The sequence below is a fragment of the Rhinolophus ferrumequinum genome (assembly GCF_004115265.2).
Source record: "Rhinolophus ferrumequinum isolate MPI-CBG mRhiFer1 chromosome 13 unlocalized genomic scaffold, mRhiFer1_v1.p Super_scaffold_3, whole genome shotgun sequence".
Taxonomy (NCBI): Eukaryota; Metazoa; Chordata; class Mammalia; order Chiroptera; family Rhinolophidae; genus Rhinolophus; species Rhinolophus ferrumequinum.
In genome coordinates, this window is record NW_022680356.1 from 469481 (window position 1) to 581075 (window position 111595).

General features: G+C 46.9%; 1 protein-coding gene across 3 annotated transcripts; it reads right to left on the minus strand.

Annotated features, from left to right (window-relative positions):
- Positions 1 to 11124: 11124 nt before the first annotated feature.
- MERTK (MER proto-oncogene, tyrosine kinase) lies at positions 11125 to 100264 on the minus strand. Of its 3 annotated transcripts, none has more exons than XM_033100906.1 (19): positions 99829 to 100264; positions 81901 to 82276; positions 71737 to 71837; positions 69830 to 70003; positions 58506 to 58592; positions 55730 to 55845; positions 50582 to 50765; positions 45379 to 45530; positions 37450 to 37603; positions 35359 to 35512; positions 32850 to 32935; positions 31336 to 31431; positions 30580 to 30660; positions 28192 to 28284; positions 27027 to 27145; positions 24223 to 24332; positions 22699 to 22858; positions 21960 to 22096; positions 11125 to 17191 (listed from the first exon to the last, which is right to left on the minus strand). In XM_033100906.1, the coding sequence occupies exons 1-19, from the start codon at positions 99896 to 99898 to the stop codon at positions 16669 to 16671; spliced, it is 2973 nt and encodes a 990-aa protein (XP_032956797.1). In that variant the 5' UTR covers positions 99899 to 100264; the 3' UTR covers positions 11125 to 16668. The 3 variants fall into 3 exon arrangements, with proteins under 3 accessions (XP_032956797.1, XP_032956798.1, XP_032956799.1); XM_033100907.1 differs by lacking the exon at positions 99829 to 100264 and adding an exon at positions 99531 to 99608 and having other exon boundaries at positions 16669 to 17191; XM_033100908.1 differs by lacking the exon at positions 99829 to 100264 and adding an exon at positions 90782 to 90798 and having other exon boundaries at positions 16669 to 17191.
- Positions 100265 to 111595: the final 11331 nt, after the last annotated feature.

Consider the following 111595-nt stretch of genomic DNA (forward strand, 5'->3'; position numbering starts at 1 on the left):
ATGTGCAGCGGGAGAATAGAATCCTGGATTAACATTGTCATTAAGGTAAAACAAGATGGATTTATAGTCAAGCGCCCTCGCTGCCTTATCAGTCACCACGGATCGTCTGTGCCTCTGCCTTTCCCAATAGGCAGTGCGATCATTTGGATATGGCAAGGAGTAACAGTGTCCAAGTGTCAGAGGGCAGGCCTGGTGGGAGGACAGAACACAGATGGCACTTGAGTCCTGCAGGAGGAGTTAAGGGTGAGTTAGCTGTGGGGCCAGAGGTGGTTGGAAGGGGTTTTAGTTAAGACTAGCCTGTGCCATGCCTGGTGGACCATGAAGACCTTACAGATGACCAGCTATTGGTGTGAGATGGACAAAGGAAAGATATTTGAATAGTACCACAATGCACAGGTTCTCCTACACCATGTCAGGAAGACAGCACATTAGTCTAAGGACATCAGACAGGCAGTAGTGGTTTTTAAGCTTGGAGGACAAGGTGCCCAGAAAGGTCATTTGAGCTATTACACGAAAACTAAGATGGGTATGGGTGTGACCAGTTAAGAATATTTCAGTAATTTGTATGACCAATTAAGAATAAGTTACAGTAACCAGAGATAGTGGCCGCAACCGCAGCAGTAGCCATGAGGAGGGAGATTTGGATGGATTCCACAGATATGGGGGATGGAGATTTTAAATTAAAAAGCCTGGTGACTGATTAGATATTGGGGCTTACGAAGGAGAGGAGTTGAGGCTAGTACCAAGGCTTCTGGCTGGAATAGCTGAACTGTGGAACATCCATAGGAGGAAAAGATGTAAACACGATAGGTCCAAGCTCCCCCTCCCCTGGGGTGGCCAAGTGGAGCCATACACTGGATATGAGTCTGATGTCAGGAAAATCAATTGGGACTTTGTGGTCATCCTCATGTAGATAGCGTCTGAAGAGGATGAAACTGCCAAGGGAGACCAGGTCAGGGAGGAGAGGAGCACTGGAGGCTAAACCCTGAGGAATAAATGGTCATAAAAGGAGGAATCAGGGCCATTAGCTCAGTGGGTCTCAATCCTGGCTATGCAGAAGCGTCACTAAGGAGCTTTACAAAATACCAGCCACCATTGCCAGAAAGATGGTGGCAGTGGAGATGGTGTAGTTTTTTAATCTACTTGTATTTTCCCATAATCGACTGAACAATAATATCAACTAGCGATTCTGTCACCAAAAAGGATTTATTTGGGAAAAGGAAAAAGGGCTGCAACCCAGCACATGCAGACCCCACGAGCCACGTGTACATTTTGGCTTATGTGCTAAGATGGAGGGTATTTAAGGCAGGAAGACAGGAAGTGAGAAGCATAGAGTTTTATGAAAAGGAAGTTAGGACCATAGAGTTGGACTAGGTGGGCTCATAAACTTCCACGAGCTCAGCTCCTCTCATTGACCTCCCAACCTGATCAGTTTCCTTTAAGTCCCAGTTCATCTTTATCAGCCCAGACCCACAGGCAATATGCACAACACAGTCAGGACAAAGTATCCTGCAAAGCTTCAAATACAAGTAGGTGCTATCAGCATCTGGACAGGAAGAAGCAAGGGAAACAGTGGGATATCAGGCAGGACTGAGACAGGAGAACCCCACATCCCCAGCAGGTACTCACTGGAAATCAAAGAACAGCCAGAGTAGAGGGAGCTCCATAGGATCCAATTTGCAAGTGAGGGAAAAAGGACCTGGAGAGAAGGTTTAATTGTGTGCAGGAGCCCGGGCCTCCTACATTGTTGACTCTAGCAAATGGAAGCTTCCATCCAAAATGAAGTCTCATGAGAAAAGAAACTGTTAGAAGCAGAATTCAAATTCAGCAGGAGGGGGACAATACGAGAGAAAAGAAAGAGAAGGTTCAGATAAAAGTGGCTGAGGTGGACAGAGCCAAGGGATCTGAGCAAGCACAAGGCCATTTTCTTAAAGTAGTTCATAAAAACAAGAGGGAGCTGTTGAGAATGAAGTTAAAAATTATATTCAGTTCAGCACTTCCTAAAAGTTCAGGAAAATTAATTTCATGTAAGATGAGCAATAGCAAAGTTATATATATAAAGCTATTATAAGATAAAAAGAATATGGAGCAGAATACATCCCTTCAGAGAATGTAAGCATGCAAGAAAGAGTCCACAAAAGAGCTGAAAACTTCATCCTACTACCTCAAAATGAGTTAAAAGACATTAAGAAAATAATAGGAGATATGAATAATCAATAAAACGAAAGGCAACCTATGGCTGAAGAGCGAGAAAATATTTATAAACCACATATACAATAAGAGGTTAATATAAAAAATGTACAAGGAATTCGTACAGCTCAATAGCAAAAACAAATAACCTAATTAAAAAATTGGCCAAGGACTTGAATAGACATTTTTCCAAAGAAGACATACAAATGGCTAATATGTACATGAAAAGGTTTCAACGTCACTCATCATCAGGGAAATGCAAACCAGAACCATAATGAGGTTATCTCCTCATACCTATTAGGATGTCTATTATTAAAAAGACAAGAGATAATAAACACTGGTGAGGATGTGATGAAAAGGGAACGCTTGTGCTCTGTTGGTGGGAATATATACTGGTACAGCCACTGTGGAAAACAATATGCAGGTTCCTCAAGAAATTAAAAATAGAACTACCATAGGATCCAGTAGTCCCACTACTGAACATATATCCAAAGGTAATGAAATCATTACATCGAAGAGATATCTGCACCACCCCCCCACATTCATTGCAGCATTATTCACGATAGCCAAGATATGGAAACAACCTGTGTCCTTTGGTGGATGAATAAATAAAATGTGGTACATATGCAGAGGGTGCCAAAAAAATGTACACACATTTTAAGAAAGGAAAAAACTGTATTAATTACGCTGATGGTAACCACTTTGAGTACCTCTTGTAATTGCAGAAGTCATCTTTGTTATCTGTATATATTATTACAATTTTAATAGTTTTTTCCTTTCTTAAAATGTATATACATTTTTTTGCCATCCTCTGTATATACAATGGACTATTTGTTCAGCCTTTAAAAAGAAAGAAATTCTGGTATTTGTGACAACATGAATGAGCCTGGAAGGCATTATGCTAAGTGAAATAAACCTGAGAGGGAAAGACAAATACTGCGTGGAATCACTTGTATGTGGAAAAAAAAAAAAATCAAATTCATAGAAACAAGCTCCCCCTCCCCTGGGGTAGAATGGTAGCTGCCAGAGGCTGGGGTGGGGGAAATGGAGGGACGTTGGTGAAAGGGTACAAACTTTTAGTTATGAGTAAGGTCTGAGAATCTAATATATAGCATGGTGACTATGGTTGGTAATACTGTATTGTGAATACTGTATTTTATAATTAAAATTTGCTGAGGGTAGATGTGAAGCATTCTCATTGGGAAAAAATGAAAAATAGGTTAGGTATTAATTAACTGGATGAATGGACAGAATCCTTTCACAATGTACACATGTATCAAATCATCACTGTGTATACTTTAAATATATTACAATTTTATTGGCTAATTATATCTCAGTGAAGCTGAAAAAAGGAAAAAGATTTCTATGAACTAGTTTGGAGTGATTTTCAGGACATATTGTTAATTAAAAAATATCCAAGTGCAAAAGAGTATATGCGACACAGTGGTACCTCGGTTTTCTAACATAATCCGTTCCAGAAGACCGTCCGAGTTCTGAAACGTTCGAAAACAGCCGATAGCTAGGCCTCAGGATCTTGCACTCAGCGGACATGTTTGACTCCCAAGGCGTGTTTGAAAACTGAATCATTTACTTCTGGGTTTATGGCGTCCGTAAAATGAAATGTTCATCAACGGAGATGTTCGAAAACCGAGGTACTATTGTATTACCTTTTGTGTAAAAGGGAAGAAGTACAAGAAAATATATACGTATCTGCCTATTTTTGCAAAAATAAACAAAGGAGGAGTAAAACTGAAATGATGAAGTGGATTAGCTGTACATAGGGTAGAAGGGTTGGAAATACGGGAGTGATACTTCCCTCCAGTACACTTTTTTGTATGGTTTGACTTTTGAATCTTGTTAATGTTTCACATGCTCAAAAAATTAGAATACAATCCATGGAGAAGAGGTAAACAGAGTAAAATTAGAAACAAATGAACATACATAACTATTTCAAATGGATAACATAGCACACACAAAGGAGAAAACTATTTCAAGTAACTTTTTTAACACAATGTTTTGACTATAAAACTTCAGACTATAAAATGACAAAAAGACCTGGAAACAAATACTGAACTCTAGCTAGTGTATTTGTCTTTCACAGTGACATAGGATAGCAATTCTGAGACAGATTTCTGTGTTTTCCAGAAGTAAATATATTGAGGATAATACGGACCAGGTTTCCCACTGCCAAAGGAAAGAGTTCAAATGTGGACATGAGAAAGGTGAGAATAAAGCCGTAATGTTGTTTTGTAACTAAACATAGGAGTATGAATTCAGCTTTTAGAATTAGATATATGAATGGATTTAATGTGTGTGTACACTTATTTATATTTCCTTGCTCTGATCACTGATGGGACCTAGTGACACCTCAGTAGCAGTGAGCACATCTAACACTAGGTCTTGGTTTATAAACACTACTCGCCATTAAAATAAACCACGGCTCTTTGGAGAAGTGGCTAATTCCAGAGATGGGATAGGGGAGGTCATGATGAAGCATTGGAGCATCTTGTTTTGCCAGAAAGTTAAGGAAGTGGTCAAAGAATGGTGAGGACATGCCAGAAAAACACAGGCACCAGCTTGCAGAGGCTCCCTCCCACTGACCAGATCTGGGGCAAGTTGAGCACCAAAATAAATTATGATAGCGATGGATTATAACTCAATGAATCAAATAAGAACCCATGAGTCCATACTGACATAAATAAGTAAATGATTAAATAAATAAATAGGAAAGAAAGAAAACCTCTTCCTTACAGAACACCAATAAATAAGCATAGAAACAATGATAGTTACAAAATTGTCATTCGTAACTGATTCTGAAAGAATCATCAGTCTAAAATTAATAAAAGTTTGATGAGGAGGTATCTGCCACAAATTACTTATTAATTACAAAGAGAAAAATAGTAATTTTACAGTAGCGAAACCTGGCAGACTCCACCTTCGTGACCAAAGTACATATCACAAGGAGTGGGACGAATTGACATGATGTGTCTCATGATTTGATGCCCTGAAAAGCAGCAGCATCACTTGCGTGGTCCTTGTGCAGAAATGCATGACCTGAGTCTAATCAAGAGGAAAGGCAAACGGAGGAACATTCTCCAAAGGAACTAGGGGCTGCTCCTCAAAATTGTCACGGTCACAGAACAGACTCTGAGGAACACTTATAGATTAAAGGAGACCAAAGAGACGTGATCATTAAATGCGATTTGTGATCTGAGATTGGATCATGAACCAGAAAAACAGATTGTTTTTGCTATAAAGGAAATGATTAGGACAACTGGTGAAATTTGAATAAGGACTGTACAACAGAAAATAGTTTTGTATTGACTTCAATTTTTTGGATGTGAAAACTATAATGTTATCAGACTGTAAGAGATTGTCCTCATTTTTGGGAAATACAAACAGTAGTGTTTAGGGGCAAAGGGGCATCTTGTCTGAACTTATTGTCCAAGGTTCAGAAAGAAAAAATACACACAGAAAATGAGAAAGCAAGAAAACCACGAGGTAAGTGTTAACAGTTGGAAAATCTGGATCTTCTTCCCACCCTTGTTGCAACTTTTCTGTAAGTTCGAAGTCATTTCAAAATAAAAATTTCCAAAATTAAGAAAGAGGATGGACAGCTCACACCTGCCCAGTCCCACACGGAGATCTCTGACTTATTGTCCTCTGCAGTGGATAAAAGTGTTATGATCACTTGGTCCAAACATATTAATGATTGATTGATGGCCAGACTACTTTACTCATTCTCTTTTGAGTCTGATAGGATATTTTAAAAGCTACAATATAATTTTAACTTACAATCTTAAATTGTACCATCTGATCTCCAAGGGACAAGAACAAATCTGTGGCAAGCTGACCGTTGGCTGGAATGAAAAGCCTCTCCCCACTGGACACAAACGGGTCCTCCTCTCATGGGGGTTGGTTGCACCTGAGGTGGAACTGAGACTCGGCCAGGACGGGGCTGTGGGAGGATATGGCAAGGCAGCTGAGAACCCGAAATGCCACGTGTCCTGTTCACTGCAGGCCTCTGGGTGTGGTTAACAGCAAGATGGAATCAGTGCTATTTTGTATAACACTAAGTGGGACTTGTTACTTTTATTTAATATTTGCATTATAGGAGAGTTAGTGAAAGAGATACAAAGCAAAGCACCTTTGCACCCACTTGCAGTTGCCTTCGTTTAACTTTTTTTCTTAATTGATACTCTCCAATTTTTTTTTTTGTTTTTTGTTTTTTGTTTTTTATTGGGGAATGTTGGGGAACAGTGTGTTTTTCCAGGACTCATTAGCTCCAAGTAGTTGTCCTTCAATCTAGTTGTGGAGGGCGCAGCTCAGCTCCAAGTCCAGTCGCCGTTTTCAGTCTTTAGTTGCAGGGGGTGCAGCCCACCATCCCATACGGGAATTGAACTGGCAACCCTGTTGTTGAGAGCTCCCGCTCTAACCAGCTGAGCCATCTGGCCGCCCTCTGACTTTAGTTTTGAATTGAGGTTGAATGTATACCTAAACATGAAGACTGAAGTTTTGCTAGTTCCTCTTCACAAGAAGCTTATAATTATATATCATACAAATATTTTTTTATTGTGTCAAATTTTTATTGTTTACTAAATTCAAGAGCAGGAAGAAATAGAATTGTTTCTAGAACACCAGCCAATTCTCACCAGCAGGTGACACTAGCAAACTGAATATACCGTGTTTCCCTGAAAATGAGACCTAACCAGAAAATAAGCCCTAGCATGATTTTTCAGGATGACATTCCCTGAACATAAGCCCTAATGCATCTTTTGGGTCAAAAATTAATATAAGACCCAGTCTTATTTTCAGGGAAACACGGTAGTTTATGTAAAAGAGTGTTTACCCTAACTGTCTTTTTAACCCGCAGTTTATAACTTCTAGTTTCAATTGGTGATGCTAGACCTGTATATGCCTCTGATTTAAATTATTAAGATCTTCAGTCTACAAACACGTGTGCCTTACTCAGCGCTGGGTATCACACATTTGTGCCTACTGTCCCCAGTGGACTACAGGGGTGTGGCATTGTTCAGGAGCAATCACTTTCATTTGTCATTTAGATTTTTTTAGATCTACAGAAGGCTTCTTAAATTTGGACATAGGGCCTTTACAGAGGTAATTAAGGTAAAAATGAAAGCACACAGGTGGGCCCTACTCCTTCCAAGGAAAGAATCACAGCAAAGAATAAGAAGGGACAGTGCCACAAAGGGCTAGGAAGACGCTGTCCCCACCAGCTAACCTGGAACACCTCATCATTCATAGGGCATTGGGGACAGTGCTCAAAGCTTCTTGCCTCAATAGTGGGGACTATTAGCTGTAATTAAACAGGGCTTTGACCTCAATGAACAGATCTTAAAAGCGAGACCCAAAAGAATCAGTTTTCAAGTAACTGTGCCCGAGAACAAAGCTCTAGGCTATTTACAGGAAAATCTTTAGCACCCTATACCAGCTCAAATTGTAACGTCTGTCATCCGGTCAAAGATTCCCAGCCATGCAAAGAATCAGAAAACCATGAGACAGGAGGGGAAAAATCAATTGAAACTTACCTAGAACTGACACATATGTTAGAATGAGCAGAAAAGGACATTGAAATTTATTGTAACTTCATTCCATATGTTCAAAGGTGAAGTAGAGACATGGAAAACAGAAACAAGAGCAAATCAACTTTCTAGTAATGAAAAAAACATATATATATATATATAATCTCAAACACACACACACACACACACACACACACACACACTGGATGGGATTAATGGCAGGTTGGCTATTAAAGAAGGAAAGATTAGTAAACTTTGAGATACAGGAATAAAAACCAACCAGAATCTCAGGTAAAACAAGAATTAAAAACAGTAACAACAGCATGAGTATTCAAGTGGTCTGATATCTGTGTCATTGGAATCCCCAAAACAGGAAGAACAGAAAGAATATTTGAACAAATGATGGCTGAAAAATCCCCCAAACTTGATGAAAACTGTAAACCCACAGATCCAAGAGGTTTAATTAAAGCGGAACAAAAGAAATATAAAGATCACGTCAAAGCACATCATAAGTACATCAGTGATAAAGAAAAAACAGTGATAAAGAAAAATCTCAAAAGCAGACAGAGAAAAAAAGACATGTTATGTATGATACAGGCCAATGAGTAAGCCCCCCCACCACTGAAGAACTTGACGTTTTCTTTCCTATAGAGATTTTAAGTGTCCTTCTCCTTAAAGTTTCCTTTTCCCGTTTTTTAGTTCCTACCCCCTGCTTTAGATAATTACCCTAAAACTTGTGATTTATACTTGATTGTAATTATTGAAGTCTAATGTTCTTCCCAACCTGTTCTGGGCCCAACTCCTGCACAATTGATGTCACCTGAATAACCGGTTAAGTGGCAATAGGCTCCAAAGAGTGAATGGATTTTCTATCACATAGCCACCTCGCATGAGTAGCTTTGAGCACTGCTCTTTAAGAAATTTATTAAAGTCTACTTTTTCTTCATTCAGGGGCCTTGGGGATACAGATGATACCCAGCAAGATTATCAGTTGTCATGCAGGGTCCCTGGTCCCACTCCCTGCACAAGAACGCAGGATATGGTGAGGCCAAAAAGGAACACCAATGGAGCCATAGATTGGGGAGTCATACAACTATATTCTCGATAGCGGCTGGTCAAGACACAAAAGCAAACATCTGCCAGTACCCCAACGGGGGGGATCTTCCTGCACCCCTGTCTCGCTGGCAGCCGGGCGAGACACAGGAAGCAGGATCCACACGATCCACAATCCGCCATCCATGCTTGCTAACCCGACTTGCTAGCTTCAATCCACAGTCCGCTTCTCTGCCAACCAACCAACAACCAACCAACCCCCTAGCATAGCCATGGCAGTTATATTAGTGGCTAATGGCTAACCAGTAACAACTGATGGCTACCCAGCCACAGCGGATGGCCATCTGATTACAGCTGATGGCCATTTAATAACCGAGTCAGCACCTTTCCACGTGAGGCCAAGAGCCTGGAAACTGCTCTCTGGGACTCTGTCCCCACACCAGTCCCACCCAAAGAAGCCAACACGGTCTTCCAGGGGTCTTCCTGCACCCGTCAGCGGCCGGGCAAGACACAGGAAGTAGGATCAACACGATCTGCAATGTAATCGGCTTGCTAACCACACTTGCTAGCTGCAATCCGCCATCTGCATCTCTGCCAACCAACCAACCCTCTAGCGTAGCCACAGCAGTTATATTAGTGGCTAATAACAGCTGATAGCCACCCAGCCACAGCTGATGGCCTTCTACTACCCGAGCCAGCACCTTTCCACATGAGGCCGAGAGCTCTCTGGGACTCTGTCCCCACAGATAGACATTGGTCTCTGCATTCCTGCACGTCCAGCACAACCCTCAAAATGCAACCCCCCAAAAGACCTCCCTTCTCCGCCCAAAACTTCCCCTTTTCACTATAATTATCTACCCCTATGAGGAAACAAATGGGTACAAAATATCCAATTAGATTAAACTGTTCACTCACACCTGTGCAGTAAAGGCCACAATGACTTTCATTTCACCTGGGCCTCATAATATCATGCATTTGTCCGGAAGTTCATTAACATCATTACAACAGACTGAATTCTGGGAAGGAGTATGCACAGTCTAAAAAGATGAGGTAATGGCCCCTTGTCAATCACAGGTGTCAATCAAGTGGTCCCATGCCCAGAAAGGAACAGCCCATTTTAGAGAAAAAAGGGATTTAAAACTCCAAGTCCTCTCCAGTCAGGGCCTTTGAGCCTTTTGCCCCCCACCCTTCTTCCACCTCCACCCTCACTCTGATTCAAGCCGTTGTTTCTCAGTCTAGTTGTGTAGGACACAGCTCCCTGGCCGGTGCTGGTAGTATGAGTCTTGCTCAAGTCACTGGTCATCCGCAGGCCGCCGGCAGCTCACAGCTCACAGCTCACGTTGGTTGCTGGCAGCTCCAGCACACAGTAGCCGGTGGCAGCTCACGCAGACTTCCAGCTGCTCACGGCAGCCCGGCTCAGGGAGAGCTGTTGTTCACAATCTTAGCTGTAGAGGGCGCAGCTCACTGGCCCGTGTGGGAATGTGAAGGGACCTCGGCATTAGGAGCACCTGAGCCACCAGGCAAGCCCCCTTTGAGCCTTTTGAATCACACTTCTGCTCAGGCCCGCTCCAATCTCTTTGGAGTGTAGTTTCTCTTCTAACAATGCCCTTGAACCATTCTCTACTGCTTGGGTCTGCTCCTATTTCTTTGGAGTGTACTATCTTTTTTAATAAATTACTCTTTCACCATTTTATTTCTGTGTCTCATTCAATTCTTTGCTCGAGACGCTAAGAACCTGGAAACCGCACCAAGGAGGGCCCTCTCTCGTAACATAGAGGAAAAAAAGATGAGGATGACATCAATTTCTCGTCAGAAACAATGCAAGCAAGAAGACAATGGAGAGACATTTTCAAAAGAACTTGAAGAAAAAATAAATTATTTCAATCAAGAATCAATATTCAGCAGAATCATTTTTCACAAAGGAGAAATAGATTTCAGATCTATAAAAGCAAAAAGAATTTATCACGAAAATCCCAGCCTTATTTAGAAGACATGTTCAGAAGACGATTCCAGAATGAAAACTGGATTTACACAAAGGGCTGAGGAGCACGGCAAGGGTAGTGTGTGTATACCCTTGTTATTGAAATATATTTAAGATATTTAACTATTAAAAATTAATAACACTTTTGAGGTCTGTAGTACATATGTAAGTCATGTGGCAATAACATAAGGCCCAGGAAAGGAGAAATGAAAATGTACCCTTGTAAGGTTTTTTAATATTTATTTATTTATTTTGCAAGTCAAGTTGTTGTCCTTTCGGTCTTAGTTGTGGAGGGCGCAGCTCAGCTCCAGGTCCAGTTGCCGTTGGGAGTCGAACCGGCAACCTTGTGGTTGAGAAGATGCTCTCCAACCAACTGAGCCATTCAGGAGCTCAGCAGGAGCTCAGCTCAGGTGCCATGTTTAATCTTAGTTGCAGGGGGCGCTGCCCACTATTCTTTGCGGGACTCGAGGAATTGAACTGGTAACCTTGTGGTTGAGAGCCCACTGGCCCATGTGGGAATCGAACCGGCAGCCTTCAGAGTTAGGAGCATGGAGCTCTAACCGCCTGAGCCACCGGGCCAGCCCCCTTGTAAGGTTTTTATACTGTATTTGAAATGGTATATCACTTGACTGCAGACTGCAGTAAGCTGAGCATATACACAATAAATCTTAAAGCTACCACTAGAAGGACAGAAACAGAACCAACACTTGGTATCTGTCTCTCTGACTCTAACTCTTCCAGGTGGTTTCTCATTGTGGCTTAATTTGCATTTCCCTAATAGCTAATGATGTTGAGTGTTATGATGTCTTTTCGTTCTCTTAACAGTATATTTCGCAGAACAAAATTGTAGCATTTATCCTTTATGGATAACGTCATCTATGGATAAAGACAGTTTACTATTCTTTTTCCAGCCTGGGCACCTTTTTCCACCCCCTACAATTGTACATCCTGGGGGGCAGGGCTTTGGAGGCTACTTCGAGGGAGAGCACTGGTCTCCAGGTGTGAAGTTCCTCGTGTGTCAATAGCACTAATACCTTCACCGTGGAATTAACGTGGTATTAACGGACGTCAAGAAACAGGCAAGTCAGGGCTTCCTGGGGACATTCTTTAAAAGAGAGCCTTCATTAGAAGCCATCTGGTCCTTCTGGACTGTGGCCGAGGTCAACAGGGCCAAGGCCTCGAGTGCTGTGCAAACCCCATGTCCAGACAGCCCTTCTGCTCAGGGAATGCCAGCAGGTGGTGAGCGGCGGTGTGTCCTCTCCTGGCTGCTGTTCCAAGTAGAATTTTTAACTGTGCCGTCTCAACAAACCCAGTAATCAGTTTAAAGTTACTGCATCCGATAGAAGTGCGAAGGGTTACTACAAGTACTTAGAACTCTCAAGTTTCTCTTTCAAATCTCTCTTTCAAGTACATGGAATCCCATTTCAATAAAAGATATCATAGATGAATCTATCCTAATACAGTGGTCTTTGGGTTGAAGTTCATTTAAATGCAGTTCATTCCATTTAAATATAAATAAGTCATTTAGGCATGCTTTTTAAAGTAGAATGGCAGTTTTACTTCAGTTCTTAGAGCTTTAAGAGAGAGTAATAAAATCCACCTATAGAAATGTTGTGCATTACTGAAATGTTCATTAAAGAAAACAAACGTTCCCGTTTTCCATTTGTCACCCAAGGTTAACTAAACTTTGTCTTTGGAGAAGTTAAGTTGCTGCCATGGCTGGTTTATTTTGGGTCACTTATTTTCCCATCGACTCAGCAGAAGTTCCAACTTGCTTTTGCCGTTCACCAGAACTTACAAAGGTCTTGACTTTCTTGAGTCAGAACTAGTCTGGCCAGAATCAATCTGACTTATAAAATAAGAGACTGTGGTTTGGCCCGTTTCCTGAGCAGGGAACCTCTGCTTGGTCTGGGGGCGCATGGAGACACAGGGAGAATCTCGCCCTCCCCAGGGGGCTCTCTGACTCCCCTCAGGTGCCCAATCCTGTTGATAAAGCCACCACTGCTTGCCATCACCCACATCTGGGGAGGGATGGGCCCCGAGACCGCTAGGAGGGGCATCTTTGTGCATCAGTGTATCAGGAGTTGCCCACCTCTGAGCCCAGGAGCCCTCTGCAGTGACCTACAGCGGCCAGTCTCTTTCCCTCTGCTATCTGCCCCACTGCCAGCGTCACTGGCAATGATGAAATCCTTCCTTCCCTTCCCTTTCCTTTCGTTAGTTTGTATTATTTTGGAAGGAGTGGATAACATAATCAGAGAGAATATTTTTAATAGGATAAATAGTGAGTTTATACTCCATAAGGAATGAAACGGGCAGCAGCCATCAATCGGGAAATCCTCTAACAAGAACAAAGTACTCTCAAACAGTTTGTGTCCCCTGCTTCCCTCACCGCCACCCAGGGGCTGCAGGAGGTGGCTGTTGTCACTGTGCATGGAAACCTGGGCTCCAGGACAGCCAAGCAACCTGCCCAAGACTGCTGGAGGGGAGCGTGCAAACCGCTGGCGGCGTGGACCGCTCCTCACTTCTTGTTTCTCCTCAGTAAGAAAACCCAGGAAAAGGAAAAATGAAAAAAGGGAGGAAGGACTAAGGAAAGGAAGGATGGAAGGAAAGTGGGAAGGGAGGGAGGAAGAAAACCCCAGAGAGGCAGTGGTAGTTTCCACCTGCAGATCACGGGAATTTCTTCTTAACTTCTCTCACCCTGTGGTCTGAACTCCCCAGCCCTGACCCAGCCCAGCTGAAGGCAATGACCCGATTGGTTTGTCCCTATTTTCTCCCCACCACGTCTTGCCCATTAGAGCCACTTGCAAAAGTAATTTGAGTTAATACAAAAGAGAACCCGAGAGGCAATTTTCGGTCCCTGCTCAGAATTCAGTACCAGAGTTCGCCAAACACAGGAGACTCTGAAAGCTCATTCTTTCAGACGTGCAGACATTCAGGTGTGGCTGACAGAACACACATAGGGCCACAAGTTCTCAGTGAGGTGATTTCAAACGTCCTTGCCCTTGTGCTGTTGGGAGAAGCAAGGGGGTGGGAAGGGGCTGCTCCCAGCCCTGTAACCTGGCCCTGGAGTACGGCTGTGGGCTGGTGAGGTGCATTTCTCTTCCGTGTTTGCTGACGTCCCAAGAAAAGCCAGAAGACACTGTGGCTCACTTGTCTTCTCTTGGGCAGCCTTGGTCCTGGCCTCTTGCCCTCCTCCGGCCACAGGGCACATACGAGCAGAAGGGACAGGACTGTGGGGGGCCTGTGCCATCCCACGACTGTTCATTATGTATTTGTTTACATCAAATAATTAAAATTAGAAGCAAAAAAGCATGGAGGACAGCAAGTGCTCACTTCACGTCCTCCAGGGGCTCTTGGAAACTGTAACTTTAAGTGAAACAGTGTGAAAGGATCCACTGTTACTCGAGGCTGACGGAAACAACAGTTAGGTTCCCAGGCATATTTCTGGTTATAAAAGCCTCACCAAACTTCTAAATAAGACTCAAACACTCCTCATGTTAAATACTGAGCTCTACACACATTGAAGAAAAATAAAAACAAGTAAGAGAATTCTTTTCTAACCTGCTGATTTGTATCATGGGGCTGGGGCCCATCCTGGCAGCTCAGGGCGCAGGTGGGGCCCAACCTGGACTGGGCGGCCGTTCATTGCAGGGCCACTCGCAGCCACCCACACCCACTCAGACAGCAATAATGGAGACGTGCCCTCATGTGCATGTCTTTGGGACGCAGGAGTAACCAGCTCCCCAGAGAAAACCACGCAGACCTGGGGGACCATGCACACTCCACACAGGCAGAGGCGCCGCCGGGAACCAATTCTTTTTCTCATCAACATCTAATGAAGCGATGTTGAACTACATGATGTTATTCGAGGACCTGTTGTATTCATTTAGAGAGTTAACACTGAGTTTTTATGAAATTTCCAAATAGGTTTTTCCATTTGCTCACTTACCTTACAGACATGGACACACCGTTGTAAGCTGGGGTTTTGCACTTGAACTGCCACTCAGCTCCTGACCAAGACTTTAATGATGACCTAGTCATATTCTTGAAGGTCACCACTAGCAAGAAACTTTGCACAAAGAGATGATACACAATTTTTGTGTGTGATTTTTTTAAAACAACCATTCAAACATTTTCCACAATAGAAAGGATCTTTGTTTTTGTTCTTTTGTGGGTAAATGTGATGCTGGCACTTCTCATAACGATGCAGTTTTTTCAAACCCTAAGAATTTTCCTGCATGGAGCATTTCACAGTAACAGGGGAGCCCCTCAGCCTGGAGACCTGGGCATTGGGGCTGGCAGCCAGGCCCAGGACCCAGGGCCACACCGTGAACCCAGTGCAGATGCTGAGGTGGCCTCACAGAGGGGAGCAACAGGCCTGAGGATGAGGCTGGCCCTCGCCTGCATGATGGCCCCGAGGGCTGAGTGATCCAACACTTTAACTGAGCCCGTGCTAGCAGAGTAAGGCAGCCTTTTCCTGCCTCAGTGTGTCTGTCTGTGAAGTAGGGATAACAGCAGCACCTACCTGGTAGGGTTGTTATGAGGAATAAATGTGGGCCGTGCCTGGCACACAGGAAGTGCCATCTCTGTGCCTAGTAAATAAAATGAAAAGGCTGAGTCTCTGGAGCAGACCCCCAATCACATGCTTGGAACCAGCCAGAAGCAGGCACCTCGGTTCTGAATTCTCGCTCATGGGTTGTCTCGCTCTCTGCACATGCGCTGTCATTGGTCACTGAGCATCCAGCCTCGGTTCCTGGCCCACACAGGATGATGACACTGGCACCCATGGTCACAATGTACCGGTTCAATAGGACAGTTCACATAAAGGGCTTGAGGCACAGTAGGTGCTCCACAAACAACGGCCGCGGTCATAGCCTCATGCCTGCTCCCTGCCCACTGTTCCGCCTGCCACCCGCACAGGAAGCCCTTCACCAGCCGGTGCTCTTCTACTGTTCGTTTTAACTCCTTCTGCTCAGAGCGTAGTTTTCAACCCTTTCATATTTTTGTCCTTCCCCTTTGGCCTCCACAGGGTGGTTTTTCCTCATCTTTAAGAAATGTCTGAGAATAGCCGAGCCAGTGTCCGGAGGGCCAGGCACTGAGGGGATCCTTCTTCAGGGAGCAAGGCTGTCGGTGACCCCGTTTCCACAACTCAAGTAAGCACGACACATCCTTCCTCGTTCATATTTTATTAGCAAGTCATATGGAAAAACAGCTATAAAACTGTTAAGAGTTAAATATCAAATGAGTCACTCTTATCAACAGATGATTCATGTAGGAGCATCTGATTTTTCAGACTAGAAGAAGCAAAGTCAAAGATGGCATTTCATTTCAGAGATATATTTTTTAAAACTTTTATTTATTTAACTGTGTTTTTCCAGGACCCATGAGCTCCAAGTCACATAGTTGTTTCAATCTAGTTGTGGAGGGCGCAGCTCACAGGGGACCATGTGGGGATTGAACCGGCAACCTTGTTGTGAAGAGCGCTGTGCTCTAACCAACTGAGCTAACTGGCCACCCTCAGAGATATTTTTACATTTCATAGTCAGGAAAAAGAAAAGAACCTGAAAAAGACAGCTTCGACTGTTTGCACATGTTAACAGCAAGGGGTAGCTGCAGACAGCAGGCTGATAGAACCCAGCGTTTAGGGTCTGCAAGGTAAGTGAAAAGGAATAAGGCATCTTTCATTAAAATATAATATTTACGTCTCTTTCCATCATATACAAAGATTTTTCTCCTTAAATAAATATATACTCTGCATTTTTAATGACGGCAGCCTGGACAACACTCATCTGGGGCTTTCGGGCGTTTACTTGGTAAGGAAGACGGAACGCAGAACCTTGGAGCGAGCGTGGACGTTGGGGACACAGGTGTCCCTGGCTTGTGGGCATCTGTCCACTCTTGTCACACCAGGACTTCCGAGTCGTCTGAGTTGTCCGCAAACAAAAGTTCATCTGGTGGTGGGCCCCTCAAGGGCAGTGTGCTGGCCTGGGACCAGGAGACCCCAGTATTCACACATCTGTCCTCCAGTGGGAGCTCGCTCTCCTCCTCTATCCCCGTTACTGGGGTGGCAGGGGCCAGGTCTTTCCAGTCCCCACTGCCCCTCTCCAGGATGTACCTTTCCTCGTGTGATCTGTCCTTGTGCTGTGAACTTGCGTGAACTTGGGCTGTGATACTGACAGCAGTGCTGGGCATACAAGAAGCATACATGGGGTTGGGGTCCATGTCCCTATCCAGCTGTGCAGCTGGGGGGCTGTCTGCTGGGCCCTCACAGTCCCCGGGAGGCTGTGTGTTCATGTAAATGATGTCAGCCTTGTCCTGCTCTTGAGGCAAACTTTCCAAGAACTTCTCTAGCTGCAGCCTCAGCACAGAAAACGCAGGCCGGTCCAAGGGATCCGCCCTCCAGCAAGACTGCATTATTTCATACCTGCAAGGACAGAAGATGAGTGAGTCCCCAGTGCAGCACTCCCCTTGTTTCACCTCTTCGTGGACTTTATCCCATTTTAACTCATGCTAATTCTACCCTTTGGGAATTACTGAGGTTTTCTTAGTGGCTTAGTATTTGTTCAAGTTTTAGAAACTCTCTGTGGGCATGTAACAAGAGCTCCTCTGGCTCCAGGAATACAGGACACTTGTGGCAAATACACCTAACCTTGCAAAAAATGAGTATTTCAGGCCCTCTGCTGTATTCCAGAGGTTGGCAACCTATGACCCATGGGCGAAATCTGGCCCACCATTTGTTTTGTAAATAAAGTTTTATTGGAACACAGCTGCATTTAGTTGTTTACTATGGCTGCTTCTGCTGAAATGAGCAGTTGCTACAGAGACCGTATTGCCTCAAAACTGAAAATATTTGTAATTTGGCCCTTTACAGAAAAAGTGTACTGTCCCCTGTTCTAAGCCAACAAACTGGGCTTGTCACCAGGAGAGCAGAGTCAGAAGGGCCGAGGGGCAGGGAGAGTGTGCCTCATCGTGTTGGGTGCTTTGTGTGTGTGTCACTACACCGCATCTTCTCAGCAGCCCTGTCACTGTTATTTTGTAATAAACATGGGAGTGAGCAGCGGGTGGAAGCATGGGAACCTGCCTGCCGCTAGACAAGCCCTGTGCCCAGGGGTCCCTCTGCACGACCCCTCCTCTGTGTTCTGTAGGGAGGACTGCGTTCCGGGGGGACGTCCTCATCCCCAGGCCTGACATAATTAAAAATTAAAGTTGGAGGGACAGTGACGTGAGTGCAGTCAAACAGGGAGATGACTGACTCAGAAAGCGTGAGTTGTGCCCATCATTTCATGTGAATTCTTTCCTATTTTGAGAAATTGATATGTATATTGCTGAATAAGAAAACAACCCAAATATAAATCACCTGACACATGAAGTAGATTACTGACCTGTATGAACACAAACATGCAAATCCGTGTCCATATGCAATCACGCAGAACTTTCACACCCATTCATGCACAATAGACCTCGTTCATGCACAACAACCGACAGCTTGGCATGTGTTTACTTTTCAGCCTCTGTCAACATGTGCATGTACTTCTGGAAGGTGGGGACCTGCCGATGCTTTACCTGTGAGCACAGGACGTGGAGCTGACGAGCAGCGGGCACATTCTCACCTGGGCATCTGCTTATTCTGTCACTCTCCCTGAGAGGGTACTGAGAGGGTTACTGAGAGTTACAAACAGGTTTTGTTTCCTCCTTTGAGGATTTTACGGTACAAATGGATTTGCATGAGTTCCTTTCTTCCCAGAGCCTCGGCTCTGTGCAGTATGAGATGAGTTTTGAGGAATCCTGTCCTTAGAAACACGCTCTCCTTTTCTCCACGCCATCAGGGCGCTGTAGTATTTAATTTACTTACCTTTATTCCACGTCTCAGGAGAAAGCATTTAAATATTCTATGCTCTTCTTCATGTAACATGGCAATAACATCACTTTGAAAGCTATTTTACTTTCAATACTTCACGAAATATGTAAAAATACACATATGACTTGTAAAGACGCGGCGAGCAGGCACTGTCTGAGCTGCTCCCACAAAGTGCGACTCCAAGGTAGCAAACCAAGGAAAGCGGCAAGAGGGCTGGCCCTGGGCGGCAGGGGAGCGCCGTGAAGGTCAGCGACTTCAATCTCAGGGATGGAAAGAAACAAGCTTGGTCGCTGCCTTTGCAAACAGCCATTTTTGTTTTTCTGTTGAGATTTTATAAAAGATGTAATCATCTAGGTTGCTGGGGCTGGGGGAGGGAAGGGGAGGGTGTTGTTTCATGGGGATAAAGTGTCAGTTGGGAAGATGGGTGGTGGGGGTGGCTGAGCAACAATGTGGAAATACCCACATTACTGAACTGTGCACTTAAAAATGGTTATGGTGGGGGGGTGGCTCAGTTGGTTAGAGCACAAGCTCTGAACAACAGGGTTGTCGGTTCAATTCCCACACGGGCCAGTGAGCTGTGCAATTCCCACATGGGATGGTGGGCTGATCCCCCTGCAACTAATGGCGACTGGACTTGGAGCTGAGCTGCACCCTCCACAACTAGATTGAAGGACAACGACTTGGAGCTGATGGGCCCATCAGTTCCCCAATATTCCCCAATAAAATTAAAAAGAAAGGTTAAGGTGAAAAATGTTATGTTCTGTATATTTTACCACAATTTTAAAAAAAGGAGTTAAAAAAGGTGCGAATTTAACAAAATTTACAAATTTATCCATATTTGTCAAGCACCTGCTTTCTTCCTGCATCTGAGGATGGCTGAGTGCCTCACATCCGCTCAGAGAAATGGCCTCTGAGAGGCGGGCATCATGCCAGTAGGATGTGTCTACAGCGCTAAGCAGGGTTGGGTGTGCACTGCCACTCGGCCCATAGTGACCGCATCGCTGTCCTTCTTGGGGCCTGGGCTGCCGCAGGCACAAGTGGATGGACTGGTCGGTAAGTAGAGAAGGGTTTCTGAGAGGGGGAAGGCGGTGTGAGCTCAGGTCCTTTCTTACACAGTAGTGTCACTGTGTCACCATTTCCTCAGGTGTAATGAGGGGTGGGAGCAGATGACCCCAGGTCCCACCAACCTGGGCTTCTCTGGTTCTATGGCACTGATGGCATTTGGGGTGATCGGAGCTAAGGGGGACTCTGAAGAATATCTGCTGGCTGAGGGGAACCAATGGGATAAAGAAAGGACAGGATGGCTACCGAGTGTCACTGGAGGAGGACGATGGGAAGGGTGCCAGGGCAAGAAGCATAGTGGTCAGCTGGTGAGTGTCCAAGGGCTGCGGCTGGGAGACTAAGAGCTGGGTTGGGGAAGTGTGCCGCAGGGGGAACAGAGCGGACTCTGGGCAAGTGGAGTAGGCCTGCCACCTGGTCACTCGGAGACGGGTGACGCGGTGAGAAGAGGTGGCCTCAGAGGGCAGCAGGGGAGGGTAGGGCACGAAGCATGCTCCCTTCCGTCGTAACATGTACAGTTGACTTTAAAAAGATGGAGGGGCAACGAACACAGGCGTGAACTCATCTCAGAGGACGTGGGCGAGAAGCGCAGTGTGGCTCATTTTGAAAAGAGGTATGCCCCTGGTATGGAAACAGGGTTTTCTTTGGGGGTTGCTGTTGTTCAGCAGCATCCGGACGGGATAGGGGACCTGGGAAGGACGCCTGGTTCAAACTCACGGTGGCTCTGCACCACCTGGGCATGGGGACCACAGGGCCACCTGATCCTGACCTCCCGGCCACATGGCGTGTGCTGACTCTGGGACATTTTCCCCTCAAAATCCTCACAGGAAGCCGAGTCAGCATTCCTCACAGGGCTGTCAGACCCTAGACATGACCGCAAACACCATCGTGCTGTCACACACAAAGGGAGCCAAAGGGAAGTGGCAATAAAACTCTTCATTCAACACTGTTGGGCTGAAACGCCCTCCTCCTTTTCAGAAGCACACACTGCATTCACGTGGCCCTTTAAAAAAACTGCCATGAAACCTCAGATGTAATTGAATTAGGAGTTGAGGATGTTTTTCAAGGGCTTACATTTCTTGTCTGTGCTCTGAGAGTTATAATTCACAACCGCAGTGACAGCCGCCGCCACCATGCAGGCTGAGGCTCTGGTCCTTAAGGGTTCCTTCTGTTTGGTTTGCACAGGAACTGGGAGGCTTGCATGCCACCTGAGCTGTCCCTCCCCCATGTGAGGGTGTGTGGGGATACTGCTCATGTCTACCCGCCCCACCACCCACGCAGGTCCATGGTCCTGCCATCCTGCTGGATGTGGAGAATGTGTCCCCTGTCCAAGCCCATGAGCCCCACTATGTGGGGAGGAGACTGGCACTGGAGGGTCCACGTCACCAACTAAGGGCAGCGACGCAGAAATTATCTTAAGAAGGTCAGCAAGGCCTGGGCAGGGGGTCTGTCACTCATCGGCAGCATTGCGTGACACTTACTTTCTGCCTGCTGCAGGCCGGGCACGCCACACACCGTCTTTAACCATCCGAGTACCATTCTGAAGAGCAAGCGACTAGACTTTTCCTGTGGCTGATAACGGGCACCGGGAGATCAAGTCTGCTGCGGTGGCCCCACATATGGCGAGCTGGAGGCAGAGCCTGGCCTGTGTGATTCATTGGCCCGGGCCTCTCCCCAGACCGCCCACCCTAGAGAGGAGGAGCCTGGTGGGATGTGCACCATGGTCTGTGCGCTCGGAGCTGGGGCCCCACGCCAGGCTGGGCACCCATCTCCCAGAGAGAGTCTTAAAACACGCACCTCTAAGCCCACTTTGTCCCAACACTGTCACGGTCTCTAGGCACAGGGCCAAGGAACTGCGCTGTCAGAATATACCCCACGTGATTCTGATGACAGCCTGACCTCAGAGTCACGGGCTCAGATTTCAAAACTCCTTATTGAGGACATCATTGAGATGGGTTTTTTTGAAATGCTGTCCAGAAAGAGAAGGATGATGCAGCACAAGAGGGCAGGTGGCCATTTAGGTACCTCATGTGTGATAAAGTCACCTGCTTATCTAGGACACATTTCCTAGAGCTACCTGCAGACCTGGAGAAGGCACAGGCCTACTGTCCCCCGGAAGCACCGTCTCCTACGCCTGCCAACACTCTGGCCTATATGTCTGCACGTGCCCAACTGGCAGAGAGTGTCCCCTCCCCTGTGGCTGTATATCCCCAGATCTCTGCAGAGCCACCGGCGGTGAGGGCAGGTGCCCAGTGGCACGGAGGAGCTCACTCACAGTTCGTCTAGGCAGTCCTCTGGTGGCTTCAGCCTGTGGCCGTGGAGAAGGTAGTCATACATCTCATGGTTCTGGACTCCAGGGTAGGGCGTCATGCCCCGAGTTGCTATTTCCCACATGGTCACGCCGAAAGCCCACTGAGAACAAAGCAGTAAGAAGTCCGGACATGAGCCTTTTCAGGGGACTGAATAGCCTTTTCATCAGCAAAGGTCACTTCCTTAACGCCCCCATGACTGTGCACAGAGCTAACAATTATGTCTGAGACACGCTGCTCTCCCGTCACGGCAGTGACGTGAGGTCAGAGCATCTTGGTCCTCATCTACTCCTGCTGTGCCGGACAATGCGACAAAGGCAGATAGTCTCCTGTTACACCCATGCGCGGTTCCACTGCTGCTGCCTGCTTGAGGGTACAACTACACAGCCTCTTTCATGCTGTTGCCATTTGATGAACTCACTGAATTCAGTGTGAACGTGAAATCTCAGTTGTGGGAGAGAAGTCACCATATTGTGGCAAAGAACAATGGTACTAAATTAAGGGCCTGTGTGAAGACAGAGATTTGGGTGTCAGGAGACCCCACCAGCATCTAGGGGTCCAGCCAAATTAGAGTGTCTGGCACAAAGTAGGAGGTATAAGCGTGCCCTCCAACCTGCAGATTATCCGAGTAGCAACACCAGCTATATCACTTCCTTTGGCATGGGTCCCCTTGGCCACAAGGTGTCCCGAATGGAAACTACGTACCACGTCACTTTTACTAGTGTAGACACGGTCCGCGAGGCTCTCGATGGCAATCCATTTCACGGGCATCTTGGCGATACGGCCCTGGCGGTAGTAATCGCCGCTGTAAATTTTCTTGGAGAGGCCAAAGTCTGCGACACACACGGTCATGTCATCCCGCAACCTACGGAGAGTGAGTGTGTGTCCTTAGCAACGTCGGAGGCAAAGGCCCAAGTCGCAGGTATGTTCACACACTGCTGAGGACATCCACGGTAAGTGAGCACCTGGGACGGTCCTGCTTGGGGACCGACGGCAGGGGCGAGGGGGAGCGGGACAGTTACAACCTTGCACCAGCAAGGCCACCTGTGCACAAGGACGGGGACACATGGAGGCAAAAGAGGTGAGGCCCAGTGGAGGAGGAGCCCAGCTCAAACCTAGGGCCTGTGGTGACACATCAAGCGCTCCAGTGACATCAGCACTGGCTCTGGGAGCCTCCTGACAGCTTGGGGGACATAGGCCAGTACATGTCGGTAAAGGGGCCCATGGCCTGCTGTGAAGACAGCCAGGTGGTACTGGAGGAACGAATCGTTCAACTAAAGGGCTACAAATGCATTTATAGCCCAGGCTGTTAAAACAGGTACTAGACAAGAAGGAGACGGAAGAGGACAAATGGGTGGTCTGCAGGTAGGGTGACAAACTATCCCTGTTTCCCCAACACTGACGTTTAAAACTGGATGTCCACAGCCTGCAAAACCCCTCAGTTTCAGGGAGACCAACAGCTGGTTACCCTACCTGGTGGGAAAAAAATTGAAGGAAGTATTAAAGGGAAAGAATATTTTCATGATTCTTCCGTTGCGGTAGACAAATTATTCAAATAAACAAAAACAACACCCTCTGGACCCTCAAAACTGAGGTGAAAGAGGTGGGGGGCCAACGGGTGGGGCGGGTGGGAAGGCGTGAGGGGCAGGCACCACTGTCACGTCTCCAACCAAGGAAAACAGACGAGCAGCACATTTAAGGAACACTGCCTCTTCTGCGACAGTAAACTCAAAATCCAGACATAGCCGTTGTTGAAGATTTACAGCAGATTTACAGCCGGAACAGGGTGAGGAGATGGGCAGAACTTAAGCTCAAAGTGCTCTAAACGTCCTCATCCCTCTGCTGGCAAGTACAGTGTCCACAGAACAGAGGAGGCATCACGAGAACTTAGGGACAGACCTTTAGGATTTTCAAGCCTCTGTCTGTCACTAGAAGACTTACGTATAACTCTGGGCCCACTGCCAGCTGCTGCCGATGGGCAAGGAGCACAAAAGCCATACGTCACCCTCTTGGGATGTGAGAATGTGAAAATACAAACGTGGTTACTGGAGGCAGAGGGAGGGAGAACCCTCAAGCAAAAACCCAGTCACGCATTTGAGCCATAGGGATCCCACCTCCAGAACCCAGCTGGCCTCCTCTCATGACAGAGACAGGCCAGCGCCCTGCGTCCCCCCCAAAAAACACCAACAGGAGGAGGTGTGACCCCTGAGGACATGCCAGGACCCTTACATGCAGTTGCGAGCAGCTAAGTCGCGATGAAGGAAATTCCTGTTGCTCAGATACTCCATCCCCTGGGCTATGTCCAGCATGAACTTCACCAGCGTCTGCACGGGGATGTGCTGGGGGGGGAGGGGGGAGCAAGAAGAAATTATGTTTTTAACAGGAAAACCTGTAAGACATTTCCATCTGCAGGCGGAAACGGTGTTTTACTTCTTAAACGTGTGAAACAAGGAAACAAACCTTTCCTTTCCGTATCACTAATACCACAAGTAAGGGTTTAAAAAAAGGAATTAAAAGAAAAACGAAACCACAACAACAAACCCTAAAACTTTTTGGCAAATACCACATTCTCTTCTCCCTGTCTTTAAAAGCCCTGATGGTGAATAACATTCTTTTCCCAACTTATGAGGTCACATGCCATCCTCCGTGTCCTTAGTGGCCGTGGGACCGAGCACCCACACCATGCAAAGAGGGGACACGAGGGTGGTCTGGCTTTTGTAGGGGGGGTGTCTAATATTTTGAGGTAAAAAGCCCATTTAGAAGGAGCAGTTTCCAACTATGCAACCACAGCTGCTGTCACTTTACTTTGAAACACTTTGAAAGGTATGGTTTCTTCTTTCAGAGAGAAATGAGGATGGTCTCACCCCTTATGGCAGGAATATTCACTGTTTCCCGAAGGCCCTCCTGTAAGTTTCAGCAGTCACATTCGGCTGTCAGGTTAGGAACCTGCCAGGTGGGAAGCGATCCCGCAAATGGTGACAGGGGAAGCCGACCCCGCAGTAATTACATGTTTGAGGCCAGTCAGAGCCTACACAGGAAGGCTCAGCTCCTGCCACCACCAACAGGTCCGTACCCACACCCTGTCCCCAAGACCCTGGACTTGTCATGGCATATGGGCTATCGCACATGAGTTTTCTAAAGTGATACTCAGGAAAACACTGCATTTTTAATGATTTATATTCCTAGCCACGACCTGTGTCAATCACACACTGCATATATGACAACACGCTTTGATTCTCCTTCACCCTTCCATATGGAGTTGTTAGAAAATGAAAACAGACCAGGTAGGACAGGCTTATGCTCTGTACATCTGGGGCATCTGATTTTCTGGGTGCTAATTTTCAGGAAAGCATTGGGTGCTAAGAAATCTAAAATCTGCTGATGTTCCTGCAGGCAGAACGATTACGAGGTGCTACTCATTTGTGCTACTTTCTCTAGAACGACTGACGCTCTTCTTGCAGACTATGACCAAAAGTCATTTAAAAGTTGGTAGAACTAACACGAGTTCAACAAGCCTGCAGGATACTAGATACAAAAATCAACCGCATTTCTATGTGTGAGAGATGAACAATCTGAAAATGAAATTAAGAAAACAGTTTTACCACCACCATACTTTTGCCTGCGTCCATGAGTTTGTTCACTTATTGCTTTCTGTTTTGTATTCCACAGAGGAGTAAATCCTGTGGTTCTTGTCCTTTTCTGACTTATTTCGCTTAGCATAATACTTTCAAGATGGGGGAGAGGGGAGGTAAAAAAGGGTAAAGGGGGTCAAACATAGGTGATGGAAGGAGACCAGACTAAGGGTGGTGAACACACAGTGTGACAGATGATGTATTACAGAACTGCACACCTGAAACTTAGATATTATTAACCAATGTCACCCAATAAAATTAATGAAAAAAGAAAACAATTTTAACTATAAAAGAATCAAATGTAAAATATTTAGGAATAAATTTAACAAAACAAATGAGAAACTTATACTCTGACAACTACAACATGAAAGAAATTAAAGTAGACCGAAATAAACAGAAAGACGTCCTGTGCTCGCAGATCAGACTGGGCACAGAATGCCATAAAGGCCCTTCTGGGGACATTCCATAACTGAGACCTAGTCCTCGGCCACTCCTGCAGACACAATATACCTAAGGAACTGACTAAGCAGATAGCAAAGGAAAGTCTGAATAAAACCTTGATTTTCCAGCTTCTCTATGCATTTTGTAACTGCCAGCTTTACTTGTGCTGCAAAGTATCAAAATATGAAAACATTCTTTTTTCCTATTTATAACACCTGGGCGTTCCTTTCCATCATTGGAGATGTACTTGTATTTTTGTGAGTAGAATCTGTGCATTAGCCAGTAAAATGCTATGTGTTTGCCCTTCTTGTTATTTTGTTCGAAAGAATGTAAGATGGCAGCACTGTTTCCAGCTGACACAGACAAGCCATAAAATTTATATGGCAACAGAAGAAGACCTAAAACGATTCCAGAAAGTAGGATAAACCTGGAAGAATCACACTACCCAATTTTAAGATTTACAATACAGCTCCAGCAGCCAATGTGCTTTCTGATTCCAAGGACGGAGCGGCTCGTGATCAAGAGGAAGATGGATGGAGTAAATTCACACTCAGAAATTACTGCAAAACAGCTCAGGGCACCTTCCCTCTGGGAACTGAGACGTTCCTGCACGCGGGGATTTCAGAGCGCACAAGCTAAAAAGAGGCCACGTCTAAAGAAAGAGGCCACTCTGACAGCATGAGGGGCTCCCTGGCTCCACTGTGATGAGCTTGCACCCTGAGACTGCTCCCAGTGGGCTCCCTCCCCCGGTACAACAGGAACAATAAGACGGAGGAGCAGGCCTGTTGTGAAGACGGACACCAAATTTCAACCCCCAGGGCACACAGTGAGTCCTGCACAAGGGCCAATGTCTTCTCTTTCCCTCCGCTATTTCCAAGGCCAGACTTACTGTCCAGGCCCTGTCACGTAAGCCCCACGAGCCTGCAGGGGTGTCCAGAGGCAATGCAATGGGATAACTACCTTTGGTCCCGTATCCAGTCGGGAGTAGAGAAGGTAGGTGTGCAGGTCCCCATATTTCATGAAGGGTAAAATCACCATGGGCTTTGGCGTGCCTTGAGAGCCCATCTCTATACAAACACCTGAAATGAAGAACAGAGATTGTTACAAAGAGCCCTTGTCAGCAGTGACCAGGAAAGCGCTGTAGGGGCACTGGCCAAATTGAAACCACGTGCTCCCAAGAGGACACTTAAAATGACACACGCTCACAGCTCATGTACCGTGTTCAAGAACACGCACACAGTGGGTCCACTGCTTGCTCTGTTCTCTTTCAGATCCGCGCCCATCTTTGCAGGAGAGCTCTCAAAAATTAACCTACAACAAGCATAGCTCTCTGGAGACCGGTGGAGCTTTTGAGATACTGACTCTAAGGGAGGGGCAGTGACTGCACTAGAATTCAAGGGCAAACTGGTTTCACGTGAGAGTTAATACTTAGGCATCTGAGGGCATCCACTGAAACCAAATGCTTAAAACTACGAAAAGGATTTTGGGGGCCGTGAGGTAAAGTCCACATAACTAAATTTTAACGGTTACACAAAAGAAAAGCCCATTTAACGTGGAATTCAAGTACTAGAGACTGTGTGTCACCTGACACCAGGCTTGCAAAGCCCTTGCACATTTTGGTGCAGCGACAAAGCACGATTGTTCTCAGTCTGCTGAAGTCAGTAATCGCAAATGAGTCACAGTCGTCTCTTTGACATAATATTGTATCCAAACATATTTTCACATCTCCGTGTAGTGCCAAAGACACTTTGCAAGTTCCCCAGAGAATTTAGCATTTGTCAATTCACAGGACAGGAAAAAAAAAGTCAGCAGGATAATCAGTTATCTGTAGACTGTTCTTCCCTCTTGGAACAGTGTCACACAGCAACCTCTGAGACCTGAGCTCCCCCTCTTATATTTTTTAGCTAATGGAGCTAAAAGCCAAATTCTGGTGTTAAATTGCGTCCTATTTTTACCACTAGCCTCAGAAAATGTAACCGTAAGGAGAAATCTTTGAGGTGAAAACCCCATGTCATAAAGTATTTTGGGGTCACACCCAGTGTGCATGTCTCTTCCCTGGAGGTTTCCCAGTAGACAGAGTGGCTGAGCTCCCCTCTGGCCTCCAGTCCCACATTTCTTGGGGTACCTAGGAGTCGGATGACATTTGGGTGGCTGAAGTCTTTCATGCACGCAGCCTCACTGAGGAACTCTTCGATCTCTCGCTGGGAAAAGCTGTCCACTGAAAGGAGAGACGGAAAATGTCAGGCGTGAGTGACACACTAGGTGAAGGGGAGGGACGGCAGCAATTTTGTTCTCTAAGAGTAAAGTGAGGCACAGACAAAGCCGTGGTGACAGTACACAGATGAGTGGCTGTCAGGGGTTGGGGGGAGGGACATGAAGAGGTGACATTATAGAGGTTTGAGGGTGGCGGGACTTCTGTAGGACACTGTGATGGCAGACACATGACTGTGCATTTGCCAAAACCCACAGGATGAGTCTTAATGTAACCCGTGGATTTCAGTCAATAACGTGTCGATGTGGGCGTGTCACCTGTGCAAAACGCACCATAGCAATGCATGGTGCCAGCAACAGGGAGGCCATGTGACGGGAGGGCATACGAAACACTGTCCTTTCTGCTGACCTTTCTGTGAACCTAAAGCTGCTCTAAAAATTAAAGTACATTATTTAAAAAAAAAACAAAACAAACAACCACACCTCTAAAATCAAATGGAACTGGTCTGTTGCAATCAGCTTTGCCTTTAAAAAGAAAGAACACACGCCTTTGTCTGTCAGCGTGCCTTCAAGTCTGGTTGCTCAACCCTGCCTGTGAGCTAGATGCACTTTCATGCCAAGATGTTGGACTTAAACCTACTGAAAAGAGACATTTAAAATCCTATACTGTGCTAAGTGACATCAGCCAGTCCCGAGAGGACACATACTGTGTGACCCCGACTCATATGAGGTCCTTAGGAGGGACAAGCCCACAGGGACAGAAGCCTGGGTGGGGGGAGAGGCTTATTTAACAGAGTTTGCATTTTGTAGGAAGAGAACATTCTGGAGAGGACAGGGATGGTTGCATAACAGTGTGAATCCACTTAATGCCCCTGAACAGTTAGGGTGGTGTATTTTACCACAATTAAAACCGCACACACACACACACACACACACACACACACAATCAGGTGTGCCTTAGGGAATCTGCTCTCACAGGATGCAAGGACTGACTGACATCACACGAGAGTGTCTTGCACAGTGTCTGTACATCCTATGGGTTTAGGATATACTGATCTTCCTAGTAAAGCAAAGTTTTAAAAATGTAAGACATGATTCTATATACCCGAAACCACATGGGCCTCCCCTACAACCTTTGCCGAAACAAGTGGGTGGGTGGGTGGAGAAGGTGTAGGTCTGCCTGCAAACACTCCCCCGGAGACCAGTGGGCAGGAAGTGCACAGGAACCTGTGCTGGAGGCGGGACTTGCATCTCTCGGCCTTTGGTAGTTAGCACGGATCCAATCCCCATGCAGGTTATTTTAATTAAGTTGAATAGTCAGTTCCTCTGACCAGGTCTGCTGAACCTCCTGCTCAGGAAATGGGGACAATAGAAGGAGTCTTCCCACAGACACACTGCGAGTTTCCAAGGAAAGAATGTGGAGTCCTTGCAGGGCTTAGGCCCAGCAATTGCTCTGACGTGGGTGCCAAAACAGGGAGAGCAGCAGCGTCCTGGGCACATGTGAGCGGCCCGAAGGACTGGCCATCATCACACCCACGAAAAGCAGGAAGTACCAGCCCACGGACTGGCTGTTTATTATGGTTCCTTTTTATAAGTGAACTAAGACTTCAGCCTGTGGTTCTGGTTAGAGTCTCAATACATGCTTTTAATCCAGCATATGCTTCAATGCCCAGTAAACAGTGGACTTCAACTTTAGAAAGAAACTAATTTTACTTTACTCCCAGATTGAAAATCATATGGAATTTACCCAAGGGTTAATGAGGAAGTGATAGTAACACACTAAGCACCAATCCTGTCCTCCCAGCACACTGGCAAGACGGTTGCGGTGACATGCCACTCGAGCGTGCTCTACTGTACGGGCGTACGGGCGCCCAGCCTGACACCTGAAGAATCAGACTGAGACAGATGTGGGGTCACATGCCACCAAGGGATCAGCGCTGCCTGGGAATTCTTTAACTCTACTAGGTGACAGAGAGAGGAGAAGAGAGGAGAGGGAACGGGAGCCGGAGACGGAGAGGGAGAGGGAGAAGGGGAGAGAGATGGAGAGCAGGGGAGACAGACGGGGAGCAGGGGAGAGACAATGACACAGGTTGCTGCCTTGAGTGGGAAGACTATACAGCACAGGTCTAAAGAGCTCATCATTACAGCAACTGTCCCTCTGCGACCAGGCAGCACTCTGGATGGCCTTGGGACCTATCCGTGACTGACACCATGACATCTGAACCCCATCTTGGCCTAGGGAACACCAGCCACTGCAGCAGCTGCCCACACCTGAAGAATGGGTGTACTCGGTGACACTCACACTTCATGGTCTTCACGGCCACTTTCTGAGAGGTCCCATCTTGCTGACTCAGATTTCCTTCCATGACAGACCCGAACTCTCCTGTGAAGTAAAACAACACTGATGGGGACTCTGTGAAAAGTCCCTCCTGCCCAAGGAAACTGTCCGAGCTGCTGTTTTCACATGGCCTGAGAGTGACCCACACACGCAGCTGGGCAGAGCTGCCAGGCCACCCACACGCGCACGCCAGGCCCAGGCCAGGCAGCGGCCTCCTGCTTGTCACCAGCTTGGCTGGCTCGGACCTAGCTTAGTTCATCACTTTAGTCCAGGACAACGTGGAAAATGTTTTTAAAATTCATAAAGTAGGAGCTCTGAATGCCATTGTCGTTTGTCCTGAGATCAGTTTGACAGATTAAATATGTATTTTCACCCTTGTTCCCAGTTAAGTAGGAACAGGCCTGGAACAGTGAACTTGAGAACTAGATGAATAAATTTAAACAATATAGGAAACTGGCAGATGAACTGTGTGCTTTTCACTGAAGGGAATTCATATTTCCAAGGTCCACGGTGTGCTGGGCACTGTAAGCCCCCTTCATGTGCCACGTCTGCATTTCAAAAGTTGCTATTCACTTTTTCATTTTAAATGGTAAAACAAGCCTATGTGTACTTATCACTTAAAGTCACAAATATGGTATTTAATAAGTACATATTTTTTAAAAATGACTGGAAATGGCTTACTTTCATACCGCACATTTTTAAAAGAATTAAACTGCTTACCTTCGCCCAGAATTTTTCCAAGGCTTAGAAGATACCTGTCAATCACGACATCTTCCAGCTTATTTTGCAGCTCCTCGCTGACGCCCAAGCTGCGTACTATAAAGGGAGTGACGGGTTATGCGAGTTGTCAGGATGATTCCTTTCAGTGGAATATAATTAAAATTATGCATAAAGTCCCTTGAAATCGTTGTACATTTTCTTCATTTTATACGCATAGCTGTCTCCCCTCCCCCAAATGCCAGTAATAAAACATCACGCTTAATTCTGTGATTGAAGTGAGTGCAATGAAACCTTCAGGGCAAGATCAATTCTGAAGGGTTATAAACATCAGAATGTGCAGTGCGGCAGCCGGCAACCAGAGTCCTGTCGGGGAGGTTTGCCCTTGACCAGAAGGAGTGAGGAAGAGAAGTCAGTAGGCATTTCCTAGTGGAGTATTTACTGTTCTCACTCTAAGGACGAAGACAAAGAAGCCATCGGGCACCCACCCCATCCTCCCTGCCAGGGAAGGGGGTGCAGAAACCACAGGAAGCACAAGGCACTGTGCTCGAGTGGAATACGGAGCCTCGTGATGATGACATGGGCGGTGCTAAACCGGGTGCCTGGTGGGGGCTAGAGAATAAGGTTCTGTAATCAGGTTAGACATTCGGCCTGACCGTAAGTGCTATCAACAAGAACAACCGACCAGGAGAGGGAAACCAGTCAATGACCACTCAGCATGTGCCAGGTAGGGAGTGAGCAAGGCTTTGAAAGAAAAGAGTGTGGATAATTAGAAAGGACACGTTAGCTCTTAGTGAAAAACCTTCACCCCGAAAAAATACAGGCCTCCAGTAAAGGAAAGAAACTGGTGTGAATTAAGAAGTTTTTAAAATGCATGAACAAACATCTGAAAGTCAAACTTTTAGGTTAGAAAAGTAAGGAAACTAATAACATCCAACATTACCCAAGTTTTTATCTCAGAGCAGCATTCTTGCATTTGGCTTTTTGTTGTTGTTTTTGTTTTTTTGGCAAACCTTTAGAGCTTGCATCTGATAATATTTACATACACTTTCAACTTTGTTTCTGAAATTATTCAAGAACATAGCGATCTATTCCCATTGTTCAACTAGAAGCGTTCGCACACTGATTCACCAAAACTCAAACCATCACCGTTGCACAGTTCTCTGCAAACAATAGGAAATGAGCTCTGACATTGTTAGTTGTTTTGCTGTTTCCTTTAAACCCCTGACCTCTCCTTGCATCTTCTCCATCACCTCAGACTTCCTTTCCCCCAGTGTCTCATGGCACCAGGAGTCCTTCACCCTGGCTGTTTCACCTCAGATTCCCAGTAAACCGGCCAGTGGGGGAGCACAGGGCAGTGTTTGGCTATCCACCTGCTGCTAGCTGAAGACACCTTGCACATTAAAAACATCCATTCTTTGACTCTTTTGGCTTTTGTGAGAAACCTATCAATTCATTTGTTGTTCTTTCTTTGCTCATGAACATTTGCTGACAGAGGGAAAGGAGAGTCAACTTACAGGTGAGTTCAACGGCTCGCCGACAGAACGACTTCTTTGCTGTGTAGTTGACAACTGGTTCTAATTCCTCCCCCGTGAAGGCATTCCTGGGTGAAGGAGAACAAACACCTCACGTTACGACAACAGCTGAAAGACACGTGCTGACCGCACTGTCCTGCTCATTTACTCTTCGAGACACGTTTTCAAATCAACTTGCCAAGTTGTATCAACAACCCGCAGTAACTTACATGGTGATTGTATCAAATTTATGGTTAACTTGGGGGCAAATGATCTCACCATAAAATTGAGTCTTCCCATCCACGAACATGGTACACATTTCCCTGTTTATTTAAGTTTTTGTCCACAATGCTCCTGTACATCTATTGGGTTTATTCTCAGGAACATGATAGTTTTCACACTGTTGTGGGTGGGATCTCATTCTAGCACTTTGCCTTTCATGGATTTAAAACCAGAATTAAACTATTTTCACAACAATAATGTCCTAAAAAATATTACATTTCCTCCTAAGGAAAGCCAGAAAGGAGGGTGCCAAGGGGAGGCTTTGGAAGAAGCAAAAAGGTACTGAAATTCCAAAGACTGGGAAGGATGCCATTGCTCCACATTGTCCCTTGGCTAAGCCTCAGAAGGCAAAGCAGCATCCTTCTTCTGCACCCACCCCTCCAGATGCCCTCACCTGGCCCTGGGAGTCACGACCGCACCCTGATCTTTGGCCATCATTTTCTTGGTTCTGTCTTTACTGAGCCTATGTTGGAAGTGGTCTCAAGCACATATGTCTATGCATCCTTCTATAACAATGATTGTTTCCACAGTGATAACCAAGGACTGCTATTTGATGACACACATTTCATGCTGCCACTCGTTCTTGAGGACACCAGCCCCTTAGACTTAGTATGTCTCAATTACTGACTGAGTCTGAAAGTCTCCATTCAGAATCACGGCAATTAGAACTGGCAATGACCTTGGACACCATTTAGAAAGAGATAATACAAAGGAAGGCTGGAAAAGTTAAAAGACTTGTTTCAGTGACAGAATGAGTGCTGGACTCAGGTGTCACATCCTGTAGTCCGGGGCATCCCGTCTGTGGGCCAGACTGCCTACACCTCAGTGCCTTTGCATGTGCTGTGCTTTATTCAGCTCAGATGTCAGCTCTGTGGGGAGGGACTTCCTGCCTTTCTTAATGTGGTCAAATCTGTTATACATTCTTAAAGTCCTTTTACATGGAATTTCCCACAGTTGCCATTTTATATTCACTTGTGGGATTAGCCTGACTACCCACTAACTGTGAGCCCTATGACGGCAGGGGTGGTGCCCGCTTTGTTCACCACGTACCCCAGGTGACCACAATGCCCAGCACCTAGGCCTTCAATGTACACGGATTAACTACTCCTATGCCTTCTGCAGAGGCTCTCCGCAATGAGCCCTCAACCTATATCTCGACTCTGGGGAATGTTATAGTCAACTATGTGTTCAGGGTTTGGATGGCATTTTTGTCCACGTCTTTAAAATAGTCATTCGCAGAATTCACATACTGATGCATACAATGACAAGGACAGAGTTGTGAGTGCTGTGGGTACCCGGCCGCCACCACTGGGATGGACGCGTAGAGGGAGGGCTAGCCTCCTGGCAGGAACTGCCTCCCTGACCACAGCGAGATTTGGAGGGAGTGCTGGCACCTCACGCACTGAGCGGCTCATCCCCAACACAGCCACCTCCTCCCCACCATTCTGTCCTACACCAAGCTGTCAATAATTCGCCTCTTTACTCCCTCCAACCCATGAGAGACACACTAGATTTCACAGGAATCCAGACTCCCTGCAGAGGGACGGGAGCCCGAGCACTCTGAGTTCCAAAAACAGCATGTATACACACAGCCTTATTTTCATGGGCCGCTTTAACATTTTCTCTGATAGTCAACTACTGTTTGGCTATAAAAGTCAGATGTATAGAAAATAAGAAAAAGAGCTTAAATTTTAATGTGAACATACAAAGTTTTTCTCTATTGGAAAAATAATTGACCCTCATAGAAAATCTGTAAAATACAGCAAAAAAAGAAAACACAGAATCACCCATAATTACACCATCCAAAATTGCTAATGCTTTGGTGAATTTCCTTCTATTTTATTTTATAATTATTATTTTTTTAATAACTAGGATAATTTTTAAAATTATTTATTTATTTATTTACTATTTTTTAAATTCCCCCGCACCTGCTGTCGCCACTGCCACTGCTGCCCAATAACCAGGATCCTTTTTAGTTTCTAATAAAAATCCTTATTTAACAGCAACTGACTTTGAGTGGTGAAGGCCTGGCTGGTCCTGCGTGTGAACAAGTTCCCCTGGGCTGGCTGCCTCTGCAGCAAGGGCCTCAGCGAAGGAGCTGCTGGCTCCAGAGCAAGTGTAAGATAGGGTACCTGGCTAGAACATGGAGGCGCTAGCTGGCGGGACAGGCACTGTCACTTGGCTTGCCAACCTCATTGACACCACTGGGCATCTCATCTGGGACACTTACCCGAACCGCGTCTCCTGGACTCTCTTTCTGATGGCCAGAGAAACATAGAACGCCAGTCCAACCAGGACAAATCCGCAGAAGCAGCCAAGGACAATAAGCACAGGGTTTGTGCTGCCAGGCGCCGGGGTCGACGAGGGGGCAAAATCGACCCAAGCTGGTGGGAGACCAAGAGAGCGACTCAGCACCCTTCTCCGGGATCCGAAACGCCGGTTTGTCCCAGGAAAGAGCTGATGGCCAAAGGCTTTAGAACTCAGTCCTGGTACATGCGGTGACTACTGATGCACATGGCCCTCACAGTGACTTTGTGAGCTGAGGCTGTGCAGAGGGAGCCTGGCTGACTCCATTCATGTCAGCTACACAGGTATGAGGAAGTGAAAAACTGGGAAAACTCATACTTTTCTGGTACACTGTAGTTACAACCCTAGAAACATTGAGACTGAAAATGTTGTATTTCTGTGTGAACACTTATCAGGAGCAGTGTGACAGGGCCTGCCTCCTTCTAGTCCTGTAACTTCTGATTTGGACAGAATCTGCTTTCTAGTCTGTGCATTGCCACCCTGCATTCTAAATTTGGGTCCGTCCCAGCATCATATCCTTTGTATTTTCAATGTTGTAAAGTATCTCTGCGAGTTCCTTCGTGGGAAGACTTTGGCCAGCATACCTCCCTCTAGGACATGTTGTCCTTTTAGGTGCGATCGCTCCATTCATGTGGCTACACCCACCTTCTCTGAGTCCCTGGCTACTCCCCAAATAACTCCCCGCCTTGAAGCCCACCTCCAATGCTCCCTTTTCCTTTCCTGGTTGCACTTTCCTCTTTGCTCACCATCTCCCTCTTTCAATTGTCTCTTTTTGTAAAATGTGGGTTAGTTACTTGGCGACCAGGAGGCAACAGGGGATGTGCCTTAGATGTGAGTGAAGCGAATAATAGAAGTGCGGTGACCAACCACCAGTAGGCTGAGAAGTGCCTCACTGATTGCAGTCACGACGCATCTGTTAGGTGTAGAGTGTGGGCTGAAGAGCTGGCGGTGAACTGCATGCTCTGTGCCGTTCCTCACGTGAAGGTAACTCAAACTTGAACCATCGTGTTCACGAACAGGGTTCTCTGCCTCAGTGTGCTGACATGTACGCGTACTAGATCGTGCAAAGCAAGGGCTGCCAGGATAGCAAAGCTCTTTATAATTCTGGAGAGTTTAGTGTGTATGAAGGTTTAAGCTCTGTCACCTGAAAGTCTTAACTTTTAACCTGTGCCTTTACAATCAGAGTCTCACTGTCTTTGAATTTCTAAAAGGCTGACAAAACTTTTGTGCCCACCCCCAGTTACTCAGGGTCCCCAGGTACAGAGCTTCGGGGCTGCAGGAACCATAATGTGGCTCGGATTTGGCACTAACGGGAACATGTGTTTGAGGGCCATGGGAAGAGCCAGACGGGGACACCGCGGTCTGCTCACAAACCTGTCTGCCACAAGGACTTACGAGTAAATACCCAGGTCACGCTGACACACATGCCTGCACATGGACTTGGTGACAGTGTTAACATCAAATACCCGGGGGGGCGGAGTCAGAGCAAAGGCGGCTCCATAGGTCTCTGGAAGCAAGCACACGCTTGGGCCACTTGGGTCACCACAGTGGTTCCATGCCAAAGGGCACTCGAACAACCTGCAGAAGCCAGCACGCACGGCTGGGCACTGATTCAGGGAGCCCAGGGCAGAAGAAACACTGTATGTCCTGCACTGGTCAACAAAGAAGCACACTGGCCAAGGCTCGCACAGGCGGTGACACAGCAAGTAGCACACATGACAACAGCCCAGCGGGCACTGGACACGAGCAAGTGGCAAATAGTACCGGTAGTAGAGAGAGGCGCAAGCCACCTGCCTCTCCAGCACTCAGCCATGAAACATCACATGAGTCAGCCAGTCCGACCTGGTACCCAGGGTGCCACTCCTCCTGTCACTCAGTGCACTCACAGTGATGCCGGTGGGAGGACTCACACGTTGGCAAGGTGTGTCCCCCCAGAGACCCTCTATTCCTCAGCCTTAACCCAGCCATCCAACCTGGGTGGAGCACTCTGTCACCCATGGGTGCCCGCTCTCACCGTGTGCAGGGACGAAGACTTTCACTGGGGCACTGAAAGGCCCCACCCCTCCTTTGGTGACAGCCGCGACGCTCACTGTGCAGGTGGCGTTGTGGACACGGATGGGGATCTGAGCACGACTGCTGTTCTGGCCGACGTCTTCAGACAGCTCTTTCTGGGGATGAAGAAGAAAGGAAAGGGCATGACATGCCGGGGTGCCACACTTCCTCCAGAGGGAAGGCGCCCCTCCCACACCCCAGGGGCAGTGGCGTGCTTCCACAGCTTCCTTGCCTCAAACCAGCACTGTGGGCTCCTGCTCCTGGCAATTATAAGCATTTTGACTAAAATCTTCACTGAGGAGGGCAGCGACACTATTTTTTTCCTTCCAATGTGACAAATGCACAATTTACCCCGTTTTTCAAAATCTGGTTTGACTTTTGTTTTAAAGCCACTGCCACGTAACTCAAGCCATGAAAACACAGGGGAAAGCTGACTTTTGAAAACATAACCAGGACTAAGTGTTTACACAACACTTTGCCCTTGGATTCCAACCTGGCCTATCACGACATTCTCTGGGGCTGGAACCTAATTGTGTATCTAGGGCTAGCTTTTCAAATGAGGACTGTCCGGTGGCAGCTCTAAGAACGTCTTTACCTCTGAATTGTGAAGAGCTGTTTCACAGAGAGAAAGAGAAAACTGTCACGTCATGTGGGGCACGAACGTCACGGGTCACCAATGAACAGCAACAGCCTGGTTTGGAGGGTAACTTTATCCCCTGGTCACTCAGTCCCATGCTGGTCACTTCTAACAATGGTGCAGGGTGGAACCAGCTCAGCCCTTAAGCAGAGGACTGTTCCATCACTTGTGACCAAGGGGTCACCTGAGTCAGCCACCCACAGACTATCACTAAACTATAGACAATGACCACAAGGACCCAGAAACGCCGTCAGACAAGGAATGAAAAGGGAAAATATGGCCTTAAAATTGTTTTGTTTTTTCTACCCCACTGGAATCCATTGTTGCAAAGAGACTTAACAGGTTTTTTTCTTGTTATTGTTAATTAAGTAAACAAATTAATAATTAACTTTTTTGGGGGGAATATATTCAGGCAATATGTTTTTTAGAAATAGAGGATTTTATTTTTGGCAAACCCAGTTTTTCTGATTGAAATATATTTGACATGTAGCACTGCATAAATTTAAGGTGCACAGCATGTTGATTTCACACGTTTATGCTTTATAATGTGACTGCCACTGCAGCCCCAGTTAACCCTCTCTCACACCACATAGTTACCATTTCCTTTAGCGTGGGATAATTAGGATCTAGTCTCTTGGCTATTACAACACGACACTGTGGTCTGTAGTCTGTACTCACTGTAGTGTAGGACTTATTTACTACTCGCTGCAGAGTTGGAGCAAACTCGGTTTTGATTACGGGTTAGTTGGTTATTCTCTAATTTGGGAGGTACAGAAAATCATCAAGGAGAGAGTAGCTCCCTGGTTCAAACCCCGGTCCTGCTGCCGTGAGCCAGGCAGGTGGCCGAGGGACAATGCAGCTGCCTCAGTTTACCACCTGACAGCTCTTCATGTCCAACCAGGAGCACGGGCATGCTTCTGTTCCCTACATTTTGTCAACAAAGATTCAAATACAAGACATCATTTATGACAGAAATGATCTCCAAATCAGAGGAAATGCAAGAATTTAATCCCCAGAAGAAGAGAAATGCTGACAAAAGCAGAATTGCCCTTTGGGAAATAAACATAAAGGTTGTTTATGATACCTATTGTCTTAGGGCCGATGACTCACTATAAAAACCCAGAGAAGCTACTTCTTAATTTCCACCTCCTGGTCTATAAGTCAGTAAAGAGCTAATCCATGTAAAGTGCTTGGAATGGCACCTGGCCTGGAGCAAATGTCACCCAAGTGGAGGAATGGCCACCATCACAGCTGCCATCCTCATGCCGAGGGATGGAAGTGAGGCCGGGTACCACTCACGGACCACACTTTGGGGAATCCATAAGGAATTATCCCAGTTTAGGGGTGGGATTATAATACAGGTTGAAGTCGTGATTAGAAAGGTAGATGACAAATACTCTAGTGCAGGTTTAACAATTTTCTCTAGTAAGAACATTCTTGAACGGCCAGCTCCAATGCAGTTTTAAAATGATCACTGTTTTTAAAAATTGATTTTTATCCCTTCTGTTTTGAGGCCAAGTGTGTAAAGAGAGGCGTGACCACATCCACATCCTCAAATACCATTTGATTTTGAAAGATGACAGAGAAACCCCTTTAAAACTAAACACGTGCAGGAGAGTGCTGTGTGGGGGGTCCTCTCGGTGTCAGGGGCCAACTGCAGAAGGGGGGCCGTGTCCCTGGTATGAGGGTCGGCCACGGGCACATGACACATCATTTTCCAGCAGCATAGGCCCATCAAGGACTTTGACTCTAAGCGCATTTCCGGGAAATGAAATGTACTACGGCACTGACTACAATTCCACTCACGTGTACGTGGGCCTGGCCTGTCGGGGCACATATGAGCACATCTGTGAAACGTGACGTCTTCCTTCTCAGGTGTGGCACTAGTTAGTCGGGGCAACCGCAGTGGTGCCTGTGACCACACCATCCCTAGCTCTGGAGGAATTCACCACCCGTTCTTTCGTAGCTGGATTTAAGAAGATGGCCCTTCTGACTGCCTCAAAGAACCTGGCCGTTCAGTGGGGAAAGGACTCCCAGATAGAAGTTTCTGTCATGCTCCAAGTTCACAGGCATCAAGGCAAAAGTCTCACGTCTTACTCTCCAACATGTCCTGTTCTTCTTTCTGCTAAGGCACCACACGGTGGCGTCTGAACGAGAGACACGATATTGTGAAGAAAGCCAAGGGCGTCTGGGTCAGTGCAGGGGAGCTCTGAGAAATGCTGGCTTTGGAGTCAGTCCGACCAGGGTTCTGATCCCAGTGCTGCCCCTTCCGGACTTTGTGAGGCTGGGTATGTTACTCAACGCCTCTGAGCCCCAGTGTCCTCCAACGGACATTGAGAAGTAGAGTTTCTTCCTCCCCGTGTCTTGTAAGCGTTGAGTTCCTTTGTGGGAAAGACTGAGCACATGATCTAGCACACAGCAAGCGGTCGAGGGGCGACTCTTCTTCCTATACTGGGTTCAACAGGGAGTCACATTTGGGTCTTCTTTCCCTACAAACCTAAGTCCTCCTTGCAGAATTGGCCTTGCAGTATGTCTCAAGCCCGTCTTGTTCCCCAAACCAAGACGTCTGACCCATTCACCGAGTTTATCACCACTGCAGTTTCCTCCTCTGGGAAAAAACTATCATCCTTGACTGATTCTTGGGCTTCAAAATGTTTCAGACCTCTGAGTGGCCTGTCTCAGAAGAACCCTGCCTGTTTCTTGTACCTTAAAATGACAGCAGCAGAGATGCTGTGCCCTCCTTTGACAGTGAGAGGGGGGAGAAAGTATGGAGGGAGGTGGGAGGGGCACAACACCCAGACACGCAGTGTGTGGGGGGCAGAGGTCTTGGCCAGGGAGGGACCCCTCGAGTGCACTGCGGCTTCCCTCCCAATGTCTCTGAGGAAGCTGGTTCTCCATGACAACTTTCTATGAAACTTCCTTCTGGTCTGGGATCTCCACCCTTTCCAAACACAGTCAAATCAGCATTAGAGCCATGTCCCAGGCGATGTGCTCTACAAGAATGACCCGTATCAAAACAAGTCTCTGTCTAACGTCTGGGCAATTCCTGGGTCAAGGTTAAACTGATTTCTTTTATTTTTTTTTCAAATTGGGGAACAGTGTGTTTCTCCAGGGCCCATCAGCTCCAAGTCATTGTCCTTCAATCTAGTTGTGGAGGGCGCAGCTCAGCTCCAAGTCCAGTCGCTGTTTTCAATCTTTACCTGCAGGGGCACAGCCCACCAACCCATGGATGAAATTGAACCAGCAACCTTGTTGCTCTAACCAACTGAGCCATTCGGCCACCCCTCCGGCAGCTCAGCGGCAATTCGTTGTCTTCAGTCTAGTTGTGGAGGGCACAGCTCACTGGCCCATGTGGGAATCGACCTGGCAACCCTGTTGTTCAGAGCTCGCGCTCTAACCAACTGAGCCATCCGGCCACCACTAAACTGATTTCTTTACTATAGAACATTGTAGAGCCTGGAACTTGCCAGTATGTTCTTTGGGTCTTCAAGCAAGTGCATCACAATCAATATTTTATAAACTTATTTGCTCACTGAATTTTTTTCCATCTGATGAGAATGACAGTGAGATGAGAAACACCAGTGCACACTCATCACAAGACTGTCCCAATCACAGGGGGACATTCTCCCGTGGAGCAAGATGTTGGCCAGGTCCGTGCATGGAGTCCTCGGTGCCATAAACACCCTTGCTGGACGTTTGTAACCTGCATTCATATGGTGCCAAGATGGGCAAGACATTCTCTAACATCAAGGAGAGCAAACTGTATTTGCTCCTGACCTTCAGATTTTGAGCTTCTCTTTGGAAGACAAAGGATATCAAGAAAAACAGAACCAAAAAAAAAAGGTCACTATCTTCATCAAGATCTAGGAAATGTCAGTACAGTAAATATCAGGAGCTTCTTAGTCTGGAAGTGACACAACAGCTGTGGGATAACAAAGGTATAAATCTTCGAAACTAAGTTTTCAGCACAACCACCAGAAGCCAGCCTTATTAGAATAGTGACTGCAAATCGCTTTCAAAAATAGCCAAATCTGTTGCCTTGCATAACGAAGACGCAGCGTTAGTTTTCTAAAAACGGAATGAAAGGACAATTTTGAGAGATGAAGTTGGGCCTAACAGCTGCCCCTTCGAAATGAAGGATGTTTGGGAAATAGAGGTGGAGGGCGCAGAAGTCCTTTCCGTGTCGCTTGGGGTTGCAGGCTCCTTCCAGAGCTGGCTGTTCATGTTTTCTTACTGGCTGCCCTTGCACCTCAGCAGGAAGTTATCCAAGGAAAACTGAGCCACTGAGTCCTCCGTTGTCACAAGACTGTCATGATGCACAAAGAGTAGCACAACTGCAATGCAAATGTCTTCCCACTGGGATGACCCAGCCTCTCCAAGGAGGTAATGACTGGAAAGGTCACAGCGCCACCCATAGTGTGGAAGCATTGTTTTCACTGCGGAGGGGACCGCTCTGAACAAAGGCGAGAAGAATGCCCTGCCCAGCTGAGAGGTAGTGGCAGTTAGTGCATGAGACTCCCTACGGCACGTCACTCATGGGGCTGCCATCGGCCCTGCCCTTCAGCTCCAGGGCCCGTGTAAAGAAGGACAGAGGGTAACCTGCCACTCGTGTGGCTGACCACTACCTTCTGCCAGCCGGAGAGAGACAGAATTCCCACCGAACGGAGACACAATGCCTGTGCCTTCACGTACCACCCTGAGAAGTCGGTGCTGTGAAAAGGAGCTTTCCCCTAAGATTCGATCCCCCTGACCCAGCCAGGGTGCACTGTGCACGATGCCTCGGGACAAACACTAGGACACGCAGGACCCTTCGGGGCTGGCTGAGAGTCTCCTGCGCAGGGTTTGACCAGCACAAGTAGCCTGCTGCAGCCAGTTCCTATCAGGCACGAGGTTCGGGACTTTGAAGCCCTCTTCTTTCTCCTCTACCCATCACCTCCTGCTTCCAACAGGCTGCTTCCTGATAGGTAAACTGAGGCAAGAAAAGAAAAACAATACCCTCAACGGTCCTATTGGGAAATAGCAGTTTTGGTAAAGGTTGGATGATGTGAGGTTTAAAATGGCTGAAACAAAGCTTGGACATCACCAGTGGGTACAGCTGTTCCCCCGTCCCTCTGTCCCATCAAGAAGCTATGTGACTTTCATGTGATGTCCTGTACAAATGCCATGATGACGCTGAAATCTGATCCATCTCCAGGGTTAGACGGATCAGGAACATGAAACACGAAAGTGATGCAGTCAAGACGTAGTTCTGATGATGGGACCAGGGCATTTGCCCCATCCCAAAGAAGTCAGCATCACCTCAACCCTCTTCCTTTCCCAAGTGGGAAGGGGACCTGTCTGGGAGCTGCCCACACCCCACACCCAGGCATCACGACTCAGCTGTGTCCCCCACTTCTGTTTTGGGTCATGTATTCTCACTGTACCTAGACTGGATAGTAATCAAGTCAGATGTCCCACTGGCTTGACTGGAGTCACGCCTAAAAACGCCATGCCCCCTGGGAGGGCACTGGCTGGTCCTTAGGGAGGCAGTCACGTAGACCCCTCTGCCTTTTGTTTGCTGTTGTGCAATGAAACTACTATTTACACTAGGCGTCCTTGCTGAACCCCACAGGCTCTTGGCACATTTGACAGTAAGGCAGGGCTATGTGACATTCTGACATGTGGACGTATCCCTCAGTTCCCAGCACAGGCCTGTATTCAATCGACGCTCACTAACAATTCTGACTGTTAACTTTAGGTGCCAACTTGGCTAGGCCACGGTACCCAGATACGTGGTCCAACACTAGTCTAAAAGATGCTACGAAAGAACTTTTTAGATGAGCTGAACATTTAGATAAAGTGCTTAGAGGGAGAGTGCAAGGTTGTCTTCAGGGCTGGGTGCCGTGCACGACCCCTGGCCCTCCCTTTGCCAGCCAGTGTGTTCCTCCCCCAGTCACACTGCTGGGTGCCGGAGGGCCGGCTCAGTCTATCGTCTTCCCTACCTTCTCAGCGAGCAGCAGGAGGAAGAGGCTGCGTGACCTATTAGTCGGTAATACGCTCCAATGGAAAGAAGGCAGATTTGAAGGTTACTTTTATCATTACACTCAATTTTCTTACTTATAAAAGGTTAATAGTCGTATGAGCCATCTTTATAATGTATAACTCTCAAGTTGTACTCCTGGCTCAAGACTCTCCTTGGCTCCCTTGTGATTTACCAAACTCTGTCTGATACCATGGCCAAATTCAGGCCCTGCACACATGACCATGCCTCTCCAGTCCAGCTTCACCCCTAAAAGCATTCATGTTCCAGGCCCTTGAGCGAGCCATGACCCCCCAAGGCTGTCACATTATGCCTCCTATCATATTTTCCTTTTCAATTGACCTCCTCCATTTTCGCCACTCAAAATTACTCCAAGCCCAGATGAAGTACCACCTTTGCTGGAGAGGTGGTCTGCATGGGCCCCAGGCATCCTTCACAGTCTTGCTGATCAGACCAATGGCAAGGCCTCCCCATCCCTGACCCTGTGCCTTTCTGGGCTGGTTGGGTAGGCAGTGAAGTCCGTCAAGGTGGTGGCTGTGCAGACCATGGGCTGTGTGCTTCTCACTGTACATGGTGCCGAGCTCTTGGCCCAAGGACCCTCAGCCCCATGGAGCTTGGGGACAGGGAACCTGCATCACCAGGCTGAGGCTCCTGCTGTCCGCTGTGCCGTGAGTAACAACAGCCTTGCTCTGATTCATTGAATCTCACATCTAATTTCAACTCCTGTGTAGCTGTGTCAGGTGGCCTGTTGTTTGCTCAGCCCTCCGGTTTCCTCTTGCCATTCGCTGTGTGGCTGGGTTCTTCCCTGACAGTCTTCTTCAGAAACGTGTTCTCTGGCATTGCCAAGAAGCTGTGAACAGCTGGCCTGCTAAGCCCTGTAGCTCCTTGACCTTTTGTTATGATTACCTGGGTGGTCACAGCGTCTTCCTACAAGAGCCCAAATTCCTACAAGAGCCCTGGGAGCAAGAATAAGGTGATAAGAAATGAGCTCCACACACAGGTACTGCATCAATAAACGAGCAAGTGAATGAGTGAGTGAGGCCAGCCCCAATGAGCCCTTGGAATTTGTAAGTATTCAGTCACCTACAACTTTAATGACATTCTTCGTCTCCCACTGTAAGGTGCCTTGCCCAAGTCAGTAACACCTGGTCTTCTCACAACAAAACCAACGCTTCTGAAACAGCACTAAGCCAGCAAATCAGAGGAGATGTGCGCTCTGTTGGCACTCGACTTACAGAAACGTCGGCACTCTGCCACACGTGAGATATCCGGAAGCCCACCAGGTCCCCGTCCTGCCGCTCAATCGGAGGCTTGATCCATCTGACGTCCACCTTGTTACTAGATTCATTCAGAAACACAGTGACGTTCAAGGGTGCGACCGATGGGGCTAAAAAGGGAGAGGAGAGAAGGATGAAGGATCACAAGGTAAAGCACACAGGTAGAGATCCACTCTCTTCTTGGTTTTTGAATGTTCTACAGGAAGCCCTCAACTGAGACTAAGATGAACGGCAGATTTTCACCCTCTTTTCAATTAAGAACCATTGAGATAATACATAAGTTTTAAAAAGCCAGCCTTTTCCAAACTAAAAGGACAAAGGAGAGGAAGGCAGAGAAGACGGTGGTGTTGCTCGTGGGCCCCTCCTGGGGAAGCAAAGCAGACACAACTTGAACAGGTTCTCCAACAGAAACCTGTGGGGCAGAAGGTCAACCAGAATGACTGGGGGTCAGGTCTGTGTCACGTGAGGTGTACAAGGCAGGGAACTCTCAGAAAGAAGCCACCGCTTTCAAGTCCAGAGGCAGGTGATTGATGGTCTGAACAGAACTAATCAGTCAATAAATCTTCATATATATGTAAGACATTTCATTATTGAAGACCAGAGGAACAGATGTTAAGATGTTAATTACTGGGCTAGATGTCAAAATGGGAGCATTTAGCACTAGTTTTCATGCTCTAGTTTACAGTAAATCCTGCTAAGTCACATACCCACTTCATATCCAAATGTTTGCTCTCTCTCACAGAGATACAAGGACAATAAAATCTAAAGTACTTTGGAAAAAGTTATATATATATATATATATATATATATATATATATATATAGTCTCCAAAGTAATTTGGGAAACAGGCTAAGGTCGTTACTACATTGTGGTTTGGGAAGGAAGAACTTGACTATATATATTAAAACTAAAAAAAATATGCTCTTTGATCAAATATTTTATTTCCAGGAATTTAATATAGAAAAATTATCCTGTGGATGGTATTACTGTCATTGAAACATAATAGTGACCAAAAAGGAATAAATGTAATGCTCAGTCAGTAAATGTGATATAATAAATTTTGATACATTTTCCAATGGAATACTTACTACCCAGCTATTGAAAAAAATTAGGTGGATCATACGAGTATGTATTGAAATCAAAAAATATCTAATGGAGGAAAAGATTAAACTGCTACAAAGTATGTATCAACAATCCATTTTAGAAATAAAAAAGTGTATATATATATATATATATATATATATATATATATATATGGAACAAAAATAATTGGAATAATATATGCCAAACCATTGCCTGTAATTGTACTTAGGGGCGATTACATCATATATTTCTGATATGTCTGAAAGGAAAATGAGGGAACCATAACTCTCCTCGACTCGACTCTGCTGATTCCAGGAGCAGTTGGATGAATCTCAGTTAGGACACGTGATACGGTCTCACTCAGGGCTCGGAATAGTCTGTTCTCAGCAATCAGACTGGAAAGTCTAATGATTCAAGGAGCACTGGGCAGAGTACATATAATGGTCTTGTCTCAATAGCGAGTAATATTTGACGTTAGACTGAGCACTGTTCTGGTCTTACCTCATAAATCTTAAAAGCAAAATCCAAAAGGATCAAACTTTTCCCAATAGTGTAACAGTATCCCAAAACAAAGCACAATATTTACAGGAATACAAAAATACCTAGCATCCCACAAGGTTAAATGCACAATGTTGGGAAGCCTGTCAAAAATGACCAGGCATGCCAAGAAACGAAAGTACTCTACATAACAAGAATATAAATGACTCTATCAAAACTGCCCCAGAAAATAACACAGATGTTAGAATTAGCAAGGACATTAAAACAGCTATTATAACTGAATTCCATATGGTCTAAAAGTGAAGTAGAAACATGGAAGATACAAAAAATACAATGTGAGAGATGGAATATGCACTGGATAGAATGGCAGATTAGATACTGCACAAGAAAAGATCAGTGAATTTGAAAACACAACAATAGAAACAATCCAAAATAAAACACAGAAAAGCAGGGGAAATAATTAAGAGCATCAATGAGTTATGAGACAACTTCAAGTGATCAAATATATGTGTAATTGGAGTCCTCAAAGAAGAGGAGAGGTGCGAACAACAACAAAAAATACTTGAAGAAATAATGGTTAAAATGTTTCCAAATTTGACGCAAACCACAAACACACAGATCTAAGAATTCAATGAGCCCCAAGCACAAGAAATATATATATAAAAAAACTATTCCAAAGCACATCATAATTAAATTTCTCAAAATCAATAATAAAGGGAAAACCAGAGACAAAATACATACAGATACATTACATATGGAGGAACAATTAAAGATTACTGCAGATTTCTTATCAGAAATAATTCAAGCAAGAAGACCATGAAATAATATTTTTAAAGTATTGAAAGGAAAAAAAATGTGAATCTAGAATTCTGTATCTAGTAAAAATATATTTTAAAAACAAAGGCAAAAGAAATACAATGGTAAAATAAACATTTTTCTCAGACATACAGAAGCTCAATTCCTCAACAGATCCATATAACAAGAAATAATGAAGTCCTTTATGAAGGAAAGTGACACCATGTGAAAATATGGATGTACATCAAAAAATGAATAACATTAGAAATGGTAATTTTATGGGTAAGTATACATTTTTTCTAATTATAGAAATCATACTAAAAGATTATTGATTGATGGGTCAAAAATAATAACAATGTAGTGTGAGTATATAACATATGTAAAAGTAAAATGGATGACAACAATTGCACAAATATTGGAAGGAGAAAAATGCACATATACAATTAGAAGGTTCCTACACAGTACGTAAAGTGGTATAATGTCACTTGAAGGTCAATGGTAATAAGTAAACGTATAGTATTAAAGCAACCACTAAAAGAATAGAAAACAAGAGTTACAGCAAATAAGCAAAGGAGATAAAATAGAATAAAAAATATTTAATTAACCCAATAGAAGGAAGAGAAAGAAGAAAAGGGAAGCAAATTACAGACAGAACAGAGAGGAAATATGATAGATTTAAATCTACCCATATGAGGGGGCATCCCAGTTTCAGGTGCCCCCTCTCATAAGAGAGCTGTACTTTCGCTTTAATAAAACTCTTTGCTCCTCTAAAAAACAAATAAACAAACAAAAAAAACCCTACCCATATGAATAATCACATTACATTTTAATGGATTAAATACCCTAATTTAAAGGCAGAGATTGTGAATGGATTAAAAAGCAGGACCAAAGTACATGCTGCATATATGAAACACACACTGTATATAAAGATATAAGGAAGTAAAAAATAAGGATGAATCAGATATACTATGTAATCAAAAGAAAAATAAATGGCTATTATAATATCGAATAGAATAGATTTCACACAAAAATAATATTACCAAGGATAAAGAAAATAATTTCATAATGATAAAGCAGTCTATTAGGACAGCACAGCAATATTAAACATTTATGGACAACAGAGCTTGAAAATATTTAAAGTAAAACCTGCTAGAAGTGCAAATAGAAATAGATAAATCCACAATTATAACTAGAATTCAATGCCTCTTTCTAAGTAATTGATAGAAGTGGGCAGAAAATCAGTAAGAACACAATTTGAAAAACAAGATCAACCAACTTGATGAAATTGACATTTACAGAGCTTTCCCTCTAATAAGAGTGGAATACATATTCTCTTCGCGCACACACCGTTTATTGAAGACAGACCATATCCTGGGCCATAGAACAAGTTTCAATAAATTTAAAAGGATTCAAGCGATACAAATTATGTTCTCTGGCCCCAACAGAATTAATTTAGGAATCAATGTACAGGTCTCCAGAAAACCCCCAAATATTGGGAAAGTAAGTTATACACCTAAACAACTAATGGGTCAAAGAAAAAATCAGAGAGTATTCTGAACTGAGTGAAAGCGAGATATGGCATATAAAAATTGTTCTCAAATGTTTTCCTTCCTTGTTTGAGGAAAGGAGACATTTTACAATTTGGGCACTAGAGTTACCTTTGCTCAAGGATGGAGTGCTAACAGTTTCTGACTGAGATCTGTCCCACAGTCTGTACTAAGGAGAACGCTGATTGATTGAGGCTGGAGCAAGGGGCAGGAGACAGGTTCTGAGTGGTCTAGAAGTCTACGTGAGGAAAGAATGAAGTCGGTGCCAGTCAGATTGAACAATAGTCATTCCACTAGTCATAGAAAAGAGAAAGAACCTTGGAATTCAAGAGCAGCACACAGAAAATCCCTTAAAGTTTAAAGATGTAAATTGAGTTTGCTATGAGCAAGACAATATAGAGAAAACAGTCCCTAGGCCATAGGGCTGCTGTGAGGATCTAACAGAATAATGCACATAAAGCACCTAATGTGGTCCCTGCACATAGTAGTGTTTGGCGAACGTGAGCCCTCTTCAAATTAATTAGTTCTCTTGTGTTTGGTGCTATGAGTAATAACTTTTATATTGATACGTATATAGATAGATAGATAGATATAGATATATATGTAGTGCCAAAAAAATGTATACACATTTTAAGAAAGGAAAAAACTATTTTAAAATTATGCTGATGGTAACCATTTTGAGCACCTCTTGTAATTGCAGAAGTCAAACACGACTTGTATTCATCTTTTGTTATTGGTATATTTTATTACAATTTTAATAGTTTTTTCCTTTCTTAAAATGTTTATACATTTTTTTGGTGCTCTCTCTCTCTCTCTCTCCCCCTATATATATATACATATATATTTTCTTTTTATGCTAAGCAAGCAGTGAATTTCTTGATTTATTCAAAGAAAGAGGATAGGACAATACACTCCCAGAGTGGTGGGAGTGGGCAGGCTGGGAGAAGAGCCACTGCCTATGTTGTTATATTTTAATTTAAAATAATGTACACTATAAAGAGTGTGGTATTATTACTATTTTTCTGTGTGAAAGAAAATATGACCTATCCATAGTTAAGTGTAAGTTTGTCACTAACCCTTTGAAAGTATAGAAGGAAACACCTTCTTTCCCATTTTTACTGGCCACATCAATAAAACTCTCCTCCAGAGATGAAGACACACCAAACAAAACAGAACTCCAGACCATGGCTGGGGGGTGTTCAGTCGTGTGCTGTGAGGGGCTCTGAACCAGCAGTTACCTCCTTCAGTTGTGCTGGCCAGGACCCAAGAGCTCAGCGCGGACCAGCCGACCTCATTTCTGCAGGAGACACCAACTCTGTAATTCTCCAGGGCACGCAGCTGCTCGATTTGATACACAGGTGGAGAAGCAGAGGTGTTAAAGGTGATGATGGAGCCATTACTCAGCGGGTCAGCTTCCTGAACCTAAGAGAAGAGTGGACATGTAGACCAGGATGAGTAAGGTGGCAGGAATGTCAGACCCGGGCTCTGAGGCTTTCCGTGCATGGGGCCTTCCTTTCCACCGGGGGAGTCACCTACTTCCTTCCAGGCCACACACCAGTGTCCCCACCATTATTACTGAGCGTTAGTCACGCTGCTGATGGCCCTGAGGACAATGGCTAACAGCAGCATGTGCACGGTGGTTATAATTCATGTTATAATACAAAATAAAGTGGCCTTTCCTCTCTCAGAACCAGTGCAATTCTCAACTGCGTTCAGCTGTGTCACAGAAATCTGCAACAAAGGCAACAAGCATCACATGCGAGGGCCAACCCTGAAGTATTGCTACCCAGGCCTTTGAAGAAAACTGTGCCCAAATCCCACTTTAGAAGATGAGATACTAGATTTTTTTTAAAAAATCTGTATTTCTTTTCATTATGTAGCCTGAAAACCTCTGCTATTCCTGGAGGTGAATTTTTGTGTGTCTTGTATTCTCCCCTAGCTCCACCCCCTATGAAGTCACTCCAAAAGCAGATTATACATAGGGCCGATTTTATGACATTTCTTGGTGGGGAGATTTGTCATTTACCCCTCACCCACCAAAATTTTCTCCAAATCTCTAAAACATATCACTTCTTTCCTCTGAGTGCCTTCTTCGTCGTTCCCCCATAAGCCCCACCGGTCTCTCCACACCCCTGTCCAGATGTCCTCTGTATGCACAGGCAAGAGGGGCTTCCCAGCCAAAACCTCGTCTACGCCACACTTCCACCTTTTTCCTTAAGCTCACCTCCTGTTTGGGAATGGAGACACCTGAGAATGGTTGTTTCTTTTTCACTACATGTTTTTCAAATTTTCTACAGTGTGGCATACTTATAAAATCAGAAAAGACAAAATGATATTGAATAACACAGAAGTAACCAAAAGTAAGTTGGGGTAAAAAAATCTTAAACCCTGTATTTATTTCCAGTCATAATGGGCTTACAATCATGATGTGTACAAAACCAATGTTGTTATTTCAGAACATATGTGTTGCAATTTAGGCCAAGGGGACACAAATCAACATTTTGGAATTCCAAATCCACTAGTGATACCTCGAGGGGTGTTGGGGCCAGGTCAAGGCTCCACTGTGTGACAAGAAGCCACCAGAGAAGCAATGAGTGGTGTGCTTAGCTAGGAGGTGATGGTTGGCAGACAGCACTATCTGTTTCTTCACTTTACAGTGTGCACCTCCTTCCTGGTGACCAACCACGGCAGCTAAGGTGGAGGAAACCTGTGTCTACCCGCCCATTCAGGAGTACTTCCAGGCGCAGGGCGTCCTTTGAGAGCACATTCCTGGAAGAAGACGAGGTTTCTATAACAGTCTTTCATAGTGGGTCCTGGGGGAAAAGAGGGCATGAAACGGCAAGAAGTACGTGGGAGAGTTAAAAATAGATGCAGAGTATGCAGCCCAAAAATGGGTGAAGAGAGGAACTCACGTCAGGACCAAAGGAAGTGCGAGGGTGTGTCCTACTACAGCGTGGACCTGAATCTCGGCCAAAACATTCATTTGTTACCAAGTCAGAGTTTAAAACTGCAATGGATCAGGAACCTGCTACAAAACTACAACTATCTTTGCTTCCTTCAGGAATGGGAAATATTGTTAATCATCAGAATATGCAAGTGTAACGGCTCGAGCCAGTCCTGACCAAGCCTGCCAGGATAACCAGAGAGGATAAGGCACTGGTTAAATGTCAAATTTCAGGTTCACGACAAATAATTATAGGTATAGGTATGACACAGAATTACTCATGGAATTTAACTTGCAAAATAACTTTCTTATTTTCTAAATCCGGTTGCCCGACCAGACATGGAAAGGAGAAAGGGTGAGAGGAGGCTGACCTGGCTGGTTGGCAAAGACAATAACTATGTTGGCACCACAGGATCCAAGGTGGGTGAGGGAGGTCTGTAGTTTGGCGCTCACAGGAAGCTTGTTCACTCAGGCCATGGCCATCCAAAGCCAAGGCAAAGAGAGAGAGTGCTGGTGAAGCTTGGATGTCACCTCTCCCACCTTCAGGAAGACCTGGTATTCTCAGACTTTCCAAGTGCCCTACTCCACTTCACGTCTACCCTGAGCCTGCCTCTCTCGAGGTGGGACAGCTCTTTCCTAAAGTCCCCCTGAGGGCAACCATTCTCGTGTGGGAGGAGCCCCATGTCCTCTTGGGCTCTTCAAACAGCTCAGCAACTGGGTAACAGTTTTTAAGAGCAGGACCATGCTGTAGTCATGTCCCCATCTAGGGAGACAGGCCCTGGTAGTTCCCAACAACAGAGCCCTGAGCTACATACAGCAAAAACTGACAGAATTGAAGGAAGAGATAGACAATACGAAAGCAATACTTGAGACTTCAATTCCCCCTACTGATTTCCATAATCAGTAGAACCACTAGCCAGAAGAGTAATAAGGAAACAGAAGAACTGAACAAAAGTATAAACTAACTCGACCTGACAGACGTAGAACACCCTACCAGCTCCGGCCAAGTTCACACGGAGTACTCTCTGGGACAGAGCTTATGCTCGGCCATAAACAAGCATTGATAAATTCATAAGGGTGGAAATTGTACAATGGAAAATGTATCCTCCAAACATAACAGAGTAATATTAGAAATCAACAAAGAAAGAACATTGGAGAAATTCACAACTATGTGAAAATTAAACAACTTACTCCTACATTACCAATAAGACAAAGAAGAAATCACACGGAAAATGACAAAAAACTTGAGATGAATGGGAAAAACACCAAAAAAAAATACCAAAACTCATGGGATGCAGCTAATGCAGTGCTTAGAGGGAAATGAATAGCATATTCATGCCTATTATTACAAAAGAAGACATTTAAAACAATCACCTAACCTTCCACCTTAAGAAATAACAACACAGAAAGAGCAAACTAAGCTAAAGCAAACAGAAGAAAGGAAATAAAGATTAGGGCACAAGTGACTGAAAGAGAAAACAGAAAAATTCACAAAACCAAAAGTTCATTCTTCAAAAAGATCAATAAAATTGTGCTTTAGCTAAAGTGACCAAGGAAAGTAAGAGGGGAGATCTAAATTATTAAAATCAGGAATGAAACAGGGGATATAACTGCTAACGACAAAGAAAAAAAAGATTATAATGGGATATTATGAACAACTGTATACCAACACATTAGATAACTTAGAGGAAATGGACAAATTCCTAGAAAGACACAAACTGCCAAAAGTGACTCCAGAAGATATAGAAAATTGGAATAGACCTCTAACAAGAAGAGATTTTTGAGTCAGTAATAAAAGAAAACCTCCCACAAAGAAAATCCAGGACCAGACAGCCTCTGTGGTGATTTCTACCAAATATTTGAAGAAGTAACATCAACCTTTTACAGAGTGTTCCAAGAAATAGAAAAGGGAACACTTCCCAACTCATCCCATGAGGCCAGTGTCACCCTGATACCAAAGCCAGAAAAAGCCAACACAAGGGAACTACAGCCCAGTGTCTCTGATGAATACAGACACTACATAGAGGTGATGGCTGCACAACTCTGTGAATATACCAGAAACTCCTGAACTGTACGCTTCAAATGGGTGAATATTATGTTGTGTGAAATACACCTCAAAAACAGCTGTTAAAATAAAGGCTATCCCTGGTGAGGACTTGGTAGACACACAAGAACTCCTGACGCTTGACAGTGCTTGGGCGGTTTACAAATAAAGCTGGGCAAGATATAAGCAAGGCTGGGGTAGTGGGGCGAAGGTGAGGCTATGGGGGAGGCGGGGCTAGGGTGAGGTGACTTTGGGGGTGGTGGGGTAAGGGTGAGAAGACTTTGGGGGTGGCAGGACGAGGGTGAGGTGACTTTGGGGACAATGTATGCTTTTACTCTTCAGAGCAGTAGCTGCGGTAGACGATAGTGGGGGCAATAGGAGTAGGGAAATGAATTCCATGTGGCATTTAAAATATCTGGTGTCAACACATAAATTATGTGGAGATCACTGTCACTTCCTTAAGCTGTGCTGGCATGAGCCACCCGTGTCAGGTGAATGTGTTTGTAACTAATAAGAGCAGGCATTACGAAGCTGGGCACCGACCTACCTTACTGTAAGGCAGAGTGCAGGGCAGAATGCATCCAGCGGACAAGCCACACACATCCCATGCCTGCTCCCAAACGCAGTGTCTCTGCTGACTCTCAGAGGGGCAGGTGGGCTGGGCACAGTTTGAGGCACCAGCTGCCCGGGCTGGAGTTCCGAGTCACCACTGTGGGCTCCGAGGCGGCAGTGCTGCTGTGGGTGTTGGTGACACAGCATCCGCAAAGCCCTTGGGCCGAATGTCCCCTCCCTCTGCAGGCCACAGCAGGGTTCCTGCCACCCCTTCCATGTTTACGAGGCAAGCGCTCAGTAGAGCCCACACCGGGGCGTGGAATCACGGTCGGCATTCACCTCTATTTCTTGCAGCACCATTTTATACCAATTTCTGAGAGTGGCTAAAAATGGGTGAAGACTTTGCAAGGCCTGTAAGGCCCAGGTTTCCTGGAGCACCTTCCATAGGCCAAGGTGCTACATTTGACAGCAAAGGTGACCCGGCTTGGGCCTGCACATCTGTCCTTCATGGCCACCAGCCCTGGAGAAGCCAGGCTGACGCCGAGTACCTGGCTTCAGGAATGCCTGGTCACAAGCCAGCGCTGACTTAGGGATGTGTTCTTGTGCCTTAACAATTCATCCTCCCAGCCTCGTGGTCCCCTTCTGGTTGGGCCCTGGCCGTACAAGGAGGAGGCATTTTCCTAGGGCGGAGCGCCGTGAGACGGACACTGAACAGGGAGGGTCAGTGTGGGCACTGGACAGAGGTGCCGAAGTGCCCACAGCGCCCAGCCTCGGGAGGAAGAAAAGCCAGGGAGAGCACAGGGCACCAAAGCCCCACTTCGCTCTGTGCCCGGCATGTCTGTTTACCTGGACTCTGCAACTGCTGAGTGGGGAGTAGCCATCAAAGCCGGGGACCCAGGAGATGAGGATGCCATGTGCACTCCGGTTGTGGATGCTGACATCAGCTGGTGGGGAGGGAAGTGCTACGTGAAACACAAGGACACACAGACACGTTAGAAACCTCAGGAGGCCACAGTGACCACGAAGACGCTTTAATACCAAGCCTTTCTGTTTAAGATTTCGAGACTCAAACACAAGTCACCTATGCCTGAAGGTGACCGTGTTAGCCTATGACAGGTCTTCCAGTGAGGGGGGAGCTCTGCCTGGGCCACAGGAAGGGGACACGGCCTGCTCTCCTGCCCACGAATGAAGGGAGAGCATTTAGCTAGAAAAGGATGTAGAGACGTCCATCTCCTTCACTGAGCTCGCATCCACGGTCCTACTGTGTGCAGACACCTGGCTGGATGCTAAATGGGGATGGAGAGCCACCACTGTGCCCTGGCAGAGCTCTTGGCTGAGTGGGGGACCCATGTGAGCAAGGATGAGAGCACCCTGTGCCAAGAACAGAGGGTGCCACAGGAGCATATGTGCATATGCATGTGTATACGTGTGCATGCACATGTGTGTACTGCATGAGTGTGTGTATGCACCTGTGTATATGTGTGTGCATGTGTGTGTATGCATGCATGTCTGTGTAGGGGAAGGAGAAGCTTTCTAGGCCAAGGAAGCAGCTGAGAGTCAGTTCAAGCAAAAGCGCCACATGGGACGTGCACAGGTATTTCTATTAGAATCTAAGAAGGAGCTGGACCTTGGGGATCTTATTTTCTTGTGCTAAATCTAATTCTTAGTTAATAGCAATAATCACACTAATAACAAAAAACGATGAGTAATGCTGTGTGACCGATGTTCTGACCTCCACTTCCTTGAGTCACTATTGGAACCCCATCAGAGAGGTCTGCTTACCACCCCCATTTATGGATGACGAAACTGAGGATCAGAGCAGGTAAAAACTAGCCAAAGGTCACAGAGCTCATAAGCAGTAGAATAGGGACCTGAACTCCAATCTACCTGACCCCAGAGCTCGTGTCACTTGACAGGACATAGGAGGCTGGTTGAGCAAGCAGACTGGTGTGAGCGCCAGTAGGGACTGGTTGTCTGGTCACCGCTTGGCTGGCTGCATGGCCTGGGGCCTAGTTGGATGCCCTCTCTAAACTCAGTTCCCTCTCAGTGAGATGGGGCGATGGTGTGGACTAAGTGAGCAGACACGCACGAGGCCTGGGGGAGGCATGGAGGTAGGGAAGGCGATGACAGAACAGCAGGAGGGCTGTGCCATATTCAGGAGTTTGTTTTACCAGTTTTACATGCCACTTGGTGAGTGGGAAAGAATGAGCGCTTTGTTTGGCTCTCTTCCCTAAATAGATTAGTTGTAGAACTGCCCTAAAAGGTCCACCTTTCCATCAGAATTTGCCCACAGATATTATAGCCAATAACAGACTAGAAAAAGGAAGTCCTGATTGCTGTGATATAAATTTTTAAATGAATGAAAATCAAAAAACGTAAGTTTTGGAAATAGTGTTTATCCAAAAAAAAAAAAATCTTAGTTGACATTCTGTGTGAAGCATAAAATTAAAGAACTACTTCACTTTTATGGGTTTTTAAATTTTAAGATGTTTGTACTTGATGAAAATGTCTATAAATTTACACCCACTCATGAATTCCTGAAATTCCCAACATTTCTTTTGGAAATGGCAATAATGGTGTTAGGAGTGAAGGAAGGAAGTTGTACAAGTACTGTGTGATGTGCTCAGTTTTTCCTCCCCACGGACTTTTAGAAAACACCCTCTCATCGCTATCTCTAGTTGCCTTGCTGAATGGAAACATTCGCACCTTTTCAGAGTTTAGCTTCCTTTGTCATTTTGAGTCCACCGCCCTGTATCAACCCACTTCTAACTGGGTATTATACTCATTCTGTTTTCCAGTGTTGTTTCCCCAAGGGGAGGACCAACAGCATTAACTGCTTCTGAATATTTAAATTAAGAATTAATACTGAAACATAAAATGTGCTTGCATTTCTGTGAGAGCGGGTAGAGAAGATGATTTGAAAAGGGACAAAGAGACAGTTTTTATGTTTAGGCTTTCCTGTCCTTTCACGTTTCGGTTTAAATGATCCCACAGAAGGAGGAGGAAGGCAGATGACTGAATTGGGATGGCTCCACTCACTGGGGGACCTTCCGTTAGGTTATGTCCCAGCTCAGAGGAAGCAAGAGGGACAGAGAGGTGAGGGCCAAGGGGCAGGAGTGCTGGGCCGGGAAGGACAGCGACCCTGCCCTGCTTCCCCGCCCTCGAAGCAGCAGCTGGCGGGCTAGCTTCAGCCCAGCTGCCCTGGGAGGACAGAGCCCATTCTCAGCCCAGGGCCCCCAGCCGCCCCCACCTGAGGGTCTTCGAGGGGTAACGGGACTGACTAGTCCAGGCTAGAAGAGGGCAAAGTAGAAACAGGCTGAGATGGTTAAGGTAACATTTTAGCCTCCTTTTTCAGACTAAGCCCACCTAAGCCGGCTAATGCTTATAAACTTACACGCCAGGCACCAGTGTGAATGTTTCCATGGGCGGGACCTCAGTAAGAATAGGTAGGCTCTGTCATTATCCTCATTTTACAGAGGGGAACACTGAAGCCAGAGAGGTGGGTGACTTGTGCAAGGTCACAGAGGCAGTCCGTGGGGAAGCCCGGGCTCCTGGCCGCAGTGCTCACACTGCCCCCCCACCCCAGCTCCCAGCCGTGCGGAGGGGCTGTCCTGCTGCTCACCTTTGATGTTGACCTGTGCGCCCGTGGACACGGTCAGCCCCTTGTCGTTATGGGCCTCACAGCTGAAGACCGCTGTCTCCGTCAGACCTGGAGCAGAAGGGGACCGTGAGATTGGCACAGAGACACAGGAGGCCGCTGAGCAGAGACCTCCGGGAAGGTGCCTGGGCACGCTGCACTTCTTGGCTCATCGCCGTGAGCCTTGAAGGCAAAGTTAATTTTAAAAGTGTGCTGGTGTTTGAAAAACCACACACACCTGGGATTAAACCCTAGGTGCCAGGAGCCAACCACACGGGAAAGACAGCTGCCCTCCACTCAAATCTTTCTTTTCCCCTGATGGTGAGACATCAGGTGACTCATCAGCAGTATTTTTTTTTTTTTTTTTTTTAGATTTTAATTTCTGCAAGGAGACGTGGGACTCACTGGCCCCAACATCAAGAAAAAACAGTCTGCTGCAGGTTGGCCGCCCAGGACACACTGTGTCACACACTGCAGACACTTTATAATTCCAGTTTATAAAAGCCACAGTTTAAAAAGTTTCAGATGATCTGCAGTGGTGAATCCTCTTTTAATAGTAAAAATCGGTCGATTCATAAGGAATTATTATGCAAACACAAGGCAGTATTACTATTGGAAGAGAAGATACTGGTGCTAAATGAAGAAAAATTCTATCATTTCACAAGTGTGAAGATCTCTGGTTCATTCATGTCAAGTAGAAAGGAAAAGAGGTAACCCAGGTCTTGGGTCCTAATTCCATTTTCCAATAAAAGAACCTGGGCTCCTTGGAGGAACAGCTGATTCTCAGATAGGGACAGGAAACATATAAGAGGAGCCTGGGGCAAAACGTAACACAAACACAGCATCACACAATAATTTAAGCAAGAAAATAAATGAAGTCCTACTGGATTCTAACCCAAAGCATAAGATGAATATCCACAAGTCTGCACTGATATAAACAATGATTAAATAAAAGGCGAGAGTAGACAACCTCCCACGCATGACATGCCCCCATAATCAGCATGCGCGTTCTGCTTTCAGGACAGAGAGCAACTCACCCTCCTTCTTAAGTGCGGGTTGTGCACAGTGACTTCATTCCAAAGAGGACAGTGTGGAAAGGAAGAGAAAGGGAAAACTTCAGAGAAGGGAAAATGACAGACGCTGCCTCAGCCCAATGGCCAAGGTCAGCACAGGAACATTGAGTCACGCTGACAGAATGCGCTCTCGATATGACATGATGCAAACGGCACTTCCCCTCTGAGGTCTTCCTCCCAAGAACAGATAACCCAGGTCCACTTGTGAGGAAGATGAGAAAAACATGAGACAGGTCCAAACGGTGGCACATTCAACAACAAATCTGACCAGTCCTGCTCAACACTGTCCAGGTCATTAAAAACAAGGGCACTTTGAGAAACTGTCAGCCAAGAGGAGCCTAAGGAGACGTGACAGCTGAATCCTGGATGAAATCCTGGAATAGGACATTGAAATTGGGGGAGAAATTGTCCTCTAGATTAATTATCCTTACAATCATTATTGGGGCACAAATGATCGAAACAATATATTTAACTCTTAAACATAAAAAGTAGAATTTCATTGGAAGGGCAACTCCTTGGCTGAATAAAATTTGGGATTTTCGATGCAGTCATCTAGAAATCACTTTAACCTGGAGCCAATGCACTATAGACGTTCTTGGAGTGTGGGGTCCAGGGCTTCCGGGGCACCCCACAGACCCTTTCAGGGGTCCTCCAGATGAAAACTATTTTTGTGACAACAGCAAGCTGTTCTTTGCCCTCTTTATGCCCATTCTCTCAGGAACGTATGATGGAATTTTCTAGAGGTGGCGTGGTACGTGAAGATGGCTTCAGCTCCATTAGCTACCAGAACATGTGCTGTATATTCTTGGGTTTTAAAGGTTTTCAGTTTCCATGTCGACTTCAGTTCACATCAACGGACAGAACTCGGGTTGGTTTCTCAATAATTTTTAAGACTTCAATTTTAAAGGAATCTTGAGACCTAAGCATTTGGGTATGGAGTCCCCATGGTCACTGGAGATGAGTGTGTGTGGGGGGGGCGGGGGGGGGGAGGTTTGTAAAGTAAGGAAGGGATGATAGGGAAGCAGGAGATGGGACAGAAGACCTGGCAAGGTACCTGGACTTTGGGCACTTTGTCTGGAGTGGATTTTAGGAAAGAAGCCATATCCTGGATAAGGATCAAGACACTGACCCCTCTGGGCCAGCGCTTGGGGCTCAGGCTCTCAATCCCTATTTCACTGCTGGCCTGTGACACTCGAGCTCCACGCGGAAGTATCCCTTTTAACTTTCCAGGTTGTAAGCTCCCAAATGAGATGCCTGTCACCAGGCTCCAAAACTGGACTTATATTTAGAAAAATCAGCATTGGCTCAATCAGAAGACACAGGGAATGGCTATGCAGCTTATTTTTTTACATATTCAAGCATATATTTGAGGCTAAAACCAGTCACTTGAGTTCAATTATTCTCGCCAACACTCTTGGGAAATACTTGAGTGCAAAGTACAAATCACGTCTGGCGGAGATGGGGGAGCCGGCCCGTCCATGAACCGGGAGGACGGATAGCTTTCGCTGAGGTCTGTTGTCCGTGGTCCTTGAGTCCTGCAGGGTTCATTGACGCAGAAAGTGAAACTGCTTATGGCAAGCCGTGATTTCAGGTTAAGCGGAAGTCAGTCTTCCTCTCTGTGTTTCTTTTCAGAGGGCACACAAAGTCAGGAAGGCCATCTGTGGCAAGCTTCCTGGCACCAGGCTGCCTGTCAGAACTGCCTGGAAGGAGCCAGACCTCCAATGACAGCAACTCTCCACATGGGCCAAACAGATGCCAGCAGAGAGCATGGAAGCTGGTCCAAACCAGTGAGCTCTCTCCCAAACCACATGGACGCTTGGGGCCGAGTACTCTCCTTAGCTTGAGGTATTCAGTTACACCCCTTTGGGCACGAGCTGCCTGATCAGAGACACGTGTATCAGCCTGGGTGGAACACAGCACCTGGTGTGCACAGGACAGACAGCTCTCTGGATGAACAATAACCACCAGACTGGAATAGAATTGCACGTTTTATACCCGAACGCTTGTGGCTTTCCAGGGAAAAAATGATCCAGGTCTCCACCCTGCCACCCACTCTCTTGAGTGCCCCAGGCTCCCAAGCCGTGTCCTCTTCTGGCGGGCTCCCCCTTCCTCCATTACATCTCACCCTCACCTCCCCATGATGGCTCAGGCCCCTCTTGTTTGGTCCTCTGCTGGTTTAAAAAAAGATGGCCTCCGACACAAAGTCTGAGAGATATTTTAAGGAACATTCAGTAACAGGACATTCCCTCGAGGGAGGGACATTCAGAGCTGCTGACGAAGCAACTTCTAAGAGCACAATTAGGCCATTTCTTTGAGTTCTGATTAAGCAATCCTGTCCTTTCATTTTTCTCCCCCCGATGTCTATCTTTCTACCCACAGAGGCAAGAAATAGAAAAATACGCTGCACAGATGAAGGTGCTTAGGCTCCCTACCTCGGAATTCATTCAATTGCTGAGACCTTACCATGTGCCAGATGTTTGCCCAGGCACTCGGATTCTGTCCCTGCCCTTACAGAGCTCACGTTCTCACGGAGGGACATGGGCAAGAAATCATAAGCTTATAAATAAGTGAGCCGCATGCTTTCTCAGCAGGTACTTAATACTGTGGAAAAACAGAAGACAATCACAGGGTCAGAGATGGCTCCTCGAGAAATGCCCTCTGAGGAAAGACTCAGGGTGAGGGAATAGGTCAAGTTTGTCCTGGGGGTGAAGGAAGGTTCTAGGCAGAGGAAACAGGTAGGACAGGCCTTGGCTATTGTCCTCTAAGTGGGGTGAGAAACCAGGAGCTTCAAGCAGGAGACTGACATGATGTAATTTGTGTTTCATCAGGATTGTGCCAGCTGCCATGTAAAGACTAGACCTGAGCACGCATGAGGTATAAACAGAAAATACAGGGAACGTTTAAATTTTTAAAAATTTATTACAGTAAAAAACACATAGCCATTAATCCCCCTCAAAATGCTCCCCTTCACTTCAAACACACTTATCCCATCATTCTTCCCACGTTCTGAAGCAGTTCTGGAAGTCCTCTTTCCTGAGTGTCTTTAGTTGCGCTGTCGTGGCTGCCTCGAGGTCCTGAATCGATTCAGAACATTTTCCTTTCATGGTCATATTGACTTTGGGAAAGAGGCAGAAGTTGCACAGTGCCAGATCCGGTAAATAAGGTGGATGAGGACACACTGTACTGTTTTTATTTGACAGAAATTGCCATACCAGAAGCGATGTGTGACATGGAGCGTTGTCATGATGGAGGATGAAATAAAGACACTCACAAAAAAGGACTTCCAGAACTGCTTCAGAAAGTGGCAAGAATGATGGGATAAGTGTGTTCGAAGTGAGGGGGAGTATTTTGAGGGGGATTACAGTGTCTTTTACTGTAATAAATATATTTTTTTTTTTTTTTTTTTTTTTTTTTTTTACATAAATAAAGAGATTTATCATGGAATTACGGAGGCTGAGAAGCCCCGGGATCTGTGGCCTGCAAACGGGAAACCCAGGAAATGCTGTGGTTCGAAGTCCTGGGCGCCAGAGAGCCAATGTTGCAGATTCCAGTCTGAGTCCGGAGGCCTAAGAAGCAGGACTGCTAAGGGCAGGAGAAAATCAGTGTTCCAGCTCAAGCAGTCTACCAATGTAATAAATATTTTTAATTTAAACATTCACCATATCTTTTGATCACAACTTGTAGATCCCTAAATCACTCCAAATTTTTTCCTGGTCTGTAAAATGGGTATGAAAATGCCTAACTGTATCTTCGCTTGCTTTGAGGTTCAAAGTAAATCTTTATTGAAAGCACTGTGAAAATTACAACCCCATTTATATAAATCCTAGTTATGTTACCATGGTTATTATAATCAATATTAATAACTACATCCAACTAACTAAAATAAAGACTGGCTTTGCTGCTTTCTAAATGTGGATTTAAATATAAAATAAGTAGTGATTTCAAAAATAGAAGCCAGAGATCAGCATAAGCCCACCACTCTTCATAGGCAGGTGGCACAAAATCGACAGTAGTTAGCAACTATTGCATATGAAAATGTATAACAGGTAACATTTGAATCATTCCTGCAGGCTGTTTCTGCACCCAGGGCTTTATGTTCATTGTTTCACTGGATTCTCATAAAGGTTCCATGAAACAGACACTGTTATCCTCCTATTTTTATATAAAGAAGTAGAGTCCCTTGCCTAGGGAGACACGACTGTAAAGTGGCATTAGTCTCTATGTCAAAGCTGGGTACCTCAACTGCTAGCCTATTTTGGATGCATCGCACCATTAGATACCATGCAGCAAACACGTTCTGCAGATCTGCTTTTTTTTGGGTGGGGGGAGGTGGTGGTGATTGGGTGATGAAGTGATTCTTTAAAAAAAACAAAAAAACACTGTTTTGAAATAATTTTTGATTCACAAGAAATTACAGAAATAGTAGAGAGTTCCTGTCCACCCTTTACTCAGCTTCCTCTGCTGATAAGATCTTACATAATCATGGGACGCTGACCAAAACCAGGAAAGTGGCTTGTAGCAACACCATTCACTAAATACAGACCGTATTCAGATTTTGCCCGTTTCTTGCTCTGTTTCAGGAGGGAGGAGTGAAGAGTTCTGTGAGATTTTATTACAGGTACAGACTATGTACCGACACAGAACTCTCCCATCACCAGAAAGAAGGTGCTTCCTGTCCCCTCTTTTAGGATCATTATCTCCCCCAACTTAACCTTGACAAGAGCTGGTCTGTCCACTCTACCTATGCCATGTTGAGGCCGTTGCATAAATGGAATCCAAGAAGTCAGTCACGTTTGATTTCAAAATGAATTCCAGTCTTAATTGACACTTACTAGCCCGACATATCAAGGAACATCTCAGAAGACAGAGAAAAAAAATGGTAGAAAAAAACAAAAGTACGTGGACTTCCTGGTTGGACAGTAGCCACGAGAGTTAATTTAATGAACTGAGGTCAACTCAGGGCTGCCTGAATTAACAGGCCCCTGGCTCTGCCCTTGGTTAGATCAGAATCTAGATTTCCATCAACAACATGGAACAGACCAAAACGGCAGCTGGCACAAAGCAGGGAGAAAATCTGCTATCCCAAATGAATCAAGGTTCAAAATCGGTTCAGTAGGCTAGCACAATGAATGAAATTTTTATAAGGATAAATGTCACGTGGTAGGCTGAGATTTCAAAAATAATTAAATATGCAAGAAGCTGGAGAGCTTTGGCTTTGCCGCAATTTAATGAGAAAAAAGACCCGAGGATTTCAACAACCTCAAACTCAACATTAACCAATGCATTAACCTTCATCAAAAAGGTTTGCATTATCAGAAATATAGCGTCCAAAACATGAACGGGATGTTACAGCCTGCACTGAATCATATGGATGTCTTGGCAAAGTCACATCAATGTTACTAAATTCTTCAGAAAACAGAGGATGCGGAAGCACTTGCTAACTAGTTTTAGGAGGTCAAAACTACCCAGATATCAAAACTGTCATTAAATAACAAATTATAAGCCAATTTCCCTCATGAGCATTGTTGTATAACAAAGAATCTGACTGGCTTTTGTCCCTTACAATTTCCTGAATGATAGGAGTGGCTTTGTTAAGCTAACACGGTGACTATGGTGGGCCCCTCACGTAGCTTCAGGATGGATGCTGGTCGTCAGAATGACTCATCACGTGATGAGAGGATGGGGCTCTCAGCCCAACCTCCAAATTCCAGGGAGCATAAGGAGGTCTGGAGACTGTGTTCAGGCACATAAATGATTTAATCACTTAAGCCAACGCGACACAACCCCAACAATAATTCTGGACCCTGAGGCTCAGTGAACACACTGATGTGCCAGGGGGGTGACACACCTTCATTCCATGAGGAGAGGACATGGAAGCTCTATGCTCGGGACTTTCCCAGACCTCACTCTATATGCATAACAAAACTGTAATCCTAAGTATAGCACTTTTCTGAGTTCTGTGAGCTGTTCTAGCAAATTATCATGAGGGCTGCCACACTTACAGCCCATCAGTAAGAAGTGAAGGTGGCCTGGGGACACCCTGTCCACCCCAGTCTTGTAGTGGACTTCACCCGTAAGCTGTGGACTCTGCTCACTCTGAGAAGTCAGTATCAGAACTGAATTGCAGTCCATCCACCCAGTGCTACCCCAGACTGGGGTTGAAAAAGAATAAACATAAAAGCAAAAATCATTAACTCAATGTCGAACACACCACCACACATTGTGACCAAGTAGAGTTTACCTCGGGAATGCAAAACTGGTTGCATATTTGAAAATCAAATCAGTGTAAGGTACCATACTGAGAGAATAATGGAGAAACCACACGAACTTCTCAGAAGACGCAGATTAACAAATTTGACAAAATTTGATATCCATCGTGATAAAAAATAAAATTTTCAGCCACCCAGGAATAGGAGCAAACATCCTCAACCCAAAGACGAACATCTACAGAAACCCCCACTTAACGTCATACTCGCTGGTCACTGTCACCACTTCCGTGCAGCATGTGGCACAGGTGTCCTGGCCAGGGACATGGGAAACAAGTTGGAGATGAAAGGTGTGGACTGGAAGGTAGAAGCAAAACTGTGTATCTTTGCGGGTATCAACATTGTCTACAAAGAAAATCCAAGGACAGCAACCACACTACTAAGGAAGCGTAGCCAGGTTGCGGAACGGAAGATGGACACAGGAATCCATTTATTCCCATATGTTACTAGCGACCAGTGGGGAAGTGGAATGAAACCTGCCACTCACCAGCATCAAACCCAGCAAATATTCAAAAATAAATTCCACAAATGACATATAAGATCTCTACTCTCAAAACTATAAAAATCTGTGGAGAGGAATTAAAGAAGACCTAAGTGAATGGAGAGACGAGACTGTGTGCATGAACTGGAAGTCTCAATCTTATGAAGATGTCATCTCCCTCTAAACTGATCTATAAATTCAATACAGTTGCAAACAAAATCACAGCAGACTTTTTTTTTTTTTAAATAAAAAATGTCAAGCTGATTCCAAGATTTATATGCAAATAGGCAAAAGACCCGAAGTGACACTTCACCAGAAAGGAGATAGCATTGGTGGATAAGCACGAGAAATCCTTTCTAAATCTAACCTAAAAGTAGACACCAGGGAAGTGAAATGCGAACTAAAGTCACAGTCATCAACATTTCACATCCATTAGAATGTCTAAAATTAGAAAGACTCACCGTATCAAGTGCTGGCAACATGTGCATAGAACCTACAGTGCCTCCTCCACGGCTGGGGGACACAACCCTTTAGAAAACAGTTTCCTGGTTTCCTTAAAAGTCAAACAGATGCCTACCATACGACCCCGCTGGTTTTCTCCCGCTATTTACCCAAGGGAAATAAAAATATATGCTTCCCCAAAAGGCTTGCATGCCAGTACTCAGAGCTGCTTTATTCACAATTAGCCAACAGTCACAAACATCCTAAGTGCCCACCAAGCCAATGGATAAACACTGTGGCACCATCATGCAACAGAGTGCCATCAGCAATAAAAATCAGTGCGTCACTGATAAACAACGTGCATGAGTATCAAAAACATCACATCAGCCGAAGAAGTCGGACACAAACGAATATACACTTTATGACTCCATTGATTTGCGGATGGAGAATAGGCAACAGTGATCTGATGATCGTCAGAACAGTGTTGCCTGTGGGAGGCGGGGTCTGATCAGAAAAGACCATGAGGGAGCTTCCGAGGTGACAGCCATTTTTCTACATCTTGATGGAAGTGGCAGTTACAGGGCTGTCTGCACTTATCAAAATTCGGAGTTGTCTACTTAAGTTCTATGCATGTACTTGTAGGTCCATTTGACCTCAGTAAAATAATCCTTCTTTGTGGGACTTCAGAGCAAACATCCTACAGAGGATGGAGTGTATTTTCTTATTGATTTTCGAACAAAGAAGTCACTGATGATCACCTCTTTGGAGAAACTCTAAGAAAACTCAGATGACGGCAGAGAGAACCATAATTTTCCTGGTGGAGCCAGGAGTTAGAAAAGTGATCCAGACACAGCACAGAGGGGCTGGCATTCACTTGCTGATCTGTTCTTGCTATAAATATTTAATGAGTGCTACCATGGGTCGGGCCCTGCCTTGGGACAGACAAAGTCCTCGTCCTAACTGAGCACATGTTCTCGAAAACAGGTAAGGCGACTAAGCAAATAAACAGGGTAATTATAGGCTGAGAAATGCAATGAGGAAGTCCCCAAGAATGCATGAGTGGGAGTCAATAAAGAGGCGCAGAGAACGGAAAATAGTTACCTAAGAATGACCAGGGAAGGCCTCTCTAAAGTGATATTTGAGTTGTCATGGGACAAAGGGCAGTTGGAAGAACACTGTAGGCAGACAAAAGAGAGTGCAAAGGTCCCGGCAGGAAGGAGGGAGATATGTCTGAGGAAATGAAACAGCGTGACTAGTGCTTAGTAAGCAGGGAGGACAATTGGGAGGGGGCAGGAAGAGCTCTGAGTGAGTCTAACATATTGGGAAGTCACTGAAAGGTTTCCAGCAGGCGGGTGACACGTTCTGACGGTCCTGTTGACAGGGGCACCCCAGCTGTGATAAAGGAGTAGTGTGGGCACAAGGCTGAAAGACCGAGACCCTCCAGGAAGCTACGCAGTGGTGCTGGCCAGAGCTGGCGGCCACACAGACCGGGAAGACGGACATACTGTAAGAGCAGGACTGGTGGAACCTGCTGATGCATCCATGTGAAAAAGGAGAAAAAGGAAGATGGCAAGTGGTGACATCCTTTGCTGAGAGGGGGAGTTTTGGGTGAAACAAGTACTGGGGAAATCAAGAGTTTCATTTTAAGACGCCTACATACCCAGTAAGTGGAAACACCATGGAGATGAGCACAGAGAGTACATGAGCCTGGAGCTCAGGAGAGAGGTCATTGTCACACAGACGGTGCTGAAGCCAGGGGCCGGGAGGAATTCTCCCAGGGGCAGGTCTGGGAGGCAACAGGCTCGGGTCTGAGACAGCCCTAAGGCGCCCCACATTCAGAGCTCTTGCCAAGAGCACAGCAGGAGCAGTGAGGTGGGGACAGGCAGGACGATGGGTCCAGGAGCCACCAGCATGTTCTCAGCATTCAGAACACTTTCTGCATACAGAAGTGCCACTCAAAACACTGGCTGAACGCAAGAAGGAAGGAAGGGCTAGGGGGTATGCGGGTCAGAACAGGCCACCCACGCGGTGCCTCTGTGGTGTGCCACTGCTCTGAGCGAAAGGCACCCTGGCTGCCTTTAGGCTCACGAGAAACTCATGCCCCTCCCTCAGTGCCTAGACGAACTTGAATAAGGGGCCTACAATAAGAGATGGTCAGAGGTGACCTCTTCTGACACACCGATAGGGCAGGGAGTCTTCTGTTTACTAAGCACTGCTCTTCTCGTCATCCTGCAGTGACCCTCTGAAGCCCCCGGGGCCCCTGATGTCGTCCCTAGCTCAGGGTGTCTTCTACACGCACGTTCCCTTCCCATCTCTCTACCTCTCCTGCAGGTGGGGTCTGACTCTCGTGTGCGGGGTTCCCACACGTACATATGCATTAAATTGGGTCATTTGCTCTCGCTAATTTGCCTCATGTCTGTTTGGTTGTTAGACCAATGGGAGAACCTGGAGGGTACAGGACACTTTCTTCCCTTCCACGGGGCTGGTACTCTGGCCAGATGTTGCAGAAAGTCACAACAGGAGGAGCCCACTGGCGTTAGCCACACAGGGACACCAATGGCATTGACTCAGAGCAATGGAAATGAAGCAGGCACATCCATTTAGATAAAAATCAAGATGACCTCGGATCATCCATGCAGCCACAACCCACGATGACTCAGTCTGCCCACAACAGCACCCGGGACCCGTGTGCCTGCTTTGCTATCAGGCCTCACTGGGGTCTTCACATCAGTGGTTCCTGACATGCCACTGCTGCCAGGAGAGCAAGGCCACAGCTGCAGTGGGGGATGTGAGTGGGCTCCCCTGTCTGGGCTGGGGGTTCTGGCTACTTCCCCAGCTGAAGCATAGCCACCCTTGGGGTGCACTCAGCCACCTGCCAGTCCCGGCCTGAGAACTCTCCCAGCCAGGACTCCTGCCAGGCTTGCCCTCACCTGGGCCCCACATCTGCGTCTGTGTCCTCCTGATGCCCAGCAGTGCCCAGCAGACTTCTGACCCCTCCCACTACTAGAGAGAAAATAAAGAAAGAAATGAACACACGACTTGACTCACCGGGAACAGTGAGCACGGACGGGGACTTTTCAGGCCGTTCGTTAACACGGCTGCTGTTTTGAACCCAGAAAATGCTGACAGGCTCGGGCGGGCCGACGGCCTGACAGGTGAGGTTGAAGGCGGTGTTCCTGGTGACATTCACGCTCTCAGGCGGCTGAGTAAAGTGAGGCAGTCCTGCAGAGAAGGAGTTAAGGGAAAGAAGGCTGCAGATCACAGGCCCCGGGGCATGGGAACCACCTACAGCAGATTTTCTTCTGTATCACCTAGTCCTAAATGCCAGTTCCCACTTCCCCAAGGCGGGGGTGGGGAAAGGCGTGGGTGGGGGAGTACAGCAAACAGAGGCTAACTCCCACCAGCCAAGCTCCAGAGGATTTTCTAGGACACACTTTCCCGCAGGGCTTGTCATGGGGATTCAGAACTGGTTTTACCAGAAGGGAGGCCTGGCCCGCTTAAAATCAGGGGTTACTCATACCCCTGGGGCAGGCTGGCAGGCTTTCAGTAATCCTTACCAAAATAAGAACAGAGTAAAAACCAAACCACGCAACAGGTCTGCCTGCTTTTGAGGACAATCTATTGTGTGGGAGACTCTGAGATGGGTGATGATGAATTTTAAATTCTGTGCACGTGTGAACTCCTTTGAAAGCACAGTGTTGTGAAAACACTGTAGGCACAGTTACTGTCCCAATCTGAAAATCTCTCCCTGTAATCCAGGATCAAGGCGGTAAGAAACAGGACTTCAGGGACGTCTCAGAGAAATCCAAACAGCTCACTTCTCTGGGGCAAGTGCCAAAATTCAACAGATGAAGGCAACAGTCCTCATGCATTTAAATTGTGTCCTGTTGGACTGGGGACTCAGATCTGGTCCCCACAGGAACGATGCGGGAGTGATAAAATGAAAATCTTTTTTCCTGCTTCAAAGTTTTGCAAAACTCCATTTGGACTTAACATGCTCTTGTCCTGGGTATTTTGCTGGGGTTCTGACAAGTAAAATGTCCTCTAAATATTTTGCCCAGATAAACAGCAAATGTAGGATGCTATCCCCCCAGCCCCTCTGCTGAGACAACCCTGAAGCACTAGCTGTCCAGCCTGGGGTGAGGAGGGTCAGGAGAAAGTAGACAAGAAAGGTGACCTGATAGTCTGCCTACAGGGGCCCCTCAGGAAGCTGAAAGCAGGGGCCCCGAAGGGTTCTCCTGGGCGGTGGGGACAGACCACTGGGGTGATTAAAATAAAGGTGCTCCCTCCTTGAAGCCTTTCTCCTTGATTCCTGCCACTGCAGAACCAGGCTTGCAAACCCAGAGACCCAGGGACCTGGGCTCACCTGACCTGGCTCACCTGGGCATCAGCTCTCATTCCCCAGTGGAGTTCAAGTCCTCCAAGGCACAGACTGCCTTCCCCTTGTCTCAATTCGCACCTCCACTGACCCCTGCCCTGTCATGTTGTGGAACTACACTGAACACCCCCCTAACAAATCCTAGGGCCCAGAAAGGAGCCCCAGACCAAGCCGCTGACCCCATCCAGGAAGACCGCTCACACCCCCAGTCTCAGCACCCACGTGTGTAAGACAGGAAAAGATGCTGAAGAACAAGCAAATTGCCACTTGACTAGGTGAGTGGTGCCTGGTGCCACTGAGAACCCGACAGTGGAACGCATTTGCTCCCTAAAACAAGGTCATCAACTTCTTAATTGTACATTACCCAAGGAGAAGGAAACCCCTAGTCTCCTAGGATAGAGCTCACGCTTTAAGAAATAAACTCATTTCATTGTTACCTAAAGTCTGAAAAGACGACCGCCTCGTGAAGTTCCAGGGCTTAGCGGTCTGCAAGGTTTGCACCCCGTGTTATAAACGGGCCTGCCAAACTCTCCTCTCTCACCCCCAGCAGTACGGCCGGCCGCCTGTGGCCTCTTACCTTGGACCTCGATGTAGATGGGCTCAGACACGATCTCTTCATCATTTACTTTCGTCTTACAGATATACGACCCGTTATCTGGACGCTGCACGCTGGTTATGCTAGAGGAAACACAGGAAGGTATTTACGGTGGCCACCCTTTGAGCTCCTACTACAGACACAGCATCCTTCAGCTTCTGTCATATGCTGTGATGGTCAATCTTATGTGTCGACGAGCTAGGCTGTGGTGCCCAGACAGGGGTCAGTCAGCACCCCACGCGTTTCTGTGCAGGTATGTTTTAGACGAGATTAGCATTTACGTCGGTGACTCTCGGTAAAGTAGGTGACCCTCCATAGCATGGGTGGGCCTCGTCCAGTCAGGTGACGGCTTGTGAGCAAAGACGGAGGTCCTCCGAGGAAGAGGGGTCCTGCCAGCAGAGCTGGCTCTGTTTCTCTGAAGAACCCTGACTAGTGCATGCTCTGTCACTTGTCTGGACGTCTGTGGTAGACTCTATATTGGGGTACTGCCCCTCGAGGCATTTTGCAAACTTGTACAGTAGTTTTGGGTGGTCACAGTAAGTAGGGGGCACCATGGCTTTTAGGGGCCGGGGGTAAATGTTCCATATCCCAAATGACCTTCTGAGACTAGAACTCAATCCCATTGTACATACACACAAAGTATGTCGCCTGGTTTTAATAGCCACATCATTTCCCAGGGCTGCCGCTACCATGAAAATGGACGTGGTCACCAGCTGGAAAATGGGTCAGTGACAGCACGGCTCCAATTGCCACGTGCATGGGGGTGGGCCAGGGTGCACCTGTCTGCGTCCCTGATGTGGCCACACCCCACATTTTCATGTTCACATTCACGTTATTTTATTATTAATCACCTTTCTTTTGTTTTTCTCCATTTACAGCTAGGACACTATATTACAAAGTATCTGATACTAAGAGTCAGCCTTGGCTGTAAGAGGTTGAGATTCCTGCTTTCCGCCTGTCCGGTGTGTACGTGACACGCGCACTTAGCCAGGGCTGGGAAGGATGAGGGAGGGGGACACTCTGAGGTGCTCACAGATGCTCTCTCACAGAGGGTGCCCCTACTGGAATGGGGAGCAGCTTGTTGATCCCAAAGCAAAAGACAACCCATCCCTCAACCTGTCAAGGGCTGAGGCTTAAGGCTTAAAAGAGACCGGGAAGCTGGCAAGCTTGCTGGGAGCCCCACAAGCAGCGGGAGGCGGCCTCCGGGGGCTAACAGCACAACACCATAGAGGCAGTGAGGCCCCCAGGCTTCCAGGAGCCACAGTTCCTTCCCTTGGGTCAAGCACACAGTTTTTAGCACAAACACTGGACAGTTTGCAGATCCCCATTAGCCTATGCTAAATAGCAGCTAAATTCCATGTCAAGAGTGGTGTCAATCAGAACTAGGGGACCAGGGTTGCTTGGTTAACATCACCTCCTTATTCCCAGGACCCAGCAGTGTGACTGTCACCTGATGTGTAACCTGAGCAGCATCCTTCTCCCCCTTTCCCGACACTGCTGTGTGGGGGCAAATTAATTCTGGAATACATCTGATGACTGAATGTTGGGCCTGGGAGGACCCGGGATCCAGGAAAGGCCAGATCTCTTCATGCTTTAGGGCAGAAGCTGAATGTCATGATGTCTAGAGGTCAGCAGGGGAAAATGGAGAGACCTCCCAGGACAAATATCTCCACGTCGGGGCTGGCCCTCCCCTGATCGTCTCCCTGGATGTCATGGTAACAGGAAGGGGCTGAAGACAGAGGAAGAGAAGCCTGTCTGGGGCGCTGGCCTGCCCGTCGGAACAACCAAAGTGGGACTGGCACACACTGGGTTCAGTAGTTCTGGAAGACTCTGTCCAGTTGGCAGGTCAGTCTACTCTTCTCTGCATTCCCGAGGGAGACAGGTCATGGCTGCTGCAGAGGGAGCCCTTCCACAGCTCAATTTACTTTACAAGAGGCGTCATTTTCAGGCAAGGCCCAGGGCTCGACAGAGCGGACAGAACCATCTGACAGACGGAAGGCGCTTGTACCTTCCAGACTGGCTGTGGCTTGGGGCCTGGGACTTTGGTGTCACAGCAGGCTTGCCACGTAGTGACTCAGGGAGCCAGGGACCAGGGACAAGGCAACAGCCACAGAGGGAGGCAGGGTAGGGAACCAGGAAGGCAGCCCCAGGGGGACGCAGAGGCCCAGGGAGCCCGAGAAGCGATGGGCACAAACAGCAGGTGAGCACATTGAGCTGCAGAAGTCACACTGCACAGGAAGTCCAGGCATACAAGCAGGTCAGGACTAGAAAAGGGGGACACAGAGGGAGCATGACCAAAACTCTGTGTTCAGCCATTCATGTCAGGAAGAGCTTAGCAGTCGTCTGGGGAGAAGGACTGTGTGCCTGCACGACAGCCAGTCCACATCCATCGTGCCTACAGCATGGGAAAATTTCAAAACTATTCTACATGTTGTTTCCAGACACAGAGCAAAGGCTCCCGTGCCGAAGGTAGGGTGGGGTGGCTACAGACAGGAGGAGTGGCGTTTCTGAGCCCCTCCTTGTCCCCAGCAGAAACAGCAGGCACGTCTCCACGCAGGCTCAACAGGAAAAGCTCTGAGCTCAGAATAGCAAGCTAGGCGTTCCAACAACTGAGGAACGGTTCCAGAAAGAACACAGAAGGGGGGCATAATTCAAGAAAAGGCCCAGAACTGGAGATTTGGGTCTTCCCTAACCAGGCCCCTAGGTGAGCAGCACAGTGGGAGCAAAAAGGAAGCATAGCAATGACTTCTAGGTGACAACAGGAAATTATTTTCATTTTGAAGTCTCTTTGCAGCCAAAGTACATCACGGTGAGGGTATGGAAAAAGATGAGGGTAAAGGGAAAAAAATCTCTGAAAGATGCAAGTCCCAGGAGGCTAGTGGAAGATGGGCTCCATACCAAGTGAAGGAGTAAAAGCTGACAAGGGGCTGAGCTCCCGGAAGCAGGAGAGTGAGGGTCCCCAGAAGGAGAGCAAAGACAGCTTAGCCAGACCCCAGGCCCAGAGGGCACCTGCCCAGAATAGAGCAAGACAGGGGACACTCCAGGGCAGGCGTCTCCAAGGAGAAAGTCAGACCTGATAATTTCGTTATTTGGAGAGGAGATGCATATTTTCCTGTAGAGTTTAGAGAAGAATGAGTGGTTGCTACTTACAAAATTAAGCAAACTAACAAGCAAGGAAACTATTAACTTCAAGAAAATAAAAGAGCTAAGAAGTAAAAGGTGATGACTGTCTACGACTTCATTCAGCTGAAAACAGCATTTATGTAGCCCCCAAAACGTGAGTCTTGTGACACTCTATTAGATTAACATATCACACTGGGGCCTGGCGCACACGTGAACACACACACACGCACACACACAGAGACACTTGTGTACATACAGACACACGTACAGAGACACACACGTGAGCACAAATGCAGACACATGCGCGTGCGCACCCATGTGTACATGCAGACACGTGGTCACATGCATATGTGCACACATGCACACAGACACACGTGCGTCACATGCATGTGCACACATGCACGTGTGCACACACACACACTCCCTCTGCAAAGACACCTGAGGAATCGGTGACCTCAGGTCCCCAATGGGAAAGAGCTGGGGGCTGAAGAGATGAAACCTTTCACCATATGTGTGTACTGCTTTAGAAAAAGCACAAAGACCCCATGAGATGCTGGTTAAATACAAACGTCTGAACCAGGGAGAACCCAAGAAACCGTGCAGATGGCTCTGGCATCCAGACAGGAAGCACCTGGCCAAGCCCAGGGCCAGCCGCTGCAAAGCCCGTCACACCAGGGCAGCCTTGGCTGGGCTGGCCTTGGGACGTCCTGCAGGGACACGCAGCGCCTCTCTGTCCCTCGGACCTGTCCCAGCTGGGCTGGACTGCTCAGAAGTGGTGCTTCAGTAAAAGCGAAGCCCTAGAGCCTCTTAAAAGAAATCAAAACAGGACAAATATTGTATGGTTCCATTTACATGAGGTCCCTAGAGTGGGGAAATTCATGGACAAAAAATGTGGAGTGGAGGCTGCTAGGGGCTGGGGGACGGGGGTGGGAGGGGTCAGTATTTCATGGGCACGGTTTCCGTTTGGGAGGACGAGAACCTTTTGGAGGTGACAGTGGTGATGGCTGCACGACAGCCTGACTGTGCTTAGGGCCCCTGAACTGGACACTCAAAAGGGCTAAAGTGGTAAATTCTATGTTATGTATATTTTACCATGGAAAGTAAAGGAAAAATGAAAACATACTTTAAAGAAATGCAAAGGCGCACTGACAAGCATCCTGTCTGTACCTGCCACGGATCAAACGGAGCCCAAGGGCCACCCGCGTGCAGGGCCTTGAACAAGTTCTCAGCCGAAAGGAAGTCTTCTGAGTATGAAGCAAGTCACCAGTATCAGCGATCTGTGACTAATGACATCTTTTCCAGCTGACATCAGGCTTGGCTTCAGAAATTATGTCCTTATTTGCTGCTTTCTCATGTATGATTCCATTTAGAGGCCACCAAATGCAGCAAGATAAAGAACACCCTACAGCAGGTGGCAGGTTCCCACAGGGCAGCTGTGGACGTACCCCTCCCTCCCCCCGGCAAATAGCGGCTGCTCAGGGCACCAGGAGCCCCCAGGGACACAAACTACTCACTTTCATCTTTACAAAGAAAGTGGACTAGGAAAGCAAAGTCCTTCCAGCCTCAGCCATGGGAACCATCAGGAGGCCCCGAGTGTATGGAAAGCAAGCCACAAACATTTCCCGTTTGCCACAAGTCCGGTCACTAGGTCTACAGGCCCCCAGCCACAGGAGCACCGGCTTCCACTCTGCTTGAGCTGCCTCCCCATCTCTAGTCCTGATGGCAGTGCCCCCGCCCAGTGCTTCACCAGATAGGGGGCGTCCCCAGCTCCCAGGAGAGCCGTCATCCCTACCCCAGCCCTGAGAGCTAATTACGTCCCACAAATGACACCCTCCTGTAGGGACTCCAGGGAGCGGTCTCGGCCACGCGGTGTCTGAGGCCAGGACACACAGATGAACTACAGTTTTGAGCTGATGTCATAAGGCAGAGGGGCTGGATACAGGTTGGGAAGCCAGGGGGATGCCAAGCCAGTGTCTTGAGTCCCGAAAAGGAGGCCTAGTGATGTAGCCTCAGCCCCACACCATCCAGGACAGGGGAGGAGGCTCAGTATTAGTCATCAGGTAGCGGCACCCCAGTGCTAGCTGACACTGAGTGTTTCTACACCTACAAACGAAAGACAACTCAACTCTTGATGGTAACAGACATCCCAGTGAAACAGGAAAACTGTGTGAATTATTAGCACAGACGCAGCTCAGGTGAGCTCTGGACCTGAAGCACTGTCTCATTTGTCCCTTCTCTGTCTACGTCCCCAACCTTGGCATTGTAAGAGTAATTGTAAATGCCTTCCCTTTATAATTTTATTTGCATTTTTCTGTTTTACCATAGCCGATTACAGTGGCATATAGCAACCATTAAAATATTTTGAGGGACCTAGATGCTGAAAACTATAAGACATTTTTGAAAGAAATTGAAGAAGACACAAAGAAATGGAAAGACATTCTGTGCTTATGGATTGGAAGAATAAACAGAGTTAAATGGCCGTATTACCCAAAGCAATATACAGATTTAATGCAATCCCCATCAAAATCCCAATGGCATTTTTTAAAGAAATAGAACAACAAATGATCAGATTTGTTTGGAACCACAAAAGACCTCGAATAGTCAAAGCAATTTTAAGAAAAAATAACAATACTGGAGGTATCACACTCCCTGACTTTAGCTTATACTACAGGGCTACAATAATCAAAACAGCATGGTATTGGCAGAAAAACAGACACATAGACCAATGGAATAGAATTGAGAAAACCACATAAATATGGACAGATAATTTTTGACAAGGAAGCTAAAAACATACAATGGAGGAAAGACATACATTACTCTTCAATATATGGTGCTGGGAGAATTGGAAAGCCACGTGCAAAAGAATGAAACTGGACTACTATCTGTCACCATGCACCAAAATTAATTCAAAATGGATCAAAGACTTAAGCATAAGACCTGACACAATAAACTGCATAGAAGAAAACATAGGTACTAAACTTATGGATCTTGGGTTCAAAGAGCATTTTATGAATTTGACTCCAAAGGCAAGGGAAGTAAAAGCTAAAATAAACGAATGGGACTATATGAAACTTAAAAGCTTCTGCACAGCAAAAGAAACCATCGACAAAATAAAGAGGCAACCAACTGAATGGGAGAAGATTTTTGCAACCAGTGCCTCCGATAAGGGGCTAATATCCAAAATATACAAGGAACTCATGCAACTCAACAACAAAAAAACAAACAACCCAATTGAAAAATGGGCAGACGACCTGAAGAGACATTTCTCCAAAGAGGACATACAAATGGCAAATAGGGTGGGGGGTGGGGGGGAGGGTGAGGGGATTGGAGGGCAGTCGGTGACCACAGGATGGCCACGGGGTTTGAAAATTAATCTGGGGAACGTAATTTGGTGGTTACCAGAGCGTAAGGGGGTTGGGGGGTGGGAGATGAGGGTAAGGGGGATCAAATACATGGTGATGGAAGGAGAACTGACTCTGGGTGGTGAACACACAATGGGATTTTTAGATGATGTAATACAGAATTGTACACCTGAAATCTATGTAATTTTACTAACAATTGTCACCCCAATAAATTAAAATAAAAAAAATAATAATAAAAAATAAAAAAATAAAAAATAAATAAAAAAAATTTTGAAGACTTTTAACATCATAACAGAATGTTATGTGATTGAAACAAGACATCCACGCATCTATGTGATAAAGTACGAATTTATTTCAAGAATATTAAGTTTATATGTGCTTGAAAGAGTTTCCTTGTGGCTGTGGGACCCTAGTTTTCTTCTCTGTGCTTTTCTGATATTTCCCTAGTGTTTTAACAAGATACACATATTACTGTTAAAATAATCCAAGAGCACACACAGGCAACAGTTTTAAGAATCGTTCACGCCTGAGCCTGAACTTCCATTACGCTCATCAGACAGCATGGGACTCGCACTTACATGCCTTGGGCTCCTCCCACAGTCCCCATCGTCCACCCTATGGTTTCAAGAAACTAAGGTTTGACTGAGACATGTGGCCCCACTGAGTGTCCCTCTCTCCATCCTGGTGCCAGGTCCTCCTCCTTCCTCCCCAAATTGATCCTTCCCGGCCAGACCTGGAACCTGAAGGAAACACAAGTGTGTTAACACTGCCTTAGCACTCACACTGGACGCTGGAGTCTCCCTCCTGCCATCCTGTGCCCAAGCACAGCAGGGGGACAGGGACTGGTCTGCCCTCCATCTCCATGTGCACACGTTCGTTCAATTAGCTGTGCATCTATCCAGTAATGGCTTGCCTGCAAACTCACGAGCAAGGCCGGCTGCTTTTATAACTGGGGGGCAGTTGCCCATGTTCTGATTGGGGAATAAAAACTCTACTCCTTGTGTTCAAAGTGATGTCACCAATGATGCTACAGCTGTCCTTTGCATAAATTACTTTGCCACATTGTTTTCATCCTTTGCAAGGGAGCAAGCACTGAGGGTCTCAGTGGGAAGAGACATTAGAGCAGTGGACGAGGGACAGAGAAGACCGTTCTGGTGATTCGATACACAGGCCTCCTGAATTACCCTTCAGCCAGGCCAGGTCCCATTTGAGGACCAAGGACGAGGCACTTACTTCAGGAGTTTAGGGGTGGGATGAGAGGAGGTGAGGGTCTGCACGATATGGGAGACAGTGCGGAACCCACATCGGGCCGAGAACGTTCAGTAGAGAGTCCACAGCCCTGCCAGTCTCCAGCAGCTCACAACCCTTTGTACGGAAGTATGAGACAGGTACAAACTGTGGGGCCTCCTTGTTTTCAGGTTCACGTAAGTTCCGCCCTTCCTTCCTACAACAGCTTATGGAGACCTGACGCAAAACGCCTTGTGTTTGTCTCTCCGAGTTCCTCTGCCTCCTGCCAGTGCCTCCTGTTTGTAGTCTGCACGTTCCCTTGAATAAACGCGGTCCCTACGGTGTCGCTAATGGCAATCCCAGCAAAACGCAGGCTGAGGGATTCCTCATAGAACTGTGTGCACCAGAGGCTTAGGACTAGTTTTTAACTGTTCCTGTTGCTGGAACCAGAGTGGACTCCCTCAGGGCCCGTGAGATGGGAGACAAGAGGACCCTGCAGGTGTGCAAATCCTGCAGGAGGATGGCCAGCTCAGCAGCTGGTGACCCCGGGCAAGTCACCCTACTCAGAGCGACTGCAGGGCCCTCATCTAAAAGACATCAACATCCTCTCTCTTGCCCCGAAATTACACAGGTATTTATAATCTGGACGAAGCCACTGTAATTTACCTTCTTGAATCACTCTACAGCCATTCTGCACCTGAACATGACTTCATTCAAGTTGCATGTTATGCCGGTGACTTAGTATTGTCCCAAATGCTCCTCAGTTCAGCCGAGTATCCATCGTTTGCAAGAATTCTGGTCACTGAGATTTGCTTTAAGGCTTAGTTTGGAGGTCAAATAAGATGTTTTTCCTTCACAGTGAATTCATGAGCGTTAAGCTACATATACGAAAATGTGTAATTTTTCTCTGAAGTTCTCAAATGGTCACCCAGGTCACCTCCTGAAACCTAAAGACATTAAGTCCAAAAGAAGATCAAACACTCCCTGGTGCGAGTCCTCTGACCCTCGAGATGCACCTGGACCTGCTAGTCATGTGGCCCAAGCCCACCTCTGCCAAGCAGGCCAGGGTCTCACGGCTCACCCTGCTCAGGACCTCAGCCCAGGGAGACAGCAGGGCTGCGCTCCCCTCTATGTGACACCTGATGACACCAATGCACCAGCTTTGTTTCCTTAAGCATTTAAATTGCCCCTGTTCATTTTAAATGGCAATTTTACTTCTTCCATCATAAGCTGTGTCTGCATAATGGTAAAGCATCTGTGTTTTGTAGTTAATGCAGAAAAAAATAGTCAAATCTCCTGAGGGGTCTCAGCCACTGGCTGAGAAAGGTCGCCCAAGAGACCAGCCCAAGTTTGAACCAACCGAAGGAAATAGGGAGGGTGTGATCTGTGCCTTGGCCTTGACCAAGCCTGTAACTTGGGGAAAAAAGGCAAGTAAAGGGCGCATAATATGGGGGTGTTGACACACCAAACTCTAACTCCAAGGTGGTCTTCTATAAAGGAAGCATGAAATGGTCCACCAAAGACATGACACAGCCCGGACTGCCCTGAGGATCATGCCAAAGGAAGTGACAGGTGACCGAGGGCTCCACGTCCAGGGCAGACTCTGCATGACTGACCTCATTCTGAGTGTGCAGCGCCCACAGGCCCACCTACTTCTAATAGCGTACATGCCAGGAGGTCCCCACACAAAAGCAGAGCCCTCCCAGCTAAAGAGGAGAGAACAGAGAATAACACGGGGTGGCGGGAAGACAGCAGCTTCCTCAGGTCTAGTTTGCTGAAGCTGGGTGCCTCCATCCCACTGACAATGGACTGTGCCAGGTACACATCCTGGCTTGGTGTGGCCTTGTCACTCCCCTAACTCAATGGCTTGCCCTGACTGAAAGAAAGCAGAACACTGTGATGGTGACTCAAGTAGCTGAAGGTCTGTCTCATTTCCCCGGACTTTAGAACTGTATCTTTCCCTACCCCTACTGATGTCGCCTGCGGCCTACATCAGTGCCTTGATCTGCAGCAGGGTGGGGGTTGCTGGGGAGAGGTTGGGGGGGCTGGTACAGGATAAATGAAAGCAATGGGAGGACTGCATTGTTTTAAAAGCTCCAGGCAGGTGCTTTAGATGTGTCCTTGTGTCCAGGAAGAACATGTCCCTGGGCAGGTTCTCGACTCAAGCCCTGGACTCAAGCAGCACTTGACATGACAGCTAGGTCAAGTGGGAGGTAGGCCCCCAGGACCCAGAGCATCTGATAAGCAACAGTTCCAGTGCAGCCAAAAGCAATTTAAAAGAGAGCCACCATACAGACTGTCACATGCATCCACACTCTGAATGGACCAGTGGGGTCACGGACGTGGAACACAAAAGGTTGTTGTTTTATTGACGAGGCTTTTACTTTCGAACCATCAACAGCCTAACGTTTAAAAAGAAAGGAAGAACACATACCTGAAGGACGCGATCACTGCTGTGAATTCATCGTCTGGATAGAAGTGAGTGACTGCATGATGTGCCCCCAGTAACTCCTTGCCATCTTTCCACCAAGAAATGTGGATGTCCTGGTATGTGTTAGGGACGCTGATGGAGCAGTTAAACTTGACGTTCTTGTGCTCAGAAAGTACTATGTGGCCGACCGTGTGATTAAATGCAAGGGGCGGTAGGCGCTTGGCCCTGGCAGAGGTCACCCTGGGAGGGGTTGCACTTCTTGTTGGTGACAGCTCCATGGAGGCCCCACGGCCGAGAAGAAAGGAAGGTGGCAGGTGGTCGGGCGGGCCTCCTGGGAATGGCAGGGTGTGCATGGTTTCTTCTCCCACCTCAGCAAGAGCTGCAAAAGAGAAGACGGAGTTTTAGCCTTTAAAACACTGGAGTTTTCTCCAAGCAGGTTCCCAACTTATGCAGCCACGACGAGGGCACAGTGGTACACCCTCAGTGTCTTCCGACCCCATGGGAGGAGTTCAACACAAACGTCTGATTCACAAGCTCCTTCAGTGTTCATTCAACACTTTCTAAAGAAGGTTTAAGAAATATAACTGCCCCCACCACCACAACCATGCGGGGGGAAGAAAGTGTCCTCTGCCCTCCAGGTTCTCCCATTGGTCTGACAACCAATAGACATGAGGCAAATTAGCGAGAGCAAATGACCCAATTTAATGCATATGTACGTGTGGGAACCCCGCACACGAGAGTCAGACCCCACCTGCAGGAGAGGAAGAGAGACGGGAAGGGAACACGCGTGTAGAAGACACCCTAAGCTAGGGACGACATCAGGGACCCCGGGGTCTTCAGAGGGTCACTGCAGGATGATGAGAAGAGCAGTGCTTAGCAAACAGAAGACGCCCTGCCCTGTCGGTGTGTCAGAAGAGGTCACCTCTGACCATCTCTTATTGTAGGCCCCTAATTCAAATTCGTCTAGGCACTCAGGGAGGGGCAGAAGTTTCTCGTGAGCCTAAAGGCAGCCAGGGTGCCTTTCGCTCAGAGCAGTGGCACACCACAGAGGCACCGCGTGGGTGGCCCGTTCTGACCCACACAACACACCTCTGTTAGAAACTATTTCTGTAACTGTGACTCATTCCAAGTCCGTCATATCCAATTGAGCAGCATAGCAGGAAGGTGGCGGCACGGACATCACTTTCTGCCAGTGGTCTTACAAATCGGGCCAGTGGTCTTGCGAAGGCTGCTACTTGTCACAAAGAGACCCATCCCTACATATGGGGTGATCAAAGTGCGCCTGTCTCCAGCCACACGATGAGTTGGTGTTTCTAGCAAAATGCTTGCCGCTGGAATGGACCTAGAAATGCTTTTTTTCATGTGGCCCACAAGCATTTCTAAAAGAACAGGCTCACAATAGTTGGACTTTTAGCTTTTTAATGGCGTTTTTGGAGCCTACAGTCTATGCTGTCATTACGTTATGTATTCAATCTTGTTGACCGCGAGCTGGGGAGACTGGCCTGGTGTTCTGCGGGTTAGTGACCAGGGGTACACCGAGGCACCCCAATCCCTACTGGAAGGCTGTGCCTGCTGTCACGCTCGAGATGTCACACCCTCGTGTGTGTGCAGGAGTAGGGTGGTCTGTGCTTGGGCCTGTGACAGATTTAGGGAATAAGAATACACCACACCCAGTTACACTCGAGTTTCAGGTCAACAGCAAATACCTTTTAGCATAAGTAGCCAGCTAAACACTGATATGGCTAATGGAGCTACAGGCAGGAAGTCTGGGGGCAGATGGGGGCACCTGACAGTGTGTTTGTCTGCCCTTGTCCTGGCCACAGCTCTGGCCAGCCAGTCCTCTCCATACAACGGCTTCCCACGCCAGGCCACTCTCCCGGCTGCTGCATTTGGGAACACCGCAGGTGGGGGACAAGAGATGTCACTAGAAGGAGCCAGCGAAAGCCCCCTGCTGGCCCTGAGCCTGAGGTGCACGGTTGTGGGGATATAGAGCCCTCTGCATGCCTGGGGGACAGCTCTGGGGGCAGCCTTGCGCTGGACTTGACCAGTCATCCGGACAGAGAGTGCGCTGAGGCTGGAGGGCTCACGTACCCGAGGACCATGCCAGGCCAGCCTGATGCCTGGTGTGGCCTGGGCTCAGCACGGGGAGGAGAAGCCCAGCCTGGGCCCCACGGTCCCCACTTGCTCTGAGTTGGGGAGCTTTGTGCCATAATGACTGGTCTGGCGTTCACCTTGTGCCTTATGCACTCTTCCTGCAGGCTTCCAAGCACCCGGGTGACCTGTGCCTCTTCCATCAGCAAAGTTACTGCGAGTCCTTCTTCCTCGCTGAGCACCACACACGGGGGAGCCGGGTTTTGACCAAAACACTATTTTTTCTTTTTCTTTAAATATATATTCCTTTCACAGAAGGCAAAAAATAGAGTGAGGAAGAAAACGGTACTTTGGTTGGGTTGTTTAACTTACTTAAAAATACTTGAACTTTGTAATTATAAAGGTAACACCAGTCTGTTGTGAAAAAGTCAAATATTTGTACAATCACAGAAAGTATGAAATGGAAACATGTTTTGTTCCAAGGTTCTGGGCCCAAAGGCAACAATCGCTTAGAAATCTTAGCTGAAGTTGCCAGCTGTTCGCTGTTCTGACTACTTCAGTTGCATGATGTCCCACCTCCTCATTTTTCCTCCTCCTAGTGGATTACTTCACCATTATTTTGGAGGGAGTGATGGCAGGATGAGACCAGACCAAAAGTGTCACAACTTTTCATTTTCATTAACCTTTCCCTGCGAACTCATCCTCAAGGTGACAAGAAGGAATGCGCTGGGCCTGTGTGACGATTGCAGTTGTGGAGACAGCGTTCAGTGTGCAAGGGGTATGAGAATTCCAACCAGAGATGCAGCAGGAACGGCCCTTTCTACAAAGCACACACGCAGAAGTGGGCTGCCTCTGGAATTCACAGGACATGGCCCCTCCTTACCCCTCCCACCTTCTCTCACAGTCATGTCCTTCTCTTGTGTGGACCCGACAGCAGCTAAAGTGGGAAGTTTAACCTGACAAGCAACCCTGGATAAGTGGCCTCCTGCTCAGGTCCAAGAGTTGCTTGCTATCCAGGTGCTCCGGCAGCTGCATTTGCGACCTCCAGGGGCCACACCTGTCCAGCCCTGGGGTGACATGATGGAGTGTCCCTAAGTGTGCCCAGGTGTCTCCAATCACTGCTCAGCCCTTCACCAGGTCGCAACGTCAGCCTCTTCAAGACGACGGTGTCTCCATCATCTGCCTCCCGTGCCCAGCACAGGGCCAGCCTGCTTCACGTAGCTTTGCCTTGTTCTTGAACAAGTTTGTCTGCAGCTGCCTTGAAGACTGCGGGGGTGGGAGGGGGTGGCATCTTCTGAGGACGGCACGGTGCATAGAATGGAATGGACACGCAGTGGACACTGAAGGAATAAAGGGGTGTGATGCGGGCAGCGTCCCGACAGGTGGGCAGGAAGGAGAGGTGGTCAACACAGGGACACTGCTGTGGCTGAGAGTGGGACCGCCTCTGAGGCTCCCCTGCCACCAGCCTCACACAGTCCAGTAGGCCAGACATTCAGGGACCTTAGTGTCTTATACTCAAAATTGGTCCATTAGGGGCCACTAATAAAGAAGCTATTTTCTATGTGATCAACTTGAGCACATACCCTGAAATCCGCAACTGTTTGCTGAGTGCTGGTGGGCATGTGCGATGGCGGGCGGGGTGGGGCGGTGCTGCTCAGAGCCCCCAGCCACTTGTACAGAGACATGACCTCTCCAACCACCTAGGTGGATGAAGACGACGGGATGCACAGGTCCCCAGAGCACTGCACAGATGCTGGCTGATGTTGTATTGCCTGCATCTGATGTGGGCCCGGCGGCCACCTGAAGTAGGAATGTCTGGACCTCGTGGGAGCAAGTGCTGTGATCACCAGGGTGGTCTGTCTCAGAAGACGCACAGGGAATGGCAGTTCTGGAGCAGGGTGACTGCCAGCCATGAACAAGAGGGTAAGTGTACTTCCGGCCTGTGATGGCCAATGAGCTCTGGGCTCCGAGGAGCCTCCCGAGGGCTGGCCGCACATCGCCTCCTAGCACGAGCACCTTAGATTCTCCGAGAGCCTCGCGTCACAGGTTGAGAAGGGCTCAGGAAGCGGCAGCTGCTGAAGTCACGGGTCCCAGGCTAGCCAGGGGAGTAGCTGTGTGAAGTGCCCCCCGGCCCTGGATGGCTGGGCTGAGCAGGGCACTGGGCACGAAGAGCCCTGTTTAATCCCTGCCCTTGGGTGTCTTATGCCCTCAGCCCGCACTACAGTCCTGGGCACCGCGTGGTGGGACAGGAGCGCCAGGCTGTGGGCCCCTCCAGAGGGGGCTGCAGGAATGGCCAGTGGCCTTGTACTTCCAGGGGCTCTGATTCCATCACGGAGCACATGTGGGCAGGAAGCAGACGGCAGCCTGGGGTGGGTGCTGCCGGTGCCCTCGGCCACCTGCCCGGGTTTGCTGTCCAGCAGCCCCTGAGCGGGGAGCATCTGGGCTTTGCAGAAAGGCCTATGGCCTCCGGAATCCTGTTTGTGCCCGTGCCCGTCCCCCCACCCCAGGAGAAAGGCCAAACTTGGACCGGTGCCCTGTCACCCTGTGTAAAGACCACTCCCCAAGGCCACCGGCTGAGGCCAGACCCAGAACAACAAAAAAAATTCTACTTCATGCAAAAGCCAAGAACTCTCCACTGATACAGAGCAGCAACAGTGCTGAACGCGAGAAAACTTAACGAAGACTTTCGACCTGCAGTCACTTGCCCTGGTTGCTCCCAAGTCGTAAACAGCCAACATGAACTTCGCTGGCCTGAACGCACTCAGCCTTTCGCAGAGGGCAGGCCTGGCAGGGGCCTTGCTGGGCAGGAGGGAACCGAGTGGTGGGCAGCGTGTGCCCAGGGTGGGTCACAGCTGCTGGTGGCGGTGGGGGAGCCAGTGAGGACCCACCGAGAGGCCTACGCAGCAAAGTTGGGGATGAAACAGAGCTGGCGTCAGACCTTCCACATGGGCCCCAGCGGGCACAGGGCCGCCAGATAAAAAATAGGATGCCCAGTTACATTTGTATTCAGAGAAACAAGGACTGCTTGTGCGGGAGGGCACCCTTAGTCAAATAAATCTGACTAAGTATCATTTCACGGCACCAACTGGAGCTGAGCCCCGGCAGTTAGTTCACTGTTAGTGCCGGCAGTTAGTGCCCTCCACAAGCTGGGTGAAGAGTGTGTCTGGAGCATACAGGGACTCCAGCACACCCATCCCACCTCTGTGAACCCTCACCGGGAGCTGTGGAGGGCTCGGACCTCTGAGCAGAGGTGATGATTATCAGGTGCCCTCCCACTTCCCCGCACACTGGCTCAAAATGAGAACAGTACCCCACCCTTCTGGCCTTGTGCACACACTCAGTAATGGGAGCCCCAAGGCCCCCCAAGGGCTCTACACAGCCCCTCATCATCCCCTTCAACCCAAACCCCACTTTCTGCCTTCAGCATTTGACTTTTTCTTGGTAGAAGTGGTTTGCAAAACAAACTCCTCAGGGAGGTTGTAGCCTCAGGTCCTTTGTGTAGGGGTACCAGTGCAACCAGAAAAGAGAGTTCTAGAACCTGACTCTGACACCCCACCTCCACACTCCAGTGAGCTCTCAGACCAGCAGGACAGCAGCATGCCCAGGGAGGGCTGCACCCAGGGCTGGCGTCCTTTGGCCGAGGGGGAGGGATGCAGCTGGGCGTCAGGGCTGCAAGGAGTCTCTTCTAAGATTCTGAAGGTCGCCAGAGCCAGACCCCTACGCTAGGGAATGGAGCCGGTGGCCCAAATCACCTTGGGTAGGGGGCTCCTGAGGGTCCAGCCCGAGAACCCCCACTCAGAAGGCCCAGCTTTGAATGCATGTGGCTCGGGAGTGTGGTGAGTACAAGAACTCTAGGGTCAGAGGGCAAGGTGCAGCCCCCACTTAGCTCTGCAGAGGACCCTGTGCAAGTCACCTGTCCATCTGAGACTCAGTCTCCTCACTGTAAAGTCGCACAGGTGACACTGACTTGTCTCCGAAGTGAGGGCAGAAGACTGCACGTGGAACACTGGGCATGGTGCTGGCAGCTGTCACTTTCATAACACGAGACACCGAACCTGTCTTGTTTCAAAGGCGCAGCTAGTCATGCCTGTACGATCGGTGCTGAGCACGCGGGACCCATCACACTCAGTCCTGTGGTGAGGCAGGAACCTGCACATGCTCCACCCAGGCTTTGCCTTCTCCTTCCCCTCTGGCAGCACTCCAAGTATCACAGAAAGACGCCAAGGTGACACTTTCTGGCCAGGGTCTTGCAGCAGCCTCCTCACTGGGGGTCAGGCTGATTCTCCCCGAGGGACAGATGTGGTTGCCCCAAGACCGGGAGAGACTCTCAGACTCCAAGTGTGACTCCGCTATCACACCACCCCCAACAGACATCCCCCAGCCCACCAATACCTGAATTCCTGTTAATAAAAAGCCATTCTTTTAAAGAAAAATACAATTTCCTTTTAAAATGTGACTATCTCTGGAAGACCAAACACCTCAGCAAGAGGAGTTTGTCTTTTCTAGGTGACAGAGGGCAAAGAATTCCTTCCAAAAACAGATGTACTTTCCCTTATTCCCCCACAAAAACATTCGACATCATATATAAAACAAACATCAAAAACAAAACAAAAAACAAAACGAAACTGAAAAGTGGAGGGAAGGCAGACTGACTAGGGACTTCGGGACCCAAGAACACCATAGTGATGAATTTCCGGGGTTTTCTGTTTGCCTCATTGTTCCAATTTGGAAAGGCTAATAGGCAAAGGTCAAAAACAAAAAGCCCCAACCAAAGTCTGTTCTCCCTTGCCAAAGGACCAAGAAAGGGGCAGCGCCACAAGACTGAAGTCTTTTAGACAATAAACTGCTCTCCTCCAGGTAAGCAGCCCAGAAAAAAACTACGCCTCCATCCCCACCGAGACCAGCAAAGGCCAAGTGGGGAGGCTGGACCTCACTTTTACCAGGCTGTAAAGGGGTGACAACAGTTCCTCTGGGTGGTATCAGAGAGGGCCAAGTAGAGAGCTGGGACTTTCATCCCCACTGGCTGGTGTTGGTAAAGCTCATGTGGGGAGCTGGATTTCCACTCCCACCTGGTATTAACAAGGCGACCACCCTCGTCCCCACTGGGGTGGTTATCAGAGGAGGTCTAATAGCGGGTCTGGGCTTTTGCTGCCCATTGAGGGCAGCCCTCCTCCTCCTGCTGGGGAACAGTCAGAAAGTAACAAGGCTCCCCTCCCCCTCCCAGCCAGGGAGGTAGCAGTGGAGGCCTAGTGGGCAGTCAGAACTCCCGCCCCCCCATGACCAGCAGTGACGAGGGGGCTCCCACTCTCCAATGTCAGTGGATGAGTGGGGACCTAGAATTCTACCCCCACCAGGCAGTAAAGGGCACATACCCTCCTCCCCTCAGAACATTTCAGAGGAAACCAGGTAATTCAAAAGGTTTATATAAGAGCCAGAGTCTCATAATATAACACCCAAAATGTCTAAATTTCAACAAAAAAACGCTGTCTCAAAATGAATGAAATACCAACACTGAGATGACAGAGAATTATCCAAAAAAGCTTTTAAAGGAATTATAGAAATACTCCTATGAGCAATTATGAACATGGAACACATGAAGAAACAAAGTCTCAGCAAAGGAATAGAATACATAAAAAAAGAACCAAATGAAAATTTCAGAACAGAAAAATACAATAGCCAAAGTAAGAAACTCAATGGATGGGCTCAACAGCAAAATGGAAGGGCAGAGGAAAGAATCAGTGAACTGGAAGATAGAACATTAGGAAATATCCAATCTGGCCAACACAAAGGAGAAAGGAAGGAAGGAAGGAAGGAAGGAAGGAAGGAAGGAAGGAAGGAAGGAAGGAAGGAAGGAAGGAAGGAAGGAAAGAAGGAAGGTAGGAAGGAAGGGGAAAAGAAAAGAAACAAGAAAAAAGAAAAATAAATCAAATAGAGTTTCTGGGATCTATAGGACTGTTACTAAAGACCTGACATTTGTATTATCAGTCCCGGAAAGAGAGGAGAAAGAGGGCAAGGCTAAAAAGTAGTTAAAAAAATAATGGCTGAAAACTCCCCAAACCTGGCAAAAGATATAAACCTACAGAATCAAACATCTGAGTGAACCCAAAAAAGGATACATCCCTAAAATATCCATGACAAGATACATCATAGTCAAACTTCTAAATACTAAAGACAAAGATAACATTTTGAAAGCACAGAGAAAGAAAGTTATGAGAATTTGTCACCAGCAGATCTAAGAGAATAAAGGAAATACTTTGAACAGAACGGAAACAATAAAAGAAGGAAATTTGAATCATTGGGGGGAGGAAAAAACAAAAAAAACAAAAATATTGGTCAATACTCCTCTTGCATTTTCAAAATTACGTCTAGTGGTTGAAAAAAATTGTAACACTGTCTGATGGGTTCTATATATGAAGAGGAAATATTTAAGATAATAATGTTTTAAATGGGAGAGGTAAAGGGACTTAAAAAGAGGTGAGGGTTCCATAGTTCATTTGAACTGGCAAAACATAAACACCAATAATTACTTTAAATGTAAATGATCTAAATATATCTATTGAAAGACAAAGATTGGCAGAGCAAAAAACATAACTATCTGCTGTTTATAGGAAATTCACTCCAAATATAATTATATACACAAGTTGAACACAAAAGCATAGAAAAATATATAATGTAACCATTAATGGAAAGAAGTCAGGATTGCTACATTAAGATCAGGTAAAGTCGATTTCAAAGCAAGAAAATTACCAGACACAGAAAGGCACACTATATAATGATAAAAGAGTCAATCAACCAGGAAGAAATAGCAGTCTTAAATGAGGACAGTAGGCCCTTTGTATTCACAGGTTCTGTATCCACGGATTTAATCAACTGCAGATGGAAAATATCCAGGAAAAAACATTGCATTGTTGCTGACACGGGTACTATGTAGTCAGGCCTACTATGGCACATGTACAGGCTTTTTTTCTTGTCATAGTCCCTAAACAATACAGTGTAACAAGCATTTGCGTAACATTTACATTGTATTAGGTATTGTAAGTATCTGAAGTAGGTGGGAGGATGTGCTGTGTATAGGTTACATGCAAAACTATACCATTCTATGTAAAGGACTTGAGCGTCCATGGATTTTAGTATCCTGAGTGGGAGTGGGTCCTGGAACCAATCCCCCACAGATAACTAGGGAGTACTATATGTACCATCGCAAAGAGATGCAAAATATATATGGGAAGCAAAAATGAATAGAACTGAAAGGAATAAACCAATCAACAATTATAGAAGGAGACTCAGCCCCTTCCCCAGACCTTGCCCTGTGTATCTCTTCTATTTGGTGGTTCCTGAGTTGCATGATTTATAACAAAACTGTAATCATAAGTGCTTTCCTGAGCACTTATGTTATCAAGCCTGAGGGGGAGAGGAGGGTGTGGGGACCCCTGAATTTGCAGTCTCTCCATTTGAGCCAGTGTCTGATGGGGGGTGGTCTTATGCAACAGAGCCCTTAACCTGGGGGTCTTCACTAACTCCAGGTAGTTAGTGTTAGAACTGACTGTAGGACACCAGTTGCTGTCAGAGAATTGGAGAATTAGCTGTTGTTGAAAAGACATATTTGGTGTCCGAAAAAAAAACCACACGCACAATTCTTAACAATCCCAGGAAGACTTTTTGTAGACACAGACAATATATTTTTAAAATTTGTGCAGAAAGGCAAAGGAACTAGAATAGCTAAAACAATTCTGGAAAAGAAGAATAAAATGGGAGGAATCAGCCTACCCAATTCCAAAACTAGTTATGTAGCCACAATAACCGAGTTGTGCAGTTTGGCAGAGGGACAGACACTTAGATCAATGGAACGGAAGAGAGAACCAGAAATAAACCCACAAAATTCACTCCACAGCTTTCTGGCAACGGTGAAAGCAGTTCAGTGGAGGACAGACAGCCTTTTCAGCAAATGGTGCTGGAGTTGGTACTGGGGTACAGGCACATGGCCACAGGAAAAACAGTGAACTTTGACCTAGTCTTACACCATATGCAAAACGAACTCAAAATGGGTCACAGATTTCAATGCAAAACATAAAACTTTTAGGAAAAAACAGAGGAGAAAATCCTCAGGATCTAGAGCTAGGCAAGAGTTCTTCCCCTCGATACCAAAAGTACGACTCCCAAAAGGAAAATTTGATAAACTGGATTTCATCAAAATTAAAAATGTTTGCTCTGCAGAAGACCCTGCTGAGAGGATGCAAAAACTGCAGACTGGGAGAGATGATCTGCAAAGCATGCACCTGACAAAGGACCAGCATCTAGAACATTAAAGAACTCTCAAAACTGAGGTGAGGTTCTCTGTGACATGCAGCCAAATGGAAACCCTAAAGGAGTGTCGCCGGTAGGAGTGTCGCCGGTACAATTTTGTGTGGTCACAGGATAAGGAAATGCCTGGGAATTCAAACACTTAAAGTGAGGAGGCGGTTTTCTCTGGGGGAAGGGAGGCAGGGGATGACATGGCGAGGGAAGGAGGGGGACCTCACCTGTACTGCTGATGTCTACTTTCTTTTTCTTTCTTTCTTTTTAAAGAGGGCGCAGCTCACAGTGGCCCATGTGGGGATCAAACCGGCAACCTTGGTGTTATCAGCACCATGCTCTAACCAACTGAGCTAACCGGCCACCCCTGATGTCTACTTTCTTATGCCGGGTGGTGAGCAGAGGTGAGTTTCAGTATCCTTTATATCCTTTTGTGGGTCCTAAATATGTTATAACAAGATCTGAATATAAAGAAAAGGAGTAGGTGAGAAAAGAAAAAAACGTAATGGTAAAAGTGAGGTCTTTTTGTTTCCTGGCTGGGCCACAGGTGACAGTGGCAGTATCCCTCTCTGACGGGCTCACACGAGAGGCCTGAACCTTCCTTCCACCTGTTAGTCCTAAAATCATAAGGGAGCTTGGCTGGAGCAACCATTCCGCCCGCAGTTCTCACCCTGGGTCAGGACTTGCCACCTTCCCTGGATAAACGTAACTATCATGTTCCTGCCCTCAGTGGCAGGTTCTAAGGGGTGGGGGTGTGAGGCTCCCCACCCCTCCTCAAGAATCAGACACACTGGACCCATGGGGGTAACAAGAGCTGTGTACCCGAAAGGTCCTGGGTGGGGCCTGGGCTTCTGGAAAAACAACTTCACAGAAAAGCTTCCTAGTTCACGTTCTCCTTGTCCACCCAGATAAAACACTTCGGAGATTTACATTCTACAATTTCTATTTTAAAATATATTTTTAAATTTCCAAATATAAAATTACATGCCAATAGTAAATACATTTTTAAACATGACACCATTTCCCCTGGGCCCTGGGGATTCTGCAAGGCACCTGGGAAACATGCCCCCCGCAGCCCAGACAGACTGACTTTGAGTATCTCCTGCCTCTTGGAAGCCAAGGTCCACGCTCCCTATGGATTTGAGTTCATAAGTTAGGCAGATCCAGTTTTCTCAGAAATACACCTGTGCATTTCAGACTATTCTACTGCTCCAGATAGAGCCGCAGGGGCTGCTTCTTGGGGGTAGAGAAGGGCAGCTGCCCACAGTAAAGAACCCACGGGTGTGACTCACTTTTAGGAAACACCCTGCGTTTCTAGGCTGATGCCTGAGCATAACGACAGCCAGAGTTAGGCTCAGACTGAGGGGGTCACGTGCATGCTGGCACCGTGTCTAGAACCCATACCGTAAGCAAGTGGCCCAGCCCACCTTTCAGGTAGGTGGAGTCTGTTTCCAGAATCACCTATCTGCCCTGCCATTGGACCAGTGGGGACTCGGAGCTTCAGAAGGGTGTCATGCCACACCCCCATGCCCCTGCATGCCAACATCAAAACTGGGATGCCAACATACGCCTACACTGCTGCGCTCCCAAAGCATTGTTTGTTTTTGTTTTTTTTTAACTAATGCTTCAGATTTAATGCTGAACCTAATGAGCTTCCTTTTTCTTTGCTCCCAAACTTTTAGAGAACATTGTTTTCATCCACAGGTCTGCAAATCACGTGCCAGAGCTGTAAAAAGGCTGACAGTCTGGTTCCACTTCCTGTGTGGGGCAGCGGTCAGGGGCAAGTGGAAACCGGCCCTTGGCAGCCATGAATATGGATCAGCTCGCTGTTCATTCAGTGGGAGGTCAGTCCCAGGACACAAAGCCACGTTCAACAAGTCTGGGTCCCTGTTCTCGTATTCTCCATGGAGAGAGCCCGTTCTGACTTGTGAAAATGATCATTTTCCGGACCCATAATGCAGCCAGCCTATTAGCAGCTTTAACGAGCCCGAAGGCTTTCTCCCCAATAAACAAGGCTTTCCTTCATGTGTCTTAGCAGAGGCAAGACCACAGCTAAGGCGAACCCTAAGGTGTTAACTGTTCCTGAATGCCGAGGGAAATGGGCACCTCTCCTTCCCCCAAAAAAGTAGATTACATACACAAAAAAGGAATCTGTCCCATTGGCCTGGCTTTCAGGTGCCAGCCTGAGACCTCAGTCCTGAGGGTGGGCTCCTCCCCAAGGAGCTGGGGCAGGCACGACCCCGTGACCACATCTTGCTGAGGCCTTAGGCTGGCTTTGCAGACGCTAGGCAGCACCTTCAAAGGGATCGACTGAGAAATATCCAGAAGACACCACTAATAACAAGGAGAGCCACACAAGCATAAAAATCCCCATACATTCAGATAGGAAATGGATTTTTCTCCAAGCTTAAGTCTCTCAAACATTCTTAGCTTTTGATGTAAAACTTCTCTTATATGACCTTGGTCCAAACGCAATGTCAACATCTGTTTCTCCCTCCCTCCCTCTCTCCCCTCTACCCCTGCGTCTTCCCCCACCCCCCGGCACCCCAATATTCATGGAAAGTCCATTTTACCATTAAGTAAAGAAAGAAGCACTAACAGTGGACACAGGGCAAAGGGTGAAATAAAATGCTTTAGAGTTGAGTGTAGGTTTCTCAGTGAGATGTTGAGGACACAACCTCCCTTTCTTCCTTTATTGCTTTAAAACGTGGGGTCCTGCTGCCTGACAGAGGCCCAGAGAATGGGGATGACACAGCTACCAAGAAGGAAGCTACCAGCTTCGGTCTCACAAAACGGGGGAACACCTGGGTCGTCCGACAGTCAAGGTCAAGCCACAGTCAGACAAAGCAAACTGAGGAAGGAGGATGCAAGTTGGTGGGTCCTCTCAGTACTCGTGCCTCCTGCCACAGATCACGGTGACATTCTCAAGCCACATTTTAGCTGAAGGCAGGAGGGCCGGCACAAGGAAGAGGTGAAGAAAGGGAACAGGTGTCCTCCCTGTCAGGGGTCAGCAAATGCCCACAGGGCCAGAGGTAGGATCAGGGCTTCCCCCTGGCAACCTGGGGGCCGGCTCACACCTGCCATCCACAGGAAGTATCCAGTCAGAAGGGCACCTGGGCTGGGCTCCCTGCCGGTCCAGCTGCTGCAGACCACCTGCAGACCACCTGCACATGGGGCAGGTACCTGGAGCGTAATCTAAGAAACAAAGCCACGTTTTCCAACCACTGCTGCTAGAAACTTTACTTAGAAAACCCGGTTTTAGCTGGTACAAAGGAAAGGAATTATCTGAATGTTTACATTCAACAAACAAAAACAAAAACAAAAACCACACCCACATTGGCCCAGTTATGTGGGAGAGTCGAGAAGGAATGGGCCTTCATTTTTATGCCTTCCTGAGAGGCACGTGACAGGAAGCGATTCCTGCACCAGTTAAATCTGGGCCCAGGAGGTGGAGGTAAGGGGACTGTCAGGGCAGTGGCGGAAGGGCAGGCCTGCCCCGTGCAGACAAGCTGGGTTCTGCTGGGGAACCACCAAGAAACAAAACCCTACAAAACACAGCCAGGACTGGATGCTCGAGCCAGACACCCCACAGCCCTGCCCCAGAGGGATCAGGGGAGGGTGGTCCACAGCTCTGCCCTCACAGTTCAAGGTGCAATTCAGGACACATTTCAAAGAGAAAAGCAGAGCCTTTGTCTAGGAAAAAGACCCCAAAATTTGAGCTCAGAAGAGCAGTGGAAACCACTGGGAACAATGGCTAATATTTTTGGAGCACTTATTCATTAGCTCATTTCATCTTCCCCACTGTTCTGTGAGGATCGGAGAGTCCCACTGACCAGAGGAAACTGAGGCCGGCCAAGCAGGATAGGAGCGGGCTTGCTGTCTACTTGGACCCGGAGCCAAGCCCCTGTTAAGCACTTCACTCCAGGTGAGCCGCTTTTGCCAGTTTTTATAAAAATTAACCTCCTGCTGAGATGCATGTCAACCAAAGCCATGTGCTCCAGGTTATGAATAAACTAGAGACAATGGCACAAAGTCGAGGCACTCAGGACCACCAGCTGAGCACTGGGTAAGCCATGCAACCTGCCCACCCCGATGAGGAGCTGCTAAATCTGTTTTTAACATGTAAAATCAGCTTTTTGTTTTTTCCCCCTACTTGTAATAGTTAAGAGAATACACACTAGGTTAACATAGCTATATTGGGTTAATGTAGTCCAAAAGTCCATCTTCTCTCAAGGTCCTGACTTTTCTAGTAATGAAATCACTTTGGCATCGCAGCAAAATGAAAGATGGCTTTCTATCAACCAAGCCCCAGGGACAAAGGCCCAGAGCTGCAGCAGTTCTGCTTCTGGAAAAGCCCGTCGGGAGAGAGAAGGAGAGCACATGAAGCCACGGAGGCTTGGCCTTGGCTGTGTCCACAGACACCCACTGAGCGCGTGAGTGGGCTCGCACTGTGCCGTCCAGTGTCAGGTGGTCAGAAGGGTCATCAGGAAGTTAAATTTGATGGAGAGAGTCTGTGTGTGACTCTGGCTGGGGAGGCAGTGAGAGAAGGCCATTTGAGAGCATGAGTTGAAACCCAAACAAGCAAGTAGACCCTGGGAAAGATCCAGCCAGAGGGCACACTGCCTGCAGACTAGGAAGGAGGCGCTGGTGGGAGCAGCATGGACAGGGGCAGTGACTGCCAATGAGTGGACAGGAGTGGAGGCCCTGTGACACCCTGCAAACCCTGGGAAGGAACGGGAAGCCACTCTCAACAGGGGACAACACGGTGGGCTTCCTCCTCAAATCTCATTCTGGCCATTAGGTGGGAGTGGCCATTACACGTGTGTCCCTCGGCAGGTGAGGGGGAACCCATTAAAATCCAAGGTCCCATTTCAGAGTGTCCACCTGGCTACAATGGCCCCGATTCATGGGCAACCAACTCCAACTGGTAACTCACTGGCCCTGTTCCTAGGATTAGCTGGAAATTATTTCTAAAGATTAGGATTGAAAAACATCATTAGTGTTAATATGAGAAAGAATCATGTTCCATTCAACACATTAAGAAAGTGGGGAGTGACCGGTTAGCTCAGTTGGTTAGAGTGTGGTGCTGCTAACACCAAGGTTGCCGATTCGATCCCCATGTGGCCCACTGTGAGCTGTGCCCTCCTTAAAAATCAGTCAATAAATAAATAAATAAGAAAGTAAGTCAGAACAACTTTCTAAGATTTATTTTTGACATGCGAGTATGCCCGACTTACCTCCAACAAGCATTGGAGACCACTGTTGTAAAATGCACAAGCAACAAGACAGATGAAAGCTCTCCCTGGGAAAATGTTTACCGCATATCGTAATGCCTGCTACAGCATCAGTTTGGGTGGAATGTGCAAAATCGAAGCATTTTAAAAGCCCAGTTTGTTCTGAGGGTTGAGTGTAGCTGCCTCGCAGCCTGGTCTTGGGCTAGGTCCTCAACATGCCTGCCTTTAGCCACTTGTATGTTTCTCTTCTGTCCTCTCCCACCCCAAGAGCCAGCTCACTGGCACCCGCATCAGAGCCTGATGGGGAGGAAGGGCTGAAATGCCTCTGGTTCAGCAGTTTCGGTTCCGCCCTGTGTGGCTTTGTGGGATGGCGTTTTTGTGTAGGGAGGTGGGAGGATTCCTGGGTTACAGTGATGTGTAAGTCTTACTTCTTTATCCATTTATCTGTAGAGCAGAGTCTACACACACAATCCACCCTGTGTCTCTCCAACTCTCTCCTGTCCAGTAAGCAATATACGATATGCAAATCTTAAAACTAGATGAAGAGTCTAAGTTCCATTTTTGATCTCTTCCTAGAGCATTCTTACTTCTGCTCTAATTCTGCCCCTCAGAATCCCACTCTTGAAGCTTTTCACAAGGTAAGCTGTAACAGCGTCAGACATCTCCAGGTAAACTCAAGACAAAAGTGAAAGGCAGAAGAAGAAAAATTGGAGAAATTCTTTACTCCTCTTACTGGCTGCATTTACAGACCGTTCATGATTATCTGACTAAAGCTGATTGTCAGCTACGAAAGTTTTTTATTACAGCTTTTAAAAATTTGGAAAAAGAAAAACACTCTATTTTTAATATCTTACACAAAAGTACTATTTCCATTGTTTCCCCATCATTTTTACCACACTCACTACCTCCAAGACTATTATAGCCACGCCTCACTAGTAGAAAAATATAACAGCTCTGCAGATTATGAAAAATGGGTCTGGCAGAAATGCTGAGGAATATTTGAGGGTTTGGAGGGGGAGTGGAGAACAGAATTGTTTTAGTTCTTTGACTAGTTTTGGCTTTCAATGTTTGGTTCAAATTGCTATGTTGTTTCAAATTATAAATTGCTTATGTAATTTAATATGCAAAAAGAGGGGGCTTAAGAACTTTTCATTTGAGCAACTGAGCTTTCAAAGGAAAACCTCAAAAGAAAAAGTTTTAAGAAAATTGCTTAACTTTAACTAGAACTTTCCAGGTATCCTTCAAAAACATCTTTGACTCTAACAGGCAAAAGCTACTCACCATATTCATGGTCAAAAAAGACCCAAAACACCAGCACTTTGGATAGAAATAGTTTAGCGAGGGAAAAATGCCTGGTATGTGTTTATTTAGCATACCTTTAACACCCCTCCATCCCCCCCACACACATCATTCTTTTGTCTTTTTGGTAAGGCCTGGTTTAGTTTCTTCCAGCTTTATGGAGAAGTGCATGGGCACCCAGACTTCTAAGCCGCTCATCCCTCACCTGAGAAACAGCTGTGGGTGCAGGACGGGCCATTGTCTTACAACGGGATGCCAGCCACCACACCTGGCCAAAATGGGATATATGCTAACCAGGCAGGTCCTGGCCGGCAATAACAGGGGTACAAAATGCACCCCCTCTCTCCAAGCCCCGCAACCCAACAGGGAATCCAGAAAAGGGGCGCTAGTACTGCCCATTAGGGTCCAGTAGGAGCAGCCAGATCGCCGCCCCCCGCCGGCTCAGGCCTCGGTCCATCGCGTGCCGGGACCGCAACCCCAAGTCCTCAGCCTGCGCGTCAGCTGGCGCGGGTCCCTCCGGTCGTAGCACTGCAGTCCCTAAGCTCCCACCGGAGCTGGTCAGCAGCGCAGTGATCCGAGAGACTTTTCCGCGCATTCCCGCCCAGACCCGCGACCGCGGTCCTCTTGGCCGAAAATTTAGGGACTCGCAGTGGCGCCCGCCGAGCTTCACCTCCTCCCTGCGGAAACCCGGGCCCTCTGCGCCCCGCGTCCGCTCACCGGGCGCGTGCCCACAGCCAGTTCTGGCGCGGTGGTCCTGGGCTGGTGCACACCCTGCGCTCTGCTCCCAGCACCGCCGGGGGCGGGGATGTTGGTAAACCTGCCCAGCAGCCCGGTGCCCTGGCCCCCTGCCCCTGCCCCGCCCCCCTCCCCCGCGCCCTCAGTCCTCGGCCCCAGCCCGTGGGCATTCCCTCCCCGGGCGCCTCGCACTGTTCCCTAGCCCGATCGCCCTTCCCCCGGCCCCGGCCCCCGCCGTGTTGGCACCCCCTCCCCGGCTCAGGGCCCCGAGCGCTCTCACCCTCTTTCCGGAGTGCAGGGACGAAGAGCCACGGCGGCAGCAGCAGCAGCAGTAGCGGGGCCCGCCCCATCCCGGGGCCGCGGGTCTGGAAATTCTTCCCGTCGGACGGGCGGCTGGGCAGCGAGGCCAGCGGCGCAGACCAGTCCGGCGGGCGCCAGAGTGGAGCGGGGAGGCGCCCAGCTCTGAAAGGGGCGGGCCGGGGGCGGGCCGCGGGGGAAGGAAGGGGACCCCGCGGGCCAGGAGAGTAGAGGAAGGGAGGGAGCACGAGGGGCGGGTGAGGAGCCCGCACGGGAGGCGCGGCCAAGGCGGGGCGGGAAAGGGGCCCGGCCTCCCGGCGTCCAGCGCAGCGCCCCGGGCACCAGCCGAAGGTGCAGGGCCCGCCAGGCGTGGAGGAGCGAGCACCCGGTGTGCCCAGCGGACGCTCGTGGAGGGTCGAACATCAAGAAAAGCGCGAGCAGGAGTGCAGGGAGGCAATCCACGTGCGGGCGTCAGGGGAGCAGCAAAGTTAATCATAAACGACCTCTAAGCCACGCTCACATAATCGCAACGATAACAGACATTCCTAACAGAACTTCCTCAAAGGAAACATTTTCATGTGATCTTTTTGACAGCATAAGCTAGATCATGTCATTCCTTGGCTCAAAACTGTCAGAACCTTACAGTGGCCCCTGCCTTCTGGCTGCATGAAAGTCTGCAAGGTCCTGCACGGCCTGGGCCGGGTCCCCTCCGACCCCACCTCCTCACTCCACTTCCGTTTGTGCTGGTTTCTTCCCACCCCGTCCCTGCCCCCTCAGCGGCCTGGCCTCTTCAGGTAGATTTGGCTGTGAGGAGACACCCAGGCAAAGTGGATTTAGACAGGTTAGTGCTTACACCCGCAGCCGAACAGAATCAGCTCCTTTGTCCCTGCGCCACAGGACAACACCAAGCCAGGTGAGCAGTGGGTGGGCTGCTGCTGAGGCCAACGTGAAACTAGAGCCAAGCCATTTCATTGACTTGCACTGAGCCTGCAGCTGTGTCCTTGGGAGCCAGGGAGGGGCATGGAGGGGAGGAGATGGACAGGCCTGTGCTCCACTGAAACAATGTCCGAGGAAGAAAAACAGCCTTGCGGCATTTTCCACAAGATGGGAATAGGGTGCTGCCCCTCCCCCCACACACACACACACACTCACACACAGCTGCTCCCCAGGCTTGCCTGCTTTGCTCCAGGAGGAATCTCGGGCAGTGTGCCCAGACGTGGAGAAGACTACAGTCAAGCCTGGCCTACGTGCCTTCGTGGAGGGGTCCCCAGGACACCTCAGCAGAGCCCTTCTCACAGGCTCCTGGCCCTTCCTCACATACACCAGGCATGCTCCCACCTCAGGGCTTTGCACGGACTGTTTCCTCTGCCTGGAATGCTGTTCCCCCAGACTCACACCCTCTCAGTTAACTCTCTTCCTTCAAGTCTTTGCTCAAATTTCACTTTCTTGATGAGATTACTGCCTTGTATAAAACCGGCTGGTTTTCTATTGCCGTGGGACATACCACCCCAGACATAGCAGGGGCAAAACACCACCATTGTATGAGATTGATGGAGCCTGTGGGTCAGAGACTTGGACGGGGCTCACCGGGAGACGGTTTCTTTCTTCTTCCGTCTCTGCTGCCATCTGAGGCCCAAATGGCCAGGGACTAGAATCACCTAAAACAGGGGTGAGCTAAATATAAACTGTGGGTCTATCGCCTACCTGGCAAATAAGTGTGATTGGAACATAGCCATTCACGTATTATCAATGCTGCTTTTGTGTGATAACAGCAGAGTTGAGCAGTTGTGACAGAGCTCCCGTGATCCACAGAGCCACACGATCTGGCCCTTTACAGAAAAAGGTGGCCAACCCCTGACCTGGAGGCTCCTCCCGGCAGGTCGCTGGCCCTAGTGCTGGGATCACAGGAGTCTAGGGCAGCTTCTCCCCCGTGGCCTGGGTGCAGCCGGAAGTCTGCGAGGCAGCTCCATGCGCCAAGAGCAAGCGTCCATTCTAGTGAACAAGGTAGAATCTGTATGGCCTTTTATGACCCAGCCTTAGGTCACCTAGCTCCACTTCACCATTTCCTCTGGGTGGAAGCAGTCACTATCCACCCTCTCAGGGAGGGACCAGAGCAACCCCCTCTCGAAGAACTTGCAACCATGTTTTAAAACTTCCACAAGCACCAAAACTAAAAGGTGGCATATCCGTTCCACTGTATCAGTCTCATACTTGACACCGATCTGAATGACATAGGCCCCCGTAGGGGTAGCCGGATGGCTCAGTTGGTTAGAGCGCGAGCTCTGAACAACGGGGTTACCGGTTCGATTCCCACACAGGCCAGTGAGCTGCGCCCTCCACAACTATAGTGAAAACAAGGAGCTGCCGCTGAGCTTCCAGAGGGGTGGACGGATGGCTCAGCTGGTGAGAGCGCAGCTCAACAACAAAGTTGCCGGTTCAATTCCCGCATGGGATGGTGGACTGTGCTCCCTGCAACTAAAGATTGAAAATGGTGATTGGACTTGGAGCTGAGCTGCGCCCTCCACAACTAGATTGAAGGACAACGACTTGGAGCTGATGGACCCTGGAAAAACACACTGTTCCCCAATAATCCCCAATAAAAATTTTAAAAATAAATAAATAAGTGACATTGTAATTTAATGTCCTAACTATTCAAGTGATCAAAATATGGAAAGGGAAGTGCGAGCAAAAGAAAAAGAAAAACCAGACCCCACGTTACACAACTATTTCCATGCTTATAGGACCTCTGCCCCAAAAGGCTACATCGCAAGCTCAGCAGGCAACTCCAGCCCAGTACCCACGCTCGGAGGCCCAGCATGCTGCTGGTGTCTGCTAAGATTCCGTGTGACGCTGTTCACTCCTAAGAAAAAGACTGGCCACAGCCTGCAGCAGCAGTCCTTCAGGGGCTCAACACCCACTGATTCCAGTGCAGAAGGGCTGTGCCCCACATCAGGTGGCATTGTGACCAGTCCATCCTGTTGAAGACACCAGTGATGACATTGAAGACTTCCAACTGCAGGCCCCATGAAGACAGGTGAAATGTGCAGTGACTCAGTCCTCAATGACGCTATTCTAAACCCACATCCTACCTCTCTTTGTCCTCCTACCACCCTCCCTGCCCCTCGCTCTTTTCAGCCTTGACCCCAGCCGTGGCTTGTAATCTACTTCCCCTTCCTGCCTCCAGTCTATGACATGGACCCCAACTCAGAGCTGGCCTCCTCCTGTCCACGTTGACATAGTGCAGACTGCCTAATATTCAGACACCTGACTGGACCCCAGAATACTCTGCGAATGACGGTACGACCAGAAATGGCCTCATCCCGGTGTCTGTGCCAGAGGGCCATACATTCATTTACCATCGCACAGAGACTGACTGAGCACATGCTCGATTCCAGGTGTAAGACTCATACCTGGGACGTGTCACTGAGCCAATGCATGGTGCCTCCATCAGGGACCCTATAGCCAGCCAAAGCCTGGACCACTTGGGCTCTCAGCCACTCAGAGTCGTTGCACAGTCCACCAATCACAGTGCCCTGGTGTTCCTCTGCTGAACCACTGGCTCCCACCCTTGCATGCTCTCCTGCCCCTGAGCTTGGTGGGGTTCCTCTTGCTGCCTGAGACCATTTTGTGTCCCTGCTCCACAGTGTCTCCAGCTTTGAGCCATATGTCCTCAGACTGCTTGCTGCGGTCATCCACAGACCCCTAGGTCTCTCATTCCTTCTCATTCCTTGATGATTTCAGTGCTAACACCACTGTCATCCCCTTCACTCTGTCTTTGTCATGATTCTTGGTGGTTTTAGTACTGTTTAATGACCTTCCGACACTTTAAATGCCAAGCCCCTTGGCCTCTTGGCCTCCATTCAGTGTGCAAGCAACACGTTGGTAATATAAGTGCCATGTTCTCTCAGTTTGCTGCGGGACAGGATGGTGCTTATAAGAGAGTCAACTAAAATGCACCAAATCTCAAGGGAGGCACAAGCAATTGTCGTTTCTTGGGTCGTGTGGATAGTGAGTGGGAGAGTCTCCATGCAGTGTGCTGGAAGGAGAGCTGGATGGCTTGGATTCTGTTGCAGGTAAGGTGACCCATTCAGATGATGGAATCAAACACAGTGTACACTGCACTTGTATGAGTCAGTGCCAAACAGGAATCCATAGCTGAAGAACACGTCCGGATGCAAGCCTACAGTTTGTTATAGGAAGAGGGTACCACGAAGCAACAGCAGTAAAGTAAGAATATGTGTGCATGCCCCACAATTAAAGGGGCCAAGAGAGGCTAGGGGCAGTGTCTTTCGTCCTCCTTTCTGCAAAGAATGTGGCTGGATATACTTTCTCTCTCCAATCAGGAGCCACCTGGAGCACTTCGGCATCAGGACCCAAAATGGGGGCTCACCTGGGGACTTATATTCTGCTGGTCATCTGCGCATAGTCCCAAGACATAACCGGCCTCAAATATACACCTCGCTCCCACAAACCTTCCCATCATTCTCCTCATTCCTCTCTTTACTCCGACTTATCTTTTGTTCAGAGCATCCAGCACACTGATATCACCTTATGTATCCATGCGCTTGCTGGTTTGACTTTTATGCCAACATGCGCTTCTAGTGCCTGGCCCATAGGAGGCACTCAACACACACCTGTGAAGGGAGCAGGGATTTCTGCAACGTGTGCAATGATCACCCCACCCCATTAGCCTCCGTCCCCCACCTGGCACTATACATAGTTGTTGCAGCATTATTTACTATATTCCTTATGCTGTACTTTACATCCCCGTGACTATTTTGTAACTACCAATTTGTACACCTGAAACTAATATAAAGTATTGAATGATAACTGTAACTGAAAAGAGTAATTTTTTTAAAAAATGGAGGGGGTAAACTGGCATAGGGATATGCATATATTATCTCCTGGCATATTAAAATAAGATCTGACTATTAAAAATAATAAAGGAGCAAGGAATGACTTCCCCTTAACTTAGTCTGTAAATTCTGAGATCCTAATCAAAATTCCAAGGGATTTTTTTTTTTTGAACTTGATCAAATGATTCAAAATTTATATATACTAAATTTAGGATATGCACATTTTTGAAACCAAAATTCTATCTGCTGGAAATTGTTAAAAAATAATTGAATAAATGTTCAGAGGTACCCATACAATGATGATTATCACAGAATTATTCATAAAGCAGGAAACAAAATAATTTTTAAGACCATTAATTAGAGCTTAGTTATGGTATATCAGGAGAAGACTAGAAAACATTAATTTTCAGAAATATTTTTAATGATGTTGTAAGTAGAGTATGTTATCAAACAGAAATACAACATAAAATGATTTTAAAAATATGGATAAGTGTATATTTACATACCTGAAAATGTATAAAGATATGTATAATTATTTCCAACTGGGTATATGCATGACCTTCACTTATTTTAAAACTTTCCCTTTTCATGAATTGTTTTAAAACTTTCCCTTTTCATGAATTAACCATGAATTATTATTATTTTTTAAAATTTTTTAATTGGGGAACAGTTTGTTTCTCCAGGGCCCATCAGCTCCACGTTGTCCTTCAATCTAGTTGTGGAGGGCGCAGATCAGCTCCAAGTCCAGTAGCTGTTTTCAATCTTTAGTTGCGGTGGGCGCAGCCCACCATCCAAAGCAGGAATTGAACTGGCAACCTTGTTGTTGAGAGCTCCCGCTCTAACCAATTGAGCCATCGGCCACCCGCATGAATTGTTTTTTACAATGAAAGAAATCTATGTTTATTTTGAAAAAGAAAAATAGCATCTAGTCCAATTTCTTTATTGCACAGATGGAGAAATTGGACTCAAGATACAAACTGTGTGTGTGAGTGTGTGTGTGTTTTGAAGTATTGAAGATGGGGACAAAGAAGTTTGTCCAATTTGATCCACGTTTGGTTCCAGTGAAACCAAAGACGAAGTTTGGTTTTACTGAAAAATTGGAGTTGTTTTAATTTTTTTCTGAACCAAATAGTACTTTTAAAAAATGAATCTCATGCTTAGCTATCAAGACACACTGTGGCAAGACACTCAGTTCATGAAGTGGGTTATGTATCACAGAACGTTAAGGCAGCAAAATACAAAATACAACCTCACAAATATCTGTTTTGTTCCCTCATTCATCCCTTTGCTCATCTTTCTGTTTCTATACAGGTCTATCATGTTTTGTTATTCGTTTCACGGCATAGTCTTACAACAGTATATTGCCTTGCTCTCTGATGACTATTTTCCATTTATTTTCTACTTTTACTGTATTTGACCTCATCTATCCATTCTTTAGTCTTCTTGCGATTTCTTTTCCTTTTTTTAAAAACGTTTTTCTTATCTTTAAAATCTTGATCTAATATAGTTGAAGAAAAAAATATATTTTAATGTGATATAAAAAGTCACAACTTCCTAAATCATGTTTCAATTCTTAAAGTTTTTCATTGTTTGTATTAGTTTTACTACACTCGTTTCTTTTACCTTATCTGTAAATTTTATCTTTACTTCTTATAGTCTTCTACCTTCCTTTATTTACCTTACTTTATTTTTTCTCTATTTCTTCCCTTTCTTCTCTCTCTCTCTCTCTCTCTCTCTCTCTCTCTCCCCTCCCCTCCCCCCACCCTGCAACCTCCCTGTGTGGCTCGAGGTGTGCAGTGTAATTCCCAGGCCTGTAAATAAAACCCACTGCCCCCCACACACAAAGTTTCCCAAAGGTTATTACTGAGGAATGCTTTGCAATCATCATAAGAACCACAAGGACTGGTCTAGCCACAACATTTGTTACTGATAGGCTGAGACCAGCAAAAAACATTAGGTAAGCAACTTGATTGAACTAGGTGAAAATCATTACACATAAACATTCTGCCACTCGTTCCCCTGCCTGCCCCCCACCCCCACCTCGCCGGACTTCCATTTTTGTGCTTGTATGTTTACAAGCCTGCCTCTGGGCATCTCAAATTTTGCAGCTACCTGCCACTATCAAGTGCTTTTCAACTTTCCTTGTTTTTTCAATATTCTTGCTTTCCATGTAGGGTATCTCAGAGGACTTGTCTCTGGTTTAGTTCTATCATTATTATCTCCCTAATTTCTTATCAAACAAGCATTAAAGATATAGAACAATTAGATCCAGATATTTATCCTCATTCTGTGGAGATGCACACATATCCAGAAATATGTATGGTGTTTCTTGTGCTACCCTTAAAAAGAATATTTAGTATTGCCTTGTTTTGATAAACTTTTGACCAGGAGTTTCCATAGAGAGATTTTGTATCCAAGCATGCTCTCCATGAGGACAAAGTCCAAGAAAATGCAAATGCAGTAAATGAGATCATTTTAAGAACCATTTCCACTTGTGCTGTCAGTCCTTCAATGCTCTGCTCTCAGAATAAAGTTTGAAATCCTTAAAATGAATTATTTGACTGTTAGCCATTCTGGTGGGTAAGAAGACATATCTCACTGTGGTCTTGAAAATGTTGAGCACATTTCCTGTGTTTATTTTTCCATTTGCATATCATCTTTCATAAAATGTTCAAGTCCATGGTCCACTTCTTGTGTTGTTTGTAGGAATTCAGTACATGTGATTCAGCCTTTGTCAGGTACATGCAGTATTTTCTCCCAGACTGTGGACAGTCTCCTGTTTTATGCAGTGACCTTCACTCTGTTCTTAGCTCTCATTGCAATGTGGGTTTGCTCCTAACATGACAGCACAGCCATTGTCTTTTCTTGTATAATATCATGAAACACAGGCAGAGTATAACACGCTCCATACGTGTCAGTGTGAATTTGATATGTGATGTTAACATTGTGGTTGGGATTTTAAGATTGAGCAGCAGAATTGTTGTGGACAAGTGTTAGATGCTTCCCAATACGTACACCCAGATTTTTGTGTGAAGAACTGCTTATTCCTCATTGTGTAGAAGCAATGTGACCCATTTATTTCCAGACCTAAGTTCTATTTTTTTTTAATTAAAATCTATTGGAGGTGACAATGGTCAACAAAAGAGACGTAAGTTTTTTTTGGCTTAACCTGATTCCTTTCTATCTCGTGCAGTGAACAGGTCAAGAAGTGTGTGACTCAGTTTGTCAAAGGAGGAGAATAAACTCCGTGATTTGTGCAGAACGTATCACAACTTACAGGGGCTGACATGCACTTGCTTCTGCTAAGCCACGTATGTTTGGGTTTGATTACTTGTGACCAAAACACCCAACTACACAGTGATTTTGTAATTTGTGGTAGAGTTTATAGAGATGTCCCTGACTCTATCTTTATATCAAAAGTCAACAGTGACACTGACATTATGCTATCTATTCAGTCCCCGCTTTCTCTGTTTGTCCAGTGTTTTAGTCTCACCATCTATCTATACACTATTCTACCCATTCATTCATCTGCCCAGTCCTGTGATCTCTCCATTTTGTTCTTATGTCCACTTCCTCTCTCCTTATCTCTCTTTTCTCAATTCATTCATCAACTACTTTCATCTTTTTTGATTGATTCTCTCAGTTCATACATCTATGCATTATCTCATACATGTCTTCAACACAACAACAAATACTTTTTTGCATATGTACATTTTAAAATTCAACAAGGATGGTTGAAAACAAAAACAAAACAAAAACTATAGGGCAATTCATTAAAATACATGCAAAAATCCTAAGTGCAAATTTACTCACAGCAGTATTACAAAGGAATAGCACACTGAGAACAATTAAAGTTCTACCCAGTAATAAACATTCAACATTAATGGAATTCATACAATTAACAAGGGGAAAAGATGCACTTCAACAGAAGTCAAGAAATAGCTTCACCAAATCTTGATAAAATTCTGAGCAATTTAGAAACTTTTGAAGAAAATATTTTTTAATTTGATATAGGGCACGAATTGAAAATGTACCACAGACATGATATTTGCTGTGACAACATCAATAGCTTTCCCACTGAAAACAGGAGCAATAGAAGAATGTCCACTGTCTACACTAAAACCACGCCTTAGATTAGCAACATAAACAGAAAAGGAAATACTCCTATGAGGGCTAGAGAATGAAAAAGATACATGTCTTAAAGATCACATGTCTTAAAAAGTGCAGAGAATCAACCCACACAAATAATAGGAATCAAGAAGTTAGGTCAAGATTGATCCTTTTCATATACAACAGAAATAACCAGTTTGAAAACGTGGCAGAGAAAACGATTTCCCTTTACTGTAGCACCAAATTCTATAAACTAGCCAGAGCTAAGAGTGACCAGATAATGTATTAGCCATGTGTAGTATATATTGTATTAAACACATATATTTTTTATTATGTATATCAATCATATTACATGTGCGCCTGGATCACATTAATAAAGTGATGAGTAAAGGACAAATGGAAAGATAGAGCAGATCTGTGAGTGGGAAAATTCACAATTGCAAATAACATTCGTTTTCCTCCAAATGAATCTATAAATTCAACACATGGCCGGCCCAAGTTTGAAGTATTTGTCATAGCATTTCCACCACCGATTCTAATGAAAAAGTCTGCAAAAACAGCCTCAAGAATATTTCAAAAGGCAGCAATGAGGTGAGAACTGTGCGACCGGGTATGAAAACGTGAAAAAGTCTAGCACACTGAGAGTATAGCATTTCTTCAAGAGGAAAAAAAATCAGCGACATATACCAGGGGGTTCAGAAACAGAGTGATTTATATGTGGGAACTTAGAAAATCAAAAGGTGACACTTCAGGAAGGCAGCGTCACGGGGCCATAAAACGTGCCTCGGTTTTTGTCCCTCCACCGCCAGTGACAATTCAGGAAGAAGAGGAACAGTTCGACATGTGTCCATGGAGCAGAGCGCGTCCGCGGGGGCTGTGGGATGAAGCACGTTCGCCGGGCCGGGAGGAGCCTCGCCCACCCCTGCGCTGGTAAGAGGCAGACAGACCTGGGTCCCTGGGCCCTGGAACCGGGCCCTGCGGAGGCCCTGAGTCAGCCTTAGCCCCGCCCCGCCGCGGTCCGGGAGCCCCTGGAAAACAATGTCTTAGACAGTCACGCACGGAACAGAGACTTCCTGGGAGGGAGCCCAGGTTCCCAGCGGAAAAGTTCCAGTTTGAGCACTAATAGTAATACGACAAGTTTGGCTTCCCCAGCCGCTCGGGACTGCACCCCAGGGGCTGGCTTCTCTCTTGGCCCATCCAGAGGACTGACTTGTGAAAGGCATGAGGGAGGCGGGAAGAGGCAGGGATTGCTGCACGTAGGACTCTGGGAGGACACGAAAGGGATGCGGATCCTATTAGCTGCCTTGCCCGGGGACCCCCGGTGGGTGCGCGGCACCGCTAGTGTTCCGCCTGCCTCGCCCACCCCCTCCACCCCGCGGCCAGCGCCCTCTGTGCCCTCCACCCGCCGCGGCAAGATCGAGCTCAGGCCGAGGGCTCCGAGCTCCCGGGGAAAGCTGGCCGTTGTCTCCCGGCCAGGGAGAGACCGCAAACTTGAGCTTTAGCGCCACCTTTGGGAGAACAACCTACATTTTAGAGGTAAAACTATAAAATTTTAAGAAAACAAAGGAGTACATATCACAAACGATCGTGGACTTGGCGATAGATTCTTAGGTACCACCTCTAGAGCACACGCAATGACAGACACAAGGTAAGTGGGAATTCATAAATATGCCCAAATCGTGTCTCCGAGGGCACTATCAGGTGGGAAAGGACAACCCATGCAATGGGAGGAAATATTAGCAAAGCAGAGATCCGTGAAAGGTCTAGTACTTATACAGATAAAGAGCTCTTGCAACGTCTGATGGTTAGTGTTATGTGTCAGTTTGACTGGGCTATAGTACCCAGTTATCTGACCAAACACATCTGCAATCAATTGACTTTGGAGGTTGTTACTCTTGAAAATGGGGGTGGGTCTGTACTCAGCTGAAATCCTTAAGAGGAAAAATTGAGGTTTCTTGATGAAGAAGAAATTATGCCTCATATCACAGTACAAAATCTTGCTGAGCTTTTAGTCTGCTGGTCTACCCTACAGACTTTAGGCTTGCCGAGCCCCATAAGGACAAGAATCATTTCATGAAATAAATCTCTTTATATGCGTTTCTCTGTGTATGTACATGTGCATACATACATATATGTATAAACACACACGTATCTTCATGCTAGAAATATACATGTTCTTTCTCTCTGGAGAAGTCTGATGGATACAGGTTTTGGTAAACAGGATGGTTCTAGAGGAATAGAACCTAAAAGATGTGTTTTCTCAAGCAATCCTGGATCTTCTGGAATTGGTTCTCGAATCTGATTAAATATAAAGGCACAAATGACCGTATTGCCAGTGTTGAAGAAGGCATTGACAGTCCATAGTACAAGGTGGTAATAGAGATATACAAAGGATCACCACTGGATGGATATTCCTAATCAAATATGTATTTTTAAAAAGGTTCTAGGTGACTATGAATTTGATATTTTAGATCATGTTTTACAAACTAACAAATGTGGCAAAATTAGGTGATTGCTCCTACTTGCACTTGATTGAATAAGAAAAAGGTGAGCTCAAGGTGTTCAATTTCCAACGCAAGCGCCCCTCAAATGCCGAGAAATTTCTATATCTTCCCTGAAACTCTTGAGCACTAATATAACTTTAGCGCTGAGATGTTTGAAAACCTAACTCAGTCTCATCCTGCAAGTGGGTGAATTACAACCAAAATTGAATGTCTGTCCACATGGCAGTGAAAGTGATAGCGATGATTTAGAAGAAATAGGGTCCTAAAAGTTGGAATGGGG

Bases quoted from the DNA above. Each gene is read 5' to 3' on its own strand.
- MERTK (XM_033100906.1), bottom strand. From the start codon at position 99,898: ATGGGGCGGGCCCCGCTACTGCTGCTGCTGCTGCCGCCGTGGCTCTTC. The intron at 24,333-27,026 runs GTAGTTATCCCA...CTCCCCCCCCAG, and splicing joins GACTGGATACGGGACCAAAG to CACATCCCCGTGCAGACGCT. The intron at 22,859-24,222 runs GTAAGGGTCCTG...CACTCTCCGTAG, and splicing joins TTAGCTGCTCGCAACTGCAT to GTTGCGGGATGACATGACCG.